Source organism: Ruditapes philippinarum, unplaced genomic scaffold (assembly GCF_026571515.1).
Source record: "Ruditapes philippinarum isolate M1 unplaced genomic scaffold, ASM2657151v2 ctg3605_1_1_1_1, whole genome shotgun sequence".
NCBI lineage: Eukaryota > Metazoa > Mollusca > Bivalvia > Venerida > Veneridae > Ruditapes > Ruditapes philippinarum.
This window is the reverse complement of record NW_026862108.1, coordinates 1-110,000: the sequence shown is the minus strand read 5'-3', so window position 1 is coordinate 110,000 and position 110,000 is coordinate 1. Positions and strand designations below refer to the sequence as shown.

The 110,000-nt window shown below is 33.2% G+C and overlaps 2 protein-coding genes and 1 long non-coding RNA gene across 5 annotated transcripts; 1 reads left to right on the top strand and 2 right to left on the bottom strand.

Annotated features, from left to right (window-relative positions):
- Nucleotides 1-21,353: 21,353 nt before the first annotated feature.
- On the bottom strand, nt 21,354-76,758 carry LOC132717961 (uncharacterized). The gene is made up of 6 exons (XM_060701556.1): nt 76,618-76,758; nt 58,187-58,831; nt 57,016-57,174; nt 54,935-55,289; nt 40,030-41,082; nt 21,354-23,854 (listed from the first exon to the last, which is right to left on the bottom strand). The coding sequence occupies exons 2-6, from the start codon at nt 58,751-58,753 to the stop codon at nt 23,433-23,435; spliced, it is 2,556 nt and encodes an 851-aa protein (XP_060557539.1). The 5' UTR covers nt 58,754-58,831; nt 76,618-76,758; the 3' UTR covers nt 21,354-23,432.
- Nucleotides 32,088-36,075, bottom strand: LOC132717959 (uncharacterized). 3 transcript variants are annotated; one of them, XR_009624014.1, is made up of 4 exons: nt 34,864-36,075; nt 34,298-34,493; nt 33,692-33,810; nt 32,088-32,708 (listed from the first exon to the last, which is right to left on the bottom strand). It is a non-coding gene; the product is annotated as an uncharacterized LOC132717959 (long non-coding RNA). The 3 variants fall into 3 exon arrangements; XR_009624016.1 differs by having other exon boundaries at nt 34,298-34,469; XR_009624015.1 differs by lacking the exon at nt 34,298-34,493 and having other exon boundaries at nt 32,089-32,708.
- An 8,954-nt stretch (nt 76,759-85,712) lies between the features above and the next one.
- Nucleotides 85,713-88,730, top strand: LOC132717958 (leucine-rich repeat-containing protein 71-like). Its single transcript, XM_060701554.1, has 4 exons — nt 85,713-85,844; nt 86,396-86,504; nt 87,302-87,417; nt 87,818-88,730. Exons 1-4 carry the CDS (start codon nt 85,713-85,715, stop codon nt 87,929-87,931), a joined length of 471 nt encoding a protein of 156 aa, XP_060557537.1. The 3' UTR covers nt 87,932-88,730.
- Nucleotides 88,731-110,000: the final 21,270 nt, after the last annotated feature.

Sequence of the window (110,000 nt, the reverse complement as noted above, 5' to 3'; positions counted from 1 at the left end):
TGAAACCAGGTTTTCAATTATCACCATTGTAGATAAATATGTTGTATTTGAAATACAAATACAAGCAACAAACAATGTAAATATGTGCAATGTAAAACATGAATAATGTAGGAAGAATTGCCACTGAAGAAGTCTTCACTATATATTCTGTATAAGGAAAAAAACAAAGGGCCATAATTAGGTCAAAAATTATCCAATCACAAAACCCCGCCAATATGTGCCAGGGCGCTTGGTGACAAAGCTTCTGTGAAAGTTTGAACAAAATCCGTTGAGAAATGTAGGATGAGTTCAGCACAGAAGAATTTGTTCACTATACATGTATATTGATAATTCTGTATAAGGAAAAAAAACAAAGGGCCATAATTAGGTCAAATATTATCCAATCACAAAACCCAGACAAAATGCGCCAGGGCACTTGATAACAAAGCTTCTGTGAAAGTTTGGTCAAAATCCTTCGAGAAATGTAGGAGAAGTTGCGCACCATAGAAATTGTTCACTATATATTCTGTATAAGGAAAAAAAAAGGCCATAATTAGGTCAAATATTACCCAATCACAAAACCCTGACAATATGCCCCAGGGCACATGATGACAAAGCTTCTGTGAAAGTTTGAACAAAATCCCTTGAGAATTGTAGAGGGAGTTCAGCACAGAAGAAAATGTTCACTATATATTCTATATAAGGAAAAAAACAAAGGGCAATAATTAGGTCAAATATTATCCAATCGCAAAACCCCGACAATATGCCCCAGGGCACTTGGTGACAAAGATTCTGTGAAAGTTTGGTCAAAATCCGTTGAGAAATGTAGGAGGAGTTGCGCACAGAAGAAATTGTTCACTATATATTCTTTATAAGGAAAAAAAACAAAGGGCCGTAATTAGGTCAAATATTATCCAATCGCAAAGTAGACATGAAATAATATATCATATCTTTTTTAAATTACCTCCAAAGATGATTTGACTGCCAAATCAAGTTAAAATCATGTAAACAGGATTTTCAATGTTAATGTCACTGTGACCTTGACCTTGGAGCCAGCCATGCGGAACATGCGTTCTGCACGTCATCTTGATGTGGTAAACATTTGTCTGAAGTTTCATCAAAATTCTTCAAAGGGTTGAAGAGTTACAGAGCGGACACAATTTCGTTTGACGCCCGCCCGCCCATCCGCCCATCCGCCCGCCATACCCCAATCTAATAACCAGGATTTTCAAAGTTGAAAACCTGGTTAAAAAAGCCCTTAAGCGCATCATTTGGTGGGCTATGTCATATGTTACTTTTACTAGTAGTTGCAGAACATGTAAAAACCGTGATATCATAGAACCCGTGATATCATAGGAACCGCGAGTATATACACATGTTTAAAGTGGTGGCATCTTTTAGATAAATGGTGCCGTGATTATGATAAATAGTAATTACTGTTGCTTTTATAGATGTCTGGTGCTATATGGTTTTGATAGATGGTGATGTCGTTTTCATTATAAAGTGACGTGGTGATGATATATAGTGAAGTAGTTTAGGTTTAGGGTACTGTCGTTTAGATAGATGGTACAGTGGGCTTTGACAAATGGTGATGTTGTTTGGATAGATGTTGCTGTCATTATAATATATGGTGCTCTTTTTTCATATACTGTGCTGTTATTTTGATAAATGGCGATTTCAATTTGATATATATGTTCATGTCATTTTGATGAAGGTGATGTAATTTTGATAGATGGTGATATGGTTCCGAGAAATGGTATTCTGGTCTTAATCGGTTATGCTATCATTTTGGTAATTTTGGTATAAAGTGACTTTATTTTTTAGATTGTGCTGTGATTTTCATATATGGTTCTGTTATCATGTATATGGTAAATGACCTCACCATTCACCGAAACAACAGCTTTAGATCTAAAAACACCATAGCACCATAAAGCAGAACCACATCACCATACCAAAATTACATCACAATATATGGAAACTCCATCACCATCTTTCAAAATGGCATCATCATATATTGAAACGACATCACCATCTATTATTTTAAAAATTCTGGAAACAAAGTGATCCCTCGGAAGCATTTATCACAACAAAATTACATAAGAATTGCAGACTCGGTTTGATCGAGTCTGTAAAGTAAGTCGCAGCACCGTCTATAAAATGACAGCAACATACGCTTTTATAACATCACATCTATCAAACCGACATCACCATATATGAAAATGATAGCACCATCTATCCAAACGACAGCACCATATAACGATAAATAAATCACCATACGACAATAACGACATCATAAATTAGCAAAATCACAACATAGTATCAACACTTTAGGATGTATATAGAAGGCGGCTATGGCGTTCCATAATTATCTTTTTTCTTCTTTCTTTTTTTAAAGAAACACATGAAATATGTTTTAGAAAGAGTCTGGGCTGTATATAATCTGGTAACGGTGACACAAAGGTGAAATGTGTGTGTTTTATTTATCTCATGAGCACGAGACACTATGTCGTGGCCCCGAGCTACTTACTCGTGGTCACGAGTTACTTAGTCGTAGGCACGAGATAATTAAGTCGAGGGAACGAGATACTACGTCGTGGCCACGAGTTACTAAGTCGTTGGAACAGATGATTAAGTCGTGCGCACGAGATAAAAAAAACAATCAGATTTCCCGATTTATATTAACTTTCCTAGTACTAGTGATTTTACATTTAGCGTCACTGTGACCCTAATTTTTGACCCATTGACCTCAAAATTATTTGATGTCATCTACTGATCAGGTGCTATGATTTTTCAAGGTTAAAATAACCACGGCTTAATGATTCTAAATTATTCATCAGATTTTTTTTACATGAAGTGTCATGGTTACCTTGACCTCAAACATCTATATATGCTATCTACTGTCCAAGGGCAATGGCCCTAGCAAATAAAATAAACAAAGATTTATTCCTTCTCATGTCATCGTATAAAAAGTGTCAGACCGTCGTACATACAAAAATCTGGAAACAAAGTGACCCATCGGAAGCATTTATCACAACAAAATTACAAGAGAAATGCAGAATCGGTTTGATTGAGTCTGTACATGAAGGAAAATGAATACGTGCAACATCCCTCACGCCCACTAGCACCGGCTTGAGCGGTACTGATTTCTCAACACTAAATAGTGCTGGCATCAATGATCCGGAAGGACCAGAAAAATATAACAACACTATCACAAAGGGCTATAACTTAGTCAAATTAATGTCTGATTTATTGGCCTTGGAAGGTGACTTTCTCATATTATCCTTAAGAAATGTATCAAATTAAATGTGATCACCTTTAGTATCTTCAAAGATTAATGTCGCATGTAAAACTGTAATAAGTAAAACTTTATAATTGTGATTAATGCTTCCAGGGGATCACTTTGTTTTCAGATTTTTATTTATCTCATGCCCACGACTTAGTGTCTTTTGGCCACGACACATAGTATCTTGTGCCCAGGATTTAATTATCTCGTGGCCACGACTTAGTAACTCGTGATCACGAAATAGTATCTCATGCACAGTAGATTGATGATAAAACACACACACATGTCACATTTGTGCCACCGTATCTGGTTGAATTGTTGCTGCATAAATTGTAAAATTGATGCAAAAAGGAAAGAGCCTTTCATCAAAACTTTGAAGCGATATACTCAGTTGCTAATTGAGATTTGAGATTTTCTCTATTCCAACAAAGAACTATTTCAAGTACCTAAAGTTACTGATGGAATGCGATTTTTATGATCCAAATGCAGTATATGACCCAAACTCTTACGGTATGTTGCCACTGTACAGATCAGATAAAGCAACAACTACAGGGCAGGGAGCTCAAGGCCGTGTTGTAAAGTGTATGCCTTCGAGCCACTTGCCGTTCATCCAGAAAGTTCGAATACCGCCAGGGACTTTGGATTCTTTCACAAGACAAGCTATCCAACTAGCTTTTGATACGTCGATGATTCTACTAAGGTGCCCGCTTGTGCCTGAAATAATGCACACAGGGACACTCGAGGTCCCATGTACCAGTAAAGCAGAAAACTCGCCATATGACATTAATGATTTCAATCTGACATAAAAAGCAACCCTAAGAAGATAAACGACTGCTGTGGATATATTACAAATATGTTACTAGTATGGTACAAGACCGTTTGAATCAATTACAACTAGAACTGCCATTCCCATGGCGTGAGTATCCCCGCATACCGCTTTGGCAGAATCAACAGTGGTCATTTAGAGCTTAAGGAAAACCTCCTTGCCAAATTTGAGGTTAGTAAGCCAGTGCATTGCTAAGTGATGTATTCTACATGATCCTCGATTTATTTGTCAAAATGAAGGCTATATTAATTAGGACAACACAAAGAGGAATTGAATATTAACATTAATGAATAATAAACCTTAATTTATAACAAATCCGTGGTATCGACTGTCCCCAATTTCACATGTATTAAACTCATTACCAACAAACAAATAAGCTAATAAATTTTAATAGAATATATTCATTTTCTTCACATGATACTTGCATTGATTTTAAATAAATTAAGTTTTTATCAATTATGATTAAACATCCATTATACATGTATATTTAGCCTTTCTAATTGATTCTTTATTGTTGAAGACAGCACTCTAGACTAATCAAATACTGGACGCAGTAAAGGAAGATCTATTATGATATGAGCCAAAGTATGTAAGGTTTTTAAGTATATAACTTTAAGTTCAAACTATAAATTCAAAGAGAAAACTACGGTGACGCGGATGTGACATAAATTTGTTCTTTTTATCTCGTGCGCACGTGTTACTGAGTGCATTAGATAATTAGGTGGTGCACGCGAGATACTAAGTCGTGTGCCCCAGTCATTAAGTGGATTGCACGTGTTACTAAGTCGTGGGGACGAACTACTATGTGGTGTGCACGGGATACAATATCGTAACGAAAGACCGCATTTAATCATATTTTAAAGCTTTAACAGAGCTGATTTCCAAGTTATGCCACCCAAAACACAGTAATTCTGGGTTGACATAAAGCGGTAAATACCTAAAACGTGAATTGATATTTATAACAGATATACGAAAATATGCGGGACTAATAATCCAATGATCAAAAAAGGCGCATGCAAAAAACAAAAGTTCTCTGTTTAGGCACGGATTTATAATATAATAATGATTGTAATTAAGATCCGTGGTTTGTGATTGGACGACATTTTCATCAGTACTTTAAATTGAAACAGCAATGTGTTAAAGATAAACTTTCTGGTAAAAATGCACTAGAGTTTTTGAAAACCTTATCTTTGATGAGGTTGATGATAAGAAACATACGTTTGAAACTTGAAGTAAATCCCTTATAAAATAAAAAAGTTAGAGTAAAATTTTAGGAAAGTTCGAGGAGAGATAATTCATTTGCTCATTTCGATTCAACTGCCGTTCATTTTGATGGAACTGCCGTTCAGTCGGGTAATTACAAAATTACATCTGTCACATCTCTGTTGTTCCTCACGTGCAGTTTCTCCGAAATAACATATTTACTTATTATTATTGCAATAATTGAAATGACAGCTTTGTTCCGTTAAGAGTAATCAATCCCAAACATTGGAACTACATGTAGTATTTTTAAATTTGGCTAAAATGTTTGAGTTCATATTTTAATAAGTACTGAGAAATGAGTGACAAGTTGCATAATTTTTCTTAATACATTGCATATATCTATTTTTTCTTCTTTCCAATTTTTTTGATGAGAGGGTATGAAAAAATGTAATCACAATCATATATATACTCTTTAAGCGCATGTTACATAAACAGGACTGTGGTTAGATTGTTTGTGTTGATTATTATCATATATTTAGCTGTAACCACCATCTTGATCAGCAGAACGAAACCATTTGAGCAATTAATTAAAGTGTACCTTTAGTTGTGGCTGCCAAATTGAACAACAGACCGAATCTGTGATCATTGTTTTATAGAAATCTATCCAAGGATCATTGCAATAGAGTTTCAAAATAATTAAGGAGTAGATCTCGTAAAAAGCCCCTGGACTCAAGATGATAAAATGAAAACAAAATCAAGTAAAAGGTTAATACTAGTCTGGTTAGGTTTAATGTTTAAATCTATTATTACTGACATCTTAATTGAAGAAAGAATTTTGACAAAAGCGTCACTATAATTATTGTGTTTCTTCTTTGCATTATCTACCACGTAGCCAGTATAAGTTAATTCATTCAATATTCTGACGTGTCACAACAGTGGTTCGGAAAAATTCCGGGATCCGGTACGCTCAGTGTAGTGTATTAATGTTCCTTCATGAGAAGGTCCTAGTCATATTTAAAGTTTAAATCGATATGTATAATTAATCAATTATAATTCTGAGTGCAACACATTACTACAAATATCAAAATGAAAGTAGTTTATTTGTTTCCCTCTATGGTTGATACGATCTCGAATTCTGTGCGTTCCGGTCACAAACCGCGATGTTGTCCTGGTACTAAAAAGAAACCCAGATGAATGAATTCCGTAGTTAAATAGTAAACAAGAGCACCGCTAGGCGGAGCATTATATGCCCGAACGTGTTTTTTTATATTAAGGATGAAGCATTTGTAAGACATTACATAAATTAAATAAAGTATTACCTCCTTCCAATAGCAATCCTCCTATAAAGTTTGAATATTGTGGGCCAAATAGAAATTAAGTTATGCTCCGGAAACTGTTTTCAGTTTTAAAGTAATAGTGACCTTGACCTTTGACATTGTGACCCCAAAATCAATAGGGGTATTCTACCCAATATGGACAATCATCCTATGAAGTTTGAATATTGTGGCCAAAATGGAATTTAAGTTATGCTCCGGAAACTGATTTCAGTTTTAAGGTAATAGTGACCTTGACCTTTGACCTTGTGACCCCAAAATCAATACGGGTCTTCTACCCAATATGGACAATCATCCTATGAAGTTTGAACACTGTGGGCCAAATGGAACTTAAGTTATGCTCCGGAAACTGTTTTCAGTTTTAAAGTAATAGTGACCTTGACTTTTCACTGTGTGACCACAAAATCAATAGGGGTCTTCTACCCAATATGGACAATCATCCTATGAAGTTTGAATATTGTGGCCAAAATGGAATTTAAGTTATGCTCCGGAAACTGTTTTCAGTTTTAAGGTAATAGTGACCTTGACCTTTGACCTTGTGACCCCAAACTCAATACGGGTCTTCTACCCAATATGGAAATAATCCTATGAATTTTGAACACTGTGGGCCAAATGGAACTTAAGTTATGCTCCGGAAACTGTTTTCAGTTTTAAGGTGATAGTGACCTTGACCTTTGACCTTGTGACCCCTAAATCAATAAGGGTCTTCTACCCAATATTGGCAATCATCCTATGAAGTTTGAATGTTGTGGGCCAAATGGAACTTAAGTTATGCTCCGGAAACCAAATTGCTAACGGACGGACGGACAGACGGACGGACGGATGTGCCAACAATTGGGGTTTATGTGCTTTTTCTTTGATCTTTATGTGGCATTTTCCCCCATAAACCAGTAAAATTACCACATAAAACAGTCGGTTTATGGGATTTCCTTCTTTTTTTAACCAAAATTATGGACGGAATGAAGCTCATAGACCATAGAATGTTCGCCCGGACAGACAGACGACTGACGGACGGACGCCAGGGGGTTTAACATAATATGCTCGAAATTTTTTCGGGCATATAAAAAGAAGGCATATCCCGTTTGGCAGAAAAGCTAACTAATTGTTTTCAGGGCAAAAATGTTAAACTATGATCATTTGGAAGTATCAGTTTAATATATTAGCATGACGGTATTTGTTTCTGTTTTGGAGGCGCGCTGCTTTAAAGGTTTTTTTATTTAACAGGCGGCCATCTCATTCAGTAGACGTAAACAATTTAAAAAAATAAGAAAAAGACTAGTTTCTGTTCGTTTGTTCAACGGACCGGAACCACTTGAGCAATTGCTTAAAGACTGTTAATCGGGCTAGTTGGGAACGATTCCCTGACTGTGCAGGTCTTTTTCTTTGTGATTGATCATGAAATCATTTCGATGGTTATTCAAAAGTGATCAGTTCCTTGCGAAAGTAATAGCAACTACTACCAGAAAACTGTTTAAAGGCCTGTCCAGGAACGATGCAATGGTTGAACTGTTCTTTGATTTGAGGTAAACTTACCAACACTACCACGACCATTGCTGTATAGTTCATCAAAATATAACAAAACTATTGTTTTGCTATGCGACATAAACAGTGTTGATTTTTTTTTTACTTAAAGTTTTAAAAGTTTCAATATTTTGTTATTTCTCGAATATCTGGGTGTTTAAAGTACAAATACTGAGCTTGGCTTCTAAAGTACAAATATTGATAGAGGGGTCGAAATGTCTTAGCCACTAGGGGTCGGAAAGTCATTTAAAAAGTGGTAGGAGTGTCAAGGGGTCTAGAAGTCATCTTAATATCCTAAAAGTCGAGAAGTCAAGGGGTCTAATTAAGTGTCTTACTTGCCTACAAGATGATGCTTCATCTAAATATCTAAACCCAGAGAAGATGATTGGATGATTTATTATTTAAGTATATGTAAACTAAGCAACACCGCTAAAAAAAATGGGATATTTGAACCCCAGGGATATGACGTACATAACATTTATAGATGTCCACTAGGCGGTGCTATATGCCAAATATGTAAGCTATAGAATTATAGATGCACAAACGATGACTTAAATGGTTTATGTGTACACTTACTATATCAGTTAGGTGAACCCTTATGGGGGCAAATAAATATTTTTTCATCAAATGAGCATGATGTATATATCCTTTGTTAATGACCACAAGGCGATGTTACATGTCACAAATCTGCGATCGGGGTATTACCGTTTCTGAGAACATGTTTTTTAATAAGCATATTTGAAGTTTATTTTTATCTTTTGCAACCTACTAATGCACCAGACTGAAACCGTTTATACCACTTTTTAGAACGGCCTAAGAATCATGTCTGCATATTTGGTCAAAATCCATCAAGTGGTTTCGAAGGAGCTGTTGTTTTACGAAAATGTTGACATCGACAAAAGGCGGACACACTGTCATCACAATCCTCACTTTTGAGCGCATTGTGCTACATTAATCTTAAACAACGAGTTCATTTCATGCAGAACAATGCTGTCAGCAGCAGATAAATGACGCATTGAAATTTCAAAATATAGAGGAATAAGACGGGCAGTATCGTTGGGGAATGGTTAGTATACTCGTGATCGGGTGATTTCATATTGACCTGTTATTTGGTCAAAAGACATTTGTATTTTTATTAATTTATTTTTTGAAACAAAATAGCGACTTTCATTCTTTAAATTCCTATCAACGCTTTCGTATTGGCAAACGTACGTACATTGACCTTCCTTCCCTGCATTTGCCCTGTTTCCCTCATATCTTATATTAACATTGTCATAAAATATGCTGACTAGAATATGTATGGTACACAACAATGTTTAACGATTTATTTTCACAACTAATGCTTCAGGGAAAACAAATTCAATTACAAGAACCGGTTGAACCGGGTGATGCTCCCCGAGAAGGTTCTGGCACAGGAAAGTATAAAAAATGAACAACGGGCAAAAACTCCAAAATTAGGCAAGGCGGAGTTATGTTTTTTTTTGCACTGCACTTCTATTCAATGAGATCTATCTATCTATAAAGTTTCCTGATGATATCAGAGTTATGTCCCGGGTAAAATTCAAAGTGTAAAAATGAACAAAGGGCAATAACTCAAAAATTAGACCAGGCTTTGTTTAGGTTCTTTAAGCATTGCAGTTCTATCCAATGATATCTAGCTACCTACAAAGTTTCATGTTGATATCTCTAATAGTTTTAAAGTTATGTCCCGGACAAAAGTCAAAAAGTAAAAATAAACAAAGGGCATTAATTTCAAAGTAAGGCAAGGCAGAGTAATGATTCTTAAGCATTTTACTTCTACCCAATGAGACCTATCTATCTACAAAGTTTCATGTTGATATCTGTTATAATTGTAGAGTAATGTCCCGGACAAAGTTCAAAGTGTCAAAATGAACAAAAGGGCAATAACTCCAAAAGTAGACAAGGCAGTGTTACAGTTCTTGTGTACTGCAAACCTACTTAATGAGATCTATCTACCTACAAAGTTTCATGTTGATACCTCCTATAGTTTAAGAGTTATGTCCTGGACTAAGTTCAAAGTGTGAAATTAAACAAAGGGGGATAATTCAAAAAATAGGCAAGGCAGTGTTACGGTTCTTAAGCACTGCACACCTACTCAATGAGATCTATCTACCTACAAAGTTTCATGTTGATACCTCTTATAGTTTTAGAGTTATGTTCCGGACAAAGTTCAAAGTGTAAAAAAAACAAAGGGGGATAATTAAACTAGAACTATCGCTGAATGCGATTCATACCCCCACCAATGTCCTTGACAGAAGAGGACTTGGAAAGGTGGTTAAGGTAATAACTTGTGTGGCACAAATACATAAAAAGAAATTATCTCTGGTGAAAAAAAGACTAATTGTACAGGTAAAAGTATAAAAACATTATCAAATCATGTTCGAAACAGTTACAAAAAACCTTTCATTTTCCCTATGTACTAAACATTTTATTTTTAAGTCAATTTTTGACCTTCAAGTGTGGCCTTGAACTAATCTGGCACACGGGTAACATGGGTTTTGCACATCGCCCAGTTGGGGTGAACATTTGAGTAAATATTGAAGAAAATCCTTCCATTAGTATAGAATTTATAGAGCGGACACAAAATACTGTCTAGTATTGATTGTATGTAAATTTGAAGACTTAAAAAGGGCCATAACTTTGTCAAAATGCAATACAGAGTAATGAAACTTGACCTGCATATCTTATTTGCGACATCTCATATATCTTAAAGTTTCAAGCAAATACCTGTGCTAGTTTCAGAATTATTCAAGTACATGTTAAAATTTAAGAACATTTTCTAAGTCAATTATTGACCTTCAAGTGTGACCTTGACCTTTAGAAGGCACAAAGGTGACATGGATTCTGCACATAACCTTGTTGAGGTGAACATTTGAGTAAAGTTTGAAGAAAATTCTTCCATTAGTATCGGATTTATAGAGCCGACACGACATATTGTCTTAAATTTGATTGTATGTAAATTTGAAGACTTAAAAAGGGGCATAACTTTGTTAAAATGCAATACAGAATTATGAACCTTGACCAGCATACCTTAATTGTGACACTTCATATACATCATAAGTTTCAAGCAAATTTCTTTTCTAGATTCAGAAAAATTCAAATAAATGTTAAAATTTAAGAATATTTTCTAAGTCAATTTTTGAACTTCAAGTGTGACCTTAAGCCGGCAAAAGGGTGACATGGGTTCTGCACATCCCCTTGTTGAGGTGAACATTTGAGCCAAGATTGAAGAAAATCTTTCAATTAGTGTAGGACTTACAGAACGGACACGACATACAGTGTATTATTTGATTGTTTGATATTTGACCTTCAATTGTGACCTTGACCTTGAGCTGACACATGGGCAACATCGGTTCTGCACAACCCCTTGTTGAGGTGAACATTTGAGCCAAGTTTGAAGAAAATCCTTCAATTAGTGTAGGACTTACAGAGCGGACACGACATACAGTGTAATATTTGATTGTTTGATATTTGACCTTCAATTGTGACCTTGACCTTGAGCTGACACATGGGCAACATCGGTTCTGCACATCCCCTTGTTGAGGTGAACATTTGAGCCAAGTTTGAAGAAAATCCTTCAATTAGTGTAGGACTTACAGAGCGGACACGACATACAGTGTAATATTTGATTGTTTGATATTTGACCTTCAATTGTGACCTTGACCTTGAGCTGACACATGGGCAACATCGGTTCTGCACATCCCCTTGTTGAGAAGAACACTTGAGCCAAGTTTGAAGAAAATCCTTCAATTGGTATGGGAGTTATAGAGCGGACACGACAATGGAGACGGACCGACGGACCGACCGACCGACGGACGGACGCGACAAAGCGAATCCATTATAGCCCCCCCCACATTTTGTGGTGGGGGTATAAAAATAAGGCAAGGCAGAGTTACAGTTCTTGTGCACTGCACACCTACTCAATGAAATCTTTCTACCTTCAAAGTTTCATGTTGATACCTCTTATAGTTTAAGAGTTATGTCCCGGACAAAGTTCAAAGTGTAAAATAAACAAAGGGGAATAATTAAAAAATTAGGCAAGGCAGAGTTACGGTTCTTGTTAACCGCACACCTTCCAAATGAGATCTATCAACCTACAAAGTTTCATGTTGATACCTATTATAGTTTTAGAGTTATGTCCCGGACAAAGTTAAAAGTGTAAAATAAACAAAGGGGGATAATTCAAAAATTAGGCAAGACAGAGTTATGGTTCTTGTGCACTGCATACCTACTCAATGAGATCTATCAACCTACAAAGTTTCATGTTGATACCTCTTATAGTTTTAGAGTTATGTCCCGGACAATGTTCAAAGTGTAAAAATAAACAAAGGGGAATAATTCAAAAATTAGGCAAGGCAGAGTTACGGTTCTTGTGCACTGCACATCTACTCAATGAGATCTTTCTACCTACAGTTTCATGTTGATACCTCTTATACTTTTAGAGTTATGTTCCGGACAAAGTTCAAAGTGTAAAAATAAACAAAGGGGGATAATTCAAAAATTAGGCAAGGCAGAGTTACGGTTCTTGTACACTGCACACCTACTCAATAAGATCTATCTACCTACAAAGTTTTATGTTGATACCTCTTGTTGTTTCAAAGTTATGTCCCAGACAAGAAAAGGGGACGGACGGACGGAAAGACGGAAGTTCTCACAGGACAGTAATTATGTGGCTACTCTATTGTTCTCTCTATTGTCCTTTTTAGCCACACAAAAGAAAATAGCCACATAAAAGCATTACGGAATAAATGACATCAAACTGAAAGAACAGTTACCTATTGTCCCTCTAGCCACATAATTACTCTCCTGTGAGTGCGGACGGACGGACGGACAAGGCGGCGACTATGTGCTCCCCCGAAATTTTTCGGGGAGCATAAAAAACGAGAAATGTCGAATAACACATATGCCCCCCTTTCTAGCCCTCGACTCATACTATTGGTAATTTTGTTATAGAAACATGCTCTAAACACAGACATTTGGGGTTTGGAGCTCAAAAAGCCTTTAAAATCAAAATAAATGCATATTTGTCAATCCCAGCACATGTACTGATCATATATATATCGTGATTTGATATTTACAACAGATATAAGATAATGTGCGGGACTTTATTTGAACGAACAAAGGAATGATGCAAATGCGCACACATATCACATTACATTATATTATATCAAATTATCATCATTCATCAATTTATACGTATCAGTTGTTACTGTTCACTTCATTCGATTATTTGGATTGTCACGGTGGTATCTGTTAACAGAACATATGTAGACACGTGACTGGTGGCCTTTGAAGCCAGTGTAAAATATCATGTAACGTGGCGTAGTTAACGTAAATTTCGATAAGCGAAAATTATATAACTTTTTATCAGTCTTTTGGATTAAAAAATGTGAAGTGAAAAAAAATGTAGCATGCATAAACCGACAATTTGAAATATTTTAAGATACCCTAGAATAAAATGTGTTATATCGCCGCCATTAAATGTAAACAGATAAAAGTTTGCAAATTTATTTAAACATATGTGTCACACTCGATTCAGATATGATATTAAATCAGCTAAACTGAAACTAAGTAAATGTTTATCTACATAAATCATCACATACTTTGATTTTTTTTCAGAATGATAATAAACTTCGAACTTTTCAGAATGGTTATTAACTTCGTGGTAAATAAATCTCTTCAAAATTTGATTTACTTGTATACTAAATCATTGAGCTAGATTATATATGATATATATAAATCTCTGATATGTGATATGTTTAAGAAGAATTAAGTTTACCACTTTCTTTGCTGGTAAATTAATTTTGGCAATTATAATCAATTATTTCGATGATTTTGCAAGTCCGACGTGGTCTAAGGGGGAATTGTAAACAATAATATTCCTCATCTTTTCCATATTCTTATATGGTACACTTGGTCACACAGTTTCTGTTTCTTTTTTGTAAAAAAAAGTTTTTTTTTAATTTTTATAATAAAAAAGGGTTTGGGGGGTTTAAAGGGGCTTTTTACCGGAAAATTTAAAACGGTTTCCTTAAAATTTTTTTTTAAAATTTTTTTCCCTCTACCCCTTGGGCCCTTCAGAAAAAAAATTTTTTAATTTTAAAGTTTTGAAAATAATGCCCCAGGGGGGGGTTTTGCCCCCGGGGTAAAATTTTGTTTGGCGATTTCTACAAATTTGAATAACATATTAAAGCTTTTTTGTATTTTTTAAAGTTTTTTTAAAATTAAATTTCTAAAAGTTTTCCCCCTTATTAAACTTTAAAAGGAAAAACCCAAAAGGGGTGGGGTTTTTCCCCAAAAAAATTTTCCAACGGGGTTTGGGGGGCTTAAAGAAAATGGGCAAAAATTATCAAGGTCCGGCCTTTAAGCGTTTTTAAAAAGGTAGGAAACAATATTTTAAAATTTTAAATTTTAAAATAAAGACCCCCGGGCCCCCATTTTTTAGGGTTTAAATTTTAAACAAACCCTTGTTAAAGGGTCGAAATTTTCAAATATCAGTTAAATTTTTTGGGAAAAAAAAGAAAATTTTTTACAATTAAAAAAAAGGAAAAAATTCCAAATTTTAAAGGGCAAAATTTGCCCTTTTTAGGTTACCATAAATCCAGGGCAAATATTGTCAGGTTTCCTTTCTTTAAAAAATTTTTTAAAATTATTTTTAAATTTTTTTGGGTTAAACAAATTTTTTTAAAAAAATTTTGAAAAATTTTGGGAAAAAACCCCCCCAAGACAATTGCATTTTTAAATGGGCCCCTTTGGGTTTTTTCACGTGTTTTTTTAAGGGTTTAAATAAAAATCTTTCAACCAAAAAAACCAAAAAACAACCAAAAAGGCCGGGGAACCCCCTATTAAGATAAAAAATTTTCCGGGGAAAAAAACATGAAATACAGAGTACAGAATTTTGAACATTCTCCATGAAATCTATTATTCTTTTAAGTTTCAAGTCAATAGCTATTATAGCTTAGGAGAAATGGCCCGGACAAAATAAAAATATGAAAATTAACAAAAGGCAATAAATCCATTATAGCTCTGAAATCCCTCATCTGAATATAAAATCTCTCCACGACAAAGAACAAGTTATATTGTAAACTGTAAACAGAAGCAAATAAAAAATCTAAGTCTAAACATGATACTACAAAGTTCATATTTGTATCTGAAAAATCACACGAATGTGTAAAAACATTACAGCTTGCTATTGCTAAGAGAAACCAAAATTTCGAAAAGATTTGTACATATAAGAAAAAATCAATAACCCCCTGAGGTATGGCCAATCTGAGCGCATAGCTTTTAGTTGATCAATCTTTTAGTAAGAAGACACTCACCAGATGTAATTTCATGCTAAATGTCTCAGTTTTTATTCATGGACATTTATTTGAATAAACTCGGTAGACACTCACTAGAATATTTAGGTTTATTAAAAAAAGATTTTTTAAGTTTTTACTATATACATTTAAGGAAAATTAATGAGCACCCCCCTTGATTTTGGTCAATTTTTATCCTTAAGCTTTTATTTGAGCAAAATTGGTACAAACTCGTTAAAACCTATTTCAAGCCAAATATCTAAGTTCTAGCGCTTTAGGTTTTTTTTAAATAAGTATATTTTAAGTGTTTTTCTTTCTGTTGCCATGGCAACCGGAGTTCTGCATGAAATTCAATTATTTGGACATTTTTAACGGTGATTACAGAAGAAAAATTTCTGTGAAGTTTGGATGAAATTGGTACAGCGGTTAATGAGAAAATGTCGTTTAAAGTGAATGGTTACGGACGGACGACAGACGAAAAGTGATTACAAAAGTTCACCATGTCACTTTGTGTCAGGTGAGCTAAAAAAGAAGTGTAGAAAAATATTTTTTGGGCACTGCATTTTTGGGAGTTTTCACAAGTTGGTGTTAATCCGATCAAAAAGTGACCAGTTTTTTTCCCGGGCCCAAGCCAAAGGGGAACGCCAAAATTTAAAAAAAAGGGGAAATTTGATTTCAAAAACTTAAGGACACTCTTCTCAATGAGATCCATTATCCAATGAAGTTTTAAGTAAATAGCTTTTAAAGTGTAGGAGTATTGGCTAAGACAAAAATAAACGATGAAAATGAACAAACTAATGGACAATAACTCAAATGTCATGAAGTACAGAGACTCGGGTTGTTGGACACTGCCCTTCTTCTCGCTATAATATACCATTCTATGAAGTTTCAAGTCCATATCTTTTATAGTAAAGGAGAAATGGATCGGGAAAAAATAAAGTATGAAAATTAACAAATGACAATAACCTTAAAAAATAATAAATGCAGAGTACCGATTTTTATGCACTGTAATTAGTTATTGAATGAAGCATGCATACCAAGTTTGGTGTCAATCTGACCTATAGTGACTTAGTTATGCTCCGAACAATCTTAAGAGGACGCCAAAAATAACAAAAGGCAATGAAGTGCAGAATACAAGTTATTGTGAATTGCAATCTCTGACGTTATAACACAGCTTAGATTTGGCGATTTCTCTTAAGTGATATGGATAAAACAAGTGGCGTTAGTGTATGAATGGTGTTCTTTCATGAAAAGGAAACATAATAAGAACTCAAAATATCACTAAAAATGTGATGTGATTGTTGTCTTAAAAAGGTTTCGTAAATTATCTTATCGGAGGGAGAAAATAACAGCTGCATATATACATGTAGTCCCTTGTTTAATCCCAGTTTAACACCGTTTTTTTACTTTCGTGTGTATTGTGACAAAATCCCGAGGAGTGAAGGAATTAAAAATCAACAAATTAACATAATAACCACGACATGATAAGTATCAATTATATATAACAACATTATGACATAAACAAATTCACAAATTCCCTCCCCACCCAAAAAACAAAAAGGAAACACACTTGAGTCCTCTCAAAACCAACAATATTCTTAACATAATAATGAGAATGTCTTCTTGAAACTATTATGATTTTCCAAAAATAGTTACATCATGATACTATATTGATAGGACATAATTGTACATAGCATAAAATGTTAATCTTATTTGCGAGTAGCTGTTTTTGTAGAAAAAAAACAAAAACAAAAAACAACACACACACCAAAAGAAGCACATAAAACAACAACAACAAAATTACAAATTTGTACACAGTATTAACCGTGCTAAGACATAAATACTTGTTTTCAACTATTAAACAACTATATAAAATAAATAATTCTGACATTATCATAATGTTTGGTGATCATTTTTTATGCAGATTGCTAATATTCAATATTTTTGTACACATTGCTAAAGCAATACATTTAGTATTTGACATAACTGTCATCTTACAAATTTCATCTAAAACTCAACCCGTAGTAGAATTGTTTTTTTACAATCCTTTTTAAATTTAATTTATTTAAAAGTCTAGTTTTGGCTAAAAAGGCTTTTTATTTTTTGGAAAAATATAATTCAAAAAGTTTTTAATTTTAAAAAACTCATGTAGTTTCCCAATTATGTTTGGCAAAAACAGAAATTAAAAAGGGGCAAAGATTGCCCTTAAAATCGTTTTACCTTTAATATTAATTTCACCCCTGACAAAAGGGAAAAAGTTTATTTGAAAAATTAAACAAAGGAAATATAAAATTTTAAATCCCTTAAAATGATTTTATTTAAAGTCATGGTTGCTGTACAAAATAAATGGATTCCTTAGACGCCAGTGCTTGCTATGAAATTAAATAGGAGTAAGATAATGTTTGCTATATAAGTCACTGGTTGCTATGAAATTTTACAGTTGTATAAGACGATTTCTGCTGTGAAGTCACTGGAGGATATAAAAACTAAGCCAATTTTGACCTTTGGGTTATTATTTGGAAAAAGAATGAGTCGTAGAGGTCCACTGAGCATCAGAGTTATGATATAAAACCATCAAAATTGTATAAAGAGTCTTAACATAGGAAATAACTGCAGTTTCAATTGCATTTACAGAAGAAACAGAATGCAATGAAAACTAGAAGGGAATTTTGTCACAAAAATATATATGTCTTCCAAAACAAGATATGGCACTGATCACTCCTGTGAATTTTAGGCAAAGTCCTGCCCACAGTTTGACCTTTGGAAGCCAGACAATAAATTTCTTATTTATAGATATGATTGCCATTTTGTAGTCAGAAAAAAGCGGAGCATGCCAACGATATGCACAACTAGGGATGGTACTGATAATCCCTTTGAAGTTTCGTTTAAATCCGGGAAGCAGTTAAACCTGTGAAAGCCGGACAAGATTTTTCTATTTATAACGCTGGCGGCCATTTTGTGCAGCAAAGAGAAACGTGCTGACCATATGCCATGTATGCACAACTAGGAATGGCACTGGTTACTCCTGTGAAGTTCTATTGAAATCCCACCAGCAGTTTGACCTGTGAAAGCCAGACAATATTTTTATATTTAAAGCTCTGGTGGCCATTTTGGGCAGTGAAGCAGAACATGCTGCCCAAATACACATCTATGGATGGTATTGATCACACCTGTATAGTTTCATTCAAATCCCATATGCATTTCAACCTGTCAAAGCTGGACAAGATTTTTCTACTTTTAGCTCTGGTGGCAATTTTCAGCAGTGGAGTTTAACGTGCAGTCGATATGCAAACCTAGGGATGACACTGATCGTTTCTGTGAAGTTTCAGCCTGTGAAAGCCGGAAAAGATTTTTTCTATTTATAACGTTGGCGGCCATTTTTTTTAAGCAAAGAGAAACGTGCTGACCATATGCACAACTAGGAATGACACTGATTACTCCTGTGAAGTTTCATAGAAATCCCACCAACAATTGGACCTGTGCACGCCGGACAAGAATTTTCTATTGATAGCCCTGGCGGCCATTTTGTGCAGCAGAGCGGAAGTTGCACAACAATAGCGATAGCTTAGACTTATCAGCAATTAATGTGGCAAAGATCAATTAATGTGGTTAGGATGTGTTTTCCTGCATTCACCATAGTTAATTGTAGTATTTACAACAACAGTCATGTGCTTTTATACAGTTTGAAATATCCTAGTATGTAGTTCAAGTGTCACATTAATTAGATGGTGTTATTGGTAGTTAACACTCCGGATCACGGCAAGGAGCCACATTGAATTTACCAGAGTACAGTTCTACCACAGCATCGTTCCTTGACAAGTTGTCAAGCAGTTTTACCAGTACAAGTTGCCCACTTTCCCAAGGAACTGATACCTCTGTACATGCCAAAGAGATGAAAAAAATTCATGATCAATTACAACGAAAATGACCTGCACTGTCTCGGAATCGAAGTCGGGTTGCCGGATTCACGGTCCAACGGTCTACCTGTTGAGCTAACCGGACGGCTTCCAGTATTTACATTTAGATTTTCTTGTGTACTACAGCTATTTGTAAAGATGGTTGTGATAAGTAATATTAATAAATTTATTTTTATTAAATAAATATCTTCTTCATATTATTGACTTAATTAACCATAAATTAAAACATATTTTTTCTTGGTATGACTTTGTCTAATAAAAGGGAGATACTTAAGCCAAAATGGAATGCACTGTAATGTATGTATAACGTCAATGTTAAGAGAGATTTTGATCCAAAGACTTTTATTTTAACAATCGTTGTTGACACCCACTAAGACATTTCAAATATATAAACTAAAGCTATTTCGGTTTTTAACATATTTTTTTTCTTTTTACAATATACAGGAAAATCAATGACCTCTGGGGCTAGGCCAATTTTGACCACAGGGCTTGTATCTGAACAAACTTTGTAGGCACCCTATAGAATATGTTCCATGTTTAATATATAAGCCCTATTGCTTTTGGATTTTCAAAAGTAGATTATTGTTTTTAAGTTTTACTATATATCAATGACCCACTAGGGTGGTGCCAATTTAGACCCTAGAGCTTAAAGATGTTTAATGTCAAATATCTAAGCTCTAGCTCTTTTGGTTTTAAGTTTTTCTTTCAGTTGCCATGGCAACCAGGATTTAACATTGAATGACATTCTTTGAACACTTTTACAGGACTTCATGCAACGATCATTCCTCCTTAGTTTTAATAATACTGATCTATTGGTATAGGAGGAGTTGTTGTTTTAAGAGTTTGATGCAATGTTTTGAAGGACACATAATGGACGCAGAATGATCACAAAAGCTCAACCTTAAGCACTTTGTGCTCAGATGAGCTTAAACAAATAAAATCATCAGTCTTGTAACACATATATTTTAGTATAAAACGTTGTACATAAGGTACAAGGCAATGACTGCCACTACAAAAATAACTATTACTGTTCAACAGTGCATGTAGAAAGTTTGCATTGTATATCGAAGAAATTTACATATGACGCATATACAAGAAATAATTTTAACAATAAATATGGCAACGACTATCAATGTTTGTTTTTATTTACATTTGTAAGTAAAATACTTTAAAAGTAAAGTAAGTCATTCAATACATTTGTACAAAAAAGTTATTAAATGTTACAAGGAAACTTGATTTCCAAACATTACCGAATAATAGACACAATACACAATAAAACGTTACCTATAACAATAAATACAAAATAAGTAAATAAAACATAACTTTTCAGGATACATAATGAATGGGGGATCACGGTGACATAATGTCAAATAACAACCAAAGGAACTAAAGATCTGAAGTCAACTATTTTCAAAATTTAAAGACCTAATAGACTAACAAAGCAAATTTTGATTATGGGAAAGGAATAAGCTATTCTACAATTTATTTCATGATTTGAAATTTAACAGAGTAATGACTTTACTAAATCCGTATTAAATGCATTCAAATGATAGATAGAATCATCCTTTAATTGTTGACAGATTGGAAAGAACATGTAGCGTAAAAGAATGTTTCTTCATATGCTTGTTTCAAATTTTGAGCTGATATTGTTAAAGGGACTTGTTTCGACAGAACTGGAAATAAGTTTTTGATATTAGTATTTTAGTTGATCATAAATTTAAACATGGAAGTGTTGAAGATTGAATTACCCTTGAGCCGGTACTAGGAGGCTTATACTTGTTTATTGTTTCTCACAAACAAACTCAATCAAACCAAGATACAGATAATATAATATATATATATATATATATATATATATATATATATATATATATATATATATATATATATATATATATATATATATATATATATATATATATATATATATATATATATATAAAACAAACTTAAAGAGTACACTTTAGGCTAAAACAGGGCATTGATCTGTTGAAAGTATAAATATATAATAACCTAGCCAACATCAAAGCAACAAAAAATGTGAATCATAATGAAGAAGGATATGTACAGGGAATAAACTGCAACATTCATTAAGATATACATTTCCACTTTAGAAAGTCGTGCTTGTCTAACAAAATTGTTACAGTTAATATGTAGATATTATTTTGACAAGACACGTCTTGTTATTAATAGAATGCATAATTCAACTCAACAGTGCAATAATATATAAAACAAATAAATCTTTCAAATATAATACATATACCGTAAATTACTGTGAAACAACTTTACATAATCATGTAAGCTAAACATTTCAAAAGTGAAGGAAGGCATTCAGGCCCTTGTTTATTACCAGAACAGTTAAATTTAACAAATATTACAAAAGAGAGTTGATCTCTAAGCATAACATATTATACACATGATATACAATTAAATGTTATTTTAAAGAACTAAATAAATATAAGTAGACAAGCATTTATTCGTTGAATTTATACCCCGCCCAGTACTGGTTATTACTGAAACAACAACAGGAGACACGAGGCTTTATTTATATATTTATCACGATATAAAAAGTTATATTCTTTGTACATGATAAATTGTCATGGCAATAACAGGGGCCATAATTTGTGTTAAATATTATTATCTGGTCATGCCAATGAGATGTAAATTGCCTTTTTGTGTTGATGGTTCCCATAAAGTTTTGTTGAATTCAAACCAGCAGTTGTAAAGAAAAAGACATATTGCTTTAAATGCATGCTACACAACTAATATGATGGCCTTTACTCGGAGTTGAAGAATCTGACCTGAATAAGACAACGATATGCAAATCTTTTCTTGGTATTCATGGTTCCCATACAGTTTCATTTAATCCCTGTCAGTAGTTGAAAGAAAAGGCATGGAAAACATCATTGCATATCTCCCCTTGGTATTCATGAATCCCATAAAGTTTTGTTGAATTTCCAGTCAGTAGTTGCAGAGAAGAAGTGTGGAAATGATAATTGCTTGATACGCATAACTAATCAAGGGTAATAACTCTGTGTGAAGGGTCTTGCTGGAACAAAGCGACATGTAGCGCGCAAACAATCATTGCCCTATATGCATAATAAAGGGCCATAACTCTGTGTTGAAGGTCTGACCGAAACAAGGCGACGATATGCGCATCTCCTTTTGGTATTGATGGTTTCCATAAAGTTTCGTGAAATTCCAGCCAGTAGTTGCAGAAAACTAGCAACTAGCAAAAAAAGTTAAAAAACTAGCAAAAGGAAATCTCGATGGATAGCCGACCAAAATGAAATAAGAGGCCATTTCTTTTGTTATTTTCTATCGTTTAATAAAGCGTCAAATGCCCCTACTCTATTTTTACGGAATGAGTTTTATTATATTTTTTTTGTTCTCTTTCCCTATTCATTTTGGTCGTGTAGATGGACGACGGACAACAAGAAAACAATATCCCCCTCTTGATTCCATCGACAGGGGATAATAACTATACAAATACATAAACTAAATAAATCTACAAGCAAAACCCCAAGTGCACATGCTGATCAATATTTTTGGAATGTTCCATAACTCCAGGTCAAAAACTTTGTTAGCTACGAGGGTCACATGTTCAAAATTGTCAATGTTTACTAAGTCAGGGGCAATTATACAAAACCGTATTAAACCACAAGCGAAATCCCTGGTTTACAACTTTACAACTTAATCAACGTTCCTGTACATTGTTTTACTATAATTTAAGCACTTTTAAAGCACTTTTAAAGCTTCACGTGACACTATATGAGAATGCACGCACCCATCCACGCACGGAAGGACGACAAGTGTAAATCTAAATGAACTCATATGATGCTGTTATTCGATAGAAAATACATATATATAATATCTTCTTGAATGTACTTGACATTCAAATACAGGTAAGTACGAGTAAGAAAATGAAATTCAGGAAATCACCTAGCTTTTCAGATAGATAATTTTCAAATTCATATATTTACGTAGTGTTTTGGAGTTTTGAATTTTGCTGGCTGTGGTATTCTTTTCTTTTATGTCTTTATAATGATTTTATGGGCTGTCATCCATGTCGGATTCACCATCTTCGTCTTCATATAGCTTGATCACATCTTCTGGACTTTTAATATCGAGAGCAACAAGAACATCAATTAGAGGTGTTGCTACAGCTCTACCGTCACTCATTGTTCCCTCTATCATACACGTAGAATACAATTTTCCGTCAATGTGTTCAAATACTACTGCTCCTGAGTCACCTCCTGCAGCAAAGTGCTCAAACTTTCCTCTTGGCCAAATTGTTATCTGATTTCGAAGCTGTATCCTGTCATATACAGTAACAACAGGATGGCTTACCAACGTGTAACCTCCTTTTGTTACATTACTTGCACAACCATATTTGATAACATCCATATTTTTAGCATGGTTTGGGATATATACTCCAGTTTGAAGAATACTTGACAAATCTGCTGTCAATCCTGCAATAAATGAATAAATGGCAAATATATTCAGAAATGTCTTTTAACTTCTTATTAAAGTACCACATTCTAAGAGTGACCTTTATATACTGAACAAGAATATAAACTTTTTCAAGTTTCTTAATTTAATAGAAAGAAAGGAATATGATCAATGACCCAAGGACGCCAAGATAATGTGACAAATAAAACAATTATTACTTAATTGTATGCATTACACAGCAGCACATACAAGTTACACTTGATTTTTATTTTTATGAACACACTAGCATATTAATCCGTGTTTATGGTACCTTTAATAGAACGTATGTCGAGGACTACATCGTTATGCTGCATGCACAATATTTATGATTTTGTCATTCATAGATGACAATTTTAAGACAGTTTACTATGTTTCACTATGTAAATGAAGTGACCCCATAGTTGAGGCAACTTATTACCCCATGACAATGACTTAATAAGCTTTCTGTGAAGTCCATAAAGCAATGCTACCAAATCATGAAGAAATACACATGCAAAACCCCAGAACACAGCTTCACATTGATGTTGATCATCATTCCGTAAGTTTTTTTTTAAATTTTAAATCAAGCACTCAAGGTACAAAACAATACAACAGTTTGGAAAGGTTTTTACTAAGTCAATTGCAATTGTTTCATAAATATTGAATAAATCAAAAGGTGCATAACTGCACATGCCGACCAACATTTCTGCAATTGTCATGAGTCTAGGTCAAATACTGTTTTGACCAACACACGACACAAGGTAAAAAAGCAAACATTGTACTAATTCAAGGGCTATAACTCTAAAAAGATAAATAAATCCTTAATTTTGAACCCCTGGTGCGAAACTACATATGCTGACCAACTTTCCTATAAAGTGTCATGATTATACGTCAAATACTTTTGAGCAATGCATGGCACAAATAAATAGTTGCAAACTTTTACTCAGTCAAGGCCAATAACTTTGACAAAACAGAATATATCCACAAAAAATCCAATAAAACAACTTCACATGCTGGCTAATATGTTACTCAAATTTCGTGATTTTGGACCAAATATTTGTTTAGCTACAAGAGACGAACTATGAAAAAGGACGGAAAAGGGTAAATCTAAATGTCATCCTTACGGCCTATAGCTGGGGCACAAAAAGGTCCACATTTCGTTTATAGAGGACACCTAAGGGTCATTCCTGTGAAATATAGATGAAATTTATCTTGTAGTTTTGAAGGAGATGTTTTAGATGAAATTGCGGACAATGACTAACGATGGACAATCTTCCATCATAAAAGCTTACATATGAGGTGAGCTAATAATGCCCCTTGACAAGCAACAATGCCTTGTAATGATAAGCATGTATTTCAAAACTCATATTATAACCTTTCATAGTATGAACACAAGACAGTCTGAAGGACAACTTAATTCCCTTCCGCAATGAGCATGAATGTGTACTTCTTTACATTTTATCAACCATGACCTTGATGATGTGTCATGCTTATCATAAGCACAAAGTCTCACAATGGTGATTATTTGTGCCAAGTTATTTAAAATATTCCATAAATTCATAAAGTTCTGGAGAATATATAACATTGAACATGAGGGTAGCAACCTGGCTGTTGATCACCGTAGATTAAGTCATGGTGGGGATCATTTGTGCCAAGAAATTTTAAATCTTTGGATTGCCAATAAGTTATAGAGCGATCATAATAAAATAAGATGTTTTTACATTGAACTTTTGAGTGTGACCCTGGCCTTCGGGGTTGTGACTCTATTATTGTGCTCTGAAAATGGTGTAATCATGGTGATCACTTCTGCCTAGTTATCTTAAAAACATTGTGCAGCGGTTTTAATGTTATGGACAGACATGAGATGTAGACTTTCTACATTTGACAGTAAGTGTGACCTTGACTTTAGTGGTAGCAAGTCAGTTATTGCGCTCTGCTCATCGTCTTATAATGGTGATCACTTGTGCCAAGTTATCAAAAAAACCTTTTAACGGTATAAAAGTTAGGGAGCGATATGAAATGTAGGCTTTTTACACTTGACATTTAAGTGTGACCTTGACCTTGGTGGAATCAGCCCAATTTATGCGCTCTGCACATCGTCTCATAATCGTTATCACTTATGCCAAACAATTTAGAAAAATCAGAGGTTTAAAAGTTATTGAAGGGACACGAAATATAGACACTTATACATTTAACTTTTAACAGTGGTCTTGACCTTTGGGAACTAACCAAATTATTGCGGTCTGCACATGTTCTTATAATGTAATCAATTGTGTTAAGTTACTTTAAAAATAGTCAAATTAAAATGGTTAAAAAGTTATGGAGCAAACATGAAATGTAGTTTTTTTAACATTTGACCTTAAAGTGTGACCTTGACATTTTAAGTAGCAACCCAATCATTGCGCTCTGCACGTTGTCTTATAATGCTGGTTAGTTGTGCCATGTTATTTAGAAAAAAAAATCACCGGATAAAAAGTTATAAAGATAGATAAAGAAGGGGAATAATAATTCTTCTTATTACTAAGCAATCTTGACAAAATCTTCTATAATTATAATAACAATACATATTACTCAAAATAAGCCAACAACCTGTCATAGGAAATACAACTGAATATTCAAAACTATATAAACGAGTTTTCTGAAATTAACAGTTATATAACAAGCGAAAATGAGTATTTCTAGAAAACATGAGAACGCCCCAATTTTATAATTTAATATTTTACCAAAACTCATAAATATTATAATGAAAATCTACCTATATTAAGGCAGACCTATGGTTTCTGCATGCAATAGTTATACAGATAGATACTTTTTTTCCAAATACCTTGACTTAATATTTCATATATAAAATCATCACGTCTTATTTGAAAGATACATGTACTTTTGTTTAACGTAAATTTAAATGGAATTTCACTATATTTTGATATCTCACATGATGATGAAATTAGCTGCTTATAAATACTTCCTTGATAATGAAAAAAGCCACTGCATATTAACAACGTTGGCAGAAAAAGGCAGTCTTTTAAAATTGACTCATAAAAAAGCATATTTTAATTTAATAATGAAAACAACAAATGTGTCGTCAAACTATTTAATGTAAGTATACAAAACACATTTTATACAAAGTTCAATGCCATGAAACTTTTTAGTGTTAAACTCTTGCAATTTTCATATTGCATATTATTTGGCGAGATAATGACTACATACATTTCTACAAAAGTAAGAGTGCCGAAACTAATTTGTTCAAGAGAGATAACTTTGTCCAAAATAATCGAAACATGGCTAAATTCAAACCTGGCCTGCTTATTCCTAAGATGTATATTTATACCAAATTTGAGTAAAAAAGAACAACTGTTGGGGACTAAATGAACGCAAACTTAACAAATTCTAATTTTTCAAAGTTTAAGAGGGATTATTCGGTTAGAAATCATCAAACCATTACCAAATTCGAACTTGACCAGCGTATTCCTATGACATATCCATATTTCAGATTTGAGTTGAATATATAAAGCTGTTGGGGTGATCATGAATGAAAACTGACAATGTCCCCCTTTTTCAAAGCTGAAGGGGCATACTTGTCAAACATCACTGAACCATGATCAAATATAAACCTGACCTGCGCATACATTTCATGTATTCATATATCAAATTTGAGTTGAATGTAGGAAGCTGTTGGGGTTATAATGATTGGAAATTGAAAAATTACTATTTTCTAATTTTTCAAGAGAGATTACTCTTTCAAGCATTTATCGAACTATGACCAAATTCAAAGTTCACCTTCACATTCCAGTGACATATCCATACATCAAATTTGAGTGGAATGTGTAAAACTATTTGGGAGAAAATGATGATAACGGAATGACGGAAGGACCTATTTGCCCCAGTCATATCTGACGAGGCATAATTATTTACAAATTTAATTAATCACTATGGATAGCTTTATGGCCCCTACATACGCATCGCTATTTATGGGCAAATTAGAATCAGATCTTTTAAACCGATATTATCCTAAACCTACGACTTGGCTCCGCTTTCTAGATTATACAATTATGATATTGGACCATCCTACCATGAAATTGCGTACAGCTTATCAAAAATAAATGTGTTATTTCGGGACGTTAAAATTCTTTAAATTGAAATTTGTACATTATCAATGGAAATTCGTATGTAAACCACATATTCCATTAACTCAGGCCTTCTTATGAATGTGAAGCAAAGCTAATTATTACAGACTTATCTTTTCAGACAATTATAAATTTCATGAATCTCTTATTTAGTTAGAGTCCTTTTTTATGCACAGATATAATCCAGCTAGCAAACTAAAATCTGCATTAAAAAATTTTGCAAAAGAGAAAAATTAAACAAAACAAGAAGCTCTGAAAAATAACTGAAATAACGCAGAGCGGCATCAATCATGGCTTTTAAATAAAGAAATACTGGGATTGTTTAACGTTGTCAGAAATTGACAGCCTGAACAATTTAGACAATCGTAAACCAATCTTATCATTCACCCGTCCTAGAAGTCTTCAAGATTCTTTCACCAATTCAACTCTAAATAAACGAAATTTGACCGGTAAAACTAATAAACGTTATATACAACAGCAGTGAATAGGCGTGACAATATACGTCCGAATGCAAATTTGTTTAAATAATTAATATCTAAAGTAATAAAAAAATTTAAGCAAAGAGGATACCTTAATTACATTTGTCCGTTTTATTTCAATTATCGACCTATATGGAAACATGCCAAAGAAATTTGCTCTAATGTCACATGCATATGTATTGATAATTATATATGCTACAGCCTTCGCTGTGAATTACAAACGATACACATGGCACCAGTCAAGCCCATATGGAGCTCCAAACAATTGTCACGGAGTATAATTATAGACAGACTCAAAACAACAATAATGTTGATTTTAAATGATAACTATTCAAAGAAACATACAAATAATGTTATACTAGAAAAATTCTTAAGCACATATAGTATGCCTAAAAATAATAAAAAAATAAAATAAAAAATTAAAATGCTATGCTTACAAATAGTTTTCTTATTTTTCATTACTTCTCTTTACATCTATCAGAGGCGTAGCAAGCGTTACGCACTTACGCACGTGCGTAACATTGATCCAGGAAAACAAAAATCCAACTGTACTTAAAACGGTGAGAAAACTAAAGGGTATGGGTGATAGTGATGTTTGAGGATTTAAGGCATGATTCCAAAATTTATTTAGCTCTTATTATATAATTGATTCTAATATAAATATACATCTTCGAAGTATTTAGGTATAAAAGTAAGTTTTAAATGTTTAAAACTTTAATGACTATATAGAGTGAATAATTGACACTACACTGTAAATGCTTTGAACTCGAGCATAGCGGTAGATCCCCGTAGTATAGAAAGTAATATAGCGGTCACCTTATATAGCGCGTATTTTCAAAATGGCGAGCAATAAATGTTATGTCTCTCCTTTTGGAGATGTTTTTATGAAGCAATCACTAGACGCTTACGAAAAGTTTCAACTTTTTAACGCCAAGTTGGACTCTGTCATCGAGAAAGTTAGGAGGTTCTATTTAACCTTTTGCTATTGATAAACTAGATTAGGGACAAGCCTACTAATGTTTAGATCTACTTAATTATTTCTTGCGTTAATTAGGAGCTGATTTTTATTAGATTGGATTAGAGGTACATCTACATTTAAGTACTTAGTTTTAGATCTATCTATACTGATTGATTTGTTAGTTCCAAAAATATCACAAGGCCTGTATAACAAATTTCTATTTTAGATTTATTAAGTTATTTAAACCTATTGTTTAAATGTGGTCTTTAATTTAAAGTAGAATCTGTTCCTACATTCGATTGCACATTAACAAAAACCGGAAATTATTAGTTGCAATTGTATACACTTTAATATTGTATGGAAGGCACAATCTTGCCATAGGGGTCGCCAAGTCGACTGCAATTTTTCTGCTTCAGGCGAATCATAAAATGATTTTACGAGACCACCTTGATAACGGTAATCCCCGCAATAATCACACTTCATTCGGCAACAATTGGTGAGGCATCCAACGACGCTCCATTCTTTGGCTTTAACGCCAACGAAGCCATGGATGCGGCGACCATGGATCAAATGGCTATTGCTCTTAGGCACAGATAAACATTTTATTCAGTTCCACTGTTATGTGTTCGTCTTTAAGCATATGCATTTGTATATCTCTTCACGTTTTAACATATTTAATAATTCATTTATAGACCTAAATTTATTATACTTCGAACATGGTAAACGTCATTATATACATACAAAATAACTTATCAAGATTCAATCACATGACATCGCTTGTTCTCCATGTGCAGTAACATTATTACCATAACGTATTTTCATCACGTAACCAAGTTATAAACGTTATTCAAAAAAAAGCGAAACAAGAGGGCAATGATGGCCCTGAGATCGCTCACCTGTATATAGGCCCCCCACCCCCACCCCCACAACGTTGCAGGGCCAATTTTAACCCAAGGGCTTTTATTTGCACAAACTTGGTAGACACCCATAAGATGTTTCATGCTAAACATCTAAGCTCTAGCTCATTGGGCTTTTTAAAAGAAGATTTTTTTTTTAAGTTTTTACTATACACATATAGTTAAAAACAATGACACCCCTGGGGCGGGGCCAATTTTGACCCCAGGGCTTTTATTTGAACAAACTTGGTAGACACCCATTAGAACATGTTTCATGCTAAATATCTTAGCTCTATCTCTTTGGGTACTTTAAAAGAAGACTTTTTAAGTTTTTACTATATGCATATAGGGAAAATCAATGACCCCCCGGGGCGGGGCCAATTTTGACCCCAGGGCTTTTATTTGAACAAACTTGGTAGACACCTATTAGAACATTTTTCATGCTAAATATCTTAGCTCTAGCTCTTTGGGTTTTTTAAAAGAAGACTTTAAGTTTTTACTATATGCATATAGGGAAAATCAATGACCCCCTGGGGCGGGGCCAATTTTGACCCCAGGGCTTTTATTTGAACAAACTTGGTAGACACTTATTAGAACATGCTTCATGCTAAATATCTTTGCTCTAACTCTTTGGGTTCTTTAAAAGAAGACTTTTTAAGTTTTTACTATATGCATATAGGGAAAATCAATGACCCCCTGGGGCGGGGCCAATTTTGACCCCAGGGCTTTTATTTGAACAAACTTGGTAGACACCTATTAGAACATGTTTGATGCTCAATATCTTAGCAATAGCTCTTTGAGTTCCTTAAAAGAAGATTTTTTAAGTTTTTACTATATGCATATAGGGAAAGTCAATGACCCCCCGGGGCGGGGCCAATTTTGACCCCAGGGCTTTTATTTGAACAAACTTGGTAGACACCCATTAGAACATGTTTCATGCTAAATATCTTAGCTCTAGCTCTTTGGGTTCTTCAAAAAAAAGATTTTTTTTGTTTTTACTATATGCATATAGGGAAAATCAATGACCCCCTGGGGCGGGGCCAATTTTGACCCCAGGGCTTTTATTTGAACAAACTTGGTAGAGACTCACTAGAAGATGTTTCATGCCAAATATCTAAGCTCTAGCTCTTATGGTTTTTTAAAAGAAGATATTTAAAGTTTTTTCTTTCGGTTGCCATGGCAACCAGAGTTCTGCATGGAATTAAATTCTTTGAACAATTTTTAAAGGTGACCACCAAAGGAACATTCCTGTGAAGTTTGGATGAAATTGGCTTAGTGGTTTGTGAGGAGATGTCATTTAAAGTAAAAGTTTACGGACGGACGACGGACGACGGACGGACGGACGGCCGGACGCCGGACGAAAAGCGATCACAAAAGCTCACCCTGTCACTTTGTGACAGGTGAGCTAAAAATGCGCAAAATGTTAAAGCTACAAGTGCGTCAATGAAAAAAAAAAGTTTTTACTGTTATTTAGGAAATTACATATGTTCGTGTAAGATCATTATTAGATTTAATTGGACTCGTTGAATAAAATAATATTGTGTTCGCTTTATTGAACTTTACACTATATTTGATTTCACTTATTTGAATGCGATATGTTTTGTGAAAAAAAGATATTTGTTGTCATTACGTAAAAGAACTGAAACTCTTAATAAGTTTGCTTTAAAATATTCTTTAACTCGTTTTACAAAATTTTATATTATATGACAACTCATGTGAGCTTCTATACTCTAGTAACTGCGATTTGTAAATATCTACTCGTTTTTTTAATTGTATCGGCCTTATGTATAGACATCTCTATTATCAATTAAAAAATGATTTACTGTTTATACACAGTGGAACTAAAATGTATAGATGATGTATGCCTTTTGTGATGGAATATGCTATATCTCACATTATAGCATAAAATCGGCTATTTTCCCCTCTTTTGCCCATGTTATAACGGGGCCAAAACCATGCGTTAACATAGTCACGCGCTCTTGTTATAGCCCGGTTTTACCTATGCGCAATACATACAGGGCCCAGTAAACAAACAAAAAATGACGATTTGGCCTGTTTGCCAGAGTCATGCGCTCTTGTTATATTGGAATTATTAATTCGAGGGCCTCAAGCGCATAAGGACTCGGACCGGTGAATTTTCGTACTATTTGTTCTATAGTTAATCAGTCAAATTTGAGGCTTAATTCTGGATTCCACTGTTCTTGATGAATTATATATTGTCTTCAACTTTTAACATTAACACTATCTAAGTCCAATGAGGCCCAAAATATAATAGGTTAGCCATCTACTTTTTTCAGAAATCTTCATTCTGTTGTAACACTGTTTAAATTCACCTCTTTAAAAACTCCAGACAGCTGGTGTTTAGTACATCTTTAATCCTTCCACCAACAAATGAGTTCCTGGAGAATACACAAAAAATAACTTTTAAAGTCATCATATAGCACACAAAAACTACACACATGCAATAAATACACTTTAATTATGACCAATCTAACTAGAGATGACTTAAATTGGGCCATTTCAAAATTTTAAAGAACTACTTTCTAGACTACAATGGGTTCGGTCTAATTCCGTACCGGGTTGAGACCTAAATGAATCCAAAATTTAAGTTAAGCCAAACTTTATACTCATTTCCTAGTAATTTAGTGTTATACAAGTACAATCATATAGGTTTGACATGTCTCTAACAAATTACATTAATGCAGTACAATTTCTTAAATATGAACCTTCATGCGAAAAGTCAGGCTCGGCCAATAGAATTTTACGCAAAAATTTATATTACAAATTCTGTCATATCTTTTGATTCTGTCAATGGATTTTCTTCGAATAAAGTTTACTGTTACCGGCTAATGTCATACAGTTATTTTTATGAAAGAATAAGACCTTATTGCTTAAAAATTGTAATAAAAACTCCATTTCTTTAAATGGGAGCATGAAATTTTGGATTAAAATACAAGTAATCACAATTAAATGTGCTATTTTCATAACTTTTTCCTTCAATATTGTAATAAAACTTACTGATTATGATTTTTACCTATACACCATGGTAAATAAAGTAAAGAACCAACATACACACCCTACATTGTTTGCTTAAGATATCAATAAAGACAAACAGATGTAATCTTAAGGTTAGCAAAGAGGTTACCATATCACCATGGGCTATGTGTTCTGGCAAAGTAAGATTAGCCAACTCTCACACAAAAAAGGCTTAAAAAAGATGACACATACCGTCTCCCACTTTAAATCATTGAGAAGTCTTAATATAGTCAGAATTAGAGAAATTTTCTCCTGATATACATCAAAATAACTACCAAATATTGCCCGAGCATTGGGAGTCGCTACCGTCAATAGCTGAAGTTTCAAACTAGACATAAGTTATTACCTTCTCAATGTGTCCTGACAAAGCTGCTGCCAAACTGAGCTGAACGAGTCCTTCCATAGATCTTTACCAGGATAAGGTAAGGTCATGTACTCAAACCCAGGCTTTGGTAACTGCACGGTCTGAAAAAATATGCAACACTAGTACATGCCTAAGAAAATTATAAGAAGCATTTATGCCGTAATTCTGATATCTGAAAAAGAAAGAAAATAATGTCTTAATTAATCAATGGCTAGATTTGCTAATTCACACAGAAGAGCTTATATAAAGATTGTGTGCTGAAAAATGCATGCCTGCATGAAAATAGCAGTTTAGACATTATAAATCTAACCTAAATTAACTGATGTAGCAGCTACAACAACAACAACAACAATCATATCAACTGTGTTATTCTAAATGAGCCAATTATCCATAAAGTACACTGTTTAATGACTAGAAAATATTTTATGTGTATATATTAATAGCAAATACAGTCTGCAACACAGCAAAACATCAAGTTTCACTACACTGAAAATGCCTATATTTCCAAATTTTATAAATCACATTTGTCCTGTTCAATTGTCAGTTCTGCTTCATTGAAATACAAAAAAATAGTGAATATTTACATACTGATAATTACAGCATCAATCCTTTGCTGAAACATCAAAACATATAATGTGTGGTCCATATGAGCAATAGGCTACTATGGTGCTTGTTCGAATCCCATGGCCGGTGCTTCTTGTGCCCCTTAGAGATCTCTGGAATGAGCTTGCCAATCACTTTTTTTACCAATGTAACCAATCTGAAACCACACACTCGCCAATTCCTTGCAATGCATAATTTATCCATAATTTAAGATGCATTTCTCTAAAAATTATCATTTTCTATATAAATCTTTTAAAAATAAGCTAGATTTATAGTAAATTGCTAAACACAGGGTGCAAAAATAAAATTTATCAATTTATAAACTGCTTTTTACAAAATTTAAATTTCATTTTTTAATTCTAAATTTATCTTTACAGTTTTAATTCAATAAAATGTGGTGAATCTTTCATGCAAAAGCTCTGTACCCTTGTCCCTGCTTACTGACTCAGTAGCAGACATCTACATTTGAAGGGGAGATAACAATAACAACATATGTCCCAATTTAAAATGTCAAAATTTAAAAATTGAAATAAAATTTAGAATTTTCAAACCTGTCAGTTATCCTTTATTTTCCTGACTTCTTTTCATAAACACATCACTGATGCAAAGTTTCATCCATATCCATCAACCAGTTCCAATTTTTCTTATTTCTTATCTAGGACACGGACCGGTGAATTTTCGTACTATTTGTTCTATAGTAAATCAGTCAAATTTGAGGCTTAATTCTGGATTCCACTGTTCTTGATGAATTATATATTGTCTTCAACTTTAAACATTAACACTATCTAAGTCCAATGAGGCCCAAAATATAATAGGTTAGCCATCTACTTTTTCCAGAAATCTTCATTTTGTTGTAACACTGTTTAAATTCACCTCTTTAAAAACTCCAGACAGCTGGTGGGTAGTACATCTTTAATCCTTCCACCAACAAATGAGTTCCTGGAGAATACACAAAAAATAACTTTTAAAGTCATCATTTAACACACAAAAACTACACACATGCAATCAATACACTTTAATTATGACCAATCTAACTAGAGATGACTTAAACTGGGCCATTTCAAAATTTTAAAGAACTACTTTCTAGACTACAATGGGTTCGGTCTAACTCCGTACCGGGTTGAGACCATAACGGCGAGCAGCATTCAAGTAATTATGCCGGCAATACGGCGTATAGACATCGCCGCTTATCTTGGTTGTCGCCCTTTCTTAGAAACGGACAGTTGTCAATGTAAACAAATAGAATCTGTCATTCAGTTTAATCCCCCGATTAACTTACAAAAATGGAAAGCACAAAATGAATATAAGAAAACGTTGTTTTATTGACGTTTATATTGATAAATGTTCTGTATGATTCTTTGAGAGAATAATGTTTTATCCCTGATTTTTTTTTAAACTTGCGTGCTTAAAAAAAAAACGATTCTGAATTTGAATCTGATGTCACTGATCTTTTTCCTACCGCCAATCTGTAATCATTCTAGGAATTTCTGAGGCGTCTGTTTTGTCTTGGGTAGAGTAATGTTATGTTTTTCTTAAGTTAATATATCTCCAAAGTTAAACTTTGTTAAATCAATTAAAATTCGAAATTTCGTTCGGTTCTCAAGTTGTTGGCCCCGGAAAAAATAAAACGCATACGTAAAACATGTAGAGTTGGATAAATACCGTTCAAGCACAAGGATTTAATGTTTGTGTTTTATATACAATATACATCATGAATCTGTTTTAAAATTTTATGCTATAATAGCGTCAACGCACGTTTATTTCGTGTTATAAAGTCTGCAGAGTCCCTCTGAACTGTTGGAGCCCTACCGGGCTCGGGCACCAACCGTTCCTCGGGACTCTGCAGTCGTTATCACACGGAAAAACGTGCGTTAACCCTATAATGAGAAATGAGAAAATTGCAATATTATAACAAATGCAAACCACACTTAGCATATTCACTCAAAACAAATAACTTTTCTTTATAATGCCTAATAAGTAAATAAAGCCACATTCGACTGTTTTCATTAAAGCATGAGAAACAGAAGCACATGAGACTTTCGACTGTGATTTATTGGATGATTAGGAAACTTTTATACGCGAGTGTGGACGCTAGAGGACACGATGCAAAACTTTTCTGTTGCAGGCTCCGTCCACTATATACAGAATCCATGCTACAGGATATACTGATTGAACTTTATCTAACTGTAAACAAGTGTATTTGCTTCTACTAACGTAGCGCTGGACGTTCATTCAGCAGGATGAGAAGGCTAAATACTTCCTTGCGCGCATCAATGACCGCTGGTCGTCTCTCTGGTTTAGGCTTTTGCACATCCACAGAGACTGGGTGGTCCAGACTGACGTCGTTGTAAATACATTTGCACGACGAAAAATCGCCATTTGACACTTTCATTTGCTGACAGCATCATTAATTTTGTTTGCGTCTTTTTATGCAAAGTATATTCTTAGTTATGTAACGTTGACAAAAACCTTGAAATATTGTTATACAATCTTTCAATTATATTTCAGTTCTGTTCTGTTCTAATTATATTAAAGATATTAACCAAATCGTATGTCATACTATTGCATCAAAATTATTATTCCTACTAAAGTAAATTTCTTATTTTATTGACTTCAAATTGACATGGAAATGCATAATTTAAGTAACCCTCAATGGTAAACATCGAGGAGCTTTCGGGGGCTTCGCCCCCTGGACCCCTACCAGGGCTCTGCCCTGGACCTGCAAGGGGGCCTATAGCGGCCTTCTTAACCCCCGGCATGAGTGTTCTTAATATAGTTTTTGGCCTAGCTACGCCCCTTTCCATAACATCAATACTCACATAAACATTCATTTTATGTTCATTATTTGAACAAAAATGATATTTATATTTTTTTACAAAGAGATGATACATGCAAAGAATCTATGCTCTGCATGTTGAAGGTTGAAAAAGTCGTTTTAAGACATGCATGCTATATAAATTGGTCTGCATGTAAATTGTGACAGACCTACCTATCCCCCACCAACTCACTTGGCACAGCCATTTTTTTAAATCACTGAAATGATTTTGAAAATTTGTAGATGACAACAAGGCATGCTTCATGCAAAGTATAAGATTTAAAATAAATATAACATTTTAGGCATATGATAGTGTGTTCTTATTACCAGCCTTATTAGTGAATTTAAACATTTCAAGTAACATCAGTTTTGATATTTTATTTCAAAATAATTAAATCATATTAACCTTTAACCTCCTGAATTATTAAAGTCTTTATAGCAAAAGATCTAAAACTATATATGTATATATTGAGGCGTCCGTGGGCGGCTTTTGGCTCAAATCCCTACAAGGACTTAGAATTCTTTTAGGTTAGGAAGCAATCCAGCTAGCAACCGGGGGTTCTATTCAGGTAGCCGTTCGTGCCGGAAATAATGCAAGGAAGGGCACCTGAGGTCTTCCTCCATCAAAGCTGAAACGTCGCCATAGAACCTAATATACCGTTTCGGTGTGACGTAAAAACCAATGAAAACCAAAAAAAATATGAATATATATTTGAAAGAAAAAAGTCATGAGCGCGAAATTACACAAAGAAAAATCGCACGGAAAATCGGCACACCGCAGCCAGGACTCAATTCACGGGTCTCTGGATTGCCGGTCCAGTATGCTTACCACTACACCACAGCGGCTGTTGCGTTTTCTTCGTGCTTTATTGGCCTTATATAAACAAAAAACATTTTATAAAGTAATAGATTTTGGGAAATAAATGGAGATAACTTACATATATATTGGGAGGAAATACATTAATACCTGGACATTAATAGAGATTATTTTTCACTTGAAATGTCTACAATTACATAAAGATTTTGACTGCGTCAATGTGATCTTGACCTTGAGCCAAGGTAGTCTAAAACTGCGCTCTGTACATAATCTCAGTAATATAAATATTTCTACCAAATAAATTTAATTTCCTAATATCGGTTTAAAAGAAACAGAGCAGGCACATCATTTTGAAATTGATACAAAATGACATTGACCTTTGGAAGGTCAAACCTGCGCTCAGCACATTCTTGTTAATACTTCTGTCAACTAGTTCCAACTTTCTTCCGCTGGTTCAAACCAACAACAACAAACAAACAGACCGGACACGAAAACTCCTATATAGATCTTAAGAAGTCAATAAATCCCCAGGCCGGACCATTTTTGATCTTAGAACCCCCGAACTTTTGTTCTGCAAATAAAGGTTATATTTCTGCCAGAAAAAAAATAGTTTCTTTTTATTGGTTCAAAAGATACAGAGCGGACACAAAATCTTGATATTCTTACACAATGGCTAAGTGTGACCTTCCACCGGTTCAAAAGATACAGACCGGACACGACAAATGCTTTCGGCAAGACGGACGGACAACCAGGTGCATAACAATATACGCTGAAGTTCTTTTGAGCGTATAAAATGTGTAATCACTGTATAATTATTGAAAAGAATAGTAAATTCACTACTACAAATATGTGATGCATTCTAATGGAAATTGTTAATCTAGTGATGTTATTTATTTCATTACTAAGTCTTTGTAAACAATTTAAAATACAGCCAAACTCATCAACAGGTATCAAAACGAATGAACAGCGATAAAATTGATATAAGAAGTATTTTGTCAATTCAATTTTTCTTCAATTGTTGCAATTCATTTTATTTCGTAAATCATTCACTTGATGACTTTTCTTTCATATCGATTGATAAAGTACATGGTAATATGGGCAAACTTTTGAATAAGACATATGGGATGTACAAATTGGAAACATTATGTCAGAAGGATTAAAATGCAAAAGTGCTTTATAAATTATGATATTATACAAATATATACGCTTGCATGTCATTAAAAAAACATCAGATATCTCTTTCAGTAAATATCGGCATAAAGGACTTTTCTATTTTAGTACTCATTTATTATTTAGAAATATTTATTGATTATTTTTAATTGATACATATACGTTATTTATTAATATCAATCATATAATTATTTAATTATCTCCCATTTTTCATGCATGTTTTAAAATGTTTACATTGATATATTACATTATTGTAATCTTAAGGTGATGACTTGATGACTTTGAAAATAATATCTTTAATTTGTACGTTTGTACCAGTTGTAATATATCTTTCTTTTACATTTTCATATATACTTTAAAAAAAATATTTGCGACGGCAATGACTGTTATGAAGAACACCTAATTAATGTTTATTATTGTTACACACGATGAACCTTGCAATGCAACTAAGATATCATTATAAAACATGCAGCCTCCAAAATGGTAGCAGATTGGTCTAGTGTTATGTTATTGGTTGGAAACCATTTTGGCATACAAGGTCACTATGACGTTGACCTTTCAGTCATTGACCCAGAAATCAAAAGGTAACATGACAAATGTTTCAATAAGATTTATGAACAAATTGCAATCTGAAGCCATTTTCATATAAAAGGTCATTGACCTTTGACTGTGTAACCTCAAAATAGACAGGTGTTATCTACTAGCCAAGAATAATAAACCCATGGTTTGTCAAATTATTTGATATAAAACAATAGGATTCATCACTGGTTATGACCAATCTGAATACCAAGGTTGAATTTGCAAGGGCAAGAAGGTGGCATGTGCAAAGCAATATGCCTCCACTTCTTAGAAGAGGGGCAAAAGAACTTGCAGACAACCATACTGAAAATATCTTTTAGACTTTAAAGCTTTTACCTAGTTCTCCTAGAATATCCGAATGTGGAAACTCGTTTGGAGTGAACTCTCTACCCTGAATTTCCACAAGGGCTGCATCTACACCTACATTATTACTGCCTGTTTTCTCCCTGTAAACTGCACGAATAACACGGACGCATAATTTACGACTTTTTTGCACTAAAGGTTGATATATTTTGATATCTGTTTGTTTTTTAGACAATTTCTTCATTTCATCTATGTCCATAACAACATGTGCGCATGTTACAAAATATTTTGGCTCGACATATCCAATCGTGCCAAATTTTCCATTTTCACCAGGTGCATCTGGATTTGATGTTATTCCGATTTCTAGGCCCATCTTAAGAGTGGAGTGAAAGTCCTTCGGACCATTCATAAGAGGTGTAAAAACACATTCGCGTACGTCAACGTCATATTCATCTACCTTTTGATTAAATGGTTCTTCGTGTAATGGAATATAACCTTTAACATGAACATAAAGTACAATACACAAATTGTCCTCCAAGTGATGCTTTCCTAGTTCAAAGTTTCTTGATTTAAATAAACTTGCTGAAATTGTAGTGATATTACTATGTTTCTCCAACAAATTGTCAACATTTTCATTCATGCACTTTACTATTCTTTTCTGTTTTCTTCTTATGCCTTTGTCTTCATAGGGTGTATTTTCAGCTTCAAGTTTGTTTACCTCTCTACTTTCTTGACTTATTTCAGATGATTCACGTATATATGTCATATATTGCTTGTAATTTGAATTATCGATGTTACCTTTTTTTCCTGATTGTGTTACAACGACAAAGATAACATCATTTTCGGAAAATTGCTCAACGGTTGCATCCTTTACATACCTGTATGAAGGCCAGACAGATTTTATAACGTCAGGCTGTGTCTTTTGTATGTAGGTACACACTTTTGTACACATATCCTTCACAACTTTATGTTTTCTCCCAAACTTGCGACAAGCAAAATTTATTGAGGGTTGGCTTGGTATATCGCTGCCTTTTAGTAACTGTTCAATAGCTTTTACATCTGACTTCAAAACCTCACGATGCAAACCTAAAATATCAAATACACATTGTCATATCAACTTTAATAACCTAAAGCTAAATGTTCCCCAGGAAAAAGGACCTTTTTTATCATGGAAGACATGTGCCCATCTTTTGTCCTCCCTAAAGTAAATAAGTGCTGACATTCCCCTATCCTAATCTTTTTCACTTTACCTTAATTTCATATTTTTAGAAAAAGTAAAATAAATACGAGTTCAGGTAAATTTATTCTTTTCCAGTTCTAGTTAATGCATGTTAGGGACAAGAATTATTTGTAACAGAGTTACCAATATCCCTCGGCTAAACCAAGTTTTACATGGAGCACCACAGAATTTTGCTATTTCACGTATGAATCTGTATGAATCTGGATCTGTAAAGTCGTGATAAATGCTTTATCTGCATATGCATCAAAAAATTCATAAAATAAAAGGTAATTCATGAGTATTTGTCAACAGACATACACTTGTATTTTTTTTTCACTTTTTCAAAACTACAAAATGCGACAAATAAAAAGTCAATACAGGATATTGTTTGCAACATGGTACATTTCATATCCAGTGTATATCCGTTGTATCGAGAAAGGTATGTGGGCGATTCACAAATGACATTTTATAATTATTTGCTTTAGCCTGACTTGGGATCATACCCAATAAAAGACCATTTTGGTTTTGACCTCCAAGTGCGACCTTGCACTTTTAGGTAGGGGTCTATGTATTCCACGAACAACTCCGCATGCAGCCAAAATTTAAAATGTTATACTAATATTTAGTTCCCCATTTGTTTTCACAAAACTTTTTGTTATCATTTTAAGTTCGAATCCCTTAAACTATTCAGTGCTAGCCTTTTGCAAATTGCATATTGCATATTTGCGGCCAAGATAAGGATTAGAAATTGTGATTTTTAAAATATCTTCCAGGGTCAAGGGGGATAACTGTCAAAAACATTTGACCATGACCAAATTAGAGGTTTCTGGTAGAAAACCAGCACATGCAATGTACACAGCTAGGGATGGTACTGTGAATTCGCATTTTGTGGTACTGATCACTCCTGTAATGTCTTATTGTAAACCCCAAGGAGTTTGACCTGTGAAAACTGGACAATAGTTTCTATTTATGGCCAATATGTGCTGCAAAACAGAACCTGGCAATTATATGGTAATGATCATTTCTTTGACGTTTTATGCATAGCAATGTATGGTTTTGATCATTCCTATGAAATAATGCCATTTTGAACTGTGAAAAATGACAATATTGTTTTTTCATAGCTCAGCTGGACATTTTTTGCAGCGAAGCACAAAGAGCCAGCAATATCCACAACTTAGGATGGTGGAATACTACTGTAAGGTTTGGCTGAAATTCTGCAGTTGAATCTTTCTTTTTTATAGCTATGTCGGCCATTTTGTGCAACAAAAGCATGTGCGTAACTATGGGTGGTTCTCATTATTGATATGAAGTTTTATTGACATCCTGCAAGGGGTTTGACCTGTGAAAGCTGGACAAGATGACTTAAGAAGGATGGACACGATACTTTTTATTGCTCTGGCCGCCATTTTTTACAGCAAAGAGAAATGTGCCGGTGATATACTCAACTAGGGATGGTACTGATTACTCCTGAGAAGTTCGTTTAAATCCAGCCAGGAGTTGACCTGTGAAAGCGATACATGCATTTTCTATTTATAGCTCGAGAAGCATATTTGTGCAGCAAAGCAGAACGTGTTGAGATATACACAAGAGAGTATGGTTCTTATCACTCTCATAAAGTAATGTTGGAATCATGCCGGCAGTTTGACCTGTGAAAGCCAGACAGGTTTTTTATTCATAGCTCTGGGAGTCATTTTTTAAACAAGGGGCCATTGGCCCCAATGCGCTCATCCTATAATTTATCAATAGGGGCAAACTTTGAACAACTTAATAATGGACCTATAGAATGATGATATTATAAACCAAATATCTAAGCTCTAAGCATTGTACCTGAATTCAGACAAGATTTTGTTTAAAGTTTTTATTATAAACATATATGAAAACATATGACCCCGGGCCGGGTCAAAGTTTGGTCCCAGGACTATAATTTCAACAATCTTTGTAAAGTTCCATTAAACAATGTTTCATGCCAATTACCTTACCTATAGGCTTGGCTTTTTCAATTCTGAGAAGATTTCTTAAGTTTTACTAAGTGCACGTATTCTTACCCGAGGGCTATATTTTGAACAACTATGGTAGTGGACTTATAGGTGATATAAGATACCAAATATCCAAGCTCTAAGCCTTGTACATTCAAACATTTTTAATATATATAGTAGTAGGTGTTTCCTTCTTAAATAGAAGGAAATTAAATACAATTTTGTAACAGTAAGACATTTAAGATCAAACAAAGTATGAACGAACTGTGCTTCAAAAAATGAGATATATTAAATAATTTGTGACAAATGTAAACAGTTTTATATTGGCCAAACAAAAAATGAATTATTTGAACGTATGACTTAACATAGACAACAAACAAAACACAGAACAATTCAGAAATTTGCAAGTCAATAAACATTGACATAAATGTTCAGGAGGTAAATTTAACATTTTTCCTCTGTATAAAATATAAAGCGAAAGTGACTTTTTTAGAAAAGAAAAACTTCTATTCAAATTATTAAAACCACAGCTTAATGCTTAATGATAATGTCTGTTTAACGGGATATATGTATATATAAGTACATCATATTTATTACAATTTCTTCATTTTTAAATATAAAAGAAACCTTTGCGTTTTTATTCAGTCATATTGTTCGTTTATTAACCAATTTTTATTCAGTAAAAATTGTTAATTACCATACAATTTGTGGCCATAGAATAATAAACATGTGAACTTTATTACCTCCCTGTCCGCAAAATAAATGTCATTAATTCACTGCCAGATTGTACGGATTATGCTCAATGTCCATAATATTATAATTTTACGGTATAAATTACCATATTGTGTTTGCCGGGAAATACGATATCATTTAACGTTCCCGCTTTTTTCATGACGTATCGTCATTTGTTTATATCTTTATTGTGTATTTAAGTTTCGGCTGAAGATATGAGAAGAAATCATTGAAAGCGCTACCGAATATACGTGGAGTTTGTTATTTCTTAAACATAATTAAGAAATACCTATGGGATTTGGGGCGAGGCCAATTTGAAACTACAGATAAAACCAAAATTTCAACAACTTTGGAAGAGGACTTAAAGATGACATCATACAAAATATCAAAGCTCTAGACCTTGTTTTTTCAAACACGAGGATGTTTTAAGTTTGCATTTTTGAAACTCCTTTGAAACTCTGGCCCCGTGAGCTACTTATGCAACCGAACGGAACAATTTTAATAACTTTGGCAGGTTGCCACCCAAGGATAATTCTGTAAAGTTTGGGTACTGTGTAGTCATTAGTTTCAGAGGCGATTTGGGATCACAACAGCTCACCACGAGTAAGTTGTGCACAACAAGGGCTGGTTCTGATCACTCCTGTGAAATTTGGTAAAATTCCACTGGCAGACCTGTGAAAACCGAACACTTTTTTGATATTTTTAGTTCCGCTGGCCATTTTGTGCATCCAAGCGGAACGTGTCGGCAATATGCACAACTAGGGATGGAACTGATCACGCCGAGAAAATCCAACAAGCAGTTTGACATGTGAAAGCCGGACAATATTTTTGTTCTATTTAAAGCTCTTGTGGCCATGTGCAGCGAGGCAAAAAGTGCTGCAATTTGCTTAACTAGGGATTGTACTGATCACCCCTTTATAGTTCGGTTGAAAACCTACAAGCAGTTTGACCTGTGAAAGCCGGACAAACTTATTGCGGACGAGCTGACGGACATTCAATCGAAACAGTAATAATATGGCTAATTCATTGTCGTTGTCTTTGACATTTTTAGCAATCTTAAGGGTAATAGCCATATAAAAGCCTTACGGAATGAATGATATCGAAAAAAGTACTTACTTATTGTCTACTAGCCACATAATTATTAACATGTAAGCTCGGACAGACAGAGCGCGAAGGCAAAAAATATGATAAACAAGATCAACAAGGAAAAGCGGCGTTCAATGAACGCAACCCCCATACGTCTCCCAAATTTTGGGAAATATAATTATGAACCGGACAGAAAATATACCCTTTAATAGACCATGTTAAGCTAAGTCTCTAAGTTGTTTTCCTCGACGGCCAGGCGTTACACATGATGATCGCGTTATTATTGTGTACATTTGTGCAAAGTTATTCCAAAATATGTCAAGGTTGACCAATAAAACTGTTTTGAAAAATATGTGTTGGTAAAATGATGATTTTGGCGTTAGCCGCAAACAAACATCTCAGGCCTATATATATTATTTAAAATTTATTATATACATACGTTAAATGTTCTTGAAGCATTGTGTCTTATTTTTCTCTTAACATTTATGCAAACTAATTTTCGGTTCGTACGTTGTTTTGTATGTTTGTTTTACAGCCATTGTCCACGACTTTGTTGGACAGCCCTCATACGTGAAGGTCCTGAACAAAAAGATGGTGTGTGTTTATATGAAGTTAATCCACTAAAGCTAACAAAGTTATAGCCAGTTACAGCAATAAACAAGAGAATGTCATTAATTTCACCTGAATCGTCATGGTTAATTTAAGGTCAAGGTCACCAATATGTTTGTTTGGTCTTGTTTTGTGCAAGTTTAAACAAATCCGTACATAAATAGTATTATGACAATTTAACCAAAATTTTAAACAATAGGGACATGATGGCCCTAAATCGCTCTCCTGACCCATCAACCGCATCCAAACAATGTCTTAGACAATCATCCTGGCAAAGTTTGATAAGAATTGAGTCAAAAATGTGACATCTAGTGTTTAAAAAGGTTTGTCCATATTTGGGCAGTGTGACCTTGTTTTTGATAAGAGACAACATATATTCAAACTTGACCTAGAAGTTATCAAAACAACCTTCCTGACTGATGTCCAAGAAAATTAGATCAAAACTGCAGACATAAGAGTGTAAACAAACTTTTTCTATTTTTAGCTCCTGTGACCTAGTTTTTGACCAGAGATGACACATCTTCGAACTTGACCTAAAAATCATCAAAACAACCTTTCTGACAAATGTCCAAAACATTTGGATCAAAACTGCAGCCACTTAAGTGTTCACAAGAGTTTTCTATTTTTAGCTCCTGTGACCTAGTTTTTTACTGGATATGACCCATCTTCCAGTTTGACCTAGAAATCATTAAAACAACCTTCCTTACAAATTTCCAGAATATCTAGATCAAAACTGCAGCCACTAGAGTGTTAACAAGCTTTTTCTATTTTAAGATCCTGTGACCTTTTATTTGGCCAGAGATGACCTCTATTTGAACTTCACCTGGAAATTATCAAAGCAACCTTTCTGACAGATTTCCAAGAAATTTGGATCAAAACTTCAGCCGCTAGAGTGTTAACAAGCTTTTTCTATTTTTAGCTCCTGTGACTAGTTTTCGACAGAAAATGACCCATCTTCGAACAATACCTAGAAATCATCAAAACAACCTACTTGACAAATTTCCAGAATATTTGAATTAAAATTGCAGCCACTAGAATGTTAACATGATTTTTCTTATTTTAGCTCCTGTGACCTAGTTTATGACGGATGACCTATCTTCGAACCGGACCTAGAAATCATCAAAACAACCTTCCTGACAAATTTCCAGAACATTTTGATCAAAACTGCAGCCACTAGAGTGTTCACAAGATTTTCTCATTTAAAGCTACTGTGACATAGTTTTTAACCTGAGATGACTCATCTTCGAACTTGACCTAGAAATTATCAAAACAACCTTCCTGACAAATTTCCAGAATATTTGGATCAAAACTGCAGCGACAAGAGTGTTAATAAGCTTTTTCTGTTTTTAGCTCCTGTGACCTAGTTTTTGACCGGAGATAACCCATCTTCGAATTTGACCTAGAAATTATCAAAACAACCTTCCTTACTTATTTCCAAAATACTTGGATCAAAACTGCAGCCACTAGAGTGTAAACAAGATTTCTCTATTTATAGCTCATGTGACCTAGTTTTTGTTTCGATAACACCTCTTCGAACTCGATCTGTATTTCATTGAGACAATATTCTGACAAAGTTTGATGATGATCCAATCAAAACTGTGACTGCTAGACTGTTTAAACCCCGTTTGTTGTCGATGAACGACGCACGACGACGGACGCCGGACATAGCCCCATCACTTTACCTCACCTTGACCACTTCAGGTCAGGTGAGCTAAAAATGACCTTAATGGTCAAGGTCAGGATCAGTTCAACCTTTATGAAGGTCTTGTTCAAAATGTTGTTTTGTCAAAGTATAAAGATAGTCAATAAATCATTTACCAAGTTATAGTCAATTATAGGATAATTAGTGAAGATTCAATAATTTAACCTCCAAGGTCAGGTCATTTAAAAGCCAATGCCAATTTGGTTTTGATATGCATGAAGGTCTCATCCTAAAAAATGTTGTGATTATTGAAAGTCAATCCATTGATGATAATAAAGTTACAGCCATTTACAGTTTGAAAAAGAAATAGAAAAATTCAGTATTTCGACCTTATTCCAGGTCAGGATCATTTATGGATGAAGGTCAAGGTATGTTTGTTTCTAAAAGATAGTAATCTTTAAGTTTGAAGACAATCTATTCAAAAATAACAAAGTTGAAGCCACTAATAGCAACAAAAATGTGTTTGTTAAACACAAAAGCCCCATAGATTCTATTTCATAACAATATTTCAAAAAATGTTTACCAATTCACTCAGTTATGGACAGAAAAATAGCCAAAGAAATGCAAACAGTGATATAACTTGACAGAGTCATGGCGTTTTGGATTTTTGAAAAATCTAAGTTTTTATCAAGTACAAATGGAAGACTTTACCTTTAACCATGTATTTCAAACGCCATTTAAACTTAAAGGACCACCTAAGGTTTGTTCGTTGTAAATATTAGACCTAAATAACAAAACAAAGGCTAGAGCAAAATCTGTAAACAATCTATTTTCAGCACTGGTGACCTGAATCGAACTGACCCCTTACTCAATTCAGAGGATTCAAGTTGTCATTCTTTCAAATATGGAAAAAAAAACATCAGTCAAAAGATATCAATTAAAAGACATCTATTATTGGCACCCTTGCCTTTGACCAATTAACCCCTACTTCAATAAAAAGGAAGAATAACATGCCCGTGATCTTCCTACCAAATATGAAATACATCTGTCAATAAGTAAAGGCTGTATGGGCAAAAGTGTAAAAAATATTTTCAGAACTGTTGACCTTGACCTAACTGACCTCTTACTTCATCCAAAGTAAGAATACCATCAGATCATCTTCCTACCAAGTATGAAATAAATCTGTCAATAAATAAAGGCTGTATTGGGAAAGTGTAAAATATATTTTTAGCATTCTGGTGACCTCGACCAAACTGACCCCTAACATCATGCAAAGGAAGAATACCATGCAAGTTATCTTCCTGTTAAACATGAAATACTTCTGTCAATAAACATAGGCTGTAAGAACAAAAGAAAATAAATTATAACTAGCACAAGTGACTTTGACCTACTATTATCACGTCAATTAGAATAAAGAATACCATGCAAGTTATCTTCCTACCAAATATGAAATACATCTGTTCATAAATAAAGGCTGAATGAGCAAAACAGTAAAATATCTACTTTTAGCATTGGTGACTTTGACCCTACTGACCTTAACTCAATCTCAAAGAAGAATACCATGCAAGTTATCTCCATATTAAAAATGAAATTTTTTATGTGACAGTCAATAAATAAAGGCTGTATGAGCAAAAATGTAAATATCTATATTAAGCACTAGTGACCTTGATTCAACTGACTCCTTACTCCATCTTAAGGAAGAATACAATGCAAGTTATCTTCCTATCAAATAAGAAATACATCTGCTTATAAATAAAGGCTGTATGAGCAAAAGTGTAAAAATCTTTTTCTAGCACTGGTGACCTTGCCCTTACTGACCCTCAACTTCACCCAAAGGAAAATACATCAGTTTTATGCTCCTATCAAACATAAATTACATCTGTCAACATAATAAGGTAAATATACCTGTAAAGGTGTAAAAGTCTATTTTTGGCATTGGCAATTTTGACATTTGTGACTTTGATCTTGACCAAAATGACCATTCACTTTACCCAAAGAAGGAGGACCTCCCTTGACACGGTTATATTAAACTCGAAAGACATAAACTTGAAAAAAAAATGGTATGAGCAAAATGTTTAAATTTATTTTGTTCACCATTGACCTTGACCTTGATCCTTTAGATCCCTATCACCACAACAAGTGAGAGGACCATTTGAAGTATCTACATACAACAAATGAAAGATATCATTAAATATATTAAGCTATTAGGAGAACTTTTTAATAAAACCAACTTGTAGAACAAGATTAAGCAGGCAAAGTGAAAAAGGGAGGTTACTGGGAATTTTAAAGCCTGAAGAGCCATAATGACTTACGACAGAGCTGCAGATAATTTGCCAAGCAATTAGTTTGATTTTCTTGATTTTTCCACTACCAGATTTCAAATTCAATTAGATTTTTTCATTATTGTTTCAATAAGTGTTTAAATAAGTTTAATATTTATGCAATATTTTTCTGTAATCATGGTACTGTTAATTACGTTTTTTCCCATACTAGAAACGAGGACATTTGATATTGACACAGAATCATTTCCACGCACGATTTTATATTTCGATTTATGCGTTATTTTTACAAAAAATAGCAAATTAAACAATATGCTGTCTGCTTACTTTTTTCGCTCGCTCTAAAATCATTTCCACATTTATTTCTTAAAGGAAACTCACTTTATGCACTTGACGAAACTGTGCATAAGCGGTGTCGTAGATCGTTATCACTCTGATAAAATATACAAAAGTAAATAGAAGAAATAATTCGTGTTGGGTTTCGAGTTTATACAAATTGAAATAAAATCAATTTATATTGTTTACAATACCAAACATGATAATGCACATACGAAGTAATATAATCTAACTAAAACATATTTATTTCAAAGCACAAACAGTAAACTCTACAGGGAATTATTAAGTGTCGCTCGTGTTTACAAATAGTGGACACGTGCCGAAAGGATTGGGCCATACGCCATATAATGGATGCACAGTTATATAAATTGGAAATGTCCTGTATTTTTTATTGATAAGTAAGTGTGAAAATTATGAAGCCATTGGTATAGATAGAACTTTAGATATATCCAATTTGCCGATTTAGTTTAACAATTATTCTTGTGTTTCATAGGCCAATATCTTGGTAAATATGGAAGCCATAGTTATGTAACCTGTCCAGATTATGTACATTTTATTGATTAGTAAGTGTGAAAACTATAAAGCGATTTGTACAGGTAAAGCTTAAGAACAATCAAACTTGCCGTTCTAGGTTTAAATCGTACGGACGGACAGACGGACGGTTCAATTTCTATATGACCAGGGGCATAAACATCATAAAAACTAGATGCGTTTTGATATTTGACCTTGAAGTCTATGTCGTTGCTAAATAAAGTTCAACGTTAGTCTGGTTTTCTTGGAGGCCTTGTCCCTACGGTTGTTGTGGCCATGTATAAAGACAATGCACCAATAACTTAAAAACTTATGATCAAGATACAAGTATGCGGACGGGAACAGCAACGTAAACGGCTACAGGAACGGCCACCGCAAAGCTAACATGACTGTAACAATGCCTTTATTGTTTTTAAAATCGAGCTAAAAACGGGACAAAGCTTATGTACTGTAACCTATTGTTCCCCTTATCACACAAGAACCTCTGTTTTTTGTACAGATTGAAAGACAGACATATTTGTTTTAACCACTGATCTATTAAGCATTTATCCTTTTTGTGTAAGATGACTTTAAAATGTAACTTTTAAGAGCAAAGTAAAATTATACATTAATCTCACTTATTGTTATTCTTTTTACAAATGGACGGTTAAAGGGAGACACAGGCAAAAATTTCATTTCTTTATTTTAATTTTTTCATTATTTAATCTGTTAATGTCCTCAAATAAATACACCAGACACATGTCCTGGAACAAAACTTTACTATTTATATGAAATAAAATGCTTGTTTCCTAACTTAGTTTAGAGCTTAAAGATTTCACAAGAGTTGTCACAGTGAACTCTGGAAACGTTATCAAAATCATTCTTTCATTCATGGTGGGGATGATGCATCGCAAGTATATATAAGAGGTCTCGCAGTGTTGAGTGTTTAGGTTTGGTTTTGGCTCCGTACGGTTAGGATCGAAGTTGTAATTACACCTCAGATAGCTGGTGCTAAAATACTTCATTGCTACAGTAAAACCTCTTAAGTAAATGTTTGATATGGAATAGTTTATTTCGAAGATAGTATTTTAAGGATATACATTTGAACGTTGATTATGAGGGTATAGTATTAAGATAAGGGTTTTTTGTTTTAAATTTTTGAAGTGAGAAATATGTGATAGGTTTAAGAATATAAGTTATTGTTTGAAAATATGTTGTTTAATTGTTTCTGAAAATATATAATTCGGATAATTTAGGAATAAGTTTTAAGATTCTTATTTTTTTATTTTCTTATTTCTAGAAGTTTTATTAAGTTGATAATAAAACGTTTAAGAATCCACAAGAAAAAATAGTATTGAAATCTTTCAAATCAATTCGGATCAGCATCCCAAATAAAAAATATATATATTATTTAATGATATCAAAATTTTATTTTGTAGCACTAAATAAATAGTCATCTGATCTGTACACGTTATATCTGTTATTGTAATTTCAAGGGTTTGTTCAAGTCACATGACTTGTTTAAAAACTACTCGGTGATTCTGTCAATATATATATATAACTTAATATAAGCCGTTTTGAAAAAAATTCATATTTCAACATCTATAATAATACTTATTATAGATGTTGAAATATGATTTTTTTTTTCAAAACGGCCTATATTAAGTTTTTGTGATATATATGATCAGTACATGTGCTGGGATTGACAAATATACATTTTATTTGGATTTTAAAGGCTTTTTGAGCTCCAAACCCCAAGTGTCTGTGGCTCTAAATGGGTACATGGAAGTGTTCCGTTATGGAAAAGAAAATATGACCAATATATGACCTGAAACTGAAAGAAAGCTATCATTGTTGGAGGGTAGCTGGAATAAAATATATATTATCATATAAATGTAACAATTCTGACATTTAATGCCCCTGTGACCTTGACATTTGACCCCAAAATCAATAAGGGTCATAATCTCGCCAATCAATATTTGAAATATGAAGAGTTTGTGATAAATAGTTTTTAAGATAATGAGCCAAAACCATTCTGACATTTAATGCACCTGTGACCTTGACCTTTCACCTTGTAACCACAAAGTCAATAGGGTTCATATACTAGTAATGACCAATTTGTATGTGAAATATGAATACTTTGTGATATATTGTTTTTAAGATAACCAGCGGAAACCTTTCTGACATTTAATGCACCTGTGACATTGACTTTTCACGTAGTAACCCCAAAATCAAAAGGCATCATTAACTCGTTATGACTAATTAGTATGTGAAACATGAAGACTTCGTGATGAATAGTATTCTGGATAATCAGCGGAAACCATTCTTACATACAGCGCCTCTGTGACCTTAACCTTTGACCTAGTTATCCAGACATCAGTAGGGGTCATTTTCTAGTTACGACCGATCAGTAAGTGAAATATGAAATTTTGTGATGAAAAGTTTTCTATATAATCAGCGGAAAAACATTCTGACATTGAAGGTCCCTGTGACCTTGACCTAGTAGCCCCCAAATCAATAAGGGGTCATTTACTAGTTATGACCTATCACTATACGAAATATGAAGACTTTGTGATTAATAGCTTTCATGATAATCAGCGGAAACCATTCTAACATTTAAGGACACTGTGACCTTGACTTTCTACATAATGACCCCAAAATCAATAGGAGTCATCTACTATATATGACCAATCAGTATGTGGTATATAGAGACATTGTTATTAATAGTCAGCGGAAACTATTCTTATATCTAAGGTCACTGTGACTTTGACCTTTGACTAAGTGACCCATATGGGTGATCTACTAGTTATCCCCAATCAGAATGTGAAATACAAAAAGACTTTGTGATATATAGTTTTCAAGATTATTAGCGGAAACAATGTGGTCTACAGACAGACATACAGACAGACCGACCGACACACCCACCGACCGACCGACACACCGACCGACATAAGCAAAACAATATACCCCCTCTTCTTCGAAGGGGGGCATACAAATACTCATGATCAACAATTATGTCGTATCAGAATTACAAAATGTCTATTACGATGTTGTCACTTAGAGTACAATATGACTTTGATATGAATGTTTTTGACACAGAAACTGACAACGAGGCTTGTGGTATATATAATGGATTTGAAATAGATTATAATTTTGGGGGATAAAAGCGATGCAAGATGGCGTAAAATATGCATTGATACAGACTTCTGGACTCAGGAAAAGAACATGAGAATAATAAGATTGGATCAAATAATGAATTGATGATATTAGAACATCATATGGTGCAAAACTGAGGTTTCAATGGTTATATTTTGTAAGGGGTGAAGTACAAAGGAATACGTAAAGTACAGTAGAACTTCGGTAAGTCGAAGTTGAAGGGACTTGCGTAAAAACTTCGACTCATGAATCGCTCTCAATTCCATGACAAAATTTAGACCCGTGACTAGTCCTAATTATAAGCTCTATAACGAAACATATTTCATGTTTTTCCATCAATTATCTTATCTGTAAATTTTACAATGATAAATATAGCATGTCAAATTACGTTTTTCACGACTTCCCAAAGAGTTACAAAAGGCGTATGATTACGAAAGGGCGATAACTAAACCAGCTTATAGTAAATATTTCGCGTGTTATTCTCACGCGACACCGGGTCAAGGATGTTTTCAAATGAAAGTAGTGAAGTATTTCTTACTGTTTACTTTCAAATACCACTACGGCAATTAAAAAAGTTACGATTAAAGCATTTTATCACACATTTTATCGCAAACAAAGGCTGTTTGAACACACGGCTGTGTTATTAACACCTATTACACAAGTTGATTGGAAATCGTCTTCGCAGCCAGATAAGGTGTGAAAAATGTCTCGAGGTCAAAGGTGTCAAAACAATCCAACGACTTCGACTTATTTGTGGTAAATTGCACTAGATTTACTTTATACGGACCACGAAAAAACCTCGACACATCAAAAAATTCGACACATAAAATTTCGACTCATAAATAGGTTTTTATAAGGAATATATAGGGGGGAAAGTCGGGACTTTCATTTTTATTCGACACATCGAGAAAATCGACTAATCGAAGTTCGACTCATAGAAGTTCTACTGTAATATATGTCACAGGGTGAGAAAAATGTGCAGCCTGACCGGGACTCGAACCCGGGACCCTCAGAATACCGTTCCGCGGCTCTACCGACTGAGCTATCCGGCCGCTTACACATCTTCTCCCCTAAATAGTGAACAGTTCTGAACCGTGAAATACTCCCCTGCCATATTGAAATTCGTCCCCGAATTTCACAGAGTTACAGAGCAATGTAAATTAAACTCTGAGCTATATCAGTCACGGTCCCATGTTGGGCGCCAAATGTCACAGGGTGAGAAAATGTGCAGCCTGACCGGGAATCGAACCCGGGACCCTCGGAACACCGTTCCGCGGCTCTACCGACTGAGCTATCCGGCCGCTTACACATCTTCTCCCCTAAATAGTGAACAGTTCTGAACCGTGACATATATATAGAAAACAAATGAAGTTATGTGATTAATATCACTTACTTTGTTGAGAAACAATATATTCTTCTACTTTCTCGTCTTTTTTTGCTATTTTCATTTCTTTTTGTAACATCTCTCCTAATCCAGCCAGGTCTGCTCGTTCTTTTTCTCCTTGTTCATGAAGTTTCACACCTGCTTTGTCCAGTTCTTCATGCAGTCTTTTAACAGAAGCATCAGCTTCATCTTTTAATTGTGACTGCAGAGATAGAAGATCTTGTTTTCTTTTTATCATATCTAGTTTAATTCTGTCATATTGCTCGTCTAATCCAGCCTTTATCTTGTCTTGAATTGCCTTTGCCACATCGTCTAGTACTTTTCTTACATCATCTTTACCAATCACTAAAGTGTCACTTTCTAACTGTAATTATAAATACAATATAAATATACAATATAAAATTTTAAAAAAGGTAAATAAATAAAAAAATACAAAATAAATAAACAATAAATGAATAAATACATAAATAAAATGAACCAATAATAAAACAAATAAAAAATAAAAAATTTGGTAGTGGTAGTGGAAGTGGTGGTGGTAGTAGTAGTAGGACTTAGTAGTAGTAGTAGTAGTTTAAGTAAATTAGAGGTAGTAGAATTAAGTAACAGTAGAAAGAAGCGGTAGTAATTGTAGTAGTAGTGTTTGTAAGTAGCAGTAGTAAGTAGTAGTTGTTTTTGTAGTAGTGGTAAATTGTTGTAGTAGTTGTAATAGTAGTAAGTAGCAGCAGTAAGTAGCAGTAGTAAGTTATAGTTGTAATTGTAGAAATAGTAGTGGTCAGAAGAAGTCGTAGTGGTAGTAGTAAGTTGAAGAATAAGAAGTTTAAGCAGAAGAATGAGTAGTAGTAGTAGTAGTAGTAGTAGTAGTAGTAGTAGTAGTAGTGGTAGTGGTGGTAGTGGTGGTGGTGGTGGTAACTACGGTAGTGGTAGTTGTGGTGGTAGTAGTGGTGGTAGTAGTGGTAGTGGTGGAGGTGGTAGTGGTGGTAGTAGTGGTAGTAGCGGTAGTAGTGGTAGTAGTAGTAGTGGTGGTGGTAGTAGTGGTGGTAGTGGTAGTTAGTAGTAGTAGTAGTGGTAGTAGTAGTAGTAGTAGTAGTAGTAGTAGTAGTGGTAGTAGTGGTAGTAGTGGCAGTAGTAGTGGTAGTAGTAGCGGTAGTAGTGGTAGTAGTAGTGGTAGTAGTGGTAGTAGTAGCAGAAGTAGTAGAAGTGGTAGTAGTGATGGTAGTGGTGGTAATGGTTGTTGTATTGGTTAGAGTGGTAGTGGTAGTAGTAGTGGTGGTGGTAGAGGTAGTGGTAGGGGTGGTGGTAGTAGTAGCGGTGGTGGTGGTGGTGGTGGAAGCGGTAGCGGTAGCAGTAGCAGTAACAAGAGCTGTCGGTAGGACAGCAACGCTCGACTTTTCTTAGTGCTTGATAGTCAAAAAAAGCCTTGATTAAAAGGTAAAATTTTCTCAGTAAAGAAAAAGGCAAAAAATTTCTTTAAATCCATATTACAGTTATAGGCATTGAAGAGAGTCCTATTATGCTCTCAAAGAGGAGTATAAAATTTCAACATGTTTCCCAGCCTTATGTCAATGAACTTTGAAAATATTTGAGGTATTACAAAAACTTAAACGTTAATTCTAAGTCGAAAAAGGGGCATAATTCTGTCTAAATGCTTGATAGAGTTACCTCCTCCTGTTAACAGGTTGGGGTCATGATGGTCAACAAGTACATGCAAAGTTTTAAGGCCATATGTCAATGCATTTTGAGGTATTACAAAAACTTTAACGTAAATTCTAAGTCGAAAAAGGGGCATAATTCTGTTGATAGAGTTACCTTCTCCTGTCTACAGGTTGGGGTCATGATGGTGAACAAGTGTGCAAAGTTTCAAAGCCATATGTCAATGGACTTTGAATATATTTGAGGTATTACAAAAACTTTAACATAAGTGGTTACGCCGACGCCGACGAAGACGCCGACGCTCGGGTGACTACAATAGCTCTACTTATTCTTATCGAATAGTGGAGCTAAAAAGGGTAAGTAGCAGAAGTAAGTAGCAGTTGTAATTGATGTAGTAAGAATAAGTAGTAAGTAGTAATAGCAGAAGTATAGATGTTTACCTCTGTCAGTTTCTTTTTAGCATTCTGTGCATGCGTGTCTGTAGCTAAATATACTTTATCAGAAAGTAGATTCTGTAATAGTTTGAAGTAGTTTTGAAGATCTGTATCCTCTATTTCAAGTGTTGAAGAATGTCGCACTTTTCTTCCAATTTCTCTTGCCTGGTCAAAATTGAATAACAATTTTTATTTACTTTTACCTAAAACCTATAGGTTGAGTATAAAATATATACGTTTACTGTGTAAAAAACTGTTACGTTATACATGTAGTAAAATAATACTTACTAGGACTTGTATAAATAATGAATTACAAACACGATAAGAGCTGTGTTGAGCTTAAATGTCATAGCTAGAGGTGTGGTCTGCTAGGGGTGTGGTCTGCTAGGGGAGTGGTTTGATAGAGGAGTGGTCTGCTAGAGGAGTGGTCTGCTTGTTGCATTTACCACTGCCGTCTGCGAAGGGTCGTTGTCATATTTCCCCGGGAGTATTAATAATGCTGTAGTGTTACGTACCAGTACCCCTCTTTAATACAATTATGATATCAAAATCGATATAAAAATTGTTTCAAAAATGGACACTTCGTGAAAAATTACTGAGGAATGTAGGAGTGCATGCTTACAAAGAACTATATAACAAAAAAGACAAAATGCAATGGGCCACAATTTACCTAAAATAATTGATATGCACAAAGGCTCGGATGAATTTGGTTTAATCCCCATTACAAGATAAGAAGTTGATGTCTACTGAAGATCATTTCTCTATATTCAGCAGATAAATTTGGGGTTAAAATTCATTATTCCGCCCTGTATATTTTCTTATCACGAAACCAATTCAAAATGTATCTTCACACTTGGTGGTAATACTTCTGTACACTTGGTGGTAATACTTCTGTTAAATAAAGTTTGAAATTTCTAAGAAAGTAAAAAAATCTTTAAAAATACAGACGTTGCAAGCAGAATAAATTCTTTATACTCGCCTACAAATCCTTCTTACCGACATTCCCCTATGTAACAATGTGCTTTATTTTCAGAAAGCATAACAACTAAGTGTATTATATATATCATACAATACTGTTGTATCTTACTTTAGATCACTGAAATATACAATTGTTGGTTTTTTTGGTAACTAAGGACCAAACGTAAGCCTTCATAAATAGTATCTAAATAGTGTTTACCTCCTCAAACATATTCGTCTTATTGTTGAGGTTCTCATGTATTTTCCCCTGGAAGCCTTTGTAATTGAGAATAACGCTGATTATACCATTGAAGTCTGTTTCTGCTGCAGAAGTTTTATCTTTATACCCATCTGGAGGCATGAAGCATTTCGCCACTTCCCAGAAACTACTACAACACTGTGAAGCATCGGTGTTTTTGTACGATGGACCAGAGTACCTATGCGCATTCTGTATCTCGGTTGTGAAATTATGACATATCTTGTTCGGGCAGCCGACAGGATTATACCTTGTTGCAGCATTTCGATGATAACTGCATTGTCCACGTCTAACTTTACATATTCTATTTGTTGGACATTTAATAACATTTTCCGTACAGCAATTCGAACACACAGTCCCACTAAATAGTCCATTGCTGTAACATATATCATCTAAGCATTTCAATTGGAATTGTTTGATTTCATTGCAAACAAAAGGTTCAATACCTTCTTTAGTAATCAACACTGCTAATTGAGATTTAACCCAGTTATTGTATTTCTTTTCTAAAAGTTTAGGGCTATAAGAAGCCATGACTTGCAAACTTTGTGTCTTCCAACTTAAAGAATTATATACACTGGCATGTCTTGTAAGCTAAGCTCCGAGATTAACCTGAAAAAAATAATTATGTAAAATGCTAAAGTATATAATTACACTTCAAGAGGGATCTTTCACTATCATTTAAAGGTGTAATGCAATACAATTTAATTTAGATATGTATTCAGGTATTTGATATACATCATGTACTATAATTATAGTAAATAAATGTAATTGTTTTGATACTCTTTAAGATGACAGTGCTTGTTAAAAAGAAATAAAAATGCAGTTATTCAATGTCTGAAAATATAGGCAGATATATCAAACTTTGAATTTTAAATTAATAATAACAGAAGGAATACTGAAATGCACATAGCTTGATATAATTAACGTTAATCTTATTTCCCTGTTTTCTGTAGCTTCAAAACACATTATTTACTAGTATAATTACATTTTAAGCGCTTATTATAACTTTTTAACGAGTTCTGTGTTATTAATCTGATTTGATCAAAGTATTGTCCAACAATATTGACCTGGCACTTCATTAATTTCCGTAAAGGTCAGGTGATAAACAGTGGTATCTAACGAATATATCGATATCTTTATTAACTTCACACGTCAATGAGTTGTGGTGTATTGGTATAGATGCCTGACTACTGATCTGAAGTTCCCTGGTTCGATACCTTACCAACACCATGTTATGAGGACATACATTTTTTTAATTTCATTTTGAAATTAACTTGCAAGAATTAATTTGAAATCGTTTTACTACATCTTGTTTTTAGGGTACCTTTTAAGTAGTGTTTATATACAATTTTATTTTTATTTCATTACATTATCTTTAATTAATAAAAAGGACAGCACGTCCATAATACAAATTAAAAGTCATACACAACCAAAACTCAAAATGTTTTGCACGAGTTAAGAGAGAAATAGCAATTTTAAAATAAGAAAAAGATATAAAAGTGGCCGAACCAGGATTCGAACCTACGAGTGTGCGTCTATATTCTTGAAGTGAAAGCACTTTACGACTGTGCTAAGAGGGATTTGTAATAAATATCATTTAACAACTGGTTATATACATTTATCTCGATTTACAATAGATAGCAACGTTTACGGAATTTACCGACTATGGGGTCAAATGCAAGAGTGCCAGGTCAATGTTGTTGGACAATAGTCTTATCAGATATGTTTTCACTAGTATAGGTTATAGGCTAGAGCTCGTATTCATCAATATTGACAAATTGGGGTGCCGATAATTCTTATATAAAATTGTACTATTTATAGCCTAAATCTTTAACACTTATTATTTTGCGATTAGCATAATAGCGAAGTGATGATTGAGTGTTCGCTCTTGAGTGTACAGCCCCAGCCCTTGGTTCGAATTCGGTTTAAGGCATTTTTTTCTTTTAGTTTTTTTTAACGAACTGAATTTTTGATCCCCAAGAATCATATTCAGACAATGATATTTTAGAACATATACAGCCCCAGCCCCTGGTTCGAATTCTGTTTAAGGCATTTTTTTTCTTTTAGTTTTTTTTGTTTTGTTGTTGTTTTTTGCTTGTTTTTTCTTTTTTTTTTAACGAACTGAAGGTTTGGTCCCCTAGAATCATATTCAGACAATGATATTTTTTTGAACATGTAGTTATACACACATTCGCATTCAACATGTTACGTATAAGACAAGGCAGCACAGTTGCGATTAGGGTGAAAAATGAACAATGGAAGAAAACATATAATATTAATTAATGAGCCGACTTAATGAGCGTTTCAAACAGAATAAAATCGATAATGCTATTCAATCTGTTCAATGACAGTTACAAATAAGGTACATCAAATTTTGCTTAACCGTCATAAGTTTAACTCTAAAAATGTGTTCTGAAAGTAAACATGTGCATGTGTTGAAGATTTGAACTCGAACTCGAAAAACCATGTTTCATTATAACCCGAGTTCTTCATTATCTGAACTCTCTTACCAATACTCTACTCGGATTTACGTGTCTACATCCAAATTTATTCTTCTAGTTTGCAATAAAAATTCAAAATGTAATAACTGGAGAACTTAAACCAGCCATTATATCATAATGGTACGAACGATCAATGTACACCAATCGAGTTCGGCTTACAGGCAAGTCAATAATGACGTCAATAAAGGTATCATATTTCACAATATATGTAATAGAAAGAGCATCGAAGCACGAGGCTATCTGATTTGTACGAGGGGCGTAGCCCCCTAGTATTAATCAGATTGCCGAGTGTTTTGATGTTCTTTCTCTTTTGTATCATAGTCAAACATAAATACACGTTCCCTGTTGTCCCAATATGAAACCCCAGAAAAAAGTAACCAATGAACGAGCAACTAAATATGATATTTCTATCGCTTTCTGTTTCTCTGCCGTCACAATAAGTAAACCCCAGCAAAAATGAGCCAATCAATGGGGATGCTCTGAAAATACGGGTAAACTAAATTTTACACCTAAATTTCCGGGGGCCAAATGGTTTGGGAAGGGTCAACCCGAATTGATGGCAGATAGCTGAAATTTACCACTCGGAACAGGTAGGTTATTAATTTGGTTGGAATAATTATATTACACAAATACGGCCCATTTCATGTTATGAAACTATTGTCCATTCACTGGAGATACTATTAGGTAATTTTGGACTCGTTTTTCCTGTTTTAGACTATTTTGAGCAGGTTAAAAGTGACAGCTTCGAAAAAATCCGTGAAAATGTCTGTTTTTTGTTCAAAATATCTCTAGTTTTAACCAAATGGCAGGATTTTGTGTTATTAATATAGACGTTCATCCATTGGGGTCACGCAAGTCAAATATCTACCCAGTGAGTCTTTTCTTGAAAGTTTTACAGACGTTCAATCTGGTCCGGTCGAAGAAAAAAATGCTGCCGTTGTAGGCAGATACTTTTTTAAATGCTGCCGTCGATGGCAGAAATACCACGAAAGTGGCTAACACACTGACAGAAAATCAAGGTCAATCTTTTATCAATTCCTCTATTCCTTGCGTCCTTTTAGTCGGAATTGAGACGTTAAACTTTCATTTCTAATATGTTCTCAAGAAAGAAAAGTTATTAATGCGGTATGTGCATCAAGAAAGCTTTTTAGCAACACGCAGTTACAATACAAAATGTGATGATTTAGTACGACCAAATTGCACTATAAATAGAGCAATAACATGAAGAAATTCATTTTTCTATATTCATGCATATGAGCTTGATCTGTTGTGTCTGTCAGTTACATGCATACAATACCATATATATCTTAAGTTTAGCAGGGTGCCGATAATTCTTGTATAAAAGCACATTATTTATCGCCTAAATCTTTTACCACCTGATAAATCTCTTATTAGCATAATAGCGTAATGCTCTGATTATTAACAAAGTCACGTCCCTTTTATAAAATTATCTCATTAAAAAACTGTTTTATTCATTCGGAACTGCCTCGGCTATTACCTATAATAACCTCGGAAACAATACGGATTGAAAGTAGTTCTACTACGTGGTTTCAGATGTAAACAGAAACAGAGATAATGTAAAACGAACGTATATACTTGACATCTAATGTCTGTTCCGGTACTATTTTGCTTGAAAATATGTCTGACAACAATTTGTAATTTCAATATGCCCACTGACGTTCAATTTTAAACAAATCTGACCAAATGTCAACAGGTTGGTTTTTTGTACTTTCGTTTTCTACAACCATAATAATATATATATAAATAATGTATTGTTTGCTTTTGTACCTATGAATTCACTTATTTTAGATGGACTTTTACTACATTTTACTTCTATATTGGAAATAAACTTGTCAACAACTCCCAGCATTAAATTACTAATTGTTTACATGATTAGTTTCTTAGTGTAGGTTAGACCGAAATACCGCATCCGTTCTGTGTATTCATAGTATTGTGTTCGAGGTCCTTATCAGAAGACTGACGGAAAGGGCCGAGTAGTTGCGATTGCTGTTTTATTTAGACTGTATACTACTTATATAAAGTTTTATTTAGTTTTTGGAACATATTAATACATACGTAAAAGGGAAGGGAGTTCAATTTTGTATGGTAACCACAATGTTTGTAGAGAAGGTTATTAATAGATATATAAGGTTACGGGGTTACTGACTATTCAAGCAACGTTAACACAAATTTTACAAGTGTTCAATAGTTTTAACAATTTATAAAGTGGTTCTGTTCTGTGACCAGCGTGTGATAATTATGCGGCTGCGTAATAAGGGCACGGTTATTGGTAGTTCCGTGATTATCACATGCACGACTTTATAATTAATCAGTTTTATCCGAATGATAAATATTTTCTTCTAAAACTAGCTCTGCGTTTAATGGTAAACATTTTTTAGAATACTACTTTTTGAACAATTTGATTTATTACCACGCTTCGTTATAATCACACGTTTGGGAGTAGTGCCGTGATCATCTGACGTACGGTCTTATATACACTCCAAATAACACGAAATATATACCAGTTCATTCCAAAAAGAATTCCGCATCTGATTGTGAGAATGCAGATTGCTATGTTTTCCCAAAACGCGGGAATGTATTAAAAAGTATTTTCATATGAGTCACATACGTTTGTGTTTTTTTTATTTTTTCTGGTAGATATTTTATAAATAAAAAAGCCACCAGACGTTAAACGATATTTGATTTAGTGCAGTTTGATAAAGTGCTCAATATTATATTCTAAATCCAAGCACTGCAAGCACTGAGGTATACATTGCTTCACTATGTTGACATTACGGTCTCTGTTTGTGTCATCAAAACCATGTTGATTTTGGCTGACCTAAAAATCAATAGAGGTCATTTTCTGGCTACGGTCAATGTCCCTAATAAGTTACACAAACCTAGGCTTATTTCTTTTCAAGTTATTAATGGGACAAGGAAAAAGTTTCGTTCCTACAGACTAGGGCTGTATTTTGTCCGGCAATTAAGATACTTGATGGTTAAGCAATATAGAAATCAGTTTGTGAAACACCTGTCTATTATCTACAGTAAACAATACTGAAATATTTAAATGGAGTCTTCAGAGTTATTTCTTTTACTATATATAAAAGTCTATAAAAATGCGGACTTGAATAATCAAGCAAGACTAAAAGTTACATGCCAAACACACACACTGGAAAAAATGCACATTGTTTTTACTATATACATATAAGGAAAACCTATGAGCATCTGACGGAGCCTATTTTGACTACCACAAAAGTGAAGTTTTCATGCCAAATATCTAACGTCTAGCCTTTGTATATTCAGAGGAGAGATTGTTTAAGCTTTTACTATATATACATATAAGGAAAACCTGACACCCTGGGGCAAATTCACTAGTGCCAACATTTGAACAACTTTGATAGAGGACCTGACAAGAGAATTTTTATGCGCACATGCGCACGCACACACGCGTTTATTTTAAAAAATAGATTAATGACATGCCAGCTGGATAGCTCAGTCAGTACAGCCCACATACATGTATAATATTCCCAGGTTCCCAGGTTCGATTGTGTAAATAATTTGCATAATGCATTGCCATAGAAATCAAAGAAACATTTGAATTGATAATGACCCATTATTAAAAGTAAATCATATCAGCAGAATATCCCTTGAAAATGATATCATTTAAATATTTGATTAATTTTTGACCCATAATTATCACCACTACATTTCTAATTGGCCTGATCAAACTGAGCCTGCAGCATTTTATAAAAACAAACAAAACCTTTAATTCAGATTTTTTAACATAACTGTTTATCAAAATATTTTATTTGGTTTATCTGCCAAAATAAGTCAAATGTTTATATTTTGCTGTTCATGGCAATTTCTTTTGGCTTTCATTTTTTCTTCATTTTTAGTATCATCTTCATATTTAAAACATAGACAAATATACAACGAGAACAATTTATAGCCATATAAAACACGTCATGTCCCAATTCTTTTATTTTCACCAACTTTAGATAACGAGTTGGCGAGTATCCTTTACTGTACGTGAGGCATTTAACTTCGTAATGATATTGCTTAAATATTTCGAATGGAAACTGAAAGAGTAGAGTTGAGAATAAAAACTGTTATTTAAAGTCAATAGTTATTGTCTTCAAAATTGACATAATACGCATTTGAAAATATTTTAAAGGACCTAATTGATCGTGCGATACTACATCTTAGCTGATTAAAACGATAACTTCTTGTTACACTAAAACATTTTAAGCTTTTGTTTGTATTATCGTCATACATATCATTTTAAAGCATTGATTATATCTCGTGTTAAGTTATGACGAAACAAAAGAACAATAACAATAAGATTGTAGATTTGAATATTTCTTTTACATTTACCATAATTACTTTAAATGATAATTCATAAATGTGTCCAATCATTTAAGACGTTTATCTATTCATTCATTAACAAAAAAGCACCCGAACAAAGGGATCTTTGGAGAAATCTATTAATTGAATCAAATACGAAGGTTTAGATTACAGAAAAGAATAGTTTTGGCACTAAATATAAACCACATTTAAAGCCATTCAAATACATTCAAATGTACATGTACAGCGTTGCATACAAACTTTACAAGAAGAAAAAAAATGTCAATTTAGATTTGACAAATTTTAGATTGTTTTAGACATCTACTATCCTAGTGTTTAAATGGGGACGATTTCATCGTCTTTCTCTGAAAGTCAAATTAAATAATCGGGCTTATTTGTAAACAGATTATTTTTAGAATCTGCCGACATTAAAAAGATAAACATTTGACTATATGACCATCTACGGCATTACGGAGTAAAGGTTCTGAGTCGTAACTGCCTTTGTTTAGGACAAACGAGTAAAACTAATAAGGATCTTCAACCATATTCTTATAAAATTCAGAACAGTATCGTTGTTGTAGGTCAGTACTGTATTACAGTCCAGTTTCAATGGCTACGTTATTTGTGCAGTCAAACATCGTTCGCCTGAATTCAGAGGGCCTGCGCAATTTTTTTCAAGAGATCGTAGTTCGAGCCAACGGAGGTTGAACTATGCTGAAATAATGTGATTTATGATCATATATTACGTAGGACATAGACCTGAAGCAGCTTACATCGGGCGAATGATAAATTCGTCTACATAGCTGTTTGTTTGAATAAAATTTCTTCGATTAAGTCATTTCCTCTAAATACTAAACATTATTGTCAAAAAATACACACCCATGTATTAAATAAGTATTAACGGTACACAGTATAAATTTATATTCATGCATATTGTAACTTGTTGCGTTCGGTTGGGCAATCATTTCTAACATTTTCCAAACTTGTTGTACAATGTTCAAAATATAGCTATGTTTTTATTATTGGATACATATATTATTTTTAACAAGGAATTTCTAAAAGATTAACAAATCATTTACGCAATTATTTCATATAGACCTATTTTCATGCTTTTTCATTTCCCCCCTTTTGAAGCCTCAAATAGTGAAAAATATATTTAGACCCCAAACACTTGTATTCGTTTGAGGAATGTTGTTAAAAAAGTGATCACTTTTCGGCGCCATCCACTATCAAATAGATACATCAAGAGGTGCCAGAGGGGCAGACCCCCTCATATCCAACACAAATTTTGCACTTGTGAGAGGCTAAACATGGCCTCTGGTTGACTTTCGTTGACGTGTAACCTACACTGAAAAGCCTTTGACTATATCTCAATCCATTGAGAAGTTGCAGTAGTTTGAACTCATTTTTGAATAAAAAATTTCAACATAAAATAATGATTTTTGGCAATTTTGATATGTACCTTGGTTGCAATGGTAACAGGAAATTAAGATTAAGTAAGCCGTTACCAAAACTGTGGTCCAGTCAACATGTGCGCCAAGTTTGAAAAGTATTGAAGCCTTTTTTATAGTTTCATAGCAATAGTAGGCTTTTCAATGAAAACAGCCATTTTTCACAAAATGGTCATGCAGTAATGGGTTAACAGCAGCATCTGTTTGTAGTCATTTACTAAATTTAACACAAACAAGTATCATTCTGTAAATATATAACAAGAAACATGGCAATGCCATGAAACCAGGTTTTCAATTATAACCATTGTAGATAAATATGTTGTATTTGAAATACAAATACAAGCAACAAACAATGTAACTATGTGCAATGTAAAACATGAATAATGTAGGAGGAATTGCCACAGAGGAAGTGTTCACTATAATTATATTCTGTATAAGGAAAAAAAACAAAGGGCCATAATTAAATATAAAAAAAATATTCAATCACAAAACCCCGACAACATGCGCCAGGGCACTGGATGACAAAGCTACTGTGGAAGTTTGAACAAAATCTGTTGAAAAATGTAGGAGTTCAGCATAGAAGAATTTTTTCACTATATATTCTGTATAAGGAAAAAAACAAAGGGCCATAATTAGGTCAAATATTATCCAATCACAAAACCCCGATAATGTGCTTCAAGGCACTTGATAAAAAAGCTTCTGTGAAAGTTTGGTCAAAATCTTTTGAGAAAGGTAGGAGAAGTTGCGCATGGTAAAAATTGTTCACTATATAATCTGTATAAGGAAAAAAAACAAAGGGCCATAATTAGGTCAAATATTATACAATCACAAAACCCTGACAATATGCCCCAAGGCACTTGATGACAAAGCCTCTGTGAAAGTTTGGTCAAATTCCGTTGAGAAATGTAGGAGGAGTTGCGCACAGAAAATTGTTCACTATATAACCTATATTGGGAAAAAAAACAAAGGGCCATAATTAGGTCAAATATTATCCAATCACAAAACCCCGACAATATGCGCCAGGGCACTTGAGTACAAAGCCTCTGTGAAAGTTTGGTTAAAATACATTGAGAAATGTAGGAACAGTTGGGCACAGAAGTAATTATTCACTATATATTCTATATAAGGAAAAATAACAAAGGGCCATAATTAGGTTAAATATTATCCAATCACAAAACCCCGACAATATGCGCCAGGTCACTTAATGACAAAGCTTCTGTGAAAGGTTGGTCAAAATCCGTTGAAAAATGTAGGAGGAGTTGCGCACAGAAGAAATTGTTTACGCCCGCCAATCCGCCCGCCCGCCGACATACCTCAATCTTATAACCAGTTTTTTCCTTCGGAAAACCTGGTTAATAAACTTTCGCTTTCCATAATAAACAACACAGTTACAATACGCATTAAATGAATATTTACCAGGTAAACATCATTTTTGTCTTGTGTATATTTCACTTATTTTGCAAGACATTTTCTTTGTACCGTTACTTCAAAAATCATTATTATAATTACAAACAAATCGGTTACAACACCTCTAATTTTGTATCAGTTAACCTTATTTGCCTTTTTCACGATCAGGTGTTAAAAGCATGTGACGCCGACGGTCAATTATTCAGAATGTCGACCCACAATATTTGCTTTCTTTTTGTGTTATTTATTTTATGTTATTGCCAAAAAAGAAACATATACATACATGATAAAACAGTAGCAATATATTGGTATAACATATAGTTGCACGGAAGCACATATACCGAAAAATACGCCAAAAATGACAGCGAATTTCGAGCTCACCGCCAGAGAACTGGAGAAAAGAAATGATACCATCAAATGTATTCCGAAATAAATGAAATAATCTCTGTGATGCCAACCTGTAACACTTTGCTCTTCGGTACGGAACTCGTACGGCTATACAATTACTGAAGAAGTATGTGCAATAAAAAACATCTGTGTGCTCATCCTTGGGCAATTGCAGGCCTTCTATATTGTTTGTTTAGCTATCTGTTCTTCCAATTTTGTTAATGGTTCAAACCCGTTTTATGTCATTAGTAACAATGTTTTCAAATTATCTTTGAATGAATTAGGAAAAATTAAAAGCAATTGCTTAGCGGTTTGTACTTGTACATTTTTTGGTCATTGGTCAATATATGGGGTATCCTCCTGTCAGAGGTTTTTCGTGCATGAATTTCTCAGATATGTTAGATATTTAATTTGTCTTTATTTTCCTGTATTTTAAAGGACTCTTTGCCAGTCATAATTATTTTCTTCCGCTACGAACTGTCTCATAATATACCTTTATAGGCTAAAAAACTTCCCCCATTTCAGTAAATATCTGCTTTACATAATTACCGAGTTTTGTGGCATCTTATCAGCTGGTTTTATTTTTCAATATTCCTAATTCGTTTCTCGACCATTTTACAATAGTGGTCAACGACTGGCTCTATTGAAATTGCGATTAAGTTAACATTATGTTAAGTCGTTTAGATGTTTTACTTTCCTGAAGTTATTTATTCTTCCGGGTGATTTTCATACCATTTGAGCATCGGGATACGCTATGGATTTATTAAATCTGTGATGACCGAAGAACTGTTACTGCTCAAAATGAACTTACAAGATGGATACAAATTCATGCTAGTGTTTTATATAGTTGTATGGTGATGTCCGCGCATCTTTAAAAGGATTGTTTCACACTTAGTTTCAGCGGCAAGAGAAAAATTGTTCAAACAAAGGCGATGTTACAAATTAGTATGTTCATGACCGTCTCATTTGATTACACGTACTCTAGAAATTTCATTTAATTCTGTTTATATTCCGTATATACGAGGATTGATCGGATGTATTGCCGGTAGTCAGAGAACCCTACTAATTGTCTTATTTTTCAACGTAATCTCCCTCGATATCAATGCACTTTGGCCACCTGTGCTCCGACTTATTAAACCCTTCACAATAGAACTCTCTATTTTTGTCCTAAGAGAAGTCATTGACCGCCTCAATGACACCTTCATTGCTTCCAAAACGTCCAACACGAAGCTTGGTTTTCAATTTCGAAAACAGGTAGAAGTAAGAGGGGGCAAAGTCCGGAGAATATGGAGGATATAGAAGAATTTCAAAGCGGAAGCAGCCATCGCAAATTGTGATGTGTGAGCTGGCGCATTGTCGTAACTTGAGTCAGTTGGCCCCTCCTTTTACAGGCGATTTATTGTTGCAGACGTCTCAATTCGTCTCCATAGTATATACCGTTTATGGTATGACCTTCCTCAAGATAGGCAATCATGATTATCCCCTGACTATCCCAAAAATTGAAGGCATCATTTTCCCTGCTGATGGCACCCTCTTGAATTTCTTCGGACGTGGTGAGCCAGGGTGCTTCCACTGCATGCTCTGTTTTTTTTTAAATTCTGGATCAAAGTGATGGACCCATGTTTCATCCTGAGTTACGATCCGGTAGATATAATTAGGTTCATCCTGTAGCGAAACAAAAGATATCTTGAAATGTCAAGTCAGGTCCGTTTCTGGTCGTCAGTCAACCTTTGACATGCCATTCACATCAGTCAAAAATTGCCCGAACTGACCCATAACTTATACCCACTACTCTAGCAATGTTTTGCTGGTCTTGCCTTCTGTCGCACATGACCAGATCGTGCACAGCTTTGCCTTGGTGTGCTTTGTGGCATTGCTTCAGTAAAGAACTTGCTGCACATTCACTTGCTGCGCTTCCTGTTTTTTGCTGCTGGGTTTTTGACTTGTCGCAATATTGGAATTATTGTACTCTACGTCTCTATTTTAATGTTGTTTAAATACTGTCTTAGCATTTGAATACTGTTTTTTAAACCGCTGGAAAATTCGTTCATTAAACACATACCTGATCTTATCATAAATGTATCATTTGAGACCGTTTTGTAATGTGGAGCTTTTTGCAATTTTTAGCAAAACATCAGTTTTTAACGGTTAACTTTAGAGGGTTTTTTAAACAAAAAATGAACAAGAATTGTCTATTTTTCCACATGTACATAACATATATAAAACTTAAACACCCGTCCATCCCTTCCCTTTTACCAAGAGGTACAATATGTAAATAGCCAAGAATTAAATCATTCTTCATTTATCATTATGACAAATCCGGTGTGTATGTTGAATGCTTATTAATGGAACTGATAATCTAGAAGTTCATTTGAATATGTCACAGCGCTTCTGCTTTAAACTAAATTTTGATAGTGTATAGTATTTTCATCATAGTTTCGTGTAAATCAAATATTTGATTGGTTTCATATATGTATCCCATTACCTTATTTTGTATTGTCCATTGATTGAACTATACAAATATGTAATTGAGACTTTAATAAATAAATAAATAAATAAATACATAAATTAAAAAATAAGAAAAAATAAAAATAAAGATCAACAAAGCAAAATTCACGAAACGCAAGCCCGTCAATATCCAAAAAAGCAACGCATTGCCTTTTTTGTTTTGCTGATCAATATCGGATCTTTTGCTCTTAAAATCAAATATATCATAAAGTATCTAATATTCTTGATTTCATATAACTTTTAACGACAATTGATCTGTCCAAACGTACATCGACAATCTATGTTTTCAGCCAAATCATTGATATTAATTAGTATCCGCGATCTATTTGAAACGTCTTCAATAACTTTTGAAGGATAGGTCGAGGTCGCTTAAAATTAAGAGAAGGTCAAACTTACAAAGAAATTTGAGATGCCTTCATTGTAATGAAATACAAAACCATACAACGATATCGATCTTTTTTCTTTAAAAAATCTACATTGGTCCTAAATTGTTCAAAAATGACGTTATTGACAAATGTTTACATTATACTTGAAATGTGCTTTATATGTCTAAAAGATTTTCGTGATAGCATGTAAATATAGCTTCCATGTTGTGTTTAACGGTGTTGGAGCTATTATAACCGGGTTTCATAATATTTGATCTCATAACAAATTTTGTACTTCAACTGAATCCTTATAGGAACATATTTAATGCGTTCATTTCTTAATACAAAAGGAATGTATGCCGCTGCAAATATCAGGGCAATATATTGCTCCAGGATTATCTTATTCCGTTTTCTTAATAATTTTTCTTTATGTAACCATTTCTTTGTGTTCTTTCCATCTTTGCCACACAAGCCGTTTGTAGTAATATCAGACAGTTATGTACTTCATGTATGATATGTAATTTACAGACCCATGTTTTTGCAATTTGCCGAAACTGAGAAATTCCTAGAAACATACTGAATTACTTAATATGGTGTGATGAAGTCTTTAACGATAACATAAGTACAATTTTAAAATCTAAAATAAACATTACATGTATTTATTCCATATATTTACGTAAACATGCTTTTCATTTAAAGGAACCATTATTTCTGCATCTGAAATAAAAAGAAAGATACCAACTTTATACCCAAAATAATTGACAACTTTATGTAGGTAATTGAAAGATATATTTTGCTGGTGAAATAAATTCTATATAATGTACATGTTTGTATTTTAATTTTGTATTGTAAATACTTAAAAGCTGATGTACACGTGTGTTTTCAAAGCAGAATACTATTAAAATGAGAATGTATAGCAAACAAAAAAAAAACTGAATTCATTTAATTTAATGCTTCTTTCTACTTTTCACTTTCAAATATTATATTTGTATGATTTCAAAGACAGGAAGCGAGAAACAAGCATAATTCAATGACAAAATTGACGAAATTGGACAGGCAATAAAATTGTTCGGCCATCGTACTCATTAAATTTGGTTCGACCATTGTACTCGTTTTTTAAAAGATGCACACCTTCGTTATGCAACTTTACAATGGATGGAAATTGTTCATGACGGGCAAACTTGAAATTGTGCACAAGATGTCATTGCTAATTTTGCTCAAAATGCGTTTCTTTTACTGAAAACACCACATTTTAGTACCTGTCCGGCCATTGTACTCATTTCCAAAAACAACTTTTTCGACTTTCAGGCCTAAACAGAGAGAACTAAAAAGTAACCAATAACAGAACAGCGACGATATTCAAAACTTAGCACTGATCGTTCATGTAAAATAGAGAAAATAATAATGCCTTAAGAAATCCCAACACGTCAAAATTGAAAATGTTGCAGGCTCGGTTTAATTAAGTTTGATTTAGTTTGATTAATGTTTGTATGAAATTACACGAGTAGTTTTTTAAGAGTAGTCCGGTCACTTTTGTAACGAACAGATGGCCAGACGGATGTGCCCAAAGGTTGTATTTAAGTGGCTACTTTTGTTAGCCACGTAAGAGAAAAAGTAGCAACATTAGAGCTTACAAAATAAATAGAATCAAAGGAAATTTCCTGTTAACTATTGTTTCGATAACCCCCTCAGTATCTTTATGTTTAAACGGACAGACGACGGACGACGGTGAAATGATCTATATGTGTCGTCATTATTCCGTAGAGGCGACGCAAAAATGTCGCCAAAATGCATGTGTGAATTTAATATTGTGGTATTTTCCCATAAAGGCATAATATGCCTTAGAGACCAATATTTGCTTCCATTCTTTACAAAGAGTACATTCGTTTATAGCATTTAAACACTTATATTGGAGCATGTTAGATGATCATTACCTGAAAAGGTAGCTTTGAATGTTGAATTATTTGTAATGCATGTAGCATAATGTACACATCGTAATTTTATGACTTCTATAAAACTACTTTATTATATATTACAACAACTTTACTGACAAAATGTAACAGAAGCAAACTATGGTTGAAAACTCTAAATGGATACCAAAACTATAATCGAAGCACAGAAGGCGCTGAATTTGTTTGGGTCTCAGAATGTAAGAAAGGTACAGGTTGTGAGATTATATGTATAGTGCCATCAATGCTTTCCAGCGTTTTAATTGTAGTAAATTGGCTATAAGACTAATTGCAACACTGATATTTAATCCAATGTTTATTTGACTTAAACAATTTGAAAAAAAAATGAGTTGCCTTTACTGGGATTTGAACTCCAGACCTCTCGCTTCCTAAGCTAGCGCGAAAACCCTTCAGCCACGGTGAATTTATATGTAAACGGCCTGAAGAAAACCATATTATTCTAAATTAGGTCTTGTAACGACTTTAACTGTTGTTTAACACAGATGTTAATAATCCTGGAGCTTACTATAAGCATGTATATTTATAAAGAATCAAAGGGCTGCAAGTTATGTGGTATTTTCTGATCTTTGCAATCTAAATCGTAGTGTATATCTGTATGTATTTTCCTGTATAAGTTTATTTTATGTATTATAATTCATTTTGCAAGGCACCAGAGTTTGATACATACGGAATTCTGCATAACTAGAGTTGCATCAAAATATCATTAATGTTCATTTTTACGACAGCTACACTTTATCCTTGCATAGCATGGATTCTTCCTTAACAAAGACACTTAAAAAAGAATTTTAAAAAAGTTTCCTCGACTGGGATTTGAACTCCAGACCTCTCACTCACTAAGCGAGCGCGTTACCCCTGCACCACGGAGAAGTTATACAAATAACGTCTGAATAACATCAAGTCATTCTAAATTTAGAACTTCCATTGCATTTCGGATTTGTAATCCTTATTAATTTCGAGGTATTTTGTTCAGGATAAACCTGTTTTTTAAAATTGAAGTAGATAATTTAGCGAAAATCTTCTCGCCCAAACAGTCCGACATGTAGAATCTATATATTCCACTACTCGGTTGTGTAGTATTAGGTAATCGACATCGCTAAAATAGTATTTTCATTGATAAAATCATATTCATCCGCGTAATTTGTGATCGTGCATTTATTGACAATTCTATAAGCCAACGCTATTTTTAAACTTTGAATGCGTTGTAATTTGTTGGATACTTGTAACAAAATAAAAATATTTCTTTCTTTTAAATCGCTAGTTTTAAGCTGTTTTGAGAACTACTTGTTGTTAGGTTTATCGTAAACTTCTGTGTCAGAGATTGAATGTCCGCTTTGTATTTCTTATTTTCGATCAGAAAATACAAAAAAAACAATATTAGAAATCTTCGACTATTCGGAAATTATCTTGCTTGAAAATTAATGTGCCTGTCTTTGACCAACTTTACGTAGTGATCTCCCCTGAATTTTTCGGCGTTAGTGTACATATAAAGGGAAGTAACCGCTTCCAAAAAAAGTGGACTACTTTCGGCATTTGCAATTAACAGCATTAGACTCTGAAATTTCGCTACCATTATTTGTTTGGTCTGACGACCCAAACAAATAAAAATAAACTTTGAGAAATAAGATTAAAGGCTTTTTGGGGGGCATAATCGGCCTTAAAGAACAAATAACACATGCATAATAATATGTTTTGAAATATTTTATTTTATTGTTATTATAAATTATTTTATTTTGTTTAAGAACAACACATTTTTGCTAAATAATTAAAACATTTAACGTTACAACTCTATCGGGAATCGACAAGAGGATAATGGTTATGGAATATTTTACTGTTTTTAAATTTTGTAAAAAAATCTACATCAGATATATCTCGAGATCTATATCCTTTAAAGTAAATGATATGATTAGATCTAGGTATTTACATTGTTGAAAAGAATCAAGTGCGTGAATGAAGCATGTAAAATATGGTACAGAAAACCGAGCCTTTTTATTGTTAATCAGGTCAATTGTTCAACGTAGGCAGACATATGATTTGTCACGATATGTCTTTATTTTCAGTGAACACGACAACAAAACCCCCTTCAAATATACACAAGAATAAGATTATCTCATTCACTTTACAACGATCTTTTTCTTAATGAAATAAATACAGATAAATGTCATCCGGAAATTTGAAAACAGAATTAAATAAATAACAACTATACACTTGTACACATTTAAAACGAAATGTTCTAATTCCAACTGATCTTAAACATAATTTGATCTGCTGTAAAGCTGAAGGTACAATTAAGTGTGCGTTCATCATTAATTACATGCTTTTAAATTTGAGATTATATGAAAACATCGACTTTTACTTTATATGACTGTTAATGAAGAAACAAACATTTTAATAACGTTCTTTGTACGATAGGTGTTTAGTTTTTAAACGAAATAAACACCATCGTTCTATGGATGGGCATAATTTTTCGTTCCAATAAATTTTATTTCAATATGTGAACTATACAAAGAAGTAAGTAGGAAAAGTATTGGCCAATAATGTATTATTTGCTAAAGGTTTTCCCACTCGTTTTTCAGGGCTTTAAAGACCAATTAGTGTATCAATAGGTTTTCTTCTGACACCTTTAATATCAATAATACGCCGGATATAATATTTCTTAAAATCTATGTCAGAGGTCCTTTGCTTCGTCTGGTGAAGTAGAATCAATTTTCCGAGATTCAAGGTACTTTTTTGCTGTGTAACTTGAGGTACGCTACAGGTTTCTGTGTTCTACCGGAAAAGAATGTTAGTACATCTTCTTACAAAACATTTTTTATTGTATATCTGTTAAATCTGTGCGCAATCACTTGCGCGAGGCTGGGCTACATGGACATCGACCATAAGTTGGTTTTCATTAAGGAAGGGCGGCGTTCAATGAACGCAACCCCAACACGACCCAGCAATACAGGGCCACCTGTAAAGAGCCCAGCAGGACACCAAACAAAAGTAGGACAGGGAACAAGGCAAAGCACGGACAGGTGATAACTTTATTAATACATAAAAAGAAACCGACAAGAAAATTAAAACGAAAATTTATTTAAAGGGCCTACAAAAGTAAAGGGCTGTAGGGGAAGGGGACTTGAGGTCGGGGAAGAGGCGTGCAAAATTAAAATAAAGCAAACCTAGGGGTACAGTGAAGATCCTGAAAATTGTGCAATTTTGAATTTAAAAACATCTGCAGATGTATGCAAACAGAGTATTTAACCATTTTGGACGTTCTTTAGGGATTCTATTTTTCTCTCTTTTGCCATTGAGTCGAAACAAGGCTGACATGGAAATTGCCGCCTTGTGTAAGTGGACGGTTATATACACAATTGAGACATTGGATAGCGGTTAAAATAAACAATGAACGAATTTTTAAAAATCATTTCATAAACTTTTATCAGTCACATAATTTATATTATTAATAATTAAGATACTTACTTCTCTGGTCCGTTTATAAAATAAGTCCATATCGTATTTTTATATCCAACACATTTTGATATGTCATGATGTTGTCATATATGGACAACTTTGCACAAGAACATCTTTAAAATTACATGACAGTTTTAGGTAAATCCTTTACAATACTTTACGACAAACGTTGTTTTACACAAATGAGTGATAACTTTAAATGTTGAACAACTATTTTTAAAATATTGAGTTAACATATATAAAAGTCTATAATCTTAATGTTTACATTAATGACGAAATATGTGTCCTAATGTTCATTGGTTGGCAGTTTAACGTTGGCGTGTTTATCGGCTATTCCGATATTTCTCTATTTGATGCGCATGGATTTAACACGAAGGACGTAGAGCGACAAAACAGGTGTTAATTAGCCGATTAACTCCATTCAGAACATTTTTTTCCGATTCTAACAAGACAAATTAAAGGGGATTACTTACGCTTTTTTTTCAAGTGGATTTTCTTCCGTTGCCAATTGTCCTACGAAGCTGTTCTATTTCGCACTCTACTGTCGCTAAGGCATGCAAATTATTAAACAAAAGATATATTTAAATAGAAGAAATACCTTACTGCACTATTAAAGAATTATTTTATAAAGATTTAAGCAATTCAAACTTACTTGTAAGACTGGCTTTTATGAATGAGTAGCATACTTAGGATGATGTCTGCTCACGAATTGGCTCAACTTTTTACTTATCAACTGATCTGGATAAAACGTGTGGCGTTAGTGTATCATGTAGTTTCATATGGAAAACAAAATATAATAAGAACGGAAAATATCAGTAAAAATTACGGTGGCACAAAGGGGACATGACATATGTGTGTTTTATTTTATCTCGTGAACACAAGATACTATCTCGTGGCCACGAGTTACTAAGTCGTGGCCACGAGATACTATGTCGTGGCCACGAGTTACTTAGTCGTGGCCACGAGATAGCTAAGTCGTGGCCACGAGTTACTAAGTCGTGACTACGAGATAGCTAAGTCATGGCCACGAGATACTATGTCGTGGCCACGAGTTACTAAGTCGTGGCCACGAGATAGCTAAGTCGTGATCTAGTTTAATTAACTTATTCAAAAATAATAATGAAATGCGTCCTTTACGAAAACATTTATCACACAATCTTTGTAGTACGTGTTTCTTTTGAAACATGTGTAACAGAGTACACAAACAAAACAAAACATGTGTTGATATTTTTAAATATTGATTAAATGAAAGAAATAAAAAGCAATGATTGTTTGTTAACAATTAAAAAAACTATTCAAGTACATAAATACGGTGTTCCGTTTGGACTAAAGTGATTTTTTATTTCGTCCTTACCCGCGATGCACGATAGTGAAACGGCGATGGTACGATGACACGATGATGAAACACGATGGCACGATGGTGAAAACACGATGGTACGATGGTGACATCGCGATGTCGCGAAGGTACAGTGGCGAAAACTCGATCGTACCATCGTGAATGCATCGTGTTTTCACCATCGTACAATCGTTCATCGCGGGTACAGACAAAATAGAAAAATGCAGATTGGCCACACGGAACACCGTACATAAACGATTTTATTTAAAGTTGCAAAATATTACCATTTAAAGGGAGATAAGACAATGAATAGCTGGTATTAAAATGGTATAATAAATACACGGTGATTTCCTTGACTTTTTTTCTGTTCTAGTAATTATTTACTTTAAGATGAACACATTTATCATGGACTAACAACCATCATGTAGCTTTCAACGATAATATTGTACAATACATGATGAATTCGATGTTCTCATATGAAATAAATATGTATCTATTTCTCGTAAATTGTGTCTTATCGCACACAAACAATCATACAGAACCAACAGTTTATTCAAGAACTTTGCAATAAGTACATAATCATTTTATAGACATAGTTTATACTTATAATTAACAGACATAATTGAAAATGGGGAAAACACACATTTAACAAGCCAAGTTTTTCAGAATATTCTCTTTTTTAGCATTTAATATTTCTACATGTTTAATTACACTAGTCTTAGATTAACATTTTTATAACGTTTTACATATAGATATGTATTTTGCTACGTATATGTATAAAAATAACGTTAACTAAATTGGAAAAAATATCGCATGTATAAAATATGAAAAACACGACCATCAAGGAAGGACGACATTATTAGCTCAGACATACTACCAATATAATGTTAATGTGTATCTGATAATCACACTGATAATCTTGTAATATAATATTGTAAATACGCAGTTAGTTACATTGTTATTGTCATTTAGACGACAAGGTCAATATAATTTTCGTTCTTAAATCTTAAGATTGTAGATTTAATTTGTAACGATTGGTCTACCTTGTACATTATTGAAAGCCCCATTTTCTAAAGGTTAATTTTTTGTTTTATGTTCCATTGGTTTGCTTCTTAAAATTCGACTCAGGAACAAAGGAATAGATTTTTTTTGAACATTGACCTACAAGTAAAAGAGTGACAATCAGTTTATAAATAGTAGAAAACGGTTTTCAGTACAAGCTAAAAATATCGTCTGCCAAAAATGTTTTGAATGTGTTCAAGAATGCATGAAAAGCGTGATAAGTTCTCGTTAGTATTGTTTGGTTTTATTAACCTGTCAATTACAAACTGATTACACGGTTGATGCACACAGTATATTAACCTCCGGTAGATGTTCGGTAAGTTCCGTGAGATGTACGCTGTCAGATGGAATTTAATTTAATTTTTATCTCTAAACTAAGTGTACTTAGTATGTACGCAATAGGGTAAATCACGAGTTTATAATCTAAGTGCCACACGTGTTTAATTTCGAGGCCGCGTTAGTCCATGTTTTTTTTTCTCATTAATACTTTCAACATTATTGAATCTATATAATTATGATTATTTTATGTTGTTCGTTTTTTTATCATGTTTGACTTTATTTTGTTATGTATATACTCTTTTTAAATAAATTGTTTTTTTTAAGAATTCATGTTTGTAATTATTTAACGGATTAAAATCAATAAATGTATTTTCAATGCCGTAAAACACACTACAAATCTGTTCAATTAAAATATACTGCAAAAATAAAGAAGGAGTACTAAAACAATGGCAACAGTAAGGATCGAACCACAGACCTCTCAATTATCATGCATTCTCTTTATAGTCTGATTTTATTGACCTGTCAATTATGAATACATCATAGGACTCATTTAAATATTCAATCCCACTTCGGTTTGGTCCGTGTAGTTTACGAGAATTAATGTGGAGTATTTTAGTCATGAATTGAAAGTCACGCCAGCTTAATGTGACGGTTTTTGTTAATTCACAATAGGACAGTCGGTAAAGAGCATGCACCTGAGTAGAACAGCCAATCTTTTGTAAGTTAGCTGGATACCTTATTTAAATGAATTATTTAACGTCTTCGAATATATAGCACTCTCTCAGCGTTATAATCTAAAAATGTCTTTGTATTATAGAGTGATTTGCTGTGATTGATATTCAATCAGTGATGCGCTGCGAATGTACACTATAAGCTATGATTTGATTGAGTGATGAACTGTGATTGATATTCATTATATGTAATGAATTGGGATTGATATTCTTTCAGTATTAACTGTGATGCATATTCTATATGTAATGAACTGTGATTAGTATTCTTTATGTGATGAACTCTGATTGCTTTTCTTTGAGTGATGAACTGTGATTGATATTCTATGGATGATGAATTGACGTGCCTATAATATATCAAATTTAATGTGATAGATATTTTTTGCGTAATGTACTGCGATTGATATTTTGAGAGATGAACTGTGATAATGATCATTAATATACTATGAGTAATTAACTGTAATGCATATTCTTTAAGTGATGAACTGCGATGCATGTTCTATATGTAATGAACAGTGAACGATATGCTTATTTGAAACTAAAAACTAGAACTCCGCGAGACGAATGTGTTGCCTTGTAAACAATATAGCTGTCACTGAGGCATCTTCTTCTAAAACACTTCTTTTCTTGCATAGCAGACTGGCGTTTCCGTGAGTTTTACCCATGCCGGAAATTTCATCTGGCATGGGGGGTGCCAGATGAGTCGCGTGCCAAACAACAACGTCATTTTAGCGCCATTTATGAATGAACCGCGTTAAAATGACGTCTTTTTAGATGGGAAATATGTCTTAGGATGACGTCATTTCGCCGTTGTTATTTAAGTTGTAAGTTCATACGCTATTGTAAGAAAATAGTTATGGATGCAATGACTTTAATTTCCATGAATATATATCATATTGAGGTAAACCATTTTAAATATGAAATAATATGGCAGAATATGCAGGAAAAAATATCTTTCATATGTGTGCGGTTCGGATCGGAATATCCGTCCCTCAGGAATCCGCCCATGGGCGGGTCCCCTCGGGACGGATATTCCGGTCCGAACCGCAACATATGACAGATATTATTATTATTTGACGTCCACAGTTTACTACATGTACTGTCACACATGATTACTGTTTGAAGACAAAAATATTATAAAAAGATTTATGTAATGTCAAACACAGCTAAAATCCCAGCAAACATTTATATCATGCAGATTTTTGTTTATTATCTCCCTTGTTAACATCACACTTCTAATGTCTTTTTTCCAATTTCTTGTTTACAGTTAAAATATCAATTTGAACATCTAAAATTTTGAATTTTGAAAAAAAAAGTTATCGCATCAATCAATTAATGCATGTTTCTAACCAAGGGTATTAAGCTACACTGACCTGCTTTGGGAACACCTATAAAATTTTGTTACCATGACACTCCTGTTATCATAACTTACTTTATTGTAACAAAATGCATGATATTCCAAAATAATCCAGTTAAAGTTCTAATATACATGTACACCTACATGCACCACTAGAAGTTTAAGTTTGTCCAAAAATTGTATGTAATTTTGTCAATTTTGTCACTCTGGGTATTTTATTTTTAATTGAAAAAATAAATTAAGGGGTTTGATAAAAGCATGTTTTGTAAATTGTAATACTTTTAGTGACATAACACCACATACTTTATTTTAACCCTTTAAATACAATATGGCAATAATATTTAGCCATTACCAGATCATACAGAATCAGGGGTGCAAAGTTATAAAAGAAATTTCCTTTTCTCAAACTCAGATCTCAGTGATTTGATTGGTCAGAAACTGTTAATGAATGAACATTGACCAATCAAAATCCTTAGATTTGAGATAGATCTCAGAAAAAAGCCTACTTTTCAGTATATGTTAGCTGATTAATTTCCACATTTTTTTTATATAAACCCTTTTATTTAACAATGAAACATTCCATATTTAAAGCAGAGCAAGTCCATTATGTATATGTAGGTTTGGTAGGATGCGGATGGTGACAAAATTTACAAAGTTTTTACAAGTTTTTGGTGGACAAATTATTCAAGTGCCTATTATCCAATTTAATAGGGCTTTTCTGCAGTCCATTACATATGCCTAGAGAATAATGTACAAGGGGGCACTTGACTGAGGTTACTCCTCTACTTAAAGACTCAGCTATGGCTTAATGCAAAAAATGATGACTTTAAAAATGCTGTAAAGTCAGAAGAACATTTTGTTATTGTAATATATATTTATTACTGTGATTATCAGTATTTACTAATTTAACTCTTCTATTATTATAAGCATAAACATTTATTACAAAGTTAATTTATTTCTGAAATTCTGGAGATACAATAGTGAATTTAATATTGTGTGAATTTAATATTGTACTGGAATAAAATGCATCTTAGGCCTTCAATGATTATTTGAATATTTCTTCAGTGAAAGAAAGTAAATTATGAAATTTTAAAATTTGCATGATCATCAATCACGTTCATAATGATTATACTTGTAAATATCCCACTTTATAAAGGCCTTATACTTTATAAAGATTTAAAACAGATTTTATGTTATAAACTTTAATGATAAACTGAGATAAGGCGAAGAATTCTTGTTCATTACAGCATATATATAACCTGTTGATAAATATATTTCAGAATTTTATAAAAAAAATATGTAATTTGCAATAAAGGGAGGCAATTCCTAAAGTTTTCACAGTGTGCTGTGCTTTTGTATAATCACTTTGTGTGTGTTATCTCCCTTTACAACTCTAGGTGCCGGAGCGAACGTGGGTGGTCGCAGTTCAGGGGGTAACTTATGACCTTCCCGTAGGTTGACTATGTTATAAACATTATTTCATATTATTTTTTTTCATTTTTTATACATTAATTTATTTTTAGATAAATTTTATAGAAAAGAAAAAGAAGTTCCATTAATATGACCAAAAAAATAAATAGATTCAATGTTTTTAAAAAATTTTTAAAAAAAAATAACGCGATAAAAACCCATTTTTTTCTATGTTGCGCAACTTAGATTTTGCTAGACTTTTGATGATTCATTTTATTCCATATACTTTTTATACCAGGTAAAATATTTTCTGTTGCAATTTGTTTGAGGTCGATTTACAGACTGACTGGACTATCTACTATATTTCCTTCTTCAAACCTCAACAAATGAACATTAAAAGAAAATGACAAATTTCTCTCTTAATTTACATAATTATTTTCTTATTGTTTTCGATTGTTTCTTCTGAATTTCCTTTTCAACTGGTGTTTTTTTTCTATTTACAATTATTATTGTTACATTTCTTTTTATTCTATAACTTTTTTTGTTCAATTAGGTCAAGAATTTTAGAAAAAAAGTTTTATTATGTTATTTTTTTAAGAAAGGCAGTTAGAAAAGTTTCAATCTACTTTCAGACTATTATGAAAAAATCTAACCTATTATAAATAATTGTAGAAAACCAAAATCAAAATACACGGTACAAATAAATAAGATATTATATTTATTTTAAAGACATTTGTAGTAAAGAAATTTTGAAACTAGATTTCCCTGAGGAACACATATTTGTCACTTTCTGTAAAGCTGCTTATACCTGCATTTTCATACCGCTTTCCAACCCCTGCAAACTTTGCTTGAAATTGTTATCGATATTTTCTCCATTTCCTGAAAGTAACTGCTGTTTTAACTTATTAAGACCCTTTATGTGTCTATTTATTGCCTTATGAATTTTGCCATTTCCGTTAGAATTTGTATTATTTTTGTTAAACCTGTGTTGTACATTTGTGTTACATTTCTGTGTTAACCTATTTATTTATTGTTGAAGGGTTAAATTATATAATTATCTTGAGTAGCCAATTTATAGGGGTATATATTATTTAGATGTTTGGTGTATTTTCTCTGTATTTTACTAAGCAGATTCCTATTCTCTATTCTCAATAAAATACGTATGCGTACAAAAAACACTATTTTTTCTTGCATAATGCATAATACCATTTGGACGGTAAACCATCACTATACCTAACATATTAGAGACTGCCTTAAGCTAGCTAATACACATTGTTGGTGTTTCTACCTTGCTTATGCCTGCTATTATTGATAATATCTGACATATGTTTGTGGTTCAGACCAGAATATCCGTCACCGAGGGACGGATATTCCAATTCGAACCGCAAACATATGTCAGATGTTTTTTCTTGCATATTCTACAATATTCCATTATATTTTATTTCTATATCTTTGTTTTCAACGGAAATTTATATCATTACAGCCGTAACTATTTTCTTACAACAGCGTATGAAACAGCACGCGACTCATCTGGCACCCCCCATGCCAGATGAAATTTCCGGCATAGGTTAAACAGACGGAAACGCAAGTCTGCTATGCAAGAAACACTAAGTACACAAAAGGGGCAGCCTGGAATTTTTCTTGACCACTTAAGCCACTGTGACATTTATAATGTCAGTATGGCTTTTAACTGGGAGAGAAAAAAAAAATGACTGTATAATTAAGGCTTGTGATATCTGGCCTGAGCATCAACTAAAGTCATCCACGGTAACCCAGGCTGTATATTGTATACCATAGTTAAATGTAGTATATATGGGATGTGTACTGTTGGTTCTGATGATGGACTTAAGAATTTTTATACTAGACTCTCCTTAAGTATCACAGACTCCTCTTAAGTATCATAGACTCCTCTTAAGTATCATAGACTCCTCTTAAGTATCATAATGGACAGTTCACAATACAAAGCAGGATATGTTCATTACAGAAATGAAGGGAGAGAACGGTTAAAATTGTTCAAATTTGAATTTATAACCTATCACTGTTTATCATTGACAGCTTAAATTGGATAAAATGTTTATGAATTTTTAGTCAAATTTAAAAGTCAGCAATGGTTCATAAAATATTTTGGTTTCTTATTAATTAACTTAATATTGCGCATCTTTTTGCAGTTATTCGTTTTAAATCAAAAGGTGACTGAAAGTAAAAAAATATAAAGTGTATTTACATATTATTTATTTGTAGAATTAAGATATTCAATATAAGAACTTTATAATATGTTTAATAGAATGTAAAATGTACAATAAATATTTATTGTATTAAAATATTTTTCAAATAAAAAACATGATTTTACAACTTTAACAATTTATATACAAACTGATCTTTATACAAAATTTATCTTTTATTATCTTATTATTCCTGGATATGTGTGTTTTTCATCAATGCCATAAACAAACTTCAATTATTTCTTATTTATCAGCAATGATAATTTTTCTATTAGTATGCTATATTACCACATCTACCAACGAGAGGCCTTAAAATTATGAATATACATGTATAATATCTATATGAACGATATCAAGTCAATTTGTCAATTACCAATAGCTCTTTCAATCAGTAAAAGATATTTCTTAATAATTACATTTAACATTATTTATCTACATTAATTAAACAATAAATTTCTTGTTGATGTAAATAAAAGACAATTCTTTCATAAGCATTTATTTTAAATAAATATATTAGATATTATCATAACTATTTTCATATTTTTAATTGGGAATATTCAGTCAGAAATTAATATAGGATTTAAATATTACGGTTATTATTTTAGTTGGAATATTAAAGTTAAAATGTAAAGAAAATCAGAGAAGAAAAAAACAAACTTTTATTAAAATTATGTACAGTATTTATATAATACACTGGTTAAGTTGGTGCTATGGAAACATATTTTAATACTAGTATCACATTATTTTGTCACTTTCTAGCTTCTTTGACTGCAGATGCTAAAGGTAAAGGCAATAAGGCAAAAGGAAAAGAAAAAGGTGGGAAACCTACACAAGAAACAGAGGCGAGTTGATGTCAACTAAAGCAACTATTTCGTCACCTTAGTGCAATAACTGGTTAACTTCTTTTAAATTCAGAAGGATGTTACTGAGATGAAGATGTTATGTTTTCAAAGCAGATTTATCGTCACAATACTGAACTACTGAAGGGAAAGGGTTAAAACTTCGCCTACTTGTTTACTCCGATCATCTTACATGATGATTATCAAACTTGATGAGCACAGGTCACACAACTCTGAGTCAACTTTTTACAGAGTTATGCCCCTTTACTTACTGTCAAGCACTGAAAATAGTCTAGCCCACTGACTTACACACATCTCTTGTTATTTACGTAACATACGTAATGTAATTACTAATTAGGTACCTATTATGCCTTGTTTGGGAATACAATAAATAACAAGTAGTAGATATTTGTATACTTGTATTAAACATTGTTTATGAACATCATTTTTAATTTTCATACAAACTTTGGCAAACATCTAGTTTCGAAATGAAAGTTGAACATAATTTGTATTATAACAGAACAGTTTTATTATTATAACTGTTTATATTTCAGCCAGCTGACAGTCCTGACTTTATAAACCCACTGTTAGAAGGTGCTGATTATATAGATGGTCAACTGTGGGTAGCTGGTAACAGGGTTCTCATTAACCTCAATCTCTCACGTATGTATTCAACTTTAATGTTAATTTCAATCATATAAATGCTCTGTTACTTAATATTTGTAGGTCTGAGTTGAATTACTGATTATGAATATCTTGGGTTTTAATAAACATCGTGGTTGACTCAAGAAAATTTCTTACATCAAATCACTCAATTCTTGTTTTCTGATTCCACAAATGTGCCTTTCTCTGCCATTAATGCTAAAAATTTGCATTTTGACAAGACGAGGATCAATAATTGATTGATTGATTGATTGATTGATTGATTGATTGATTGATATGCAATAAGTCAGCATGACAACATCATTAAATAAATACATAAAATTTAAAAACAAAGTGTATGAATTAGTAATTATTAGCCATATTGAAAGAAACATTATACAAAATAGAAGAGTTAGAATAAGCTTATATCTCCATTGTGGTCTTAAATGAGCTATGTTATTTTGTGATTTAGTAAAACATGGAATACATTTAATCAAACAATGAAAAAAACTACTTTTGATATGTTATAAATAGAATATTATATTCGTGTATAACTTCATTACTAAATTTATTAAACCCGTTGAATGAAATATTATGCTTGCTAAGAGGCTGGCATTAAACCAACACTTTTATAAATTTGTGTAGCTTCATTTCTAAATTCGTTGAATGTTGAATGTTCTATACATGTATATATGATATTATATGTAAAATATTACAGGAAATGAGATAGGCGAGACAGGCCTTGAGGCTCTACTGAAGGCCATGCAGTATCAGACAACATTGTGTATATATAATATTGAATATGTAAAATATTACAGGGAATGAGATAGGTGAGACAGGCCTTGAGGCTCTACTGAAGGCCATGCAGTATCAGACAACATTGTGTATGGAAAACAAAAGTAGCGGAACTGGTCTTATGAGATTATTAGTCGGGGTAAGTTAACATGGGCTTGTATATTTATTGATTCATTTTATTTTCTGGGGCGTCCTTGGCCGAGTTGTTAAGGTCGTTCACTTCGAACCACTTGCCATTCACCGCTGTGGGTTCGAATCCCGACAGGGACTTTTGATTCTGTCATGTTAGGAAGCTATCCTGGTAGCTTACGGAACGTGGGTGGTTGTACTCAGGTGCCCGTTTCTGCCTGAAATAATGCACGGAAGGGCACCTGAGGTCTTCCTCCACCAGTAAAGCTGGAACGTTGCCATATGACCTATACTGTGCCGGTGTGACGTTCAACCCAATCTAACAAACAAACAAATTTTATTTGATTGCGGATAACAGTTTTAAGTTTTAGCAAACTAGTTGTTAATTTATTTATTTATTTTTTTTGCAGAAGAACAAGGTACGATCTAGCCATGAGTTACTACAGAAGATAACAGATATCATGTTACCTAAAGATCCTTTCTATAAACCACCACCACAGACCCCGGATGTTACTGAGGCTTAAACACAAATACAGAATTACATAATGTCACTTTTAACTTTAATATAGTTACAGCTCTTTAATTGAATGATTTAGAAAAAAATCTTTGACTGGATTCTTTGGGAAAATTATTTTATTGGATTCCATGGAAAAATTCTTTAATTGGATTCCTTGGAAAAATATTTTGACTGGATTCTGTAGAAAAATTCTTTGATTGAATTCCATAGAAAAATCTTTGAAGTTATAATTCTTTGAAAATTTTAAAAGATTTTGGAAAAATAAAGATAGTGTATGAACTGGAAAATGAAACAGCTATCTTCTGATATCGTTAAACGTGTTTATGAATGTGATAACAAAAACTGTGATTTTTAGATATAATAAATCAGTGCAGAATTTTGTCATAATTTGTTCTATGCTGAATTTAAGGTCAACATTAAAACATGATATATTAGTAATACTTATATCAAATATATATGTGTTAAATAAACAAAGTTATTATAAAATGTGCTAAAATGTTAAATGTAAAAGCCTATAGCTATTACTTGGCTTTTAAATTATTCTAGAAGTTTAGTCAACATTAACACATACAATACTAGTATAAAGCCTAACATTGTTGAAATGTGTGAAATTTGAACAGAAAAGCGTATATCTTGTAAAGGTTACTTTCTGTTAAATGGTAGATAATAATTCTAGGATAATGAATATGCAACTTATTGAAATAATGTTGTCTTTTATGTAATAAACTTTAAAACACTCGCATTATTATTTAGATAAAAGTTGTTTGTATTTTTTTTAAAACGTCCATATTTTCTGTGATAATGTTCAGAGTTATTTATATATGTACATGTTTGGTTATTTTATTTAATAAATGTTTTTGAATGTATTTTTTATTTCAAAAACATATATATTACTTAACAGTTTGAAAGTTTAGAATCATAAATGCATATATATGTGTTACATATTATGTTAAGACACATAATGTTATGTATGTTAATATGCAAATAACATTTGTGATGAATAAAGAAATCTCCTTACATCTCGTTGTAACTGCTCCGAAACCCACCACTGTTTCATGACTGACTGGATTCCTTAAAATAGTTCTTTGATTTCAAATCCTATAAAAATTCTTTGAATTCCATGGAATAGTTCTTCGATTGAATCACATAGAAAAATTCCTTGATTGAATTTCATGGAAAAATCGTCTGTTGTGAGATTGCTATTATCTTGTTCAAGTAAGCTTTGAATTTCTATTACAATCTGGTCATAACTGATGTTTAAACTTATCTATAGTGCATATAGAAATGAAATTGACAGTGTTCCTATTAACATCACGTTTACGAACGACTATTTGCCAACATGTAATGATGAATTTAGGATAATGGCAATATTCTTTTATTCATTAAGAACAAATCTGGTTCAGGACTTTCTGAACTTAGAAACTTCTACATCATCTAGGCTCTTGTTTTACTATCAAGCTCTTGGAATAGTTGGGCACGTTGTCGCTCCAACACTTGTTTTGTTCCTGATCTTCAAATCTTGGGCCAGGTAATGCACTGAAAACGTTTGTCTTGATATATGAATCAACAGCTGTGTCAGAGAAGTGAAGTCTTGTCTTAAAATTGAATTTTTATTACTACACTTTCATTTAATATGAACAACTAAATTGAGGTATAAATTAATGCATGATTTTAGAAAGAATATAACAAGTAAAAACATCAAACGTAATCATCAGCTTATCTTTAATATAACTACATATATGTGTACATTTGATATGTATGTAAAAAATAACATTCCCATGAAGCAACATGACCTGAGAGGCTAATAACATAAAAGCTAACGATACAGCCCGCCTCTGAAATATCTGGTGTTGAAAATTAGTTCTGTCAAACGTTAGGAATTTACTGAATACAATTAAGATTGACTCTGTAGTTCAAATTTTGCAACTTTCCACCAATGGACGAAGATCACAACCAATTCACATGGGCGGCATGTAATTTTTTTTGAGTATATATATATATATATATATATATATATATCAAATAATATATATATATATATATATATATATATATATATATATATATATATACTTGAATTGCCTGGTTTATAGGAACTTAGTCACCAGACCGTTTTCCAGGAACGTCGCTTTCTACCTTTTATATAACAATAGGTAGAATATTTTTTTGTGTTTTCCACTGTCAATTTTATAAATATAAATAAATTTCATCTTTTTAAAAAATATGTCGTTGCCATTACAATGACAAAAAGGTTCACATATACCATTGACAAAATATGAGTGATACACCTCTATAAATGTTCCAATATATTTGTCGTTGTCATTACAATGACAAAAAGGTTCACATATACCATTGACAAAATATGAGTGATACACCTCTATAAATGTTCCAATATATTTGTTTTATGATCACATATGTTTTTTTTCTCGTCTATGAATTTATAATGTATGTTTTGTTTTAAACTTGTCCACTGAACTTTTTAACTTATATATTTGATTTAATGTTTAATCTTTCAACGTATACAGCATAGTTACAGCAACATCAGCTAACCACAATATAACTACCAAGTTCTTCATGTAAAATGACTACGACTTTATATGTGAGTAACTTTCTAGGTCCATAATCGTATTGTACACTGCAAAACAACACCAGAACATCAACTTAGCTCGTCCGCGCCTCCAGCAGGCTAGTCGTATATGCCTTGCATCACTTCCTCTCCTGCAAAAGCTTCCGGTCTGTTTTTAAAATAAATAAGTGCAGACTATAGGATCCAAACCCGATTCTGTGTTTTTTGAAGGGTACTGAAATGCGTGCAAATAGCAAAACTATTTTGCTATATAGTATCATAAAATTTAACGCACAGACTTTACCGTTACAACATACAGAGAATACGCAAAACGGTTGGCCAGTTGAATTATCGTTTCACGGATACTAGATGTTTTGGAATTTTACTCAGAGTACGATTGAGTGACAACGTAATTCTACAATTATGTGTTTAACAGGCCCAGGGACACTGGGCGACACAGGGTGCTCGCGCTCTTACCTGGCCTCAGATTTTAAGCCAATGGTATGATTTGTAATCGCCCTCGCCCTATGCCAAGCCTTTGGACCTGAGTCTATTTAATAACATTAATAACCACATATATTTCAAATTTATACTTGTCCGACAGCAAGAAATCACTTACATACATATCATGCCCCCTCTTGGCCCGTGTACATCGCGATGTCTGATATAAAGATTTCAAGGTATTATGGAACATTTTGCATTATGGTGGTATCTACCGCACATGTATTGATTGCAGATCAGCCCTGGTGACAAACGTTGCAAAAATATGCACGGAAGGCACAAACCGTACTTCAGTAGATACAAGAACAAGATGAAGTAGATCCGGGTCATGGATTTAAGAAACTCTAATATTCTAGGGGATTTTGGAACTTTTGCGTTCACCACACATCAGACATGCTCTTGTGATAAAATGATGCTAAAATACATAGAGGGTTCACAAATACATGCTTTAGTGGATGCAGAAACAAGAACTTTGTGTGTGTCTTTCATTTACTAATCAAGACATGCATTGCAATGCCCGAAATAAAGATTCCAAGGGATTTTATAACATTTCGCGTTTTGCTGGTATTCAATGCACATTTATCCATAGAAGACTAGCCCTGTTGGCAAAATGCTGATAACGAAAACACTGATACATGCTCTAGTGGACACATAAACAAGATGCATGTGTTTCTCTCCGTGTATCTCACAAGAACTTTCAGTGCGAAGCCTGAAAATAGATTCTGAAGAGTTCCGGAGCATTTTGAGTTCTGTTAAGATTAACCGCAGATTTATCCATGTCAGACACACCCTTGTGACAAAACGGTGCGACAATACACACAGAAGGTACAGATTCATGCTAAAGTGGATATAGAAAAGGATTTAGTTTTTTTCTCCCAGTCTCTGACCAGCACTTACAATGCGATGCATTGATATTGAAATTGTAAGGGATTTTGGAACATTTTGCGTTCTGTTAAGATTCGCCGCACAAATATCCATTTCAGACAATACTGCTAAAATAAAAACAGGCGATACAAATGCATGCTCAGGTAGATACAGAATCAGGATAAAAGTGTTTCTCTCAAAATATCTGACAATCCCATATAATGCGATGTCTCATATAAAACTTCTAAGGGATTTTGGAACTTTTTGCGTTCTGTTAAAGTCCGCCGCATCCCAACACAAGTATCCATATCAGACCAGCCCTGGTGACAAAATATTGCTAAAATACAACCAGAATGCACAAATTGTACTATAGAAAATAAGAGAAAGAGAACATGGTCTAAGTGCTTCTCTCATTATCTGAAGAGAGCCGACATTGGGTTGCATGATATGAAGATTCCAAGGGATTTTGGAACAATTTGCTTGGCTTTACAAAACGTAGTCTTTCAATATTACTATTTAGAACAATGATTGCATTGCACGAAGTGGTCAGAAATCGAAAAAAACTTAGCTCAAGTTTGTGTATCAACTTGAGCATGTATTTGTGCATTCCGTATGTATTACGGAGGGTAGGGTTGACAATGATACACGTGCAGCGAAACTAAGCACATAACATAAATTCAAATTTCTGTCGTTATATTTATTTCGGTCATTACAATGTTACTCTGATAAGTGAAAGAGAAACCCCTTAGATCCCTTAATAGTTCAGCATCTAATTGTGCATTCCGTGTGTATTTGAGCAGCTTTTTGTCACTAGGACATATCTGATATTGCGAATCATAACACACACATTTGTTTCAAAAATCCTTGTTATTTTTATATTGGGCTTCGCAATATAAGTTCTGAAAATGGGTGAGAAACTTGATCATGTATTTTTGCCTTTCGTGGGTATTTTTGCATTATTTTAGCGCCAGAGCAAGTCTCATATCAATACGAAGTGCGTCAAATCTTGGCAGAACACAAAAACGTTCCAAAATTCCTTAAAATCTTTATTTAGGGCATGGTGATGTACGTTCTGGGCAGAAAATTGAAATAACTTGGATCCTGTGCCTGTACCATGTGTATTTTAGCAGCGTTTTGTCGCCAGGCATGTCTGTTATGGATGCATGAGCGCCGAATCTGAATAGAACACAAAATGTTCCAAAATCTCTAGTAATCTTTATGCATGGCATCCTAGTCTACTTTCTATTCCACATTGTCTGAACTACATGTTTATAAAACTGTATCCTGACCGGAAACCATCGCAGGTACATATACAGAAAATGTTGTTTTGTTCGTGTTCGATGTCATTTCGGATTTGTTTTGGGAGTGAAACGTAGAAACGTTTACCTTTATCTATTTTCTTTTTAAAATGTATATTGACATAAAAAACAACTAAGAAAGTCTTCGACTGTCTGATTTGTTAAAAGTACACCTAAAACAACGTTTTTCAAATGTGAAGTGGAGAAAAACTCGCGAAAAGGGGATATTTTCCTAACCGTAACACTTTAGACGAGTTTTAAATACAAAAACGATATCCATGTATAAATATTATTCGATATCATCTCACATGTTTGTATAATCAAGTTAAATTCTCGAATTAAATGATTAAATCCGGTCATAGATGACTGTATGTTGAACCTGAAAAAACGATATTCAAACTGTATACATAACCGTAATTTTACTGAATGATAACCTGAGTGATTTTCAGGAACTGTATGAGTAACTTCTTCATTTACTGAGACTTGAACGGTCATACAACATAGTGAAAAGTAAAATGGAATATTTTTGATGTTGTCCATACTAACTAAAGGCATATAAGAACGTGTTTTCCACAAACATTTACCAAGACGTTCTTTTTGTTTGAAATCTATTTGTAGCGTTGACTTTTCATTGAGAACTTAAGAAAGTATAACGAGCATACTCGTCCGGAGCTTACTCGTGTGTACGTCTGACACATTTCTCCATACCAAACTTTGAAAGGTAACGTAACAAGCTGAGGTAGTTTAGAGGCAGCATTGGTAGTCTCTAGATTTTTTTTCACCAGAGAAGGAGAAATTACTAAGAACATGCAAGTTAAAAAACGATGGTCCTATGCTCCAGTGGTGTAGAACTGCGTATTATTAAGCTAATCCGGTAATCCTCGCAAGTGCTACATTCCTCATTCTGTGCGAAAACTTGTGCAAAGCCAAGGAGGTACTAGTATTTATTGAAGGTGAAGAATCAAAGTTGTAAAACGTCCTCTTGGTCCAGTTTACTAACTAGAGCTCTGCTAATAAACCTTAACATGCTGCAACAAACTCGAGCTACGGAAAAAAGAAAGCAGAAAAATATCACGTCTATTTTAGTTAGAAATACTTATTACGTATTTATGAATTTAAATTCCCAGAAAAGTATTCAAAGATGAATTATATTTGAAACCAAGACTGCATTTGTTAAAAATGTCATGCCAACGCATCAACCTACACTAAAAAAAGGAATAAATACAGCCCATGTCGGGACCGATTTCAACACATAGACCTAACTTAGTAGAGGTATTTTATTCAATGCTACAAGTAAGCAAATTAGTCATGGGTGTTATAGTTTTGGAGACAAAGATTTTCAAAGACTTCAACATCTAAAACTAATATGCCCCTAAAAAAAAAGTAATTAGATCCATTGGGTCATGATTTAAGTCAATTTGGTTGACTCCTACATGTAAAATTTCTTAGCTTTGATCATTATTGTTTATGAGAAGAAGGTTTTTAAAATTTCATTATGTAAAATATCATACATTTAGTCATGATTTGAACAACTTTGGTACAAGACTATTAGACAATGCTACATGTAAAACAACCTCAGTTCTAGTGCTTATTGTTTTTGAAAAGTGTATTTTGTAAGACCTAACTATACGAAATTGATAAGTCTCGGGGTTGGGCAAATTTGACCCCGGGTCCATAATTTGAACAGCTTTTGTAGAGGTCTATTTGACAATACAACATGTACGTATCTAAGCTCTTGACGAAGAAGATCTTGTTTTATTTATTTATACTTCTATATAACACACATTTGATTGCTGGGGTTCAATGAAAAATCAAATATAGATGCTAATAATAGTAAATACAGCTCTGCGATTTCAATAGAGGTTAAGCGAAATTCGAGAATCGAGGAAGCTAAGCATGTACCTGCTTGAACTTTCTCTAACTTAAAAGTGTTTTGGTCAATGTTTTAGGCTTAAATGACTTCAATAGAAATTAAAAACGATAAATCAAATTCAACCGCCCGAAGATTTCTAACCCACGTTTGAATATGCAGAGCACGCATACGCTTAGATTAAGGAATAGTTACAATAACTATAAATTTTTGCTGACGAGGTAAGCGTCATGAACGAATTTATATTGGATCGAGTACAGTTCGCAAGAATATTGTGTCCTACATTGTGGTAAATAGTATCATCAAACTTCTCTGATTGAGGTGGGCAGTTTGTACACAACCACGATGTCATTTTTACCCAAATACAACGAAATGTTTATCAATTTATGTCGAGGGATTCGGGTTCAAAATTCAGTTTAGATCTAAAAAATTAAGGTTCAACATACAGTTACGACAAGGATCTACATATAGTTACTCGCCATCACATGTCACCAAAAACTCATTGTTATTCATTTATTATCAAACAGATATAGATCAGGTTAATATTTTATACATCAAACATGTTTTATTATCGATGTTACGCAAATTGCTAAAATTAATGAGTAAATGTACAAAATATAATTGTTTTCTAATCGGTTTGCACATGTCAAGCAAAATTTTTCGTTATATTTCTAAAAATAATCAGGTTTTACATATCCCATTCCTTATACAGCTATGAGTATTATTTCTTGAAGCAATATGAGGCAATGAATCAAAGTAAACTCATGTTTTACGCCCAAAAATATCAAATTTCTATGCCTTGTCACAAAAAAGTAAACTGTATGTGCAACCAAAATCAGTTTTGTATATATGTAGTTCAGACACTGTGTATTCATTTAATGGATAAGAGACTCTAACATCTAACATCCAATGTCTGTATACACATGAGCATGATTTGTATCCTTCGTGCGCGATGAAAACCGCCAAAACGCAAAAAGTTCCAGAATCCCAAGTAATCTTTATATCGGGCATGTCAAGGCAAGCTGTGGCAATATGATGGGAGAAAAGCACTAAGAAACTGTTTCTGTATAAACTTCAGCTTGTTTTTTGAACTTTGTTTTTTTTTACAATGGAATGTATGATATTGAGTCTTGTGCATTGATTGCCACGCAAAATATTAAAAAACCCTTGTAATCGGACCCAGGTCTTCTGAATGTTCGCATAGGTCAGATAATTGAGTAGAAACACTTAAATCCAGTTTCTATATACATCATCAGCATGTTATTTTACTAATTGCCAACCATTTTTCAAATCGCAATTTCTATACATACTTAAATTCCGAGTGGCTTATCTTTGAGGAATTCCAATTGTTTCCATATTTGATGTGGGATTTAATTATTCGTTACTGTATAGAGCCGACATGAATTATTTTTACAGCGTTGAAATTATTAAAAGATTTCGTTAGTCATTTGATGTGACCTTTAATATCAATGAATATAACGATCATTTAGTATTATGTTACCTTTTTAGTATGAAGTTTGGCATCGTTTTTGCATTTCAATATTTTTTGATATTGCAAAACATAAACAGCAATAAAGATTCATATTCATGGCAAAAACGTAGATTATACGTCTCTGATTAAGTGGCGACAATTGAGGTTTTCTTGTAGTGTTTATGATGTGTATCTATATGGTGTTTTGCTGTCAGACAAATATAAATTTGAAATACAAATGCTGAATGTTATTAAACGCTATTTTGTGATAAATTATTACTTTAGGGTTCCGAAACTCCTTGTAATCGTGAAATAGTGATTCAACGAACCAGCACCATCGGGCACATTTTTTTTTTGTGTTTAAAAACGTAGTGACGTCGGTACTGTTCAACACCAACAAAACACATTAAGCTTTTATGAATAGCGGAACTATAACGGACTACTTCGTTCCGATCTCCGTTGTAATAGATCATGAGGTGTTTGCCTGTATTAAATTTCTGTTGGCAAGGGGTAAAATAAAAAAAGTAAATATTTACTCATGTTTTATTTGAATAATTATCAAGTAGTTTCAAGTTTTCAGAAATATAAAGTAAAATTTGTCATTCTCTTCCCAACTTTGTGGTTTGTCGTTAATTGCCTGGTTTATAGGAACTTAGTCACCAGACCGTTTTCCAGGAACGTCGCTTTCTACCTTTTATATAACAATAGGTAGAATATTTTTTTTGTGTTTTCTATTTATTTTTAGAGCATAAATATAAGTGAATTATTTGTATTGCTCAACAATGCCTAAATGCCATGTTTCAGAATGTTTCAAAATTTCTGGAAGACATGCACCAAGTTAAAAGACTAAGTGGTGCTAAAAACATGCAAATGATTCTGATTTGTACATGAAATTTTCTTATTTTCAATTCTTGCTGTATGTGAATTGTTTCAAGAATACGTAAACAAGCTCTTCACTTTGTTGATTTTCAATTAATGGATTATGCAACCACTTTCATCCCCAAGTGCTGCAGAATAATTAGCTTTAAACCAACAAATTGTCTGATTCTTTTTTAATCGAAGTCTTGGCCAAAAGAAAATAAAAACTTAACAAACAAGAAACTGTTAACATGATACCTGGTTCTTGAAAGAAGTCTTTAAGTTCTGCATTTTTCTAATTAAAAGGAACAATATAACTACATTTCATTTTTTGCTTTACACTGCAGAATTGGTAAAAATGTGCATCACTGGATAATGAAATCGAGAGTGTAAGCCCCATCTTATTTTGATTTTTTGAAAGGACTTGGTCGCATTTTTTTCAAAACGGCTTAGTTTGAAATCTGGAGAAGTTTAAAGGACAAATATTTAGTAATGGGTTTCCTTCAGTCTGTTTTCGAGAACAAAAAACACATCTGATTTCATTTCCAAAAATTTGATTTGCTCCAAGGATTAGGGTTAAGGCACTTATCAAGTGATAATTTTATGTTTAAACTGCATTATAATGTGCATTGAAGAAAAGTATCACTCAAGTGTCATCATCTCTGAAATGAACCGAAAAGGTGAAGTTGAATCGTGCACCGAACAGTGACTGAAAATCTAGGTTTTGTATCAAACAGCGGTAAATCATTATACCTTCATTTAATTAACTTCATTTACTTAAAATTCTTATTGCTACTTACTTTTCGCCAAGGCACACTAGGGTCCCCATAGTCAAAAACCAACTCGGAATCTCGAGTTATATCTTTAATGGCAAAAATGCCTAGTTTGGCAACATTTCCTGACAAGACTTTCACTTTACAATTGGGTCGTTTACTGTCATTAATCATACGTCCAATTCCAAAGGTGTTGGTAGCATCAATGCTAAAAAGTAATACAGATCATATCTATCATACTTGATAAACATTTGTAGATTAAAAGCCATTATATAATATAACAGTTTATCCCTTAACAACTTAAAAAGAAACCCTTTTTAAGCAGATTAACGCAACCACATGCATTAGAAGAAATTTGTGTCACTAACCTAGCAAATGAAGAAGCTGTAATTTGTCTGAAATCGGGACATGGCCGAAAGGAACAATTATTGACAAGAAGTGTTGATGAGTTACGAGCGTTTTTCGAGGTATGATCATGGTTTCAATAGCTAAATATTGTGTCAGTCCTCATACCAAATTTGTACCTATTAAAAACAAGAAAGTTCCTGTCTACGGTCAACTCAAAAATTCAGTTGCACGCAATAATGGCCACTTTTTTCTGGTCCTGATTTCTTTGTACATCATTTCATTAGCCGTACATAGTGAATATACACCTCTCCTACTACTAATTACGCTGCTACTACAAATTACAGCCAGTATTTTCAGTCCTTACAGAGGAAATACAACATAAAACTGTCTCCCTTGACGGCAAGTCCAGAAATTTGATGTAAGACCTCACTCGAAAATGGATCAGATACAGAAATATCAATCATTAACCCCTCTCGATATGTCATGGTTTGAGACCTGTATTTGTGAAAATCAATTGTCAAACTATCTTTTGATGATGCATTTTTAAACAATCTGTTAATTGATACTATGACACAGAGAATCGTCTGAACACATATCAACCTTATGAAGACCTATACTGAATGTAATTTTGATTAATGATAATGTTTTACAAGAATCTGCATTTTTTCTGCAAAACCAATTTGAAATAGATGGTATGTGTGTCATTGTGATCATAAGTTTCAAAAACATGCTGTTAGAACGAATGCAATCATATATTCAGCACCCAGTTGTATTAGTTGTTTCTCTGTAACGACCTACAATCTATTGTGGTTAATTTATTTCGGTCCGACAGCTGACCATAATAGTGGTACTTTACTGTATTAAAAAAACAATTTACACCATTGCTGCCAGCCATATCATGATTTAACTCTGCAAAGTCTGATAAGTACTTGGATCTAAACAGGTAACTGATAAAAATGTTAAAAAGACTCACCACATTTCTTGTCCACGTGTTTTAAAGAAAAACAAAAATGATGAACTTATATCATCACTGTAACGCCTCTCCCCTTCATCTTTAGAAATTAAATCTCCATCATATGTACATAAAAATGTACCCTTCCTGATGTCTCTTTTAGTAAATACACCATGTCCTAAACAAAATATCGCATAGGCATTACAGCAAACCAATTTATGATAGCTTCTTCCTCAATCAGGGTTTAAGGGTTAGTCACCACAAAACACGGCAAACTAAGGTCATTGAAGCAACACAGAAGTAAAAACTTCAATTACAAAATGCGAAGACTTTAGTGTTAGCCGAATGAAATTTATACCATTATTCTAAATTGGCACAAAAAAAGGCATAATAATCAAAATGATCATGACCTCATTTCAGTAAACCAGTCAGTAACATGACTGATAAATGTAGTGAACACAGGCCCGGTCTAATGGGTCCCTCAATTTAAAATTTAATGATTTCCAAATTTTTAAAAGTCCTAGTCAAATTTTATTAGTATACGACTCAGGACTCGCACCAAAATGTAATACTTTGTTCAGTTATTTTGAAGATAAATCATTAGAAGCAGAAAGGTCAAAGACACAAAAATGTTGGCCAGGTCTGAGATGTGGTTAGTAAAACCAGCTGCGCTGACGCTTCGCTGGTTAAAAAATAATAGCTAGAAGTCGAAACAATCTTAAGGAAAGAACAACTATGCTCTAAAAGGTTTTTGAATAAGGACTGTTGATATAGAATTGACTTACCAACATATTTGCTAATAAATCTGACAACCAAACTGTCTTCTTGAACAGTTTGGTCATCAGCATTTGTTTTTCTCTGTCTTCTTGGCTTCATAAGAATGAATACTCTAAAAAAAAAAAACAATATCTGCTTATTGTATACTACTAGGGTATACTAAGTAATAAGGTCTATTGGTAATCACATGTTATTTAGACAATGAACTTGCAAGATGATTATATCTGATAAATTATTGTAAATGGCAGTGGCTAGTGACTGAACAGAAAAGATTTATTTTATGAGTTTTCAGGACCAAATACTACCCCATACTACTATTCATCTCATACTAATGTCTTGGGCACTAAATGTCTTTGTCATACATGGGGTCGAGATGTCTTGGGGTTGAAGTGTCTGTAAATCAAATGCTGCTACATAATTACTAATTAGCCCTAATTATAAGCAATCAGTATGCACTATAGCAATGGGGATAATCCTTCATTTTGCTGTCTTATGCAAAAAGTTTATAACGGTAGTTCTTAAAGATTTTGTTTTCCAGCAAAGGTCAGGAATATTGTATGATAAACCCAGGAAGTCAGTTATCTGAGCTTTGAATTTGGGATTATATATAACAAGACAGCTCAGATCTATTAGTTTTCGCAAATTCTTACAATTTAACATACAATTTTGATAATAAATTGGTTGCATTGAAGCCTAAGACAAAATGCATTTTACTCTTCATTGTTGAATTAGGTCTAAGGATGACCTTCATGCTAGTGCAGAATGGAGAACATACATATTGATTAACGGACCTCACTGCCATTGTAAATAAGGTAAGTCGGTCAAGGCACAGAGGCTTGTTTAGGTGACCTAGAATAAAACAATCATTAGAATATCAAATCTGGTGTTCTACTGGGCAGGTGCCTAATTCCGGACAGATTTCGAGGTTTTAAGAGCATTACTCGGCAATTATCCATTGAACAAACTTCAAATTTAAACTGAATAATGATGAATACATGCGTTTACAATAAATATATTGCCCATTACCTAAATGGCCTTTTTCGTATGTTTCGAGTGGTGAGATGAAGCCACTGAACGCAGCGACAATCGCGTCCAGGAGTGCCTATATTATTCGGACACTTAATAATTGCATTTATTGTTTACATTGAAACAACTGAGTAAACAAAATAATTATTCCATACTGCAAAGATACTGTCGCGATGCCAAAGAAAATCGCACAAAATATCAATTTAGTGCCTTATTTCTATTAACCAAAGAAAACAATTCGAAATAGAATTTCTTCCATCTCGATTTAACCCCCTTCTGTAAAGAAATATTTAATTGACAAGATAATATTTTCACTGAATTTTTTTTTTAAAAAGTGAACATAAACATTAATCACCGAATTAGAGCAAAAGCGGGTAAATCCGACACTCGGGCAATTTCGACACCCTAACCAATTAATGATTGGCTATCAACAAAATTAAGCTATAATTTGTTGGTTTTACCCAAATATGTTACGTCACAAATGTGAATGATGACATCATCTCGATCTGTTCCTAAAAGTGCTCTGTTCCGGAATTTTAAGATCTATATTTATACTGAACCAGAATTTTTTCAAAGATTTTTTTTCATTCGTCATCAGCCGCCGTAAGACGGGTTGGTCAAGCCACATATGTAAATTTTCATGTCCGTTTTCATTTATGTATATTTCTCGCTGAAAATCATGCGTTATATTGTTTTTACTATGATTTGACATTGAAAACATAAAATATAAACAAACATTTGACCTTTAAGAAGGGGTATCGAATTTATACGACATATTTCTTACCATTCGGGTAATTTCAACACCAGACCTTTTTCAGTTTTGTTCTGTAAAAAGAAAATTTTTGGTACAAAATCAAACCAGAGACACACTAATTTTTATTAAGTAAGTCTAGATTTGATTTTCTTTTCTAAATTGATGTTTTATATATTTTTAGGAAATAAATCAAATACCGTGTTCACTCGCCATCAAAACTTACCTCGGTCGTAAATGAGGTGAAAATGAACATAACGAGAACAAAGAAACAAATGAAAAACACATGGAAACACAAGAAGATTTTACAAATAGTTACCTCGGCAGACGGAGTTAAGCTGGTGTGAGAAATTAATGTATTTATGGAGTGCAGGTTAAGAAATAAATAATATAGATAGTAGATACAGTTACACTTTTTCCAAAAGAAGAGTGTCCCCATACGATTGTCCAGTCACACATACATGTTACCATATCATATATATATAGCTGCAAAGCGTAGCATCATAAAAAAATGAAGAAAGGTTATTAGTCCCGAGCGATATAAAAAAAACGCCAAGAAACACAATGAAAAATCGTACATCAGGAAAAAAAGGAAATAAAAAGGAAAACAAAAACAAAAAGGAAAAAAGAAAACAGTGAAAAAGCATCGGACTTTGAAAGTATTGTGCAGTACTATCATAGAACATTTTCTCACTTTTTGTACCTTTCAGGTGTGTCTCTTTTCAGTTACGATATATGTATAGTCAGACTGTCTTAAATTACTGCCAGTACTAGTTCAGTGGTCGTCTTACCAATATACAATAGCTATATACACTTTTTAAAGTGGCAGGCCATATTGTATAGCGGCCCTCTTAATACAAAAAGGCTAAATGAATGCTCATCTGTCATGGAACTCATGTTGAATCAAGGCATCATAAAATTACAAATCAAACATTAATATCACTTTAGAAAAACTTTTTGTGTTTAATTTTAGCAATTAAGGTGACAACAGACACTTTCCGTGGTACTCACATAAATGCCATTTAAACCAACTTATTTTAGTAACAATTGTTATTTATTTAATCTTTGTGCATTAAATGTCGTTGATCATCATAAAAAATAACATATTTGAAAAAAATGCCTTTTGTAAATGATTGATTTTTAATAAAAATCCTAAAATTTTAAAATCGTCATATCAAAGTCATTTTTATTTTTTTGTCATCAAACTTTTGGAAAATAAAAACATACTTATAATATCTGGGGAACTGTGTCTCAAATTTTTTTCTATCTTTTCTCAAAAAAATTATTACGTAACGTCAAACCATTTTATGCGACTTTTTTCACCATACATATTACGTAATGAAAAGATAATTAAGTCGCTGATTGAGCAAACAAAAATCCCTGACACGGTTCCCTCCGTAATTGAATTCCCTTTCATGTGCTTAAAACCGCATGTTTTAATTGCTTGATTATTAAAAAAGTTATGCCGATTCAAAGTTAGTCCGACCCGCATCAAAACGCAGTGTCATAAATCGGCTGTTCTCTCTCGGACCCCTACGTTTCACGCTAAATAATTGCATAATACACAAATATCGCAACCAGAGAGGGTCACAAGTTGCGGTTTAACATACTCTAACAACATTTTATGACCCAGTGACATCTGACCAATTAAAAAAGTTGCTGAATTAATATCAGTTTATAACAGAAATTTCTTCAAATCTTAACGTGATTTACCGTCGTCGCACATGTCACGTGACTTTCGGTAAAATTTGAGGCACTCGGTGGGGGGAAATGGAACGTATTTGTTCACCGCTAGCGGGGTATTTAAATTGTTTCACTTTTGAGTTTATTATTATTTATTATCATCAGCATTATTATTATATTATACCAGTGTCACTCTATCTGTGTATTCGTGTATTAAATCCGGTTAAAATGTAAATCAAAATAACAAAAAAAACTGAGCTTCTGACAAGTTTTTTAAGTCCATGGTAGATGTACAAATAAGAACGGGATATTATATATTTTTTCCTCCTCAAATTGATATAAATGCTTCACATATTTTAATAGAAAAATAAAAGGTATCAACTTGATCATTATGATCTGACCTTCTTGATTTCTATTATCATGAAAATCATCTATGCACGGCATAGAGATCCAGTTTCTACTGGGATATACAATAATTCCATACTTTGTCCCAGGTTTATTAGTACTGTGTGTTCGATTTTACTAGCGAACAATTTATTCAAAGCATTCACGATAATTTTATTTTATTATCTTTTTTTTTATTTATTCATAGAGAAATAATCATTGCCTTAGCAACCTAAAAATGGTTTAGAAATTTGTCAGGGACACCTTACCACAAGTCATATACCGTGCGTTCACATAAAAATGTTGTCTGTTTTGTTGTTTGTTTTACTTAACATTGTTAGAAAACGCGGGTAAATTGGCCCCGAATTAAAAAATTTTCTTTTTTTTAAAAAGGCTAAAAAAAAAGGTAGACGATATTATAAAAGAGGGTTACGGTATTTTTTACGTTTTCCCAGGGAATTGGGAAAGGAAAAGGGGAAAAAGTTAAGGGAACCGGGTTAATTTTCCACCCCCATTTTTTATGGAACAAAACCCGGATTTCCCCATTGGGGCCTTTCAAAAGGGGGGGGAGCGTTATCGATAATTTAAAACAGGTTACGGTAGAAAGATAAAAATTGAAAACAGGAAATTTTTAAAAAAACGTTTTAAAAACCACTTTTTTGATTAAAAACTGCCCCCCCAAAAAATGAAATCACGAAATTTTGTTCAGAAAAAGGTTGAAAAAAATTAAAACAAAGGGGAAAAAAAATTTTCATTTTAGGTTTTTTTTCAGTGAAAATTTTAAATTTTTCCTTTTGGTCCCCATTAAAATATTTTTTTAATTTTTCCCTGGCAAATTAAATTTCATTTGTTTGACAACATACAAAATGAAAACATAATATGAATTAAAAATAAATGTATAAAATAAATAAATGAATGAATCAAATCTGTGCGAGTTACAGATAAAATCATCATTAATTCATTTTAAATATCATAAAAACAATGTTCAAGTTTGTTCGTGACATAATTTCATAGTTTAGTACATTATGCTCTTTTAATATTATTTTTTCGAATATTTTATTAATTTCATACTAATATAGCGCATAATTGTGTCCAGATTGTGGACATCAGATGAATGGGTCACGTACGGACATGCCGTAATTACATGCAGTGGGGACGATATTTTTTTTGTAAACAAACTTTGCAAGAATTAAATAAAATCAAAATTAACTTATGCGAACACAGCTAAACAGTCTTTTCCGATGCTTCAAGAAGTCTATGTAAAATTAGTTAAAACTGTTAATTTAAACAATTTTAAAAGTGTTGTTACAAATTCTTGTCGTATTTAGAGAGCTAATAAGAAACTGAATTTGTTTCCGTATTAAAAAAAAAAAACCTTTTGGGGTGTCGAAATTAGCCGAAAAGTGTAGAATATAACCTACGCGCAGTAATATGATACCTGTTGTTAAGGTACGATAACTGACGACAATTAACATAGACTTAAATGCAAAATAACTCTACTGTTCTCATTTAATCATTTGATTTGAGAGCAATGCGGGTAACTTCGACACTCAATCCGGTTATTGAATTTTTATGCTTAGTGGAATTTAGCCGCTTTTGCTCTAGATCTTCTTTAAACACACACAAAAATTAAAGAAGAGTACTTACCATCGACCAATACAGTAAATGTAAAAAAATAAAAAATTCTTAATTGAACCCCGTGTCGCGCCTCAAACTTACATAGCGTGTGTGTGACGTCATTCCCCGTAATACATAATGTTGACAAATTGACTTCAAATGGTTCACAGGTAATTTTTGTTTGCGTAAATACTTACCAGGCAATTTGGTTGCATTGAATAAAACTCAGATACAATCGTTTAAGGATAGCATGATCGTTATTTTGAAAATCGCGATCGGTATAATGCTTTATACGAGTGTCCGAATAATTAGGCACTGTCCGGAATTTGGCACTCGCCCAGTAGGCCTTACAAAACAACCATTACAATATTAAAACAACTGTTCTTTAAAATTAGTAAAATCACTACATACATGAGAACCAAATCTGACGCATCAAATCCAATCCACAAAATTTTGTCAAACATCTCTATTCTTACAATAAATAAAAAATTATAATCTTCACTAGTTATATCAGTATCACTTCTACTAAAACTGCTGATGAAAAATTCCTTTATCTTCCAGCACCAAGTGTACAACGGTCCAGGTGGAGGGATAAGGAAAGTAAACAAGATAACCGTTGTCGTATTTGTGTACACAGCTTTTCAATTTTTCATCTTCGTTTAAAAATTTAAAAATTAAACGAACATGTCTTTTTCTTATTACAAAAACAGAGAATCCTCCGAAACAATCACAATGACAGTATTCACGTTTCATCATAATTACATGCAAGGACATTGCCTCATTTTAGAATCATAAATTCTACATACGCGTTTTAACGACGAAAATTTGGCGTATATAGGAACAAATTTTGTCCACTTACCCTTAATGTTCTAATATCATACGATTCGCGCCTCCTCAAAAAAACTTTAAAAGGCCCCCTTTTCCTAATGTCAAAAGATACGACATTATTGTATAATTACTTTCAAAGTTTGGGGAAATTTGAGAAGGGTTTTTTCTAAACTGATTAAAAAGCCGGTTTCCAAATGCCCAAAAAAATTTACGACATGAAGGTAAAAAAACCCTACAAAATTGTTTCTTAAGGAAACCCAAAAAAAGTTTAGATTTAAAGATGTATTGTCACACTTATATTCTGCTATCATTTTCTATCAATCATTTAACATCAATATTAATACATATTTAGACATATTGTGCGAGTTAATCCTGATTTTTTTGTTGCGAGTTTATTTTAAAGAGATACTTAACAAATTTTACAATTTTACATATTTTCAAATATAGAATGTAAATAGTTCTCTGTAACTCCACTAGGCTAGTTCTGATTAACGAGATTTTATATTTTTTGTCAAATACAAGGTTAGCACACTACTGATGATAATTTGTGTCAAATACAACTTTAACACACCACCAAGCTCAGGTTTCATATTTCCAAAAGGACCAAAATATATACAAGAAAACACCGAGTGATAAAATTGTCACTAAACCTATATTTAGGCCTATTTTGGCGTATTTGTTTTGTTCAAGGCACGCAACTTTCTCCATGTGTAACCGCAGTTGCCGTTCCTTTTCTTCGTCGACCTCGTTTGTTATTCCACAAACATAATTCAGCGCTTTTCCCGCGCAATGCATCTCTGCAAGGCAAATATTAAAATATTAATAATGCTATTAAAAAGGATAAGAAATCCTATAGTAAATCGTTATATACATGTTTATTGATAGAGAGGAAATAAAATCTTGCTCCTCAAATAAAAAAAAGAGATTTTCAGAAGTGAGAAACTCGAAAAGTGCTTGTTAATGATTGATACCGATAGGCGGGATTTAGATTATACAAAAAAATCAAGTTTTAATTTCTATGCCTCTAGAAATTTAGCTATATTATAGGTATCAAACCTTTATCTTCTTCTGGTTCATCAAGTTTCGGGTCCCTGTAGTGATGTTTTTCCTCCACGGAGAACACGTGCATATTGTTATCACCTGTTGCTGCAAGATTTGTGAAACCATTCTCCTTATCTTTACCTAGTTTGTCAGGTTCTGTCTCTTCTATGTACGGAGCCGATTTCCTCGTCCAAAATGTCGTACGTGTCAACTTGACAAAAAAGAGGAAAAACAACGTGTTTCGTAAAAGTATTAATTTTAAAGGTATGCTATGCTAGAGTTTGATATTTGAAAATATTGATAATTGCTACACAGTCTGTTTGTAAATATAAAATAAACATGTTTTTACTTCATACAAAGCAGATATGTCATAGGCTTTAAATCCTACACAATATAAATGGACAAACTATGAATATATAATGTCATTTAAAAACGGGCAGATTTTTTTTAAAGAAAGTCCCAGCTTTATTTGACCCACAGAAAGGAACATAGATTCCCATCCATAGTTTGTACATGTACGCTATTTTATTTAAATAAGACATATTCAGTAAGAACTTTATAGATTTCAATAAGTTTCTGCAATAAAAATATTTCACATAATATATCTTTAAAGGTTGTAGATTTGTAAGTTCATGAAAAAACACATTTATAGATCTACATACTTTACGTTAATATTTAACAAGCAGCAATGAGTTGGCAAGAAATTTGATAAAAATAATGCTTATTTATAATACTTGATGGAAATCAGAACGTAATTATAGAAAAGAATTACACGTATATAAAAATGTAGTATAACTACTTTTGAATAGTTTCAACATGCCATATGAAACCATGTTCTAAGGTTGAAAATAATCATATATGATTATTTATAAAAAAATAGTTTCCTACAGTTTGGTGTGATTTATACAATTCTTATGTTAAACATTTGTTTTCTGTGTACTTTAGCCATTTATATAACGGGCATATTAGCTGCGACATATTACGTTATTTAAATGTATGGAGTCGAAACAATTTTACATAAACTTATTTGCATATGTAAAAAAGAAAATGAACTAAAGCATAACGTTTATGTTTAATAGGTAAATTTTAATTGATAAAAACTTAGTCTTAAAAAAATCAAATCAGATATATAAAAATATACACTGACATTATGACAAAGTGTCGTAGGGCGAATTGTAAAATAAAAGAGTTATGTGTTTGAATTGATAAATATATTAAATAGATAGATAATTGAATAGATCATGCGTGTTGTTTTTATTTTTTATTCCCCTTATTATTACTATTATCAAAACAGTGCTATAAACCTCTCCTGTATACCTATACAGTAGCCGAATTATCTTTTCCAATCTATACTTTTTCTTTCTTCATAACCTATTACATTATAATAAGTCGCTTTCTATCTAACCTGTGACCCGTTTACATTGTACACGAATGCAATGCTTCATTGCATTCACCATTAACAGTTTATTATATATAGACGTACATTGTAAACTTTTCAATAAATATTGTTATATATCTTTGATATATCTTTTTACTTCACAGGTGATACATTTTTGTTGTGCATTTCACTCTAGTAATAAGTATAAGTAATTTGTATTAAACTGTGTTCTTAATAAGTATTTTAAAACTCAACTTTGTAAAAGGAATCGTTCATGTCATCATTTCATAGTTTGTATACATGTACTTTGTTATTATATTGATTCATTGCATTCACCATTAACAGTTTATTATATATAGACGTACATTGTAAACTTTTCAATAAATATTGTTATATATCTTTGATATATCTTTTTACTTCACAGTTTCCAACCCATTCCAAAGGACCCATGATTGTCCATCAATTATTATAAATGTTGTTTTCGCGGACAGCTTATCAGCTGCGGCAGTAATATAAGCTCTACCGACTGAGTGAACCCGTGACAACTGGCGCCCAGTACAGGATTTGGAATTAGGATTGGACATTGTTTTATATTAATTGTATTATATATACATGGATATTTTAAATTCAGTTTGAATACACACCATGTGACGTCAGAGCGTTTTACGTTTTCTATTGGATATTTTATCCGTTTGACCTGGTCAATCGTGTATTTGTTTACACGTATCTGATCTATTTTTGGATTTACACGTGCTATGGTACCTACTCCTGAGCTGTCATTTGAGATCTCCGACGTTGGATTTCGTAAACATAGGCCTATGGAACTACTTATCATCACCACCAGGAAGGATTACCATCGATAACCAGGATTTCCTATGGATATTTCTGACACTGTGTTTATTATTGTGTTTTAAGTTTTGTGCATAAGTGTGTATATATGTGATTAAGTGTTTGTTTATATGTGGATTTAGGATATAGAAAGTAAGTGTATTTTCTTGAGGTTTTGATAATATTTTAAATTTTTGAGTAACTTTTTATTAAAGATCCTGTATGTTTTGTGATTGATATTGTTACTGTATGTATCACACAC

Excerpts from the sequence above, each read along its gene's own strand:
- LOC132717958 (XM_060701554.1), top strand. The coding sequence starts at position 85,713 with ATGGAAACATATTTTAATACTAGTATCACATTATTTTGTCACTTTCTA. Across the intron at positions 86,505-87,301 it reads CATTAACCTCAATCTCTCAC|GGAATGAGATAGGTGAGACA; the intron begins GTATGTATTCAA and ends AAAATATTACAG. Across the intron at positions 87,418-87,817 it reads TTATGAGATTATTAGTCGGG|AAGAACAAGGTACGATCTAG; the intron begins GTAAGTTAACAT and ends TTTTTTTTGCAG.
- LOC132717961 (XM_060701556.1), bottom strand. The coding sequence starts at position 58,753 with ATGGCTTCTTATAGCCCTAAACTTTTAGAAAAGAAATACAATAACTGG. Across the intron at positions 57,175-58,186 it reads AGACGAATATGTTTGAGGAG|GCAAGAGAAATTGGAAGAAA; the intron begins GTAAACACTATT and ends AATTTTGACCAG. Across the intron at positions 23,855-40,029 it reads GGATATTCTAGGAGAACTAG|GATTGACAGCAGATTTGTCA; the intron begins GTAAAAGCTTTA and ends CATTTATTGCAG.